At 38.2% G+C, this 144,179-nt stretch overlaps 1 protein-coding gene and 1 long non-coding RNA gene across 5 annotated transcripts; one reads left to right on the top strand and one right to left on the bottom strand.

Annotated features, from left to right (window-relative positions):
• The first annotated feature begins 30,094 nt into the window (after positions 1–30,094).
• LOC134531089 (uncharacterized) lies at positions 30,095–43,115 on the top strand. Its single transcript, XR_010074932.1, has 3 exons — positions 30,095–30,335; positions 35,493–35,579; positions 43,000–43,115. It is a non-coding gene; the product is annotated as an uncharacterized LOC134531089 (long non-coding RNA).
• A 4,740-nt stretch (positions 43,116–47,855) lies between these two features.
• LOC134531088 (mitochondrial amidoxime-reducing component 1-like) lies at positions 47,856–94,390 on the bottom strand. Of its 4 annotated transcripts, none has more exons than XM_063366625.1 (7): positions 93,302–94,390; positions 87,537–87,790; positions 71,061–71,243; positions 68,490–68,688; positions 68,114–68,328; positions 67,248–67,322; positions 47,856–48,847 (listed from the first exon to the last, which is right to left on the bottom strand). In XM_063366625.1, exons 2-7 carry the CDS (start codon positions 87,779–87,781, stop codon positions 48,718–48,720), a joined length of 1,047 nt encoding a protein of 348 aa, XP_063222695.1. In that variant the 5' UTR covers positions 87,782–87,790; positions 93,302–94,390; the 3' UTR covers positions 47,856–48,717. The 4 variants fall into 4 exon arrangements, with proteins under 4 accessions (XP_063222695.1, XP_063222694.1, XP_063222693.1 ...); XM_063366624.1 differs by having other exon boundaries at positions 93,736–93,988; XM_063366623.1 differs by having other exon boundaries at positions 93,803–93,988.
• Positions 94,391–144,179: the final 49,789 nt, after the last annotated feature.

Here is a 144,179-nt window from a genome sequence, read left to right as displayed (position 1 = left end):
GCGCGTGTGACTAGTCGCGTCGGGCAAACCGTTACGGCCAGAACGGGCAGCACCATGTATTGGGCTGTGCTGTATTAAATTCACCAACTAAATTTTGTGTTATTCTTCAGGCGTCCCGAGTGTCCATAACAGCTCGGGGGGCCCTACTGCGTTAACCCCTACCTCTAGCCACAAGGCCGAACCTTCCCTGAGATCATGAACCCGAGCAAAAATCACGTCTAATAGTCAGAGGTAGCGGGGACGGCGTCAACCTATTTGTTCTTGTTTTTTATTTTTAATTTTTGATAAAATCGTAATCTTTTAATGTATGAAAACACTAGTTACTAATTGTTTTCGACAAAAGAAAGTCCATATGTTGATTACATCTGTTATTAGGGTCAACTGAGAATTTATTTGCATTTTCATAACTGTTAGGTGCACAAATATAAATATTATATCTTTTATTAATGTCTTTTTAATATTAAAATTTCATTAGTTTTATTATTGAACGAGACTGTGTTTTTTTGCTTTGCTCCCTAGATCGTAGATCCACATATCTATCACCTAAGGATGATGGATCTAGAACCAGTGTCCTTGGTCCTGTATCGCTATTAGCGTACTAGCTAGAGTCTTCAGTCTTCGCAAGAAGCACGCACTGCGCACTGAGCGTACTTTGATGTGGGACAATAAACAAAACGACTCGTAACAATTTCGCTCTGTGCCTCTCCTTCAACCCCTTCCCCTGCGCTTCCTCCCCTACATTCTTTCCCTTCTTTATCCCTTATTCGTCGTGCCGCTCCCTCCCCTTTACCAAGCTCCGCCCAAGTGACCGTCATCTGCAATCGGGTTCTGCGCACATTGGCCGTGGTGTTGTTCCAGGCGAATTATAAACTGATACTAAAGTACTTGATACTTAAATAGTGTACTCGTTTGCAGTACCTGATACATGTATGTACCAGTTACAAAGTAGCAGGTTGATACTCTGCGAGTTTATGACATTCTAGAATTTAAAGATCTTCTTGTTCCTACTTAGTTTGTAAAGACAAAAATTTATTTTACGCGCTAGGAGAAAAATGATTTAAAAAACTAATGAAGAAATGGGCTCAATCATTTAAAATTACTTCTGCTGCTTTCATGAAAGAAAGTACAATGCTGTGCATCTCATTTTAAACAAATTCCAAAAATCACCACATTTCTCATTGTCTAAGGACATGTGAACTAAAACAATGCCAGAAAAGTTTTTTTTTTGGCATAACAGCACACTTCCTCGAAAACTGACATTTAATTAGTTAATCTATCGAGCAGTTAAAATTTAATCACACTACTGTAGGGCCGCGACGTCTTGGCGTGTCGTTTTGCGGGGAAGCAGGGAAGAGTAAATGCGAGGGGAAGCAGCTGCGCGCGCCCATCAGCCGCTATGCGGTTCATAGCAAAAACATCAGGCGCCACGCTCCAGTCTGAAGTGAACAATAGAGCCCGACGAAGGACATTTAAGATACAATAAAATTAATACATAGTGTGGAGAGGGGAATTATAAGTAGTGTAATCCAGTGTTGTGATGAAGAAGCTGCCAACAAATGTCTGCTAGTACCTCTTGCAAAAGCAACCGAAAGAGCTGCGCGATACACAGGTATATGCCAAAGATCAGTTTCGCGCATCCGAAAACACAACAGAGAGACGCCAAATAAAAAACCAACAACACCAGGCAAAAAAAGTGGTAATTATAACTTTAAATAATAATACTTACATTATAAGTTTTTCAACGCATTCCCCATAATTTCACCCGCGGTTTGTTTGTTTTGCATTTGGCAATTTTCCAGACTTTCTGCACCGCTTGTTAGAATATTTGTTAGCTACAAGTGTAGCCGATATTGCTACGCATTTTATTGCATTATTATAAATGATATTATATTACATTATATTACATTACATACATTATATATACATATACATTATATATAATGCATGTATATTTTATGATTTTTATGATTTTATGATACATATTAATGTATATTATATAAATATATTGACGCCGTCCCCGCTACCTCTGATTATTTAGACGTGATTTTGGTTTGGGTTCGTGATCTCAGGGAGGATTCAGCCTTGTGGCTAGAGGTAGGGGTCAACGCAGTAGGGCCCCCCGAGCTGTTATGGCCACTCGGGACGCCTGAAGAATAACACAAAATTTAGTTAGTGAATTTAATACAGCACAGCCCAATACATGGTGCTGCCCGTTCTGGCCGTAACGGTTTGCCCGACGCGACTAGTCACACGCGCAGCTCACTTCCTCAGTGGCGGCTCTAGATTTTTATGCGCGTGAGGGGCGGACTCGTACACGTGATGCTAAAGTTACAAAATTACACCCTGATATGGCACACGGTATCTTGACGCACAATACACTACACTATTACCTAACTCTTAGTAAACTGGGCTAGCAGCACGTAGGCCCGTGTCTCTGGCGACTCTACGTGGTGTCTAGGTGTGTCCCAGGGACTGACTCGTTATAAAGTTCGATGGCACGCGTTGCCTGCTGGCTGCCCCGTGCGGGCCGAAACTAAGTAGCCGGTAGGCTAGGTTGGGCGTGAAGCGCCGACGTAAAACCACATAATCTCCCCACAGTACTTACGTAAGACGTAGAACACTCATCTTGGAGCACTGATTGAATTAAGTTAAGTACCTCATGGTAAATTTAGGCCGACCGCGGAACTGTACGTGAAATGTTGAAAAGAAATTACACTATTGAAAACTACATGTCGGTGAATGCAAAGGTTGAAGGTTCCGCGTTGCGCGCAGGCTGCCGGCCTGGGTGAGTTCTCGAAGGACACTGACGGTGTCGCCGCGCGTGACCCCCCTCCCCCGCCAGCCCTCCCGCGGAAACGTGTGAATTTCGCGGGAAACTGAACTGGCCAGGTTCGGGACAAATCGCACAGTGAAACATGATTTTGCAAAGACTTAATTATTAATTAATGGAAAATAATGTTTAATAAAACCTGTGGAAAACATAATTAAAATAATTTGTTGTAGTGCGGCGGAGGGACATGTCACACCCGGCCGGATCCTTCCGCCGGTGCAGCACTCGTTGCGTGGTGTTCGCCTCGTCGCACGCACTGCACTTTGATGCGCGCACGAGCGCGTTCGGTGCACACGTTTTTACGAGACGCTGATGAGGCAAAGCGGTCTATGCGACAGAGGAGCATTGGCGGTCGGCGTCAAAATGATTTATTTACAATTTATATGTTTATGTTAGCTGAGCTACATGGTCATCGTGTAATTCGTCTACCTACCTATAATTGTGAATTAAATGCTATTGAGCTCGCGTGGGCAAAAATGACGCGTTTAATTCGTCAGAACAATACTTCTGTTGAACTTTCGTTGCAAGCGTTGCAGTCGCAAACCACCAGGGCCTTAGATTCCATCACAAGCACCGACTGGGAAGGTTACTGTCAACACGTGGCCAGTAAAGAGGACGAGCGTTGGAACAACTGGGTCATGTAGGATGTATTGGAAAGTTCTATAATTAATGTGTGCAAATGACAGCGATGACAGTGCATCTGAACATAGTGACGCAACTACTGACAGTAGTAATGAATCTGTTCTTGGTGTCCCATTGTGACATTCATATACATGCTGCTATGCAACACTGTTTATTTCATATTCTCTAAACGGCTAAAATTCATACTTTTATGTTTGCTAGAGTTCTATTAATCTAAATACAAATATTTTAAAACTTATTGGTCAAAAAAGTGTTTTTTCAGAGTACTTCGGCTTTGTATGCTAGGATATGCTGTAACTATTGACAACAGTCGTGCCCTCCTTGACGTAGAGGCCGTACCTGTCCACCAACGTGGGCCTAAGGGAGGTATATTCCCCATTAGTGCAACCTAAGTAAAGTGCAGTGTTTACGATCAGGAACACACCCGTGTGCGCCCTGGAACGTCCACAGACGACCATGAGTGTTGTAAATATATTCTACTTTCTTATAATTTTTGTGTCATTATGTTTCTATTGTAAATAATCACGAAAGCCTACATTTTTGTATAATTGCCTATAATGTCGTCTTAACTCTTAAATAATAACTTGTGTTTACGTTTTTGTATAATTACCTGTAATGTCGTCTTAACTCTTGAATAATTTCTCTTAAATAATATTCTATTTATTTTCAAGTGCTGTGTTCTTAATATGTAAACCGCAACTTGGCCCGCCGCGAGTCAAGTCTCTACCACGCCGGCCTATTCCCCTTTCCCCTCCTCCGTGGCCCGTGCACCGGCGAGCGGATGGGCGGGGGAGGCAGTGGCTAGCCAGACTCAGAGCCAAGCAGACGTGCTCGCTCGCTCCGCTCTGCTCGAGACGTGCGAGCAGTATGGTATAGTTCTCGCAATCAGCAAATTCGTCACGCGACTGCCTCCGCAGTTGTGTCAGGCCGCATCCGAGTTATATGTACTACAGAATTCTCGCAACCATCAAGTTTGTCACGGGACTGTCTCCGTAGTCGTATCAGACAGCGTATGAGATACTTTGTACATCTGAACTTTCGTAACCAGCTCGTTTCGTCACGGGACTGCCTCCGCAGTCACGTTGAGACGCATTTAAGTTGCTACCAGTGTATTCCCGGGAGTATGAGTCGCGGCGAGGGAGAACTTTCGTCCTGCAACGTGTCGGCCAGGCTGCGATAGGGTTTCGATGGAATAAAGTAGGTAGTGAAAATGGACAGCAATGTCTTTTCCTTACAACCCTCGTCATTTCCTCTAACCTATGCAAATTTCCCTCCCGGTTCCACGTTTCCCGGTCCCAGCCACGTTGGCCTGAACTCCACCTTCTCTCCGACTGGAGCTACGCGGGCAAATCAGGGCGAGTGTCAGGACATTTCGCAGCAGGGACTTAGGGACCGCAGGACGAGGGACGTGTGTGGCACCCAACGTGGGGCCAGAAGATAAACGCACATAAATGCAAGCAAACACACGTAGACAAGACAGGCTGGGTCTCGCGCACACAGGCGCGGACGGAAGCAGGTGCGGCCGCGCGGAATGAGAGCGACGCGAACCCGAGTCGTCGGCACGGGATAACGCGGCGTGGGAACAGCGCGAACCCGAGACGTCGGCAAGGGATAATGCGACGTGGGAGCGATGGGAACCCAAGACGGCGACGCAGCGGGATCACCGGCACAAGATAACGCGACGGGAAAGCATTGACTGTATTACCGGGCAGATAGATTATGCCCCGGTTCAGTAGTGCCGGCGTGTACAATGGCAGGGAAAGAGAGAGAACAGGACACAGACAATCTGATCAGCTTCGAGACAGAGACAGGCAAAGGGGAGGACTCTGGAAAAAGTGACGTTAAAAATGTTGTGTGTGGAATGAGTGGCGCAGCCGGGAGCGCAGACGACAGGGACAGCACAGACAACAGCGGAAAGCGGGAACAGAGTGACGGGCACACGGACTTTGAGGGGTCGGTCGTGCGATACGTGAATGCGCCGTTCGTATTGCCAGTGTTCTCGGGGAGTGACAATAAGGATCCGCGGGAGTTTCTGTGGGAGTGCGAGCACCTTCTGAAGTTGTACGAAGTGCGACAGGCAGACTTAGCGTCGCGAGTGACCGGGCAGCTCTGCAGAGATGCGAGGGACTGGTGGTCAATGGCAGGGAGTTTTCGATACTGATTGGGGACATTTTGTACGTCAAGTCGAGGCTAGATTCGACAACGATCAGGCACGTGCGATGTGTCTGCGGACTTTCTATTGCCGGACGCAGGATGAGGACGAGAGCGCGTAACAGTTTATCTACGAAAAGCTGCGCCTGTTCCGACGGATGACGACAGGTAGGGACGTAAGTGCGGCGTTACCGACCATCGTCGAACAGATGTTATCGGAGTTTCGCCCCTTCATGAGGACAGCTGCCGGACGAGGCACAGAGGAGTCCGTGACCCTCGCTCGCATAATTGACCACGACCTTTTGCAGTGGAGAATGGCACCCAGGAGCACGTGGGTTTCCAGGTCCGCTCATGGTCGAGGGGGATGACTCTCACAGAAGTCACGGACAATGACATGGCCGTGGTGAGGTTCACTGACGGCGCGGGACCTCAGAAGGCGATCGATCGAGGCGGCGCCAGGGGAGGTCCAGAGCAGTTTGCAGCAGAAGGGGGACATCACGGAAGAACGGAAACCAGGCTGAAAGAAACGCAAGAAGGAGGCAAGGACGAGCACCAGCCGCGGTGCCAGTTTTGCCCGGAGGCATACCACTGGCATCGCCTGTGCCCCACCAGAACCACGTGGGAATAAGCGCGCGAAGGCGGATCGCAGACAGGAAACGCGGGGACAGGGGCGGAAGGACAACTGGGCGCCGCTCGCCGATCCACCAACCACCGGCAGACCCAGTAACCAGGAGGACTCGTCAACCACCGCCCGCACCGAGATCACCGACATCACGTTCGCCATCGGGGGATGGCGGGAAACGAATACGCTACCAGCCAGCTGTTTCCGTGATGGAGCGACCATAGAAGCAACAGAGTGTTACCATGACTACAGAGACCCCGACAGAGGTTTTCCTGAGACCGGACCAACCACCTCACCGGCCTGCAGCTGGCGAATTTGGCGACCAGAACATCGGCGCGTCGATTCCAGGGTGAGTCGGTGACATCTCCACGAGTTCCCCATGCTCGGATGGCCCGGAAGATGGGGGCAGTGGGGAACAGACAACTGCCCAGCTGGGACAGGTTGGCCCCGAGATGCAGGGGCTGCTGCAGGTGCCCATCCGCGCTAACAGATGGGAGATGCTGGCTCTGGTGGACACCGCTGCCAGCCGATCCTACATCGCGGCCCACTTGGTGACGGTGGAGGCGGTGACCCCGAGGAAGGAGCTGGTGCAGCTGACCACCAGAGATGCCGTGACCACAGCAGGGGGCACCACTCAGGTTATATTGAGCATCGTTGGTCACGTTAGCCACATCAAGGCCTGGGTGGTCCCCGAGCTCAGCAAGGGGCTGATCCTATGAGTCCCGTAGCTTTACAAGGTCGATGCAACCGTGGAGGTACGAGCTGGGTGGTTGCACTTCGGCACCCGGGGGCGCTAGATGGTGTACGGCGTGCACCAGGCTCCTCCCAGTCCCCCTAGGTCAGTCATCCACCTAGAGGACCTCCAACACGGCGTCCCAGCATAGCACGTCGACACCATCAACAGTGTCCTCGCCTCCCAATCACAGGTATTTGCGGCCGTGGACCGGCTACGACGTACGACTGTGACAGAACACCAGATACCGATGGTAACGCACCACCCTCCCTTCGAGAAGGTATACGGTTTCGGGCCCCGAGAGCGTGAGGCCATTCAGACACAGTTTGACGAAATGCTACATGACAGAGTGGTAGAGCCCAGCACCTCCTCATACAACTCGAGGGTGGTGCTGGCCACCAAGAAGGAAGGAAGTTTATGCTTTTGCGTGAACTTCAAGGCAGTGAACAATCTGACTATTCCCGCCCCGCCCCCACAAATCAACATCATGGACACTCTAGCCAGACTGGGAGATGCGACCATTTTTACGACTCTTGACTTCAAATCAGGCTAATGGCAGGTGCCAGTATTCCCTGAAGACCGCCCGAAAACGGCATTCAGAGCAACAGACAGCGTACAATATCAGTTCTGCGCCATGCTGTTTTGTCTCATGGATGCCCCTGCCATGTACCAGGCCCTGATGGTACGTGTTCTGGACATGAACATTGGTGAATTCACCAGTGCCTATCTGAACGACATCATCATCTGGTCCAGGACGTGGGAGGAACACGCGCACAAAACGGCACTGGTGCTGGAACGTATGGCCAGACACTGACTGACCTGTGCCCTAAAGAAATGTCACATTGGGGCAACTGAGATGGAATTCCTGGGGCACATAGTGACGGCGGAGGGGTGCCGCCCCCGACCCGAGCATTTGGAGCTGATCGAGGGGAAGGGGGCACCGAGGACCAAGACGCAGCTCCAGAAGCTGCTGGGGCTGCTCAACTGGCTGCGGTCCTTTGTCCCCGACTTCGCCACGATCACGGCCCCGATGGCAGGCCTACTTTCGCCAAAGACCAAGTTCCGGTGGACCCCTGCCACGGACGAGACCTTGCTGCAGGTTAAGTACCGGTTCAGGAACTGTCACACGCTCTCACATCTGGTTCCCAGCCACCCCATCTTCATCCAGACAGATGCGAGTCAGGAGGGGATGGGTGCGGTGCTGTACTAAGTGGATGACAATGGAGTGAGGCTTGTGATCGAGTACGCCAGCGCAAAGTTTGGGCAGGCTGAAAAGAGGTATTATGTGAATGAGCAGGAGTGTCTTGCAGTGGTCTGGGCCCTGCAGCGCTACCATCACTACATCGAGGGGCGCTCATTCACCATGAGAACCGAAAGCCAGTGCCTCCGCTGGCTAGTCTCTGCTCAGGGCCGGAAATCTAAGTTCACTCGATGGGCCATGCTGATTCAGGAATTCTCGTTCACCATTGAACACGTCCCTGGACGGGAGAATCAGCTGGCCGACGAGCTGTCCCAGAATCTGGATCCTGGGAGTGAGTTCCGTGACGACCAGAGCTGGGAGGAGGTTCTCCTCCCTGAGCGCGAACATGGGGTTGAGGACTCGTTGTCGTGGTCGTGCGCATTGTACGAGCTGTCCAGCTCCACTGCCCCTGCGCCGGACGCTCGACCAGAAACCATGACCGAACTGCTTTCGTGGGTCCACACTGCACAGCTCCTGGACCTCGATTCCCAGACTTGACTGAAGGAGTGCGGGGGAGGGGTGGTACTGGGCTGCCGGAGTCTGAACGGAGTGCTCCAAACCAGGGGGGCTCACAGGACGAGCAGGTAGCAGACTCACGTGCTGTCCGAGGCCAGGCGCTGGGTCGTAGGCTACCTGCATGACCACCCCCTGGCGGGACACCCGGGTGTGGAGCAGATGCTGAGTGAGGTCAGACGGACGTTCCACTGGCCTGGCGACGCAGCAGAGGTACGCCGCTACGTGCGGGCCTGCCAGCGTTTCCAGGAGCGGAAGTTCAGACGACCCGACGGTAAGGAGCAACAGGTCCCACGACGGCCCCGGGATCCCTTCCACACTGTGGCGGTGGATATCATGAGGCCATATCCTCGCACTTCCCACGGCCGGCGCTTCATCGTAGTGGTCACGGACATGCGGAGGCGTTCGCAGTGCCAAACGTGAAAGCCGGCACCATGATTGCTCTGCTTGAGCGTGAGTTCTTCCCGCGATACGGGTACCCCGTGGTCCTCCTGACGGACAACGGGGTGCAGTTCATGGGGAGACACTGGCGAATGTCCTCCGCGGGTTGAGGGGTGGAGCACTACACGACGCCCACCTACCATCCATGCGCGAATCCGACCGACTCGCACGAAGCAACTGCAGATGATCTACGCGAAGACGCCCGACGATGCCAGAAACGATACCTGGCCCGACGTACGCCTCAGACTTACCAGCCCCCTGTGCAACTGGAACCTGGCCAGCAGGTTTTAGTCAGGTGTCACCACCTGTCATCTGGTGAAAGGGGCAACTGCACCAGCCTGGCCCCTAAGTGGGCAGGCCCGCAGGAGGTGATTGACAGACTGGGGACAACGACGTACCTCGTCCATCGCGCTGATGGATGCACGACAAAGATACACAGGGAAGATATCAGATTGGCAGATGAGACGAATGACGACGGAGATGACGACCCACTGGATGCGATGCACGGACATGACACCACGAGGGGGCCAACTCCGTCTCCCTTGAGGGAACGTCAGGAGAGGGCGAATGCTCCCAACCTGTGACTGGGGGCGGGGCAAGGACACCCGACAGGACAGACAGAAGGGACCTGCATGGTGCAAGCATGATAGAACTGGAGCACTTTGTGGACAGGGTACTTTCGGCCGACAACGCCGACGACGACAACGTCGACAGCGGGACACTCATTGAGGACGTGACCAATGATGACACCATCCTGGCTGATCTGGTCGACCTCAGTGACCCTGTGGTGACTCTACCGGAGCCTGACCAGGGACGTAAACAGAGACACGTCCACCCCTGGGAATGGCGGGAGAAAAGTACGGACGTTGACGGAGACACGACTGACGGGGTGACGGTCTGGCTCCTCAGCGCGGAGGGTGACATCGACAGCTCCTAGCAGGTGGTCCTGGACTTGCCTTCCGAGGAGGCGATGACGACCACTCATGCGGGGAATAGGCAGGGGTTGCGCCGGTCCACGCGTGAGACGACTGCCCCTCGCTACCTCAGGGACTACGAGTGAGGGGGTCAGTACAAGCCCCGGGACGTACGACAGACAGACACCGGGGGTCAGGGCTGCAGCGTTATGCAGCTCCTGCCCCGGTTCGCCCGACCCACAATGCATGACATAAATGACTGTGGCGACCAGACACGTAGCCAGGCGCGACTGCAACTACTGGTCTTGGCTGACGTCTGTGGCCAGGACGGCCTCAGGAGAGGGGGGGCATATGACGACAGTCGTCGTGCCCTCCTAGACGTAGAGGCCGTACCTGTCCACTAACATGGGCTTAAGGGAGATATTTTCCCCATTAGTGCAACCTAACTGAATTGCAGTGTTTATGATCAGAGACGCACCCGCGTGCGCCCTGGAACGTCCACAGACGATGAGTGTCGTAAATATTTTCTACTTTCTTATAATTATTGTGTAATTATGTTTCTATTGTAAATAATCACGAACACCTACATTTTTGTATAATTGCCTATAATGTTGTCTTAACTCTTAAATAATAACTTGTCGTTACATTTTTGTATAATTACCTGTAATGTCATCTTAACTCTTGAATAATTTCTCTTAAATAATTTTGTTTTTATTTTCAAGTGCTGTGTTCTTAATATGTAAACCGCAACCTGGGCCCGCCGCCAGTCGAGTCTCTCCCACGCCGTCCTATTTCCCCTCCCCTCCTCCGTGGCCCGCGCACCGGCGCGCGGACGGGCGGGGGAGGCAGTGGCTAGCCAGACTCCGAGCCGAGCAGACGTGCTCGCTCGCTCCGCTCCGCTCGAGACTTGCGAGCAGTATGGTATAGTTCTCGCAATCAGCAAATTCGTCACAGGACTGCCTCCGCAGTCATGTCAGGCCACATCCGAGTTATTTGTACTACAGAATTGTCGCAACCATCAAGTTCGTCACAGAACTTTCTCCGTAGTCGTATCAGACAGCGTATGAGATACTTTGCACGTCTGAACTTTCGTAACCAGCTCGTTTCGTCACGGGACTGCCTCCGCAGTCACGTCGAGTCGCATTTAAGTTGCTACCAGTGTTTTCCCGGGAATCCGGGTCGCGGCGAGGGAGAACGTTCGTCCTGCAATGTGTCGGCCAGGCTGCGATAGGGTTTCGATGGAATAAAGTAGCTCGTGAAAACAGACAGCAACATCTTCTCCTTACAACCCTCGTAATTTCCTCTAACCTATGCAAATTTCCCTCCCGGTTCCATGTTTCCCGGTCCCGGCCACGTTGGCCTGAACTCCACCTTCTCTCCGACTGGAGCTACGCGGGCAAATCAGGGCGAGTGTCAGGACAATTCGCAGCAGGGACTTAGGGACCACAGGACGAGAGACGTCAGTGCCTATGACAATGATCGAGTCAGATTAGGAGAAATCCAACTAAAACAGTTCACAGTGAGACAATATGACAATAAATTTACCGTCACCAACTTGATGCAATATATCAAATAATTAAATACTATAAAACAGTTGTTAAGCCTTAAGCACCCAATTACCAGGTGCTACCTTTTAATTGAGCACCTGGAATGTGTTTTTAGCTTATAATAGAGCAAATTTAGTTGATATAATTTTTGGCGCTGACTCACAAAGGTGGTGAAAGTTTCCCTCTCTTGCGAGGCGGCCATGTTCAGCAGTCTCCATCCACTCCGCGCATTTGTGTTAAAGTTGTTATCTCCTGCAGCGACTCGAACAGAGTTGCCAAGGGAGATAGGGTGGGTTTTTATCTTGCGAAGAAACTTAAACAGTTTTGTGTACAAGACACTTTTATTGGTTATGATATAGCACACGACAAACATGCAAACTTGGTAGTGATACATCTCCATTTGCTTCAATAGCTGAAACAGGTTTACTGCAAATGGCTGACGATCTCTGTGAACACAAATTACACACTTTTAATTTGATGCAATAATCTCGTAATAACAACAAATAACAAGCCTGACATTTACCGATTATGTTAGCCTTGGCAACAAACAATATAAATTTGTTATTCTATTTTCTATAAATTATTTTTATTTAATTTCCTGTTACTACTAAAATTCCAAACTATAGTTATCTTTACTCAATTATACACAATCTTTATCTGACACAATTCAAAACATACACTCGGCTTATATTTAGTCCAATGCCGCGAGTTTGGGTCCGCCCTCCATTTTTATTATATTTAACATTGAAGTCAGATCCCTAGTGGCACTTTCGCCTACACACCATTGAGGTGCGGCCAACTCGTCGTCTTTCTATTTCCGGTTATCCGACATCTCAGTCCTGTCTCTATCAATATACTACTCTATGGACAAATTCAATTCCGGGTAAGTTCGCGAACGCTATCTATAAACCCCTCTTCGCCGTATGCGGACAACGTCGATGTCGACTTCCACTCTCGTTGCGCCGACTCGCTCCTTCCTCACTCGCCGAGCGAGTGGCCCTAATCAAAAGTCTGCTCCCTTCACTATTTTCCTTCAGGGGGTATTCGCCCACCCCTGAGGACTTCAAATTTGATTAGCAGCTTTTCACAAAATTACTCGCCGAGAGAGTTCCTACTCGCTCCTGGCGAGTATTGGTGGTGAGTCGTGGCGTCTGAGGTTAAGTCCGTTTCTTCTTATTATGTCGTCTGCGGCTAAGTCCCGGTCCAGTATGAAAAGTTAAAGTTCCACTTACTGCTTCTTGAAATTGGCCTAAGTCCCACCTCGGCTGCGGATGGAGGTGATAGACTCTGGAGATGGCGTCGCGTCCGCCGCAGGCAGAGTCCGGTTGTTGCCTCTCGATATGCAGAGTGACTGTCTCTCGTGGCGGAGCAGCTATTCCCTTCTGCCCAGAGTGCTGATTCTTCTAAGTCGGTAGCGGCGTGGTGTAGTGAAGTTCCGGGCGTCGTGGGCGATGGCGGCAGCGTGACGATCTGTTGTCTTCTTCGGAGCGGTGTTAAGCCGAAGCCTCTGGTTGGCATCCAGGCACCTTCTGCTTGCTGCTTGCTAACAAACTCGTATTTATACCCGGCGAACCCAGAGTGACATCATCAAGTGCCAATCAGCACAGACTTGAAGTGACATCATCTTGAGCCAATCAGCGCTCGGGGCTCGGTTGCTAGGGGCTCGGTTGACTTGGGAGTCTCAGGTTTCCTGGGGCCTAGGAGTTACGCAACCTCTTAGACTCCCGTATATTGCAGTTGTCCTGCCTTTTGGGGAATTCTCGTTAGGTAGGGTTTTCCTACCATAACAAAGTGACAATTAATAAACAAGCCATTTGCATCAGCACTGTAAACTTCAGTTAAGTGAGACCCACTGGTCTTGGAATTAGATTTTGCGCCTACCATTGAGTTATTGCTAGCCAGAAAATTTACAATATAAAAATTAAGAACAATGAGAGTTTATTTTCATGTGGAGACTATAGCTTGTGAAAATATAACTGCTGTGGTGAGAGTGTCATAGAAATTTTCCAGCTTTAATTTGCATTTGTCTGGCACAGATTGCTTAGCCTGTTTAATTGAAATACTGAACTCTAGTTTAGTTTACATACTGACTGAGCGAGCCTATTGACATTAATTGTTATATATCAATTTTTACTGTTTTATGAGTCTCATACTTTTGCAATTTACCCTGGGAGCTCTTGTAAATTGTTAATTTCTTAATCCATTTAAATATTTGTTTAAAAACCCCACGATTTAGTTTATTATGGCAAATTATTCCTGTCTTAATGTTTTATTACAATTGATATTCAAATATGTGTTGTCATTTGTGTTTATTATTGCCTTTGCTGTACTGTTCTTTACGTGGTGGAATTATGTATAGTGCTAGAGTCGTATCCAATACTCTGCCCTGCCCACAACAACACTACTACACACATAATAGTACCGAGCCTAAAGGCATATACAAACACTGGCTAACCGGCGAGCACACATTTTTATGCACAGTTTGTTATCAATTATTTCGGGAGAAATTTTGTAATTTTTTGGAGTAAGGGCTTCTTGGAAACATTCTATATATTTATCAAAATATATTTCATTAACTATCTTTCCTGTAGTAATTTTTTAATAAATCTTGTGTGGGGTATTATTGGTGTATATTGTTTTCAGGTATTTTTTCTACATGTGTTTACCTGCATGGCAGGAGTGTTCATTAGGTTTGTAAGATAGGAACAGGTAAAATGGATAACCTTTATTTTCACAATTAATTGTAATTGAGCTATATATATGTATATGTGTATGTGTGTGTGTAACTGGGCTCATTTCAAGTGCATTTCAATCCCGGAATAGATATACTGATTCTTTCACAAATAAATGTACATAGCATGTAGGGCTATTACCACTTTAGTTCTGATCAAATCAAAACATGGACATTTTTGCGATATTCAGAGTATAAAAACTAATTACACATGCAGAAATTATGTAACAGTACTTAATACATAAAAAAACAAATTTGTTTAAATTTCTCGACAGCAAAACTTTCCATATTATTTTTTATGTACATTAGGTAAAATGTTAATAAACTAAAGGGCCTGTATTACCACCTCCGGATAAAGCTCTGAATAAAATTTATTTCTTGAATAGCGTCACGAACGTATTACGACCTTTAAATAGTGATATTCGGGCGCCTATTCGCTGAATGAACTATTTGGTGGTCGGACGAGCCAATAAGCCTTTATTCAGCGAATAAGCACTTCGAAGGCATCGGGCCGATCAGCTGTGCTAATGAAATCAAATACGGCTGGAAGAAGACAGATGATTGTTGATAGTGATTCTAATGAGTTTTTGGAGATTTTGCTTGCTAGCACAAGAATGGCGAAAACAATTAGATACCGTCCAGATAACTATGAAGAGTGGAGCGGCGATGAATTTGTTATGCGCTTCAGAATCTCCAGACATTCAGCACTTCGGTTGCTTGAAGAAATTAATGGCAATATTGTGTTTAATACCAATAGGTTAACGCCGACCGCCAATGCTCCTCTGTCGCATAGACCGCTATGCTTCGTCAACGTCTCGTAAAAACGTGTGCACCGAACGCGCTCGTGCGCGCAGCAAAGTGTAGTGCGTGCGACGAGGCGAACGCCATGCAACGAGTGCTGCGCCGGCGGAAGGAACCGGCCGGGTGTGGCATATCCCTCCGCCGCACTACAACAAATTATTTTAATTATGTTTTCCACAGGATTTTATTAAACATTATTTTTCATTAATTAATAATTCAGTCTTTGCAATATCATGTTTCACTGTGCGATTTGTCCCGAACCTGGCCGGTTCAGTTTCCCGCGAAATTCACACGTTTCCGCGGGAGGGCTGGCGGGGGAGGGGGTTTGCGCGCGGCGACACCGGCAGTGTCCTTCGAGAGCTCCACCAGGCCGGCAGCCTGCGCGCAACGCGGAACCTTCAACCTTTACTTTCACCGACATGTAGTTTTCAATAGTGTAATTTCTTTTCAACCTTTTTACGTACAGTTCCGCGGTCGGCCTAAATTAACCATGAGGTACTTAACTTAATTAAATCAGTGCTCCGAGATGAGTGTTCTACGTCATACGTAAGTACTGTGGGGGGTTTATGTGAATTTACGTCGGCGCTTCACGCCCCAACCTAGCCTACCGGCTACATAGTTTTGGCCCGCACGGGGCAGCCAGCAGGCGACGCGTGCCATCGAACTTAATAACGATTCATTCTCAGGGACACATCTAGACATCACGTAGAGTCGCCGGAGACACGGGCCTACGTGTCGCTAGCCCAGTTTATTAAGTGTAATGTATCAATGAAATAGTTGTTCGTCCAAGTGTTATCTGTCACGTCAGGGTTTATGTATCATCGTCGTACGGTATTGCGCCGCCAAACATAATAACGAGTCAGTCCCTGGGACACACCTAGACATCACGTAGAGTCGCCGGAGACACGGGCCTACGTGCTGCTAGCTCAGTTTATTAAGAGCTAGGTAACAGTGTAGTGTATTGTTCGTCAAGATATCGTGTGCCATGTCAGAGTTTTTTTTTGTAACTATCGCATCACGTGTACAAGTCCGCCCCTCACGCGCATTAAAATCGTGAGCCGCCACTGAGGAAGTGAGCTGCGCGTGTGATTAGTCGCGTCGGGCAAACCGTTACGGCCAGAACGGGCAGCACCATGTATTGGGCTGTGCTGTATTAAATTCACCAACTAAACTTTGTGTTATTCTTCAGGCGTCCCGAGTGGCCATAACAGCTCGGGGGGCCCTACTGCATTGACCCCTACCTCTAGCCACAAGGCCGAACCTTCCCTGAGATCACGAACCCGAACAAAAATCACGTCTAAATAGTCAGAGGTAGCGGGGACGGCGTCAAGGTAAACTAATGCCCTTAGTTTATTTACCTTTAATTTTCTTTGTCATAAAAATATACAGATCAAACATAACCAAAATTTTCCTTATTGTTTAGTGTGTTCAATATATTTTTTTGGGATTTGGTGGGGGGGGGTTGGGGGGGGGGGATGTGATTACTTTTTGGCAATTTGTTAAGACCATGTCGCAATTCAAGAGTGTATGCACTCCTCGTTGATGCACTCTCACTGGCCACTCTCCCTCTCAGGATTGTATACTCTCTGTTTATTAAAAAAAAAAATTAAATTATTTAAAAAATATTAATATTCATGAGTATTTCACGCGAATTAGTGCAGATTTTCATCTGCAAAGGGTTCATAAGAAAAAACTTTACAGTCAGTTAGAAATGTTGGTATTAGATTATTCAATAAATTACCATCAGTTTTAAAAAATATGGACCAATTTAATTTATTTAAAAAATATATATTTCTTTATTTAGCACATAAGGCTTTTTATAATATAGACGATTATGAACATGAGGTAGCTTCGTAATTTTTTTTATGTATGACTTTTCTTTTATATATAATTTCTTTTATATATAATATATAATAGGTGCTTATTCATGGAAGAGCAGCTGTTATGTTATATTATTTTAATTTTGTAATGCTTTTAATACTGTTCTTGTACTTGTTTATGTGTTTGTATTTATGTTTATTTGTAATTTTCTTTTTTGACATATTCTATACCATTGTATGGTCTATTGAATGAAATAAAAATCAAATCAAATCAACTTGTGACACAGCCTTATACTTTATTCGAAAATAATCCTTTAGGGTTAAAATATTGCCCTAATCCGACCTGCAAATCTGTGATGCAAAACAAATTTAGGACAAGGATTGTTTGTCTATTTTAAACTGTAATGTAAATGTATAAAAGGGTTACTTAAAAATATGTTACGCAATGTTTTATGTTGCCTGGCAGGTTAAGAAAAAATATGTGATTTGGAACAAAATCTGTCTTCTTGTTTTCAATTATATTTTCGAACGTGCGCACGAATTGAACTAAGGGCGCGGTTACACGGGAGTCTGAACTACTTCAGGTGAACATGTTCAACTTTTGAGTGCGGTTACACACAGTCTGAACATGTTTCGTTCGAGGCCATTTCCCATTTAACTTAAACAGGTTGGCAAAGTAGTTCAGATCGACATATCTTCTACATTAGCCTCTGATTGGCTGTTTAGAATATAAACAGTCCTTTGCAGAAATCCAAGATGGAAAGTATCCTGGCACAAGTAGAGTAATATTTTACCGAATGCAACAAAAAAAAACAGGTAATTATATTACTTTTTTTAAATTGATCCTGACATTAATTATCTTAAAACTGAGATAGGTACTCTCGCTCAAAAATAATAAAAAATAAGTTTAAAAAAATTTACTGTGTATGTTGTTTGAATTCCCGATTTGTAAAAAAAATATTGAGTACGTAATATGAAAACACATTAAATTTCTGCTGATAATACTGTATAAACAAGTGAGAAAATCCCGCGTTTTCTGGATACAAAATAGAGATCAACAACAGTCATTCGTTGACAGTAGACAATAGGTTTTAGAGCTGAACACACTTTTCAGCAGCTACCGTGTAACCGTACACTTTCGCGTTTGTTAACGTGTTTACTTAAACATGTTCACCTGAAGTAGTTCAGGGTCCCGTGTAACCGCGCCCTAACTTCGTGCATTCTTCTTTACTGTAATTAGAGGAGCGCAAACGTTTCGCTATTTTTAATTCAGCCATATCTAGCCTCACAAAGCGCAAATATTTATTGAATAATATAGTGAAGATGATAGCAGAAAAGTAAAGAAAACAAAGATCGTCGGAATAACCAAAACTGGCAACACTACAACATTATTTTTCACTATCTTAGCAGGGTTTTTAATACCAACGCTTAAAAAAATACACTAGACGTGTCGAAATCATCAGATAAATTGCGAATAGCTATTTGGTCACTATTCGGGGATTGTAATACACGAAGACGAAGATATTCAGCGAATAGCTTATTCAGTGTATAGCTATTCACAGCTTTTATCCCGAGTTGGTAATACAGGCCCTAAAAATAATATATTTCGATAATTGTTAAGAAACCTTTTTTACATTCCTTCTCAACTTTCGCGCCAACTTCACCAGTCACTGCAATAGGTAATTATAGTCAAACCGTTTAACTCAGCTCCCCGGTCGGCCCGAATCGGCCGTTCGAGATTTCGCACGGTCCTTCAATATAATGTGCAGCCCGATACAGGGCTTTTCGAGTGCTACGTAATTAATTAGGTGACCCTCCGTGGCACCTGCGCCTCACGCTAGTGAAATCCCACCTCGGGAATTAGTTCATCGCCCACGCGGGGCGGCACTGCGCCAAACGCGAACTCAAGTTTTAAGACGAGTCATTAACTGGGACGTGCCACGGTCGCGGGCGCGATATCCTACCGGATTTCGCCGCGTCCGTACCCAGCGTAACGTGGCCCCAGCCACCACGTGGAGTAGCCGCCATTGTAGAACCACCTGTGTGGGACAGCTGGACCTGGTCCGAACCCGGAACTAACCACAGTGACTGTAGTGTAGTGTTTTGTATTAAGTAATTTTGTATGACCAGTCGTCCACGTATTTCACGTTGCGTTCCGCAGACTTTCACGTAGGTAGGAACAGACTTACCGCTCACCCGAGCATCCCACTCGCAACTCGCCAGGAACAACCCCTATTAACGTACTTGCCACCGGGTTACCGTGTGACCGTAAAAAGTCCGCCAATAGAGGGTGGCGTGCGTGGAGCTTAGGTCGACGATGAAGCGATTAGTCACGTGAGCATGTCAAGTGTAAAGTGTGCGACGGAATAAACCAGCTAAAAGTACGTGTGTGTTTTTATTAATATGGCGTCCTGGGAGGCCATAACAGCCCGGGGAGCCCTTTGCTAACGCGTCCCTGCCTGCAGCCACGAGGCCAGGAACCCCGCCCTTGAGATCAAAATTAATCAAAACATTTCTAATTCACGTAAAATTCAGATCAGGCAACGGGGACGGCGTCAATAGGTATCACGTAGAGTCGCCGGAGACACGGGCCTACGTGCAACCAGCCCAGTTTATTTAGTGATAGGTAATAGTGAAGTGTATTGTTCATCAAGATATCGTTCGTCATGTTTTAAAGTATATTTTTGTAACTGTCGCATCACGTGTACAAGTCCGCCCCGCACGCGCATTAAAATCGTGTGCCGCCACTGAGGAAGTGAGCTGCGCGTGTGACTAGTCGATTCGGAAATTCCGTTACGGCCAGAACGGGCAGCACCCTGTATAGGGCTGTGCCGTAATAAATTCACCAAATATCTTCCAGAAACTTTGTGTTATTTTTCAGGCGTCCCGAGTGGCCATAACAGCTCGGGGGGCCCTACTGCGTTAACCCCTACCTCTAGCCACAAGGCCGAACCCTCCCTGAGATCTCGAACCCAAGCAAAAATCACGTAAAAATCAATGGAGGTAGAGGGGACGACGTCAATATGTTGTGTGTTATTATAATTTCAGAATAAAGCATGGGAATACATGGTTTATTAAGAGTACATGTGCATGTGTAAGGTTATTTGTTATGTACGTTTTTCTGTTTTATACATATGTCTAGTTAATGGTTTCGTATCTAATATTGCACAAGTCGCTGTCGTTGGCCTGTGTTATTTATGCAAATAAACACTTTAAAAATAGGAGGGTGACTAAAATTTCCCTAAAAATTTCGGTGGGTCTGCTTTAGTTTATTTCTTCTGGGAAATATAACAAGGGGGCATGAACTAGGATCACCATGATAGGGGGAAAACACTCTGGCTTCTTGACCACTGCAGCCCCACTAAAGTAAATAAACAATTTAGGGCCGGTTTTATGACCCCCGGCTAAACCTCCGGCTAAAATTTAACCGCAGGCTAGCTCTTATTTCGGTTTTATGACTCCCTGTTAACGTCTACCTTCCAGTTAAAGTCCCGGCTAACCTAGCGGGTGGATGAACCGGCCGCTGGCTGCTTAACCGGAGGCTAAGCGACAGAAAATAAAATGGCGATGTATCAGGCGAGGTTAGTTGTTGATAGTTGACGCCGTCCCCGTTGCCTAATCTGAACTTACGTAAATTTAAGCTGGTAGGTTAATTTTGAATCTCAAGGGGGGGTTCCTGGCCTCGTGGCAGTAGGCAGGGATGCGGCGACAAAGGACTCCCCGGGCTGTTATGGCCTCCCAGGACGCCTTACTAATGAAACACACGAGTTCTTTTGGTGATTTATTACGTAGCACACTCTACAGGTCACACATTCACGTGACTGGCCGCTTCACCGTCGACCTAAGCTCCGCGCACCTGAACCTGCTAGGGTCTCTGCGAGAGTACACGGACGTGGCGTGACGTGTGTGGACGATCGGTCCCGCAAATTAATTAAGGCAATACATGACACTAGATTACTGTGGTTAGTCCGCACAGGAGAATGATTTACTTATTAAAACACGTTACACTGAATTACTGCGATTAGTCCCGCACAGGAGAATATGCATGCGCGGATAGTTCGCGGGGTGGCTGGGCCACGTTAAGCTGGGCACGGACACGGTGGAATCTGGAGCGATATCACACACGTGGCCGTGGCACGTCCCAGGTGAATACTCGTCCGAAAGTTCTGGTCGCGTTCGGCGCAGTGCCGCCCTGCGTGGGCAAAGAACTATGTCCCGTGGTGGGACGTTAAAGCGTGAGGCGCAGGTGCCACAACAGGTCACCTAATTGCTTACGTAAACTATAAAAATCCCTGATGGGATACACATATTATTAAAAGACCGCGCGTGGTTGCTAACGGCCGATTTGGGCCGACCGGGGAGCTGATATAAAACGTTTGGACTATATTTACCTATTGCAGTTATATGGTGTTGGCGCGAAAATTGAAGGCTCCCCGTGCGTGGGCTGCCGGCCCGGGCGAGTGCTGGATGGCGACTTGCTAACCTCCCTGGCCGCCGGGGCCAGGGAGGGCGGAAATTCCGCGGGAAAACTGCGGAGCGCGGGAAGGTGACTTCGGCCAGTTTTGTGAATTATACCCTTTTAACATATGATCATTTAATTAACATTAATTATTGAATGGTTTAGATTTCTTAGTTTTTGTTTATATTATAAAATGCCTGAGAAACAATACCCTTGCGCAGTGCCACACCCGGCCGGGCGCTTTGCACACGTAGGAGGCCGTGACTGACGTCACGCCGTTCGGGGCACTGCACTACGTTGCGCGCACGGGCGCGTTCGGGGCGTGGCACTTATCAGGTGTTGAGGACACATAACGGCCTGTGCTCTCAGAGGGAGCACTGACGGCGGCGTCATAGTGATGATGACTATTTGAGGAATTCTATTGAATATTTGCAGGATGCGATGGAATAATTTATTACTAAATATAAAATGCTTCGCCGTATTCGTCAAAGTTTTATTAAAAATTACATTAAAGTGTAGTCACGTTTTTCGATTCTCGTCGAGTCGTATATTATTATTTGACTTTAATTGATCACGAAGTACATAAACGTATGCAATGTATATAAACTTAAATGTTCCTGCTTAAGAATATGTGTAAATTAGTGCATTTTAAAATTGCAAAACAAGGGTTATTATTACCTATAAAATGTGTGTTTTCGTGGAAGTTGTATCTGTGAATTTTTATTTGTAATACAGTGGACATATGCCGGGAATGAAATACACTTCATACGACTTCAGACGTGGTTCTAATTCAATGAATACAATTGAATGTGAAAATAAATGTTACCCAATTATCCATTCCCTATCTTACAAACCTGTAGGTACCTACCTACCATCTACCTGCCACGCAAGTGCAAAACGAAAACAGCACTGGAATTATTCTGTTTCCCGTATCCAAGTTTATCCCTTGATCCTATCGGCATGACCCTTTATATGTTATGGTCTTGTTTTACATTATACTAGCTGTTTTAATTTAGAATGTTGAAAAATCCTGTACATAACACAAAATACCTAACATATCACGATACAAACAAATTATGTCAGGTCTTTCGCCGCCTGCCAGAGTGCTCAGAGCGAGTCATAACAGTATACATATTACATTCATAATTATTTCACCAGTGAATATGTCTAGGATCTCTCGACCTACTAAATTAAAACAGCAAGCATCCTATACCCCAAACTAATTCCATCAAGATCGGATTAATTTGGATACGTGATACGAAACTATTAGTACAAAAATGAAACCTACACCAGTGAAATGAAAATCGACAAGTATTTTCCCGAAACAGGGTCTATATTATTTGATTATGAAATAAATTTGTGAAAGAAATAAGTGTTCTCTAGCAAAAATGTCTTATCCCTATTTATTTGTTTGTAAAGAATTACTTCGTTAGTTTTGGCTTATATATAACCTAACAAAATCATGAGTTTAAATACAAGAATAAAGTTAAAAACACACGGTTTTGAATCTTAAATTGTAATTTTATGGTTTAATACAAAGCAGGTTTGACGTCAAAGTAGTTTTTTTATTAATTTAATTTTATCTGTTGCAAGATAAAGTTCGCGGCATATTTCTTTACTGAAGCTGTAAACATTACGATTAACAATACAAACAAACAGCTGACTAACATTCTACCAGAAAAAAAAATACTGTCTCGCAACAAAAGTTACCAAATTCTAGTTTATTTCATTACCAACACACCCATTATTAAACCACATGCTTCGTCAGGTTCCGGTTAGCCAACCGCAAGCTAAGTATGGGTCATAATACATCCCTCGTTCGTTAACCGGAGGCTAGCCTAACCTGTGGGCTAGCTAACCTGAAGATTTAGCCGGAGGTCATAAAACCGGCCCTAAGTTATCATTTCAGCCCCTACCATGATGATTATGATTTTTAGGAAGGTGCACATAAAATGCCTTGGTGAATCAGTGTACAAATTTGATCACTGGCACAGCCTCAATATCAAAGAAATTAATTTATCATGGTTTTAAACTCTATACAGGAAAAGTTGTGGGCAACAGCTAGCATACATGTTTATTGCTAATGCTAGCTTTTACTTTTGGTATGTGCTTTACCAGAACTGCGTAAGTATTTAATTAATTCAGTTTGTGCACTGGATAACTTGAAGGCCCTTACAAAATTTTTTGCAGGTACCAGCCACACCCAAACAGCAAAATGCATGGCACAGGAGACACGCAGATCAGCAGCAGTCTTTTTAAATGGGGAGCGGCTCAGTGGCTGGGCCACTGAAAAGAAAAACCTAGCCTGTTTGCAGCAACAGCTGCTGTGGAAAGAGCATTGCACAAGAGAGAAACGGGAGTCAGAAAGGCATGAAATATATATGCAATTGAAGAAAAAAAATTGTATTATTAGAGACTGAGTTGAAAATCAAATAAGCAACTTTAATTGATTTGACGAGAAAAAATGCAATATTATAATAGGTTTACTGGTGTATATAGCACAATAAAAGTTAGGCCTATCTTGTGTGTACATATTTTAATCAGTAAATAATAACAGAATTATAATGTTTTATTACTTGTGTATTGTATCCGAAACAGAATATAACCGTTTCCAAAAAGTGATCTCTGAAGACTAGGCTTTAAAAAAGCATACATATTATGGATATGGCATTCATGTACATGGTAAGTCTCAGTTATTTTTTTTTAACATACTGTATTCTGGCCTTTAAACCTACTTGTCTTTCTGGGATAAACACGTTTTTCAATCTTGTTTGCATCACAAAATGTTGACCAATAATAATAAAGTAGCAGTATTTCATCCAAAGTTGTCAAATGTTACAATACATTGAGTCTGTTTATATGATGACTCAAATTGAGGCCCACACTAAACAACATGGCTTTTTGTAGTACATTACAAATTTCAGTGAGCATAAAAACCAACTTGAAAAATTTCTGAAACAGGTAAATAGTAATAAAATCTTTAAAATACTAGTTAGTGTTTTGTAATTTAAAACCGTTAAAATTCTACCACTTGGCAGAGGTTTACTTGATTACCAACAAAGCCTGCCTATATGTTTACCTCATTTCCTCAAAATACTGCATATATGTCTGTCTAAGAGCTTCTGGACCATCTACGTCTTCAACAAGAGGAATATTGCTTTCTTCAATAGCCCTCGCAATTCTCTTCCGTTCAGCAGGGTCAACAGGTGGTTCGGGATCGTTACTATCAATAGCAAGATTATGTACCACTGCACAAGCAACAATTACAGCTTTTACAGTTTCAAGCTGTAACTGTATAACCAGTGCAAGCACTGGAAACGGGCTTTAAGCACCCCGTACTGCCTTTCAACAGGATTTCTTGTTCTTACTAAAGCCTCATTGTACAGATTTTCTGCAGCCATTGCAGGATTTCTGAATGGTGGAAGAATGTGCAAGCTGGGAGCATAACCAGAGTCAACTACAATTACGGAGTTTCCAAAATCACCTCTCTCCAACCTGGCTTTCAAAACACTATTATTATAAATTGTTGCATCGTGTGTTGACCCTGGCCAACGAGCAACTATGTCTCTGACCTTCAGTTTAGCATCACACACAGTTTGAACATTAAGGGAAAAATAACCCTTCCTATTCCTAAATACTTCAGGCACTTCACCACTTGGAGACTTTATTTTAATGTGGGTGCAGTCCATTGAGCCAACAACTCTAGGAAAGGCAGCAATTTGAAAAAATCCATGCTGTGTATCTTGCACCTCTTCTTGTGTTGATGGCATTGTTATAAAGTTAGGCCTCAGAGAAGCGATGGCTTCATTCACACGCTTAACCACACGACCAGCTGTGGTCTTGTGCACACCAGCAAAATCACCAACAGTTGTAAGTGTGCTCCCCGTTGCATAATATCACAAAGCTAGTAAAAGCTGATTCCTTGCTGTCAGAGCACAGTTCCTATAAAAGAAAATAGGGTAGTACTTTAAATACAACACATGCAAAAATGAAAATATTTTATTTTTTTGTTCCAAATCACATATTTTTTCTTAACCTGCCAGGCAACATAAAACATTGCTTAACGTATTTTTAAGTAACCTTTTTTTACATTTACATTACAGTTTAAAATAGACAAACAATCCTTGTCCTAAATTTGTTTTGCATCACAGATTTTCAGTTCGGATTAGGGCAATATTTTAACCCTAAAGGATTATTTTCGAATGAAGTATAAGGCCATGTCACAAGTCGCCCAAAGAGTACTCTCTCGCACACTCTTGACCTCACAGAGGGTACTTTCTCCAGTCCTAACTGAGAGTATACAATCCTGAGAGGGAGAGTGGCCAGTGAGAGTGCATACACTCTTGAATTGCGACACAGTCTTAACAAATGGCCAAAAAATAAACACACACACACCCCCCTTCCACCCCCAAAAAAAACCTTGAACACACTAAACAATAAGGAAAATTTTGGTTAGGTTTGATCTGTAAATTTTATGACAAAGAAAATTAAAGGTAGATAAACTAATGCATAGTTTACCTATTGGTATTAAACGCAATATTGCCATTAATTTCTTCAAGCAACCGAAGTGCTGAATGTCTGGAGATTCTGAAGCACATAACAAATTCATCGTCGCTCCACTCTTTATAGTTATCTGGACGGTAACTAATTGTTTTCGCCATTTTGTTCTAGCAAGCAAAATCTCCAAAAACTCATCATCAGAATCACTATCAACAATCATCTGTGTCCTTCCAGCCATATTTGATTTCAGTAGCACAGCTGATCGGCCCGATGCCTTCGAAGTGCTTATTCCCTGAATAAGGGCTTATTGGCTCGTCCGACCACCGAATAGTTCATTCAGCGAATAGGCGCCCGAATATCACTATTTTGTGGCCAACTCCCCTTATACCGGGGTAGCTGCACACGTCCGCACTCACCACGCCAGTCCCGTGTTCGCGTCACCACTGACATACTGATACTGAGAGTGTAAAGAAATTAAGTTTAACAGACGCGCATCGACTGGTCAAACATTTGGCAAGTGCGCAAAAAAAATATTAGCATACTAATTTACCGACAGTCCTGGAAACTCTATCGTGATAGGTACAATAATGAATTACCAAATCAAAGATGCTCAAACTTAAATACTGTAAAAAGGCAAAGGGACTTAAAAGGTAAATTCTAGGTATCATTTAAATTGGTATAATTAAATTCAAGACATGTAGCGACATTGGTATACAGACACTCTTGCACTATAATTAATTCTAATCCAAAGTCCCAAAAAAGTCTATTACGGAGGAGGGGGGGAGGAACCGAAATTATGACGTTCTTCAGCCTAGATCATCCAACCACTAAATCCCGTCGCCGCACTCTGTTTTCAATACACATCTTCTGTAAATCGTACCAGCCGGGGAAAAAAGTACAAAAATCCAGTTCTCACACTTACTTGTTACTGAAGCATACCTCTGAAGCCGGTGACTCCCGGGGTCGGGTGTAAACCCCACTCACTTTTTGCTCCTCTTGCATCGCAATTCTTCTGTGGCCCGTGCACTAGGCCCCCATCATCGCACGCTAGTGTACCACCACTTTTTTCGCTTCGCCAAACATGCCATGGCATTACCATCATATTGCCGTTAATTCTTGTTCACGTCACGTAACACAACTTCCCCATTACTGGGAAGCGATTTCTAATGTACACGAGCAGTTCCGCGGCCGGCGGTCTCACACACACTCCCCTCGCAAACAGTTGGCAGCCACCTCCCACACGTCAGTCAGCTGACGTCACCCCCCTCCTCGGCTACCACCCCTCACTCCGCTAGATCGTTCTGGTTCCTTCTCGTACGTCCCACTACAGAGTAAGAGTACTTAACGTAAAATAAACCAAGTATACTACTAAAAAGTTACAATAAATAAATATTAAAATACACCATTAAATAATATAAGGACATAAAGAGTGTTATAAAAAAATTAAATCATCTTAGAATAAACTTTACGCAAAATAAAAATAATAATAACCAAGACGACTGAGGCCGCCACAAGTGGCCTCAAGTTAAAGGTCGTAATACGTTCGTGGACGCTATTCAAGAAATAAATTTTATTCAGAGTTTTTTCCGGAGGTGGTAATACAGGCCCTTATACTTTAAACTGTACTTCAATTACAAGCTATTCCTCACGAACACATAATTTTCTAACTTTGGAACTGCACTCGTGGTGCAATTTTTAAATGCAGTAAACTGTATATATTCTTAAGCCCATCGGATATGAGTTTATATCTATACTAATATTATAAAGCTGAAGAGTTTGTTTGTTTGTTTGTTTGTTTGAATGCGCTAATCTCAGGAACCACTGGTCCGATTTGAAAAATTCTTTCAGTGTTAGATAGTACCTTTAATTAAGGAAGGCTATAGGCTATATTAAATTATCAATACCATTAGGGATCCTTACTAAAAATTCCAATAAGGTAACCCAAGGTGTAAAAAAATGACCCGAAAAAATCCTTACACGGCATGCGCTGCGAAACCTATTGATTATAGAACAAAACAATGTACTACCACTTTGCAGAACATATAATTGTCTTCAAAAAATATAGCGTAACCATATGTCTAACTATTGTAGTTATCTCACAATTAGAGTTTTCTTTTATTTTTTTAAATAATTAAAATGCCATCGCTTCAAAAACTCTTTATTGTGTACCTTGGTATTAATCCTTATCAAAATAAATTACTGCATATTCAAGACGAACACAATACCTTTCTAGAACTTTTTGAATTATTCAATTCGGACGTTTCATTCAAAAGATATCGCGATATTTAAAATGTAAGTATTAGTGTTGTAGCCAAATAAGTATTAAGTATTGCACGCCCATGTATGATGTGGTGGGTGGTCATGAGCGGTGAGGGGGTGGTAGCCTCTGCGATATATATATATATATATGATTATATATATATATATTATATGATAATATAATATATATAAATTTTATTAGTTTTAATTTTCTGAATGGCAGAATTGTTCACATGGTGTTGATTTGTTTTTTGATATGTAATGTGTGCCAGATAAGTGATGATAATGTGTCAGGAAGATAATACATATGGGACCAAGAGGAGTCGTGGAATTGGCTGGAGTAAGAGTGTAAAACCCTGCTTTAGATCTCAATTTTGGTTTTTAGTTTGGTTGATTGAAAAATTTGTGGTGTTGACTCATTGGTAGGGACAAAATTATATGGTGAATTGCGATATAACTGAAATAACACCAAAAAATAAATTAATACACCAAGTGCACCGTTCAACCGATCGCCACGGGTAAACAGAAAATCATATGTCATAGACATACGAACAGTATATTGCGTGTCATTTTGCCTATGCCTCCCACACTGTCATATGGTGCTACCCATTTGCCTTTAACTCGTGGACAATATATCACCCTGTGTTCAGCCCCGTCGATGCCGGGGATTGCAGCTAGTAAAATATATTATTGTTTCCTTTAAGATTAAATTAATTTTCAATAAAATAACATACAAGTCGGGATAGGCCTACATACAATATCAAAAAGTGTATTTTTGTCTGAATATATATCACATAACATAACACTGTGAATAATTTATTGCTGATTTTAACTGTAGTTAACATAATATAACCAGCCATCCGCATTATTAAGAAAAATTAAATGTTGCTAACCTAACTTAGAGCCTGTCTACAATAGTCCGAACCTGTGCGTGGTCCGTGTCCTTATCCGAATGTGAGTGACGTCACATTTTTTCACCGAAAACTGCCCTGTCCACAATTTCGATGTCCGATTACATTGATTTCTAAAGTTGTCACCAAAGCGCAGTAAATGTGCCAAACAAAATGTTTTTGTTTATTGTTTTTATGCTTTGTAGTTTGTGATTTAACTTATGAAAGTTGTGGGAGTTCAATATTACCTATATATTTATTCAGTAAGGCAAAGTGGAAAATGTAAATGCTAAAAAATGAACTCATATCACATTTCAAACGGGAACTGGAAATTCAAATATCGTGAGTGTTCTATTCTTTTTCTGTGTCCGAAGTACACAGGTTGGGACAAAAAGTTCAAATTTACGAATGACTTCGGACCAGGTAGGTTCGGACCTTCGCCCACTTGATGCATGACGTCAGAGGGTCACGTGGACCAATCAGCGACGAGTGTCCTTCGGACACAGTTTAGGACATTGCTATTGTAGACGGGCCTTAAATCAACCATACGCACAAATTTTAAATTATTTTGGAACCACAACAGAGCTTCCATTTTCCACAATCGAAGTTCCGAAGAACAACAAACTCTCAAATCTCAAAGGAGGTGGCAGAATAATTCCGACAGTTTGTGACGTCTAACCGAAACATAATTCTGCTAGCAAATGTACAAGATTAGGATGTAACAAATTTCTATCTGATTTCAGTCATTCATCTAGTGGAATTATGCCAACAGTCTCTATAATAGGGTCCCAGAAGTGGTCAACTCCATTTGGGCGATACAATATGGCGATGATGAGTTTTAAAAGTGATTTTAATTATGTCACAGCCTGCCATCTCGTAACAATTCCCAATGCCATGATCTAATGTTTAAATTCCATGTTTATATCTAGACATTTCACAATTTAAACAACAAACTTTTAAAAGAATGCTCGTAGTGGCGGTTATTGAATTAATTGGTTGTGCAATGGTAACTTGCATAGGTCGTGTCTTGTTATGGTTATCTCGTCATCTCGGATCTTAAAGGCTTTTCTATAAATTTGCAGGGACCGTTAAAACAAATAATTATTGAATATTAAGATTTAATTTTACCATCATTTCTTTGAAATGTGGTACGAGGTTCTTCCAACGTTTGGAATAATGGTTGCAGTTTTTACAATTCCAATGTATACACACTGGTATCTAAACAAGGCGTGTATTGGAACTGTAAGTTTAGTGTTTTTGTAGTAATCATTATGAACAATAATTATTTTGTTTTAATATTAATTCTGTTAGCAAGTGTGTTTTTGTATGGAGTAAATTATTTTTTGTTCACCCAAGGCCCATTCTACAATGACACGGAGACAATCTCCCGGAACATTTCACCATTGCGTCTGCTGCTTCCACAATGTGCAGGAATGTAAACAGTGATATTGCATTTTAAGGTTAGGAAATATTCTTAAAAATGCTTCGCGATCACAGCGTGGGTAGAATTTACGTATATTATAAAAATAAACGATAAATAAATGAATATTCTTATGTCGCGGTTTTCCAGAAATTAATAGTAAAATTCCGAAAAATGTTTTATTTTAAATTCAAAAGATTTTCATTTTTACACCCTGAAAACAATGTCTTTAGATTCCTATTGTTTTCCAAGAGATTACCGTTTATAGCTCACATTACAATGTCTAAGCATTGATTAAGTCATTGCCCTTTTTTTTTAAACATTTTTATAAATGGAGAATCAAAGGTTTAGCAAACCTAACATTGACAAAACTAATGACAGTCCATTCCGAGACTGTGTTTGTGCATGTTCGTATAAATATTACAATATGTTACATAGTGATAATGGTCGTTCAGTATAGTTTAGCTCCATTAAAAATACTATAACATATTGTGGATGGTTGGTTAGGTTAGTATAGCTGCATTAAAACTAGTGTAAAATATTTTTATTGGTTGCTTAGAAATTGCAACAGCATTGCAGCCAATTAAGATAAGTCCATTCTGAGGCCCAAACAGTTCCAAAGTTCACTGCTTGCACGTGTAACTTTAGTAGTGTATAAAAACATGCATAAAAGATATCCCAATTGTCTTTCATATAATATGTAGTAATGGAGAAATTAGAGGATAGTCAAGCTACATTAAAATTACTTTAAAAGAACGTGTGGATGGTTGTTTAGGTTAGGTTAGCTACATTAAAAATACAGTGAAATCTTGTGAATGGTTGGTACAGTCAGGACAGCTACATTTTAAATTGGTAATTCGTAAACGATCATTAAAAGAACTCAAATATTTTACATTATTTTTAATGTACCTCTACTGATCTAACCAACCATCCACAATGTTTTAAAGTATTTCTAATGTAGCCAACGTAACCTAATTCTTATAATTTGACTAAAGTTCTCCAAAACTTATTCACAGACTCTCAAAATATATGGCGGCCTCGCCAATGCATAGGTATTGCAATGTAAGCTATAAATGATTATTTCTCCTTAACCAATATGAATTTATCATGCTGTTTTGAGCGCAAATACAGGAATGTCTTTAGTGTTTGAAAAAAGTATTTTCTGAATTTTATAATTAATTCCCAGAAAAGTTTGCAGCATAAGAATTTTATCCAAAGTAATAATAAAACATTAAATATTCTTGTACTTGAAACAGTTTTTAACATATTTGAGCATAAACAAACATAGCTATCACTGCAGCTAAATACTCAACTTCTATTGGTCGCATGGTGCAAAATAAACGAAAGAGCTCAGCATGGCCAAGCTAATCCATACGGGTCCGTCTCCCATCTGTATGCTATTGTAGAAACTCTGTTCTGTGAGATCCGTCTCCATTTACATGATCTGTCCCCATTTCCGTGCCACTGTAGAACAGGCCTAACTCTTAGATACAAACAGTGTTGTCGAGCTATCTCTAAAAAATTTAGCGTAGGAGGATCATTTTGTAAATTTATAAGCTGTGTTTGGATTCATTGCTATGTGACCTTTGGTAATTTCCTATATTGGGTATCGTACTATATACTGGAGCATGCATTAAACAGGCATGAGATTCTTCCCTGTCCAAAGCCCTATTTCCATACTTGTGCAGTAAGAATGTATAGGTCATAATTACTCAAGTACTGCCATGTTGGCAACTACCATCTACATCCTTACTATGTCTATATTGCAATGTAAACTTATCTACCATCACTAAACCTTTTCCTTTGTTGTTATTTCTTCATTAAAACTAACTGTGCACTAGGAAAATGAAACTTTTTACATTACCAAATAAATTATATTAATGATTATTTTACCAAAGAAAAAAAAAACAGTTCACCTTATATAACTATTTTTTAACAACACACCACTCAAAGCTTTGTCTCCGACTCAGGCACGTAATAGTAAATCCACTTCTCATCGCCAGTTAAAATGTTTTCAAAAAAAAAATTTTCTTTCAGTGGAACATCAAGCTTTCAACAGTTTACTGATTTTGAAGCCTTGTTTCTTTGTGGGTGTCCGTAAGTTGTCTTGGCATGCATATCGTGCAAGTTTTCTTGCAATTTAGTTTATTTTGAATGATGTTATGGACAGTTCCAACACTTGCAGACACTTTTGCAGATACATTTCAACAGTGATTCTTCTGTTATCTCAGATTATCGCATCATGAGAGATTCAAAAAAGGAAGTGGCAACTTCGACTGGCCCACTTAGTTGCATATCACCATACTTTTGCAACTACTTTTAAATAGTTCTACCCACTTGTATATGTTCGAACGTTTTAAACAATTGTTCCCATACACTTTTAAACATCCTTGTATGGATATCACTACCTTTAACACCTTCCGTGACTAAAAATCTAATCTCACAGTACATTGTTCTTCTGCGATGCAATTCTCAATCAGACTTGAAATCTTGAAATGACTGATTTACAAGTTATGTTTACAAAATCGTATCTATCACCTGATCAGAAGTCATTGCAAATATGCCAACTTAACTTTTGAAAGTTTATTAAATAAACTGTTCTTGAGCTACATTGATTTGTCTTGTTAATTATTGAATGACCCTCGTTTTAATACATACACATATCCCCAAATTGCTAAATATTTTTTGCAATGTGCTTTACATACAGAAGTCTGCAGGAATGTGCTTCTGTTAACCTCTTAAACCTGCATTAGCTAGCTTAATTTTTGTCACGTGGGTAAAAGAATCTAGAAATAAAGTATATTATTTTCATTATTTTCTGAAATGTTTTGAGATATTCAAAGTCAAAAGTTTCAGTGAATGACCTTGAAAAGGTAATCACAATGAGGTCACGTATGATGTCCATATAAATCTGTTTCCTGTAGCTTTTCAGTGGTTTTTGAGTTTTTATTCTACTAAGGAAAACGTTGTAGCTTATGAGTGTACGTGTTTTTTTTTCTTCAAATTTTTTTTATTTTGTATCTTGGACAATTTTAAAAATTTGAAATTTGGCAGAATTACATACCTTGTCATATGTGTCCTTCATCCCAAATTTCATCAAAATCAGAATTGGTGAGGTCAACAAATTGATTGATCTGACAAGGAAATGCTCAGTTAAGGTCAGTAGACCTGCTACTGTTGGTAAGTAAATTCGGAGTGATTCACTGTGCTTTATAAGATTTAAGGCTTGAAGGATGCATTAACTATTTACTGACCTATCTATTGAGATAAAATGGCAGACTGATGAAATAAAATGTACAAAAGTGAGGTCAAATAAGATGTGACATACAAGAGAAAAGTAATTGTTCTTAAGAAACCCTTCAAGAATTTATAAAATATTTTTCGTAACTAAGGCTAAATTTTAAAATGAGCATTGAGATAATATGTATTAATGTACAGTAATTAAATTCTATGGTATAATTAATTTAGTGCACCTATGTTAACATTTTATAAATTGAGGAATTTCTTTGATATACGTATTAATTTTATTACTTAATGTGTTTATGTTTTAAGGGCTATATAAGTATTCAAATACATTTTAATTATCATTACTTTCATATTATTTTTGTTAAAGGTGATTTGCATTTCTAAGTATAGGTAAGATAATCATTATTAAGTAAGAAAACTGTTAAAAGCTTATGAACTGAAAATATATATTTGTAGTCTTCGCAAAAGAAATAACAATTCATCTCTATGAAATAGGTTACTTACCTGCATTTCAAAATGCTCTTCTTAATATTTTTTATTATTTGATTTGCAATTTTTAAAATAACTGTGGCTATTATTAAATTAATGAAAGGAATAATCAATGCAAAAAAAAAAAACAACTAAAAATAAAGAGTGAGCCGGGCTCCAGTGTTAATGTTTGACTATTATTTTTTCAGAAAGATCGGACTGTGAGGTCTTCATTAGATTTAAGGTTTAAATATTAGTAATAAATAAAACTGTAATTAATTAACTTTTGCCACTTGTAACAATATTATATGAAACGTTGGTTTTTGTTTTACAGATGTAAAAATGTACGACATTAAAATAAGCTTAAAGTTATTTGAGTTTTATATATAGTCCTAGTGAGAACGTATTACTGACTAAACTGCCTCCACTGCATATACCGGATGATGACACTGAAGTCAGTGGAAGAAATTGCAGAGAACTTTGTGAATGTCACTTCAACAAACGTGTTGATTGAAGAAACAAGTACTGCTGTGGTTATAATTTAACAAATGTAACTGCTAAATATTTTTTTCAACAAGCCCTCATGGATGGATATATTTTAATTACATAAAGTAGTCTCTTATCTTTTTAGCTGTATAGTGTGAGCCAATAGAACCCATAGTTTTTGTATTTATATTTAATAACAAAAATATGGAAAATTAAAGAATAAGCAAAATTATGAAATTTGCCATTAGGCCTCTTTTTAACCACCAACTGGTGTGAGTAGACATATGTGATGCACAAAAAAATTGATGTGTTAGATTTTTTTAATTCTTAACAAGAAATTGACCCCTGGTCTCTGCCCGTTGTCTGTTCCACACAATAAAATACTTTACATAGAGCTAAATATATAATCACTGAAAGAAAGGATACATAACCTAAAGGCCTTTAAGATGACAACTTGCATATAGTGTTAAAAACAATTTGAGAAACAGTAAAATTCCTGTCCTTTTTTAAATTTTATTTCTTAGTAATTATGTATATACTTTGTAGGCAGCATAAATATGGTCATTGTTTTATTGATAAGGAGAATTGGATAGTAAAAATACTCCCCAAAATGTCATGTGTAGATATGTATTATAAAAGTAAAAAATAAGTATCTTCCTTGAATCAGTTTGATAATGTATTATTGAAGTCATATATATTTTTTTCCATCACTAGTGTAAGTTCCTTAAAAATACGTTCCCACTTACTAAAACAGCTCTCTGTGTTTTTGACTGACCTAGCCATACAAACGTTTCCTCGCTCACAAGTCGGACAGGCGGATGTACGAGCGTGATCTTCGTATGTCTGGTTTTGTCTACGATATGCAGGTGGGTACCTAATTTGTGTAAGAATGAAATGTTTGTGATAAAAAAAAAGTTGTTTTGTCATGAGAGTAACACTGCGTTATTCTCTTGATTAGAAAAATTATGATGATTTATGTTTGACAATTTTCTCTCGTTAGTAGATATCGTACCAGAGTAGTGCCGGAAGGGCGTGGACTTACAAAACTCAGGACCACGGTCATAAAGATAGGCCTGACGAATTAACTTTATTCTCCGTCAGATTAGTGAAACTCGTGGCGGCCTGTGTACTAACAGCGCTGTTAGTAGTGAAACCATCATTAATATTTTGTTAAACGAGTGTTTCTTATAAAATATGATACTATTCCTAATTACGACACAGTTTTTGAAATTGTTTCTCGGATTACTATTTTTCTATTTGTTCGGGTGCTTGGTGAATACTTAATCTGTACCAATGCCTTCAAATTTTTCTCCAAATTCGTTAGTTAAGTTGAATTGATTTTTCAGGAATATGTTTTAGTATATTGTCAAGTCGGGTGTGCCGCAGTGGTCAAGTGCATGGCCTGGCAATCTGCCGGCTCAGATTCAATATCCTCTTCTTTTTTTTCTTAATTTTTTTTACAATTTTTTAGTTCTCACAGTATTAAACTATTAATTACAGAAGTTAAATGTTTTTAAAATTAATACATTCAATATTGTAAAGTTTACTGTAAATTAGTTTGTTAATATATTTAAACAGGAATTGTTTTAAAAGATACAGTTTTGAATTGTATTTACTGTAGGACTGATTCAGTTTTGAAATTTATTTACTATAGATTGTGGGTTGTGATTTAATTCAATACCTCAAACAATGATGTAGTGTAACTGTTTAAAAATAAAAATTAAAAATAAAAGACTATGGTTATGCTCAGGACTGACAACTTCTAAAGTGGGATTTGTGGTTGTCAGTCTCAGAACATGATATAAAAGTGAGACTATAGCATGGAGCTTAGATAAAATACATAGGTGGGGGGAATTTTGGTGCCTAGAGAAAACCATTCAACAACATTGTGTACATATATATTCCAAGTGCTGTGTGCTTGATCATGTTTAAGATTAGAGATATTTTATTGGAAGGCCAACTTACTGATTGCAATTGCAAGGATACAAATATTTTTATAATTTTGAAGGGTATCTTGGCTGTGAATGCCATTACTTTATCTTTTATTAAAAAGCAATACAAATATAAAATTATGATTATTGTAATGCTGCTATTTTTCTTAGACTAGGAAAGAAAAATACTTATTTAGGATCAGTCATTAGAATGATAATTTGAGGAAAATTTTGTTCTCACATGAACTAAGGTCAAAAGTAATTTTATGAGTCTGACTAAAGGCTCATATTCTTCGCCATACTAAAATTTTTAATATATATTATGAGCACAAATGATTTTTATACTTCCAGATAATTATAAAAACAATATGTACCGTAAAATTGAATTACCTGACACTTCCTTCAGTCAGTATAAAAACTCTTAAAGATTCTTTACAAATATTCAGTAGTCATTTATTGAGTACAATTGCTCCTACCGCACTGCAGCAAAGTTGGTGCATGTTTCCGTTAGCGAAAAAGGAGACAATAACTGTTCAACAATGTACACATGCTTTAAGACAATCCACCAGGGCATCCATTTATGCTGGCTACAAGACTTATGTAGAGAGGAAGTGTATTTGCAAAGGAAAGACTAGTGGTTACCCTCTGTGTCCAAGGAAAATGTGGATCGTGTTTAAGAATCGTTTTTGGTAGGTTCCTCAAACAATAGTATCGAAAATCGGGTGCAAAGAATTGCGTGCATAAAGTCAGAGTCAGTTGGTTCAGGCACTCAAAAACTATGATTACAGTGCACGTCACATATTCTGCTCTGAGATTTTTATGAGGAATGATGACTACAACAACCTGCCCTTGAGGTTAATTTTCAGTAACGAAACCACATTGCACACAAATGGCAAAGTGAATAGGCACAACCAGGTTTTTTGACAATCAGAAAATTCTCATGTCACTATCGATCATGGATGAGATTCCCTGAAAGTGAATGTATTCTGTGCCATGTTGAGAAAGATGATTTATAAGCTTTTTTTTTATCGAAATAACTGTCACAGGTCATTCCTGTCTTATGGCTTCTGCCTCAATTAGGAAAAGATTCAAATGACTTTATCTTCCAACAAGACGGTGAACCACCTCACTTCAACTTGGCTGCACGGAAACACGTGAACACACAACACCCTCGGAAATGGCTTGGTCGTGCAGGTGTTGATGTGGTGTGGGACAGATGGCTGCAGCGATCTCTGGACAACACAAGACAATTTCTTTCTCTGGGAGTTACGTTTGTAACAACCCATGTTACTGCCTTTCACAGTTGTTAAATGTTTTGATTAACAAGTTGACTTCCCTCGGCCCTATGTCCCTTGGTCCCTGTCAAAGAATGTCCTGAGAACTCGTCCAATTGCCCGCGTAGCTCCAGCCGGAGAGTGATGAGTTCAGGCCTACGTGGCCGGGACCGGAATAAGTAGGACAGGGAAGGGTTTTTCATGGAGATTGGAGGTACTGGTGAAGGTAGTAGGAAAAGTACGTATTGTCCGTTTCCGTGAGCGAGTTTTATTTGCGGAAGCCCTATCACAGCCTGGCCGACACGTTGCGAGACGAACGGTTCTCCACCGCCGCGACCCGGACTCCCGAATTACAAAAATAATGAGCACGCGATCTGGTAAGACTGCTGAAGGCAGCCCCGTGACGTATTCAGCTAGTCGCAAAACTTGACCGTACATGACGTGTACTTCGAGCGAAGCGGAGCGAGAGCATGTCTGCTCCGCGCGGCAGCTAGCAGGCGACTGACACTCCGCCCGCCCGCGCGCACCGCTACGCATGGGCCGCGCAGGAGGGGAAGGGGAAGTAGGTCGGCGTGGGAGAACGCGAGCTCGCGGCGGGCCAGGCTGTGGATCTACACATTAACACAGGCACTGCAATCATATTATATACATAAAATATAAATACAAATGAATTACAAATAGAATACAAACAAATACAAATACGTGGCGGTCCAGGGCGCACGTGGGTGCGTCCCTGATCAAAACACTACACTGAGCTGCACCACTAAAGCAAGAGAAGGCGCTGACGAGGCATAACGGCCTGAAGGAGCCGGGGAGACACTTGGGTCGACGTCAAAGTTATTGTGTTGTCTGATATTGAGTATTATGGTTATTTTTTCTGATGTAATTTAAATAACAATTTTTAACTCTTGTAAGAAGTATTCCTGTGTTTGCTTTACATAAGAAGTATTCCTGTGTTTGCTTTACATTTTATGATCATAATTTATCTTATTTCATGCTTTTGAAGTTATTTTGACAAGCTGTGTTTTTTGGAGTGAATAAGCCCGTAGGCCTTAGTTTTCCTGTTTGTAAAATTATGTTTCTATGTGATTTAACATACTTTTTAAGTTTAGTTTTGTTCATAAATGAGAATATTAATGTGTTTCCTTTGTACTTTGTTTTTGCTGTGGTTCTGTGTCTGAAGGTAAGCTATGCAGTAATTTGGCCAGTTGCGTATAATTAGAGAAAAACAGAGTTTGTAGCAGTGAGAAAAAATGTTAAGTGTGTTTAGGGCGGCTGTTGCTATGCGCCCTTATTGGCTAGTAAATTTTAAAGGTATTTTTGTGACTGGTCAAAAGTGAGGTCACCAGACCCTGCTATGGTTTTGTGGGGGGATTTTTGTGGCTGTCCAGATGCTACTGCATATAATAAACCTTTTTTTTCGTTTTTGGAACTTTTATCTTGAATTGAATCAGTCGTCAGTAATCGCCCACAATAAGGCTCAAGTGATCGCGGCTGTGTTCCGAGGACGTAGTCTCTTGGTACATGTGAACAGTCGGCGTGTGTTTTTGTTTTGGAATAAAAGTTATATGATCAGGGTTTTCTGCATGTTTGTGTTTTTTTACGGTCGCAAGATGGCTGCCACGACTGAATTGTACTTCAAGCCTTAATAAAAATACATTACAGTCAAACCTCATTATTACAAACATGAAGGGTCCAAATTTTAGCACTTTGTAATAACGAGGGTTTGTATTAACCAAACTATTGGATATCATCACAACAGGAAAAAAAATTGATATAACTTGTAATGCGTATAATATTACCACAAAGAAAATACACTGTAATATAAGGTGGCTCGACTATATACATTACATTATTTAAAAACACTAAAAAAAATATTTAAATGCAGTACCTACAGAAGAACCCATAATACAAACAAAAAGCTTCAAAAAAACTTACAAAATTACATAGCACTTTATAGATACAAACATTAACTATTCAAACCTTAGCACTTTGTAATAACAAAGTTTGTATTAACCAAACTATTGGAAATCATCACGACAGAAGAAAAAAAATTGATATAACTATAGTTACAACCAACAAGAAAATACTCGGTTTGTAATATATATTATGCTGGCTTCACTACATACATAAAATTATTTAAAAACACTAAAAAACCAACTCAATGCAATACCTACCGAAGAACCCATACAAACAAAAACCTTAAAAAAAAACTTGCATACAAAATTACATAGCACTTAATAGATTCAAACATTATCTGTTTCAACCTTCGGTTTGAAAAAAGTGTCAATTCTGGTTTGCGTTATTTTGTTTTTATAGGCATTGTTTACTGTAGAACAAAGTTTATCAAAGGCCAGAAGTGTTTCAGTGCCAACATCAATATTTGATAGCACATTTTCTAATGTTGCTAAAGCACTGTTGGCATCCTTCTTACTTGGTAGTGATGAACACACTTCATCATCTTCATTTTCTTCACTTCCAGTTTCGTCAACACTTGCCTGCACAGCACAAGACTGATCCTTGTTGATACACATCAGCTCATCATCCACTGGTGCTGCACTTGTTGTCACATCGTCATCAACTCGCACACTCACTGAATGGTTCCTGAAACTAGATTTTCCTCAAGCTGGTCCCATTCTTCCACATTGCAATCTTCTACTTCTACTTCTGGAGCCTGAACTTCACTGGCACCAATACCAGCTTTCCTGAAGCAATTTGCAATGGTAACAGGTGTAACTGCATCCCATGCCATAACAATATTTTTCATTGCATTCAAAACATTCCACTTGAAGTTTGCCTCCTTTTTTAACTCAATCTGACGAATCAAGTATGAGGTGAGACGAGTCCTGTAGTTTTTTTTCACGTTCTGGATGATCCCCTGATCTAAAGGTTGCAGGAAACTTGTTGTGTTGGCTGGGAGGTACAGCAATCTCACATGCGACAGCTCAAGTCCTGCAGAAGAGTGAGCAGAACACCTTGGTTTTTGGAATTTTCCCACAACAAGGGCAGGAATTTTTGTTTTGCCGCTTTAGTTACAACACAACAAAGCAGTTACACGTTCTTTGCTGTTTTTTTCCTCCATGGCACTTTTCACCTTTTACAGCCAATGTCTTGTTTGGTAACAAGTTATAAAATATACCTGTCTCATCCATGTTAAATATGTAATCTTGATCGTACTGATCAAGTATTGGCTGAACAGACTGTAACCAATCCTTCACTTTAGTCATATCAACAACTGCAGACTCCCCACATACAGTTTTTCCAACAAGATTGTTGCAATCTTTAAATCTTTGTAGCCAACCACTGCTGAACTTAAAGTCCGAAATCCCTAACCTCAATGCTAGGTAATCTGCCTTTTTCTGTATCATTGGGCCAGAAATTGGCTAGTTTGCTGCACACATTTCTTGATACCACTGTAACAAGGTAGCTTCCATTTCTTCGTGTTTTGGACCACGCAGTCTTTTTCTGGATAACTCGCAAGAACTCGTCAAAGCTAATTCAATTTTTTCACGTTTTTTTAGTATCGTCGACAAGGACGAGAGCGGAATATTGAATTCTTTAGCGATTTCAGTTTTGGTTTTTCCTCCATTGTCAACTTCTTTTATAATATTAAGCTTAACTTGCAATGTTAGATCATTACGTTTACGTTTTTCAGTCATTTTACACTATAAAAACGGTAAAATGTAGGTTATAGTACACGTGCAAACAAAAGGAAATACCAAAACTTATTACCATAGATATCTCAACTTCGTATGTGCACTTCCGACTAATATAAATAAGCTATAGAGTACCTTCCTTTTAGTTTTCAGTTTACAAAACAGCATTTTTTTGCTAGTTTAGTTACGATCACCACCACTAGAGTTGCGCTTTTCATCTTGTATTTTTTTAACCATTTTGTGTTGTACGATACGTACATATATCTTTGGAGAAAAGTTTGTTTACATAATTGTGTAAACGTGAGTATGTTTTGTTAAACTTTGCCCGTGAAATTCATATTAACCGTTTACTTATACATGTAAACAGTAACTTGAGGAATCAGAACTTCGTATTTCATATTAACCGTATTTCGTATTAAACGTACTGAATAACATTGGAAAACATACTTCATTTCACGGGACTGTGAAAGTACTTTGCTTAAACGGGAATTTCGTACTAAGCGGATTCGTATTAATGAGGTTTGACTGTAATATCAGAATGGTGTTTGAGAAGGAATCGATGAAATTAACATTTTTCTGGAACTTGTATAATTTTTGGCACCCAACTCATTTTTTTTTTCAAGTACTAATGAACTATGTATGTCCACTTCAGACCAATTTTGAGCTAGCCCGGGTGGTCTGGAGTGGGATATTTTTTAAAGACAAAATGTTTGTGTCACCTCTGCCACAATCTTTGTTGGGGAGTTTAGGCAGCAAATCACAGTGGTGGTCAAGTCCTTCACCACAGACATACTGCACAAAGAGTGAGAATGGGTTTAAATACTACCTCAGTGTTTGCCATGTAACTCAATGAGTGCATATTGAGTCACTGTGACCTTCAAAAAAAACTTTCGGAATTTCATGATTGACTGAAAGAAGTTTCAAGTGAATCGGATGCAATGTTTTGTTTTTATAGTGTATGTCCATTCCAATGAATGTTCCACTATGCGAGAATTATTTTCTGTAGCAAATTTTGCTGTTAGGTATTTGTAAAAAGTTGGATGAATGATTTTTTCTTTAATTGTTGCCTGACTAATTGTGTTGTGGTAATTTCTAGAATTTGTTTTCTTAAGTTTCCACTGCTAGAAAATAACTACATATTTACTTCAATAGTTACATTTTCAGAATACTTCCTCAAAAATCACAAATTGTCAAAAAACCAAACAATTCATTGTAGTGGGTGAAGCCACACCCTAGGTGCAGTTTTAAGAATATGTAAGATGTGATTGAAGTAAACTGTAACGCAGGGTATGTGACAGGGTTGTTTTAATCTCACACAACATACTTATGGGGGTGATACTACCTGCATGAGAGTTATCAGTTTGTGTTTATTTGCATTATGAGGTTAAATGCTTAAGTCTTGTGTATGTGTTTTTTTTTTTTCAGGGCCTGGAAGGTATCCCTGACAAAAAATAGAAAAAACTGGGTTGAAATTTTCTAGCAGCACATTTTAATTTCATGTACATACTGTATCAAATATGATTAAACTACCATAAACAGCATTTTTGTTTTATTTATTATGTCATTTTTTTAAGTAGATAACTTATGTAAGGAGGGAGTTAATTCAGTATATTTGAATGAAAAAGGTGTATGAATAGTAACACAGGAACCAGGGTCGGCGTGTCCATATAGGCGAACTAGGCAACCGCCTAGGGCGCCAAGTAGCTGGGGGCGGCGCAGCACGACACATAACAGCTCATATAATATGTTTAACGATTATTGAAACTAGATTAAAATGGACTTTTGTAACTGTTTGGAGTGTTTATATTGATATAAGTAATTATTTAAAGTCCACGGTGACCTGAGGAATGATTTGTAATAAGTAAAAAAAAAAAGGTTGTCTGTAAAGTCGGTTTACGGACGATATTTTAACGTGATGTCATAACAAAACATTGATGAAATTATTGATCCAGAAGAAAAGGAAATATCATATTCGGCCTGAGACTGAGCCGTAATATGTTTTTGCAACCAAACCATTTAGGCATTAAAAATATTATATTCTTTGAGGAAGAATTTTTTTTTAAATTTTTCTATTTTTTGTATGATAAAATCTACCTCTGCATACTTTTATGAATAAAATTGAATCATTTTTATTTAATTATCACTATTTTGTATGGATACAAAGGAGTGGAATGAAATGTACAATTTAATTAATAAATGTACTTTTATTTGCATTCTTTAATTCAAATATATTTATTGCTTTTGAAGTGTCGTGCGTGCCGTATTTAATTTTACAAGTACAAAAAAAAAAAACATTCAGCCGGCAGGATTTGATCCATCAACCTATCGATTGGTAGTCAGTTAGGCTCACCGCACAGCCACGAGGCCATATTGAAAACAATTGTTTCAGATGTTATAAATTAATAACATTTCACGCATGATATTTGTTTGAATTTCTTTTAACTAGCATATTCTCTGTTGGACTCAAAATATTTACACGCTCGTGGGCTCATAACTATAATACGGTGTGTGATTTAGTTGATCAAATAATAACTCATGACAAATAATTACCAATGTCAAACTAAAGCATGAAAAGTATCATACCAGCAATAAATATTTAGTTACACAGCTAAAACAATACTCAAACAACACTGTTTAGATATACTGATTTACACTAGTAATTAAAATAATACGTACGTGTAAGAACGCCATTTCCTTGCGAATATACTCCCGTGGCGCGGTGCACAACAATAACCTCGAACCCCGCAATGTTGTCGTCTGCCCCAAGCCGTGTGTGGCGACATGCGCAGGCGTGATCCAACCGGCGCGATCCGCCTATCCCTGCAGCATGGCGGGGTGAAACCTGAGCAGTACGCCGCCATGTGCTGGCCGAGTTCTCTGTACCGTCCGCAACATACCAGAGAGATGCCACGCAAGCGTAAACACATCCGTAGTGGGACATTTGTAGTGGGACAATTTTTTTGTGCGTGCAGCCAGCGTTCATCGATTTATTAGACCTTGTCACGTCAAAAAAAAACACAAGCCTGCTTACATTTGATTGTTGACAAAATCTTAGGCATACATGATGTATTTTGAGGCAAGAAAAATTTTTGTTGGGGTGTCTGGCAGGGAGGGGGAGGGGGTGGCATTAATGTTTTTCGCCTTGGGCGCCAATTTACCTTGCACCAGCCCTGACAGCAACACAGCTAGGAATATGTTCCTGAGCTAGCACAACACTTATGGCTTATGTTTGCCATAATTATGGGCAAATACCGTATTGGTCCGAATATAAGGCGACCTCTTTTACATAAACGAGATATGCGAAAATTGGAAGTCGCCTAATTTTCGCACCCAAGACGTAGGACCCGCAAAAATTAGTTCCAAGCTGAAAGCTACAGTAGAAACATTGTTAAACAAAATGTACACGATATTTTATATTAACTAAAACTTCGTTACCTCACACGGGGAAAATGATAAAACCACCCAATATTGCAGTAATTCACAATTTTTTAAAGTTGAAAATTAAAATATTTGTTGTTGAGTAAAAATGTGAATGCTTTGGAGGCCCTGAGAGGCCCTTGTGCGACTCGTACGATATTTTTCCTTCCAATTATATTTTTAATTGATAGTATACACATGTAGGAAGATTTCTATATACCAACTATATTGGTGCCATTGGCCAAAGCGGGTAAAATAAATTAATGTTTGTATAAGATACCCTGAAAACTTTGGAGGCCCAGGAAGATTTCTATATACCAGCTATATTGGTGCGAATGGCCAAAGAGGGTAAAATAAATTGATGTTTGTGCTTAATTGCGTGAATTTACTTAGGCCATTGTTCCAAGTGCGCTGCAGTATGACGCACCCGGGCGGCCGGATAGAGCCAGCGGATAGAGCGAACTTCAGCTTAGTAAATTTCTAGTGTAATACTTAAAAATGTAAATATTTTCTAATTGTTTTCTTTTGTCTTTTAGGGTAGGCCATTCAAACTTTTTTAAAATAAGTAATGTAATAAATATAAATTAATTGTTATACGTAAATGCAAAAAGGATTTGTCAACACAAAATGTATGTCTAATGAATTTTCACATTAATTTCTGCCAAAATTAATTTTTACATTATTAATTTACATAGATTTTTATGATTATTACAATCTTATTTGTTTCATTCTTTTCGGAATTGTTTAATGCTTTTGAGCTTATGAAATGTAGCTTATATCTGTAGTTAAATTGTAGGTTTTTTTTTTTATGGTCACAAACTTGTAGCCCTTTCTGCTGTCATGCTCTTGCTTCCAATGGAAGTTTGTCTACACGCTTCACCAATGAGAGGTGAGATTTAAATGGAGCATTGATGGAATATTGGGTGGGGAAGTGGGAGTACACTACGAAAACTTACTGGTTCACTGCACGGATCGCCATGTCTTACACTTGTGGAAATATGAGAGTGGCCCAGCTGGAAATCGAACCCCAGATCACCTTGGTAGAAAGTGACCACTCAGCCTGTCATTGACAAACTGTGTCACTTTAACTGCATTTTTTTATTGTCAGATGGGACTTCTAACAACACATGTCTGCTGTCTGCCTCAGGAATTTTTTTCTCCCTTGTAATGTTTTCTTCCATATTTCACTATGATAAAGGACTGCATAGCAATTTTGAAAATACAATACGTAAACAACTTCTTGCACAACTAAAGTGATTAAAAAAGTCATGCATGTAAATACATACTGATGATGCCATATTATTTTATCCTGTTTTTAATATTACTATTAACTAAAACAGTGGCTCCTTTTTTTTTCTTCCAGACTTCTAACTGATGCCACTTTTTAGTGACAGTGAAGATACAGATTCACTTTTGAGTCTCCTAAGTGAGCCATAGGTGTATAGTTTAGAATGGTGCATATACTTGCCTCGTTCAAAGCAAAACTATTTTTTTCTTATAATATGTTGAAACAAAACCTTGAATATGATATTACCAAGAGTGGAAACCTTTAAAAACATACATTTTTGCAGTGAGATCTAAACTTTTCTCATAGTTATTATTGTAGTCCTAGCAAAGTTGCTAGATACTACCACAAAAATTTTTTTTGTTGCAATGATTGAAGACCTTGGGTGTGAATAGTGATAACTACAAAAAATTAAATTCTTTTTCAAATGTGACTGTGCAATTACATTATATATGATTTTGTTCACACAGATACAAAGAATAAAGCTACATAAATTTCCACAGACTTCCTAAACATTTACTTGTGGATATAATTGCAAGAATTATTTACACCCAAAGTCTATAAATACGAAACTGCTAAGGCAGAAGCCTACTATTAATAATATATCTAGGTAAGCTACCAGCATCTTTCAAAAATTCATAGATTTCTACCTAAGTTTCCCCAATAAAAAAAAAACTGCTCAAGCCAGGGTTCCCTATGTATATTCTTGGTTGGATAGTAACGCTAATTAACTTATGTAACTACTATCATGCTATCACATTTGTAAAATTTAGGATTTTGTTCATACTGGATTCTGCAAAACTTAGTAGTTTGTGAAGGGTTTTAAACTTTATAAAATTGTATAGTTTAGTTGATTAAAAATGAGTAGACATTGATGCATAAGTTCTAAATTAATTAATTCTTGTAGCAATTTTAACGATTTCACCCCCATAATTTGACTGACAAATTTACAAAATGAATTTTTGTAGAAAACTGATTTTCTGTTTTTCTTTCTGTTGAACAGCTTATTATAATTTGTTTTGTGTACTGAGAATTAATTTTTCTTAGGTATTCCTGTTAGAACTATGTTGATGCTAGCAGTGCATTAATGCGACCTGACAACTCAGGTGAACAGCTGGGATCCACCTGAATGCTAGTGGCTCTGTATTGGGTTACTGCCGAATACAGAATGTGCCGAACTACCGTGTTAAAGGACCTCTCAGTGTAGTACTTTAACACAGTTTTCAGAATTTTTCTTTTGGAAAAGCTGCTATTTTCAACAAACACCCCCATAAATTGTATTACGTAGTTTAAGTTGTTATTAAAATACCAGAGTAATCCTTGTAGATTTATTCATCTAAACATTCACAAATTCAATCACGATAATTTCAACATCATTCATAAATGAATGTGTCATTGCATCAAAATAGGATCTAAAAACTTAAGCATCATGTAAAATTATTCTTGAAAAAAATGTCCAAGCCATTTTAATTAATTTAATAGTTCAGCTAACCAAAATTAAGTGTGTGTCGCTAAGATAAAATTATCTAACATATTATTATTAGTAGTATTATTTAGTAAAACCTTGAAACAACAATAATTGTAAAAAATATATTTATTTAAATCAGGTACTACATCATCAAATATAAAAAATACAGTTATTGTTACACAATTATTATTTAAATACACTTTGTAAATAATTATCAAAATATATACTCTTTTTGTACATGCAAAACCTACCATGATCAAGCAGCCTCAAGGCAATGGCAATGGTATTCTAGGCACCAAACCATCATGGTACTGACTTGGCACTCGTACATTTGACCCGTGATCCTCACCACACAATGTGGTGGGCGGCGACTCACTGGGAGGGAGAGGGACTGCCAGGTAAGGCTATGATATTTGAATTTTAGAGGACTTGCAAGGTAGTCTTGCATTTACTTTGCATTCTTTGCTTTTGCTTAGGTAGCCCACGGAACTCACTACTTGAACAGGAGAAACAGCAGCACCAACTTGAGGCTCGTCTCACATCATGTTTATTTTCTCATCACTACTATTATTTAAGAGCTCTCTCTCTTAATTTTAACACACTACCTCCATTGCATTTGTTATTCTGTTACAAATATTTTTTAACAGATATTCTCTAGTTGGAGGGGTGTGGGGAATGCTGAACTTATCACGATCTTGATGTATGTAAATAAATTGAAGCAATATCCAATGGGAATTTATGGCAAATTTTAAAGTGAAATAATAATTCTCCCAAATACATAACATTTTTCACAAAATCTTGATGCATCTTGTGGATGTCATGGAATTCTGATTCTGAAGATCTTTTACATATACCATTGTATAAAGTTAGTGTAAAGACTCTTACTAAATACAAAATTCATAGTAATTATATAAGAACCAATCTCCCACTAGCATAGCAATATAAGTGATAAACTAGCTCTCCTTTACATGTTTCAGTCACAACCAACATAAATAGGATCCCCAACTTTAACTCTACCAGGCTCATATAGACCAATATAACGTCCCATTGCAGGTGCATCTTCATCTATCTTCTTTGCTCTGGGATCTGTCACTTTCCTGTACCTGGAACATAGCAAATCAGTTATTTTAACTTAGAAACAGTCACATATATTTATTAGAAAAATAGGGTTGCACTTAGCGTAAACTATACGTGTAAAACTAAAAACATCTTTCCCGACCAAATGTGACTAAGCTATAGAAAATCAGTCAATTGAACACTATTTTTTCTTTGACTTATGAAATTCTAAAGATTTTTAAGAGCTAAATACAAAAAAAGCAAAATTTAGCTTGGTTATTTGAAGCAGTAAATAACACCTGATTTTCAGCTAACTTCTTTATATGTAGAAGAAAACTGGTTCAGTCGTTAAAAACAAATTACAACTGCCGTACAATAAAGGTGTGAAGTTTCACAGTTTTCAGACCTCAAGCCATATTTTTAGGGAATAAACTGTATTATACTTGCTTTATTCTATTTTTTATTTAATCACCTACAGAATAATTTTGTTTTCCAATCATGGGAAAATAAATAACAAATGAAAATTAATTGTGACCAGCTGCTTTACCTGTAAACAGATAATATGTTCTTGACTAGAGACACCACCATATTTTCCTCACACTCAAAACCAGATGCCTTTTCTGAGGGAATAGAGTGGTATTAACAAAGGGAATCCTTGCACAAATATTCTGGTCAATTTACTGAGAGTTTAATAAATTAAGTTGCAAATGCACAAAAATGTGTGTGTAGAAGAGTAATGTATGATAAAGACTTGGGACTTTAAAAGAGTGAGTGTTGGCAGCAGTGATATAAGGTAAACAAGTTGGAGTGGATAACATGTAACGATGCAGGAAGTGATAATAAAGAATAAAGCAGTGATAATAAGAGACCGTTAGTTGTTATTGTAGAAGTATAATTATAGTGATACAACAAATAATAAAACAAGTAAGATTCTACCAAATACACACAACTCTTAAAACTATATGGGCCATTTAAGCAGTATATTCATGAAGCATAAGAGACAACAAGGCTTCACATCAAATATTTGTTTTAAGCCTTTCAAAAAGATTCTTAGGTAATTATAATGCTTTCATTTTTAAAATGTAGCTACATATTCAAGTTTAAAATTAATGTTGCTATCACGAAAGTAATTTATTTTAAATTTTTTGGTTTTTATTCACAAGCAGTGGCAAATGGTTAACATCCTAGTTTTCCAAATTGTTCTTATTTACTATTTAGTGTATGGTATGCAGGATTTGTCGATTAAACACCTTATCAAATCGCTCAAAACTGTATTTTCTTAATGTAGCAAAAAAAAAAAAAGTATGTTCATTTCCTTTTGATTTTGATTAAAACTGAAAATGATGGTATTTGCATTCCCCTAGGATATTATAGTCTGGTTTTCATTTTTACTGCTCATTTACCATATAATAAATGAACTTGCTGTAAAGGACAAAAAAAAATACTCAACATGGTTGGGCTGAATGTTTGGCAAACAGAGCAAGTTATGAACATGACTGGTAATTTTTCAACAACTGTCATAAAATATCCAAGAAACATGTAGCATACTTATAGAATACTTTTAAACTAATCTGAATAAAAAATTTTCTTGTGATCCACGGTTTGTGATTACAAATGGTACTCATTTCTAGAAACAAGTAAGACCTATTTAAACTGTGTAATGTATATTGGTAATAGGGTTCATTCATTTGACAATTTCTTAAGACTAATTATCTCAGACATGGGTAGGTTGATAAGAATACCAGTTTTGTGACATAAAATCTTTTAGTTGAGAGTTCAGAATTCAATATAGTTAGTTGTTATTCTGGTTGTGTAATCATTGTTTGCATTCCACCATTAATGCAGATTTAATTTCCATAGTTTTGCCATGGAGACCATATTAAAGTCATGTTTGTCATTTGATATAGAATAACTTCAAGGACTTATTTTCTTTAGAGTTTTGAATTTTGAACAAGGCATTTGACATAGTTAAATGTATTTGGATGATTTATTATATTTTGACTTGAATAATATTTGTATACCTGAACTAGTGGTCCTGCTCTACCACGCTGATTAAAGTCGAGCTTAATTCTAGAATCACACACAGTCAAGTCATATTAGTTATTAAAGCAAACCATTTGGTTTCTATTGTAACTAAATTTTAAGAATGAGCAGAAATCTGAGCAAATGGTGAGAATATATTGTATTTTTAATACTGAAGGTGTCTGTAATATAGAAGATTAAACACAATACATATTGTCATTCACCATACCATTATGTTCATGAATTTTCATTTAGAATAATAAATGCATTTTTTAATTTTATTTTAATAAGTTAATATGCAAAAGGAGCACGGCGCCCAACCATCATCGAAGATGTGAGTTTTTCAATGAATCTGTAAGAGTAACATTTAAATGTTGATCGTAACAATGAGCAACTGACATTTCTTTTATTCTCAACAGTGTGTGTCTTGTGTATCTGTGAGTGCTTGTCTGTGTGTGTGCGCATGTGGTTTTTTTTAGTGAATAAAAAATGTTTTTTATTAAAAATATCTTAATTAGATTAACCTGACCTTTTTTTTTTTCAGTATAATTTTGTTTTTAAAGTGTTTTCAGCCCAGGTAATAATGTTTTGAATTTTGACAATTTTGTTTATAATTGTTCTGGTGTGGGGAGATATTTCATATGTTGGTTGATTGGAGGGGTCTGAGAAGCGACTGGGGCTGATCACCCCAGTGCTTTTTCTTTGCCACCCAATCCACTTACACTGTGAAATACTGACCAGTTCATTTTTACAATTTGTCAATTTTCAAATTTTTCATTAAATATTTCTACACTTTACTATCTGTGTTTTTTTTATTATATTTTTATATTATTGGTTTTGTTTGAAGCTGAGTTATTGCATAAGTATGAACATAATATATAGTAATTGTGTTACTATTGAGGTTTCCCTGTACATTTTATTTTGAACACAGCTGTGTTTAGTTGATAATAGCTTATGTCATGGGACATATTTAAGATATTTTTTTTTTTAGAGCAACAAGAGAATTTAGAAAGAGGTTTAGAAATGTTTGAAAGGGGCCACAGATGTTTTTGAAAGAAATCTACAATGGTTGAGACTTTTTTGAAATTATAATTTTTTTTTTATGCTCAAGAGTAAGTTGAGTGTGTTATTCTAAGTACATTCTGGAGATGATTTTTTTGTTCCTGCAAAATAGTATACCTGTTCAAACGTTTAGTAATGACGTCGACCGGGGCTACGCCCTTCCTAAGCCCGATGTACCTCACGCCGTCGACACCACTCTCCTCCCATCATCACCCTCTATTTCAAACCTCCCGCCCCGTGTGCAGGTGCGTGTGCGTGTGAGCCTTGGCCCTGCAAGAGGCAGTATCTTCAGTGCCACGCTCCCGTAAATACATAATGAAAATAATAAGTAATTGTAATGCAAACCTTTTATCTTCATCTTTTTTTTAAATTCCTAAGTGTTTATGTTTTTAGTTGTAGTTAGTAAGGACGGTGCAGCGCACAGGCGGGCAACCCCGGAACTACCCGCAACTACTTTCTTGAACTTTAATGAATAAAATTAAAAATAAGTTAAGTTTGGTATGATAAATCATTGTGGTCAGTTTTTGCTTAATGTTTAAGAGGGTTTTTCATGTTAATATGTTACCAGGTGGATACCTGGTAACATAACGGGAACTTAACGCTTCCCGGCGGCCCTGATGTCCAGGCCTCGGCAGTCAGCTTCCGTTCGCCGCCCGGGGTAGAAGGCCTGCGCGCGCCTCGTCGACTTCAATATTTTATTTTCACTGATCTGTTAACATCCGTCGCTCCATAATTATTTCTTAAACCTTTTTCTTTTCCTCGAGGTCTACCCCGGGAGGGTGGCTCTTTAACGTAATTATTTAAATCCAGTTAGATATTTTAGTTCTTAATACATAACGAACTTTCGAGGCCAGGCCACGAGGTGACCTGGCCAGCATTTAAGCCGGGGTAATATTCCTGCTGCCATGTTATTTCAGCGTATCAGTGAATAACTCTTTTCATGTAATTACGTAATTATGTAGCATTTTATTTCTTTGTGCCGCTAGACGTCAATAAAGAGCTTTCCCTAGACTTTGGTGAGTTTCACTCAACAGCCACATGCGGAATCTTCTGAGTCCCGAGGGGTGTGGGACGCCTTAAGAGCCCACTAGTGCTACTGCGCAAAGGGGGAGTCGAGCCTAGTCCCCACACGGGTCACGTCACGGCCCCGAGCGAAGAGTCTACGGCCGGGTCCACGTGCCCCTACACGTGGTGGCGCCCAAGTTACGCAATTTCAATCAATCTGAAAACCCCCCCGTAACGACAGTAATATTATGGGGTAGTATGGAGTCCTTGGAAAGTTTTGAAAAGGCTTTATTGTTTTTTGTGAGGCAGCTGGGTGGCAAGAAGGTTAACTTTAAATGATTTTTCCGCCAGTGTGGTTGAATTTTTTCTTTCCAAGGATATTTGGAACCCTTCTCTTTGGCCGGTCCCACACTTCAGTTTTGAAGAGTTGTTGAAGCAGATGTTGCTTAAAGTACAGAGAAGAAGTACTGACAAGTAATGAAGTTCAACATGTAATGTATCAAGGTTTTGCATCAATGACTAATTAATGACACTTAGGATTTCATGAAGTTTGCATTCAGCGAGTTCAGGAGAACAGAGCTGGAGATTGTCAATTTTAGATATCTTGAAATTTGGTAATTTGGAATTGCTATATTATTTTTTAGTGAATGATAGAGATTTGTAGAGGTAAACCAATAATTTGTGAGGTACCGATATGTACAAGAAGATGCACTATCAGTTTTGGAGATGCATAATCAAGGTGTGGCAAAGTTTTCTGAGAGCTGTTTTGTTATTGTTGTTGTTGTTAAGTAGCTTGGCTTTGGGTTGTAGCCACATTCAAGGCAAATATTTCACAGTTGCTATCATCAGGGTAGAGTTACCTACTGAGGTTTTTACAAGTTTTTCTGCCTTTAATACTCTCGCCTGAGAGGAGTGTTTCCCAATTGGCTGCAGATATGGGCCAATCACAGCCTTCCTTTCGTCTGGTGAGCCTGTTGGTTTGGCCAATCGGAGCTGAGCTTCTGTGATTGGCTGGGGGTGCTGGCAAACAAGTGGCCTCTTTCTTCTCTTCTGATTGGCTGGGCTGTTTGGCCAACCAGAGGCGACCTGTATTTGTTAGATGCAGAACTAGGTTTTGAGGTTTTCTGAAGAGTGGATTCCATATTCTGCTTAATTTGTAGCCATATCTTCTCTATTTATATTGCTGGGTGTCTTTAATATTTCTACTGATTCTTGAATGTATATCTTTTCTTGTATTGTCGGATGTTGGCTATGGTGTAGAATTGGTCAAAATCAATTCTGTGTCTGGTTTCCAAGTAGTATTCTGCTATAGCTGATCATAGGTTTCATGTTTATAGTCACTGATGTATTCTCTAACCCTTGTGATTATTCGTCTGCCAGTTTGTCCCATATATACCTTGCCACAAGAACATGGAATATTGTACACACCAGCCAGTTACAGTTTGTGTTTGTAACCTTCTCAATTAAACACCAAGTCATTGAGAAGTTTGAGGGGTAAAGTAACAACCCCGGCTACTGGTAAATAAGTTGATTTAAGATTTTTTATGATTTTATAATCAGTGTTTAAGGATGGTTAGTTTTTTGGTATTATGTAAATAAGTGCTGTTTTTCTTTTAACAGGTTTTGTGGCCAGTAGCACAATGGTACTTTTTTCTGGTGCTAATAGATTTATTACATTAATAATTTCAAGAGATTATTTATAAGTTTTATATGGTTTTAAAATGAAATTTGCATAATAACAACTTTTTTTTCATTTTGTTATAGTTAAATTTTGTTTTGTAACTTGTGTAATCTGACCATTTAATTTGTTTGTATACCAGTTATTTTTCAGGATTTAATAATAAGTATTTAATTATTTGTAACAAAGGCCAAAATTATAATATGGTTTGAAGACTGTTGGTTTTTGGCCATGCAGAATAATGTTGCTTTAAAAACTGACACGCGTGTGATTCTGTTCCTTGGAAATGGACTGCGACATGCATTCGTTAATGATGTCGCATGACACCAGCTGAAGCTGCGGCCAGTAGCTCGTGTTCTTCGTTCTACGGCAGCCGGGCCAAGAGACAAATGTGTGTGTGGGTGGGCTAATGCCTTGAGCTCATGAACTCAGCAACTATGAACTTGGGCATGTATTCATGTTATTTATTATTATTTTGCAGATATTTGTTTTTCAATATTAAGTATAATTGTTGTAATGTTGCACATTAAAGCTATTGTAGTGTTATAGCGAGCTACCCATCATTAGGAGTGTTAATTCATCCTTATTTGCAGTTTAACTTCTCCTTGTTTGGTCTCATATTTATTTTTATAGGTTGATCATTCCTTTTTGTGCCAAGTTTGCACTAAGCACAAATTTATTCTTGGATTTAAACCTGATCACGGTTCTCCAGGTAGAAATTATTTCATCCAATATTTCTCAAAGCACCGTTACCCTTTGGTGCCTTACCCAGTTTGAATTGGAAGTTTCTGGCGATAATGTAGTATAAGTAAGTGTGAAGGAATGTCTTGTTTTAGATGGACCTCGCTCCAGACATCTCCTGTGTGAGGGGCGGTCCTGATTCCTACAGAACCCCACATAGGAGTCAAGAAGGACTCGCAACAACCGTGAATTTAAGTAGCTGTAATCTGCAGAATTTATTATTTCAGGACGTTTGTTATTTGTGGCTATAGACATAGGGTGTAACGTCTGATTCTTAGTGATCTTCCGCGTCGGGTGTTGGCTACACTCTTACCTGGAATATTCGGCCTAGTCGCAGATGTCACCCTACTCCTTGGTCCGAGATGGTTGTCTTTGGTGAGAAGACTCCCAGTTTTTAGCAGTTTTCAGCAGCTGGAGAAGCTGCTGTCGCTGAGTCTTAGATGCCTGCAGTCATAGTTTTAGCTTATTCGTCATAGCTATAGCTTACATTCCTGGACGCTGTGCTGTCTGCTTAGAGGTTCTACAGACAAAGATCTATAGCTCTACCAACTTAATCCCGAGTATCCTACAGCACGCTAGTGGTGAATGTGATTCCTATTGAAAATGCAGGAATCATTACATTAATTGTGAAGCATCGCAATATACTCGTGCGTAGCTCATATAAATCAGACATTTTACATGAATTAAAAGTCAGTAATTTCAAGAGTTATTATAAAAATATTTTATTTTGACTGGAGTATCTTAATATTGTATGAGACCATATGTTTGTGTTATTCTTGAACAGTCAAAGTAAAGTTATAATTGAAATAATATTTATTATTATTTCTATTTACTCAATTTTTTGTTATATTTACAGTAAATTAGTTATTTTTATCTTCCTGATTTTAAATACATTGCATACCACACTACATTATCACCTTCTCACAACAAAAGAGGCTGCCTATACCACGGGTCATGCCAGCATATCCTTCCACAGAAATATCGGCGCTAAACGTTTAGGCATACAGTATAGCTATCAGGATAATACATAGCTATTTTGTCTTGTTTTGACCTTAGGGAGTCCTTGTCTTTGCAAAGAGGAGTAAGTTATGTCTGGCGATGAAGCTCTGTATTTCCTGAGAATTATATTAAGCATAGCACCATGGTCGACCACGAGAAAGAGTGCAATACGTCAGAAGGAAACGTAAGCAACACTGATAGTGACGTAATGAATTCAGACATGTCGCGGGAAACGTAGATGTAAGCACAGACTAAGAGCAAATACTGCTCAACACTGAGGAAGCAAGTCTGTTGTGAGCATTAGCCAAGTCACAACACACGAGTACACACATCATTACCATGGAAGAATTTATTTATTAAGTCCTTAAATACATTGTCATTCCAACTAGACGCATCACTAACGGCAGAACAATCACGACTAGCGGCTGAACAGAAAAAAATTATTTACGGCAAAATATTGAGTCAACAGGCCGAAGCTGCAAAACATAATAAAATTCTGTCCAAAAAGCTTCTTACAATCAAAACTGAAATCACTGAAAGTGTAAGCAAAATGAAGGCCAAGATTTTAGCTAGTGTTGATGCTAAAATAACTGACACTACTCAGCATGCCACAAGGCAATTACATGACACACATGAGGAAATTCAAAATTTCCATGACTCAGTAAAGGTCAGGTTTTAACAAGTTGACAATCAAAATTATGTTGAACACACAGAGTTTATATGTAGAGAAATGGCAGAGCGTACTGCCAATGAGCAAATTACTCAATATTTTCAATCTGTTGGAACAAATTCCACACAAGTACATCTAGTTTTGCACAAGCACGAGAATAAAACTACAGAGAATTTAAAATTGTACACCGTAAAATCAAAAATTTGGGAAATAACATGCAAAAACTACCATTGCATGTTCCTCATGCACAACCAACGTGCGCACCCGACAGTATTGCCAACTGCGCAACACCTCGCATCTTTGCAGATGCACTCTGATAGCCCATCGCTTAGCACAGAACATGCAGTGCTAACAACTGTGAACCAACAACCGATTGGATGCAGACATAGCATTAAAACATCCGTCATGTTACTGGGCCGAGGAAATGCCCACATTTGCAGCCAAATCTAACGAAAATCCTTGTAAGTTTATAAAGGCTTTCAAAGAATACACATCAAAATTTAATTTGACAGAAGATGAAAAATTACAATGCCTGAATACTAATTAGAAAAATACAGCATACTATTGGTGGGAAGATCACCAGAGTAATGTATCTTCCTACGAAATTTTCCGCCAGTTATTTTTGCAACAATATTGATGTTTGAAAATACAAGGCAACCTCCGTGCACAGTTGCATAGGGAAATATTTGATCCCAAATGGACAACTATCAACTCCAGCACACGAGTAGAAATTTTGAAAGTTTGTCTGACTTTCCTGAACAGTTGCTAGGTTAAAATCGCCTGGATAGGCAGAGTCATGCCGCTAATAAAAAACGTGAGAAAGGTGAACGACCACATGTAAACAAACAACTTCATTGTACCAGCCTTGGGCACATAAGCATACTGAACAAAACAACGACGCAAATGTACCACACGCGCCGCAAGTAAACACACTTGTATGGAATCGCAATAAGTCAATCAACAAAATAACTTGTATTGCCAATGCGGTAGGAACACAAGACAATCGTGAAAAACGCTATTCCGGTTCAGGAAAACAACATCCAGGCATGTCATGGTGGAAACAAAACAAGCGACACGAGTAAGGAGTCAGGAGAGATGAGTCGCCCGCCGCCTAGACGAGGAGAGTGGGGGAAGAAGCAATGCACGACCCCACCGTCCACCTCTCCACGGCCTACCAGGTCTCTACGACATTGAGACAGCCAGCATTCATCCAAGTACACTGGGGATGAATACAACCGCTCTGTACATCAGTCACATCGCTACTATGAAAGCAAGCGTGAGTCACGTTTGACTTTGACTCAACATTTTCAAAGTTCGCGGAACCATGCCATCAATTGTAGGCTAGCCAACTGCAAAGTGAAGCCATCTGCAACAACACTAGTTCACAAATGCACACTTCATTACAATCAAATTACCCATCATCATCATCATCATCATCATCATCATCATCATCATAATAATCATCACAGTTGCCTGGTTATTTTAAAAGGCAGGAGCCTACCAAATAAGGTTATACCCAAGCAACCAGAAATAGAAATATAATGAGTAACATCACCCACAATGCCATGAGGGATGACAGCGCAAAAAATCTGCATACGTTAAACTAGTAAGGATCTGTGAAGATTGGCCCTGAGCACCTATTTCTACCAGTAATAAAGGGGTAGTCCAGTCAGAGAATCTGATGAGTGTGTGTACCATTGTAATGCGAAAAAATGAACACGATTTTCTGGCTAATGAAGAGGAAGTAGAATGCAAAAATATTGAAGCTGTTTATCCAGAAATCAATTTAAATATTGGTGGAGTACATGTGCCAGTTTTACTTGATAGCAGCACTGAAATAAGTTTCATCAGCAAGAGCCTAATGTCATGCATAGAGACCACAAGAGTAATATTACCTGTTACCGGGGCCATGCTTGAAAATATTAGGCGTGACAATACCTGCCAGTCCTATGATAAATAGACAAGCAATGATTACCATAGAAGGGCTAGGTCAGAATAAAATAGCCTCAGTTTTAGTATTCAAGGACATGGAAAAACCACTGATACTTGGTATTGACTTTATGACCAAGTACGGCATCTGCTAGATTTTGGCAGATGGTTAGTTACACCTACAGATAGTACAATTCCAGCCACAACTAGATGGCAAACTCTGATAAGCTCATAGGATTGCTACAGCAAGATATTCACTTAAATCAAGCACGTAGCATGTCTGTTAACGCTTCATTGTTTGGAACTGAGAAAGATATTTTGCAGGCAGTAATAGAAGTAAAGTTCATCCAGGATAGCAAAAGCAAGAGCTGTTTAATTTGCTGCTGAACCACAAACTTGGTTTTTCCAATAAGCCAGGACCTAATAAAATCTATGATGCGAAGATTGTTATATAGGAAAGAGAACTATTTCATTGGAAATCTTACCCAATACCAGCTAAGTTTTTAGTATAAGCAGGAGAATATATTAATCTAATGTTAGAATGGAATGTTATAAAGCGCAAAGTTAGCCCTTATGCAAACCTGAGGTGTGCGTCCGAAAGAAAGACGGGAGTGGGAGGCTTTACTTAGATGTGCGTGAACAGAACCATATCACTGTAAAAGATCATGAAAGTCCCCTTAACACCTGAGACATTCTCAGACCATATCAGGGAGTCACATTTTTAACTATTCTTGATCTTTCCACCGGTTACTAGCAAATTCAGTTACAACAACAATCACAACAATACACAGCATTTTTATTCCGTAAACACCAATATGTATTCAGAGTTGTGTCATTTGAACTCTGTGATGCAGTGGCGGAGTTTACCAGGTGCTAGATTTTACCTTGGGTCCGGAATGCCAGAGTTTCGCACATGCTTACGTGGACGATGTTCTCATTACATCAGTAATATCAAGAGTTATTATAAAAATATTATTATTTTGACTGGAGTGTTTTAATATTCTATGAGACCATACAAGTTTGTTATTTTTATCTTTCTGAGTTTAAATACGTTCATTGTGTGGTATTGGAAGTAATACTTCATTCACCACCTATTGCACACCACACTACATTATCACCTTTTCACAAAACTATTTCTGAGAACTTATTCTGTGAATTGGTACAGGCAACTTTGTAAAAGAGACCACCTATAGCATTGGTCATGCCAGCATATTCTTCCACAGGGAACAGTGCAGAATGAAGTATGAAGATGTCAATAGTTGGTATTCTGCAGGAGTGGCCTAACCGGTTTAGGCTACTTTACTTGGTACACTACAGATTTGTTAGTAAGTGTCAACGAACCCAAATTTTAGGCCCACTAATGCCCCGTGGGTGAAAAACTTTTGGTGCAATAATTTATTCTGCAAACTTGATATGACTTAGTTGAATAGATTTATCACAGCAGTTACCATTTTTCGTTGAGTTGTGAAAAGACGTATAATTTTTTTATGCCCAGCAAGTGGCATTAAATAGTGAAAATCAAATTGAACTACTTCGTATTGTTTGGATTTGCCCAACTTTTGGATCATCTGTGTAAACGTTTGTGAGAAACATGGCCATTAAACTAAAATGTGCATGCGATGCCCCAGTTAAGTTTAAATGAATACTTAACTTAGCCTTTGTTTAAGGTGTTTAAATATTGAGCTCGATATAAATATTGGTGTTGGACTTGAAGAAAGTATTGCTCTAAACTTGTATACAAGTGTGTGTTGATTTGCTTTAATATTTATTGGCTATGATGCATACAATTTTTAGTCATTTTTACATATATTTCATAATTTTTTATATTTTATCAAAAGGTTTTTAAGTATAGTTAAGTTTCTGATTTATGATGCACCAGTTTTTTCCCATAGATTTCAGCTTACTGTTAATAGTTTTTTTTTTGTTGCGAAATTTTTTAAGCATAATTTTAAGACAATAAACTTTCATATTTTGCAATATAAACTAATAAGTACAGTAGACTCCCGATTATCCGGGTGCGGGTTATCCGGTTTGCAGATTAACCGTGCCATAGTTCACTTTCAAAAACCATAAAAACAAAAATTATTTTTGACTATTTAGTTCTGTCCATGCACTTTGGCAATGGCACTTATGTGGTTATGTACAATACAATGAATTAGTAATGCAACAAATTAATAATGTGACAAATCAACAAACAATATTTTGTTTTTTCTCAATTGCTATTCGCTTCCTTCATTGCATAACTATTTCTGACAACGCCCATATGTTCAGCAAACATTTATATTCTGCCATCCTGCATGTCAAAATCAGCTCTGGAGAGAAAAGCCAGAAGCTTTCAGACATAGTTTACCTTGCGCCACTAGGATGCTCTAGTGGCGAATCATGGCAGCTGTGCATCTAGTAAACAACAGTGTTGGGAATTACGTTAACAGGTTAAATAATCTTTCTAATAATAAAAAAAGTTAAGTCTAGGCTTTTTAAATTCTTATTAGAACTGAAATATATCTCCTATGCCAATAAAATTATTATTTCAGAAATGTTGGTAGTGCATACATAGAAAAAAATGTTATGCCCAAGCCCTATTATGTAAACAATGCAGTACAAGATTTTTAAATTTAATTTTAGGTTGTATAATCTCTAAATGTTATTCAACATTTATTTCAATGCACTTCAAATGTATTTAGATACGTATTAGTACTAAAAATTATTTTTAACTGGAGTAGTGTCTTGAAAAAAATGAAAGTCAGCAATCACACTTACCTATCTGGAAAATAAATTATTTTGATTAAATTACTCTCTTATGGAGAAAAAAAAACATGTGACCAGCGCTATTTAGATTAGCACTCTGTTTTACTGGAACAAATTAGGGTTTTGCTTTGAGGGATGGGTGTTAGTGTTTATCTAGATAGTTGGAATAAAAAAATTTCAATCAGTTTTTTTTACATTGCTTTAACCGTGCTTTCCGGTTATCCGTGAAACCCTTCCCAGTCATTACCCTGAATAATCAGGAGTCTACTTTTTTATCACATAATCGTCGCACACGCATAATTGTCGCACAAATATTTTAGGGCATCAAAGTTTGGATAAAAAAAATCTCTCACATAAACATCACATGATGTTTTTGGTCCCGCTATTAGATTCCAAGCACTTTGTATAGGTATTTTTTCCGTATAAATCATAGTATGTTAAAGTAGAAATCTAATATTTATTCGGATATTACCACTTACTTATTTAATTAATGAAAATATGAAGTCTGATGTGTCAATTATATTTAAATGAAATTTTTAAAAATTATAACTTTTATCTATTTGTCTGAGTTGCCGCGGTGTACCGCTTATAAAAATGTAGCTAACGCTAGTTGGCATCATTCATGTTTGGTTATGTTGCTTCCCGTATAGAGCACGCATACGTAATCGAATATCGATATTGATATCTTGCCGATTGCATGAAACGCGCGCTCTCTGTCGAGTACCGAGTAAACTACATTTGATGTCTCGAACTCTTTCATGGTAAGTGTGTACTACGACGATAGTTATGCATTAGTTCAGGCTCACATTTGGGTCACAGATTATGTTTTTTTATTTAAAGTTGAAGAAAGGTTTTTGTTGCATGACTTATTAATTTAAATTGTTTGGCGTGCTTTTGTATATTCTATTTTTAAAATAAACGTCCCTTCCATGAATAGGTTTTGTTTTTATGAATAACTTTACCTAACAAAAAAAAATTTTTCTTATAAAAATTTCACCCCTACTTTTCAAAATAGATTTTAGTATAAAATGTGTGACGATTATGCGATAAAACACAGTAGTTTTTATCATATCCCACTTCTATTTTCCAGTTCGTATTTTCTTATGACCAGGGTTTGGGGGGTTTCTGAGTATTTTTTTTAATTTGATACTACCAGCTGGGTGTTGAGCTTGTGGTCCCAGGAATCAGGAAGAACCCACTATATATTAGTGCGTTTGTCACGTATTTTATGATCATTCTTTACATTATTTAATGTTTAATATTTTTAATGAGTTGGTTTACTTTATTTTGACTATTTTTGTCCCTTTTTTCTTGATTTAGTTTTATGTGTGTTCACGTAATTCTTTTCTGTATTATTTGCTATAGTTTTTTGTCTGAAGGTAGGTTCATGTAATAATTTTGCCAGTCACATAAGAGTTAGAAAGAGACAGAGTTCTGTAAGCATGGAAAGACTCGTAATTTATTTTAAGTGCTGTTGCTATGTGTTTATGATTGGCTGATATTTTAATGTGTAATTTGGTGATTGGTTGAAAATGACGTCATATGAGCATCCTTGCTCCTTCCTCAGGAAAAAGGGCAGCCATGTTAGTTGTTGTGTATTCATGGTACCAAAAGGTAGCATTCAGGCAATGTCTCTGAAAATAATTTAAAATGAATGTTGATTCACAGCTGCAGTTTTGGGCACTGATTTATAAACATTTTTAGATCTTTTATTTAGAATTTGTTGACTGCAGTCATCACATCACTGTTAAACCTGCGAGACAATATACAGTTTTGGTCATTCCAATAGAGTCCTTTGGCTTGTACTGTGAGTTTGTGTGTAACCATGGGATTTTAATATTAGTAATAATTCTTCTTTTTGTCAGTCATTTTGGTACCATTTAGAAATAAATTGTTTTCTTGAAGCAACGAACCTTTTTTGTGATGAGGATAATCTGAAACAGTGTTGTAGTCTGAAGATGGCAGTCATTGTGAGTTGTGGATTTTCATGAAGGATTAATAAAAAGTAGTAAGTATCAGTTTGTGTCTGAGAGACATTATTTCAACAATCAAACTTTTCAAGTGTTTATATACAGTGAAACCTCATTACTATAAGTACGGGATACTACGAGACCTTCGAAGATACGAGAGTTTTGTAATGCACTGTCAGTTTGACTACGTAAATCATACTCAATTTGTCTGGTAATTATGAGTGTTTCCTTGTTGGCCCTTCCGTAAGTACGAGTGATATAAGTGGCATTTTTAAAAAAAAGTTCACAGTTAACACAAAGACCACTAAAAGCATGATGAGGAAGGAAGTGGCGTGACTGATGACAAGCAACGTGCCTTGTGTGTCTCTCGTTCCACTACTTTCCCCAGCATAAGGGAAGGGGGAATAGGAGGGGCCGTAAGGGGAAGAGGAGAGGCTGTGGGCGGGATTGTGGTGACTAACAACATACTCTCTCTCTATTGGCTCTCTCGCTTGAGGCGACAGCTACTTCCCCTCCTTTTCTTTTCCTCATCCCGTTATTCCACAGCATTGTCTTCTCTCTACCCTAGGTTGAAGGTTGACATTAAACAAAGGTGCTTGAAAGGGCACATCCAGCAGGGGGTAAAGGAATCTTTAGCAGCACGTGAAGGCTCACAAAAAAAAATGGAAAAAAAGGGGAAAATGTTTCAGAGCTGCCACGTTTATTGTGAGAATGGCCACAAATATAACCTAAACAGAAAGTTTAAACTGATTATGTTCACCGCTGCGCATAAAGCACTGTAGAGTGCGTCTGTATGTTGTTGCGTCAGCCGAGGTTCTCCCCTAGTAGCTAGCGGCTGCACTGGCTTTCGACTATAGGGGGAAATCAAAAAATAAACCAGCCTACACAGGATGGGAAGCCTTCGCCCCTCCCTCCACGCACTTCTTTCATTTTCCTTTCTCCTTTTCACTTACCTCCCCTCCTTAACTACGCGACTGTGGCCCCAGCTGCTATCTTTGCTGTGTTTCGTTGCTCCATCATGCGTCAGACCAATTCATTCCCAATTAAAACGAAAACCATTCCAGATACAAAAAAAATCATAGAGACCTTTTCAATTTGTAATTTATTTGCTATAACTTTTATTCAATGAGTTTTTCACTAAAGTACACCGTTTTTTGAGGTACTGTGTAAAATTAAGACATTTCTATAAAGTTCAGGAATCTTAACTTTGACTTCAATTTTCTATGTTCGGTTATTACGAGTATTCGTAGTTACGAGGATTTTTCTCGCCATTGTCAGCTCTCGTAGTAACAAGGTTCCACTGTACGTGCAATTCAGACCAATTTTGAGCTAGTCGGAGGTCTGAATTGTTATAAGAATAATAAAATATTCAAACATAAAAGTAAAGAACAGTTAGTAAAAAAATTAAAAAGAAAAAGAAACTATCTAAGCCATAATTTAAAAATTACAAATAAAAATTATGTCAACATCATGCAATGGATTAAACCCAAATTTTCCATTTGCAAAAACCTAGAGGATGTTACTCTGGACAGTGTATTTTTAGTGCAATTTCCCACTTCAATACATCTGTTACTTTTCACTCATTTCACACATTGTCCTCAGACAGGCTGGAGATACCTGATCTACCCCTATTGCAGGGACAGTCATTCACAATAACCTTAAAATCATAATCTACTTGATTCACAAAACAACTACAAGAGAAACTTATAAAGGTTCTCTTAACTGTAGCTAATTTGTATTTTTCGAGGGAGCGATTAGGATGACATTGGTACATGCTTCACCTACCCCACTGCTAGGGACAGGAAATTTTCACAAACATTGAAATAATATAAAATAACGAAATAACACCTTCATTTTAATACTAAATTTTCAATATTTCACAACCAATTCTTCTACTTAAAATTTTTTTTAAACAAATCTATGGTCTTACCATTGTTAATTATAGTTTGCATCCCTCCATACATCCACTGAACTCAAGATTTATAGGGACACAATCATTATTTCCACGGATGCATTCCTATTTCCACTAGTTTCAGAATGAGATATCACAGTTGTGCAGAAACACATGCACAGATAAGACTTAAAAGTAGGCCTGTGTGAAAATTCGAATTTTTGAATATCAAAACAAATAGTTTATTATTTGTATTCAATTAGATTTTGAATACTAACACTTCGAAAAAACCAATATTCGGAAGTTTATGAATACGGCTGTGCGGAATCATGAAAGTCTGGAAAAATTTTGGGATCACATAAAAGATTTTCTCGTCTAGCAGGAACAAAATTTCCACAAGATTTAAGCAATATTTAGGGTTATTTATGTGGAAACCTTTTTACTACATCTGGCAACGTAAATTCTGGTAAGACTAATATAGTAAAGCTGGATTTAACACAGTAATCAGGAACCATTACTGACACTCACGTTATCAGCTGAAGTATTTTAGGGAGAAGAGAGTCCAGCAGGTCTCGAGAAGAGAGTTGATAGGTCATTAAAAATAGATTAGAACAGCATACTGAAAAGAATAAATGTATGTCTGTAAAAATCAAAACACTGCACGGTGTTGAAGTAGGACATTTTTGGATCTGAGGGTAGAATCATGGAATGCCAGCTCTGTGATTAGTTTTGTTTAGAATGGGGCGATGAAGAGAAAAAAAAACTTGTACAGAGCTCCTGGAAAACATCTGGTCGCATACTCACAGCAAAGACTCCTAAAGCCTAAACACCTACGAAGTTTTTCTGTTGGATATTGCACAGTGAACGACGACTGGATACCGGCCCACATTCACATTCCTAGCGCAGTGACAGCTCAGGCAATTATCTTGCTATGCGTGGCAAAAAAAAAAAAAAAGTCACACTAAGAGAGGGGGAAAAACTTTGCCTCTTTTTCCAAGCGCACATACACTAGACAGAAAAAGAGAGGAACATTCCACGCACCTTCTGTGTTCTTACACTTTCGTTAAAACCAGAAAAAAATATGATCCATAAATGTTAATATAATTAATAATTTATTTTCACTTAGTGAAAAATAAAAACAAACAAGTTTAAAAAATTTTTAGACCAACATCATATTTAACTATAGATTAAAACTGCTCACTGTACATTCTTTTTAAAACCCACCCTCTTAAAGTTTCTTAACACATACTGCAATTGCCTTAATATTCACTTTGAACGGTTAATTAAAATATTTATTTTGCAGATCCCATTTTGATTACCATGAAAAATAATTATTAAATTTTCTTTTCAAAATTTGAATATTCCAACAAAATTTTACCTATAGTAATTTTAGCTATCTTAACCTACCCAACCTTTCATTAAGTTTTATTTATTAAATTTTCCTGGAGCCGCTTCACTACACAGTTACTACTTCTTTCAATATTTTTATGATGTATGAAAAATAAATTTTTTTAGAGATATTATTAATCTTAAAATACATTGTTTTATATTGGAAAACTACTTACACAAAGTGCTCAGAATCTAAAAACATCATGCAAAGTTTATGCGTGAAATTTTTTTTCTCCAAATTTTGATGTCCTAAAATAACGGTGTGACGATTATGTGCGTGCGACGATTATGTGATAAAACAAGGTATTTTAAAATGTTCCTCCAAATAAAAAAATGAACTTACTTTTGCATAGTTTTGAATGGCTCCACATATGGGTCCCTAATTCCTGTTTCTGGGTTCAGGGTTGTAATGGTACATCTAGAGAAAAAAAAGTCACAGAATTAATTTACATGCAATAATTTACATTACAGTAAAAGTTTTTAATATGTATACTTTAAACATCAAAGTGTTTTTCACTGGCCTAAGGAGGAATACAGAGGTGGGGTTTCTCAAGAATTATATGGAAAGGTTTTTTTTATTGCAGCTGTGTACTTTCATGTAATCAAATAACCTTATAAAAACGAACACAGGTATTTGGAATTAGTAAAAGTGAAGTGCAGACTAGGCAGTCAATGCTTACAGCAGAGCAACAGTCTGCAATTCCTGCATCTGTATTAAATTACATACTCAAATATAAAAAAAATACATATGCATTCAAGTAGCATGTGGGAGCTGCACCATTCGAGTTGACAAATTTCTAGGGTAGACTTAAGGGAATTGGTCCCCACCATTCTGGGTTTTATAATACCAAGCTACAGATTGCAGTACAGTTTTCATGATACATTTTGGGACTCCATAGCACAGAACCCATCAAATAGTGAGTGATTTCACCTCTAACCCACAGAAGTCCTCTTGTGTGGTATAGCTTAGGTTCCAGTAAAGCCCTCATAAAATGGGTAAATAAAGGAGAGCTAGCATTGAGGTAGAGCTAGACCAAAGATGGAGGAGAAAACTGAAGATTCCCCAATGAAATTATAATCATGTCTGCCTGGGATGAAACCAGACCCCACAACGTTGGATTGACACTTGCAACGGTCCCCTCACGACACCCACCTATGTGCCAAAAACTCGAAACCTGCCAAGTATGAGAGCGCAGAGAAAACACTTGCCTAACGCAAGGCTTCACGTTCCTGAAGATTGCGTTGTCGCCGATGCGTATCCAGTCCCAGGAGTCGTCCTCATACGGCTGTGTACCGCTCACCACAAAGTTGGGGCGGAACTGCAAACAGCCAATGCCTCTGGACCGCTCGTCCAGCCTGGAGTCTAGGTCCTTCACGGAAGATTCAGTCAGCAACATGTAACTGGCAAGGTCTGAGTAGGCCCCCTGCAACACATCATCGTGAACACTTGTCTGGCAAACACTATTACAAGATACATGCGAGAATTATGAAAGATGCAGAATCTGCTCCTAATCATGTTGCAAAACCTCTAATATAACTGAAATGAAGAAACAAAATTGTTGTTTGTTATAAAGGAAACAGTTACCAGGTCCTGAGTGCGCAACTTCTTGTAGAAGGTGCGGAACTCGGCCCACGCCTTGAACTCCACACTCCGCCGCTCAACCACCGGCATGAGGTAGAAGCCGAGCCTCAGCCCCGAGTCCTTGTTCAGAACGTAGCGAGATGCCCACCTGGCTGCTTCCTCGCCACAGTCAACAGTGCCCACTCGGTCGTCCTTCCACAGCCTGGCCAAACAAGCACCAAGTGGCATGGAAATGATATTGTCAGATGTTGTTGGCTGGAGTGTTAGTTTTCCAGACACATTTTTAATAAAACAAAAGCTCATTTCAGTGTCGTAATTAACTTGGATATGGTTAAGTGCTAAGCATAATTATTATATTTTACAAGTTCTTAAAAATAAAATAATTTATTTTATTCGAGCATTAAAATATCCAATTAATTCAACTGATTTTTTTTTCCAACAGAAGTGGAACAGTAAAATATTTAGCATCTGTCAAAGAACATAAACATCACTTTTAGGCATTTAAAAAATAAACTAATGACAGCAAACGCTACCAAAATATTTAAACAAATAATAAAATAACAACTTGCAAATATTTATGAGGTGAAAATAGAAGTAAATATAAAACCTTTCAAATATATATCACAGCAATATAACAACCATGAATTATCTCTCCTTCCTTCCTTAAGAAGAACGGATACTTGCAACAGTTTTATTAATCTTAATATCTAATATGTGAAGGAAGGATTTCATATTATCTCAAATACTTTCAGGTGAATTTATATATTGTACATGAATGTCACGTGGAGGTCAAACATCTGTCATTATATTATCTGCAATTAATTTTAATCAGTTTAAACCCTTTCACCTAGCTGACCTGTGTCCATTGTCGGACATTTTTAGAGGGGTGCATTGAGCGGATTTGCCCCAGGTCACATTTACATACCAGAATATCATTTTTAAATTGAATGCAGTGAATATTGAGTAGTCCTTCAAGTAATAAATAATACTAGCAATAAATCTTTCTCTTTGAAAAAATATTCTAAAATTTTGAAATTGCATTTAGTTATGTTAATTATAAGTTTAAACATACATTCACCACATTTTCACATGTTGAAGTGGCGGTTACACCTAAACTACCTTTGATAGGAGCAATACGTCTGTCTCTATGGGCTCAATTGTGGTTATTGACGTAAGAAAATGTCACTGTTTTAAAATGCTGTCAAGCTAAATTGTTAGAAAATATTACTTCATCAAGGGGTCCCATCTATTCTTAAAATGGTCCTGTATGGTGAGAGTCCTCAAGCTTAACCGAGTCACGGCACCAAGAACTGTGGCAGACTCTCAACTACTTTGATTGATTAACAGATGTTATAAAGCTAGAAACCACAGTCTGAAACTATAGTTTAACAAGTGTCCCATAAAGTACACGTGCTGTGTTGGTTTCGCACCTGTAATGTACATGTGAACAAGCGTGTACCATTATAATAATGTTTAATAAGATAACAACCAACTTGGGTGTCCTGTACATCTGTTCAGACCACTGTAAGTATAGTTGGTATATATGACATTTAGGGAAATGGAGTGATTTAAGGTCAAAAACATGGGAAGCAGCTAGTGGTTCACCACTGCCTGATGCTGTGCTAATTCAGTTGTTGACACGCGACTCCCCACACAGTTACATGTTACCATGATTCTCCCGAGCCATCAGGATACTATGTTAACTGGCACCTAAGATTAGTTTTTACAGTTGATTTTTGTCATTTTGGTCATTTAACACTTCACCGGATACTGACCACAACATGCAGAGCCTACTTACTATTAGTGCAATATATATATATATATATATATTTTTTTTTTTTTTGCAAAAATGATCATATTCTTCAAATCAGGGTTGCTACAAGCCTGAAATTCCAAAATTCCCTAATGTTTACCGCTTTTCAGATCTGAATCGACAAGTTTCCCTGACCTTCCAGACACAAATTGAAATTATCCTGCAGCTCACCTGGTGTTACTTTTTGGGAGAAAAAGACATATGAGCTTTCAAATGTGTCACCTTAGCAAAATTAATGCCATTTTAGATAGATACACGTATTTGTATACAATTGGTTTAGATGCACCTAAAGCTATCGAACTTGTATGTGAGCATCCATAAATTAATTTTACCCCTTTGTAGTTACAATAAAAAGACCAGGGTTTCAAGGGGAAAAAAGTGAACTAAATTTCATGGATTAATAAACATTTAAGCAGTTTTTGAGGCGCCTGAACATTGGCGGAAATTATATTTCCTGTTTAATTTTGCTGCCACAAGAAAAAATTACAAAAATAATGGATTTCCCTGATTGATTTATCCTTATAAAATGAATGATGAAATCAAACATAATACAATCAAACATATTGGCAGCCAAAAATTCAACACAAATATCAAAACTATTCAAGAAAATCTGTTTGCAAATGCTACAAACACAGTTAACATAACAGCATGTATCGTGCTCCATCCAATACTTTGTATTAGTCTCTGCAAAATGCTGCACAATAAGTCAGATACTCTGAATACACAGATTCCGGTTGATAGGAACCTTAAAGATCACTCACAAGCACTGTTTCTGGTTGTTCAGGGAAGCTATTAGAGGTATGTTGATCCTTAGGTCAGGCATTCCAGGAGCCTGGAATAAGACAGTCTCCTCCTCATCTGCAGAAAGTGTTATAAAGCCCATTGCAGGGTACGTCTTGAGGTTCTTGTGATCACCATGTTTCTCCCCAAATATGACGAAAAACCTTAACAAAAAAAAAGATCAAACATTTAACATGGGAATAAATTTTTTTATGTAAGCTTCAAGTCTCGTTCACAAGGCCATTAGCGATGGTAAAATACGACAAACAAAGGAAGTTAGAACAGGAATTTGACATGGCCCATTGCAAGCAACCATCCCAACATGTATGTGGAGTGATTTCAAAAAATCATGAAAACCAAAATCAGACAACTCGACCAGAGTCCTCTGGAACATGAATGCAAGACTAGTATCTAACCTCAGTGCCAGCAGGTGGCAACTCAAATAGCCCAATGTGTACCCAAGTAGAACTTAAAATTTACACAATAGATATTGCCATTGCAGCTAACTAGTTGTTTTGTAATTTATAGAGCATTAATAGTTATAATTGAAAAATTTGAATGTTTATGATAAAATTAAATAATAAATAGTCAAAACATAGATTATCATTCAATATTATTGTTTTTGAATGTGAGTTATTTTACGGTAGTGTGTTACCACCTGATCGCTTCTATAATAACTGAAGAAAATGAATTTAGCAGGTATAATGAAGTCCATAATGTAACAAAGAATTGTTTTGTAAAGAAAAAAAAATTTCAGCATTCTAAAATTATATAGAGCATCCTGGCAATAATCAACTGTTGAAGCATTCATTATTATTAATACTATTCTATGCGAAGCTGATAGATATCTAGTGTCTCCCTTTGAGCTTTAAAAAAACCCTTGACAATAGATTTTTTTTTAATACAATCTATCGCCACACAATTTTGATCACGTTCCTGTATTTTTGGATTCACAGATGGCAGTGTAGTCAGTGATTTTTAGCGGGTACAGAAATACAACTTTGAGTTTCTAGTCTTTCAGATACATGGCCGTTGAACTGCGCCACCTTGCTCTACATCAGCCCGTAATGCTGTTGAGAGTTTTTTGTGGTGCAGACAGTCAACACTCAAACCATTTTTTAAAATTTTAAATCAGACTTTGGTTACTATTTCAACAAACTACTTTTAAAAACTAGTAGAGTTCATTATGTTCATACAACAGCAGTAAGTGTACACTGTTTTTCAACTCTAAAACCACAAGACTAATCTTGTGTACAGTTATGTGGTACCTTTACCAACCTAATTACTTTACCACAATATTAATGATAATGGTTTTATTTAGGAAATAATTATGTCGGCTTGAATTGAAGATCAAACTGACTGGTACTTAAAACATATGGACCAAACTTGCACCGATTTGGAAGTACAGAGCAGCCATGTACATGCATTTGCACTCATACAAAATCACACACTCACAGCTTCATACCAGAACAAACATAGATAGTACATTTATACATTTAGCATTATAATACATTAACTTTTGAAATCATCCTTCTTAAATTTAATGATTAAATGAAAATGTATTTAATCTTAGAATGAATGTATACATGTAAATCATTAACTAAGTATGCCAGTAATTAAGTTAAATATGTGAATATTTATGTAGGTAGCCCTATATAAGTAAGTTTACAATGTTTTTGTGAATTCTAATATCAAGGAGTGGGAATTTTTTTATCAAAATGTTAGAGGTCTTAGAACAAAATCTATTGATTTTTTTGATAATCTTATTAGCTCTCACTATGATATCATCTGCTTAACTGAAACCTGGTTTAATAACTCTAACATTAATTCCCATTTCATGGACAATTATATCTTAAGGAATGATAGAGATGCATTGCTGATGGCGAATGAAAGCGGTGGTGGTGTAACAGCCAGCAATCTACAAACTCAACTTTCCTTCAATTTCAACTTATCAATTCACTAGATTATCCAGGAATTGAAGCTATGTGGGTGAAAATTAAAACTTTGTCTAACAAATTTGTCATTCTTGGCCATATCTACTTACCTCCACATACTTCTTTAAATTAATTTCAGTCTTATTTCGAAGCACTTGAAGATAACTTGCCTGTTATCAAAATGATAATATTGTGTTTCTTGGTGATTTTAACGTGCCTGGTATTATTTGGTCCTCCAATCATACACAAAAATATTGTACATTCGCTCATTAGCTGTAACTCAAGCCAAAGATCCACTCGTTAAAGAAGGCACATATCATCCGGCCTTAATAATAAATATATTTACGAATATTTATGAATGCTTTAACTTTCACAATAACATCTTTTGTTACCTTTAAGGTTTCAAAAATGGTGATTTGCTTGTCCTTTATAAATCCATAAAAAAAATTTGATTGGTCTAATTTTTACAAAAACCTCTGATCCCAATGATCTAGTAGAACAACTAACTGCCTGTTAATGCAATAATTTAAAAGTCTTTATACTTGTAATCACAAAAAAAAAAAAAAAAAGCCTCCAACACCCTTTTCTAAAGAGTTAATACATGCTTTAAAAACTAAGAAACATTAACATAAACTTTACAAAAGAAATAATATGTATTAATATTCTTTCTTTTCTCTCTACCAAAAACAGGTCAAGAACTTACTCAAGCTTGACAAAATTAATTGGACCAGAACCATTAATAATAACATCAAGACCAATCCTAAAAAGTTCTGGTGTTAGTCAAAATATTTATAAACTGTTTTTATGAACATCATGCACTTAATGTGAATGGAGTTTTATCTAATGATCCTGTGGTACTATCTAATATTTTTGCTGATTTTTTTTTTAGTGTTTATGTGTCCTAATTAATACAAGACCCAAACCCCTTCCCCAAAGACCTGTTATGACACTATCACGGTTCCTGACATTTCCAAAAGTTTAGTACTTTGGAGTATAAAGTCCCTAAATTCATACTTGTCCTCTGGTCCTGACGGAATTCCTAACTTTAATCTTAAAGGTTGCTCCCACTTACTGGTATCCCTTTTAAAACATTTATTCACAATGAGCTTAAAAACACAAGTTCTGCCTGACAAATGGAAATTAGGTAGTGTTATTCCCACTTTTAAAAGTAGGTCTAAATTTTATGTTTCCAGCTATCAAACTATCTCTCTTCTAAATATTTTTTCCAAATTTTTTGAAAAAAATATATTCAAAATTATTATTTTCCCTTTGAAAAATAAATCACATTTACATCAACATGGGTTTAGATCTGGCATGTCCACTGCCTGCTATTTTTATTTGGTAAAAGCCTTCATTTCTGTTAATGTTAATCACAATATTCTACTTATAAAATCATCTAATTTAGGACTCTGCAATCAATTTACGAGCTATCTCAAAAATATAAGTTATGTTTCCTTTAACCAAACAACTTTTTTTTGTTTAAACCAGGTTATTTAGGTTTAAACCAGATTTTTTATTACATTATTACTTTGTTTCTCACCATGTTCAAATGAAAGCCATTAAACATACCGCTTTCTGCCACTCATGTTGAACCAGAGAATATATAACATCAAAGAACTAGTCCAGAAAATCCACACATCTAACTGGAACTCAACCACAGTAAGGGTATTTCCCACAGGAGGAGGATTCTCCATAGAATGGGTGTTCTCCACAGAAAGGGTATTTACAGTACAGTCGGGGGATTTTCCACAGTAGAGGAATTAAATATTTAATTTTTTTTTAAATTTATATGAGTATTTAGCAGATAATTAAAATTATAAGATCTTGATAGTGTATCAATTTTGTTGCTGTAAATTGCAAGAAACATTAATGACCAAACTTTTGTTGTTATCAGAGTAATTACACCTTTCATTAAAAAAAATTAAGATATTCTATTTAAAAACATTATTTAAAAAAACCATTTGAGTATTTTTGATAAAAACTACTCAGTTTAAACTGTGTTTTAAACCATTGTGGTTTAAATCAGCCAATCCTGCCTAGATGTAGGAAGGAGAACTCTAGGAAAGTTTTTAAGGAGAGAAGAACTTAAAGCTAGGTAAAAATTTGATGGTACAGTCAAACCTCTATCTATCGTTTTTCAGGGGACCAACAAAAAAATTCAGTAGATGCGGACATTCAATAGATGTGGACTTCACTCTTAGATTTTGAAAAAAATATTTCAACCTCAAAATTAGTGTCAGAAATATATCAGTTACTTGTCATTAAAGTTTAATCGGTTGAAAAAAAATACAAATTGAAGCATTTTACTTAATTCAATTTACACTTGCAAAAGAAAAACATACGCACAATAAACCTACATGGAAATTGGTCTTTTTCAATATCCTGAAGTCTGAAATATGTTTACTCATGTTATCAAATGTAGAGCTGTACTGAAGAAGCCGATTTTGCCAATATTTAGTTGAATCAGCATTTCTGCCGACTTCCGATACGCTTGTTAATTTTCGGCCGATATTACAGAAAAACGAAACAGACTGCCATAACCTAAAAATCCACGAGTACCATTTTCACTTTTCGTAGTAGTACTGCATTCTTTTAGATCGCATTATTTCTTAGCAACATGTGCCAACTGTACATATCAAAATTTAACATCCTTTTTTTCTTTCAAGAATGTTCTTTAATTTTAATGTCATAAATAAATACATTACCATCACAGTACATATACATCATCTCGGTTGTTAAGGTAACTATTAAAGTGCAAAATGTGGTAGCTATCGTGCTTCTGTAGTATTATGGTATCTACAAAGAATCTTTAGTTCTTTTTACGTTAATTGAATCAATCCATGCAAAAAGGTCTTTAGTCCTAAATAAGTGTTTTTGAGAAAAACACAAAAAACTGTCTGCGCCAGAAGATTTTAATAATATAATAACACCTTTTTTTAATATGGTACCTAACAATTTCACCACTCATATGAATTATCTATATTACTGTTCTTGTATATAGTTTGTCGAAAAAAAATTATAAAATATGTTGGACTGAAGCCATTTTTGCATGGAAAAGTATTTTATTAAACACTCTTTTATATTTTATTGTTATTTTAGTATATATATTATTTTAATTGTTTCTTATCCAACAAAATGGTAGAAAAGAAGATACAATATGTTATATTTTACTACATATTAGTTTATTTACTCATGTACAGTGTGTCAAAAATTAAATTATATACAGTTAGTTAATCATCTTGTACCTACAAATCAATGTTCTCCAGTTAATCATCTTGTACCTACAAATCAATGTTCTCCAGTTAATCATCTTGTACTTCCAAATCAATGTTTTCAGCTGTTGGCCAGTTAGAAATATCAATGTAAAATTGTTTATGCTCCTCGGGAATATAGGGCAGAAGTTTTCGTATGTCATCTAGTTTATTTTTTTTAATGGGGACCTTCCCTTCTGGATAAGCAATGCATGGTGGAAATTCGGGGTTCGTCATTGCTTGCCGCAAACAAAAAGTATGTAGTACCATACCATTGATAAATTTTCGTGCAACAATTGTTCCAGGCATTTCTTGACTAAAAGAAAAATGCATGAAGGAACTTATGCCAAACTGTTGCTTATCATCTTTCGGAACTGATCTCGGGCGCGTTTCTTCTGAAACGACAGACTTTTTGTAATATTGAGGCCACCAATTTTTGTAATCGAATATGTGTTCCGATTTCACATGTGTCACCATAAACTTATTATTATTACTGCTCTTGATTACTAATTCAGTGATTTCTCTTAAGGAATATAAACGGTCATGTTTCCTCAGCTGTCTTTTAATCATTGAAAAATCTCGGTCACAGGGGAGAAACGAATGACCCCTGATGGGGAAGAACTGTTCTATTTTATTAAATCGACCAGTTTGTGTTAAAGCCAATAACAAACGTGCCAGTGAGTGGTTTTTGTTTTGGCCAGAACAGTTGTCAGAGAAAATCCTTATCTCCTTAATTTCTGGAGGAACCGTGTTCAAATAATCCGTTAAAAGTGAGCACACTTCATTTGGGCCTTTGTTGGCAGTACCCTCATGATAAAGGTATAACATAGCACTATGTTCCTTTATGTTATGTATGCAGCAAACATTGACTGTTAACTGCCTCATATAGAAAGTCTCTTGAACTGGGATTCGTGGCAATTGAATATTTTGCATATAATCCATACAGATGGACAGAACGTGTGGTTCAGTTTTGCAGTCTCGTTCTTTTTTAAGTTCATTATAAAACTTCTTTGCCCTCCTTCTGTGAATCATTAGTTCCGCTGCCGCACACCTCTTGGCTGCTTCATTTATGTGAGGGCTTTTAATTTTAAGTTTTAACTCCTCACAAGTACAGCAGCAATCAACCTGGGGTCTGCCAAATGATAGAGAAAAGTTTTCATTGAAAAACTTAATGAAAAACTGATAACTGCAGTTAATGTCAGGATTTTTATCTTTGAATAGATTATACATGGACTTTACAGACAGTCTGGCATCGAGATATGATTTTGTTTTACCAGTGTATTTTGTGCATTTAACTGGAAAGCTAAGAATGTGGTTTCTGATTTTTTCCCGAACTTCAGGTGGAAGTGTGTTAGCACTTGATGTTTTCCCTCTTTCATCAACGGGACTTTTGCCCAATAAAGCAAGTTTTCTAATCCTCTTCACTCGTTTATCAGTAATAGCAAACAATGATAAGAAAGCTTTGTAACATACCTCTCTCTTTACATGGCCTATAATAACATAGTATTTGTAAACTTTGTCAACAATTCTTGCCCCCTCTTTCTTCCGAGGTCGACGGCGATCAACATCATGTATATCAATCAGAGATTGAATAAATGTGTCTTGTTGATTTTTTGTAGGCAAATCATGCAAACGTCTTAGCACATCAATAGCTTCATCATCTGAGATCTTCTCAAAACACTTCATTCTCTGACATCTGAAAACAAAACGATAAATATTTTTGTGATTGTTGGAAAATAAAGGAAATATATATAGTGCATTGAGAGATTTAGGCCTACTAAAACTAATTCTCTTGATATCAGAAATACATAAGTAAGTGCCTAATATTGTAATGTATATAACAAATACAAGCTTTAGATAACATTGGTAGTTATAGACCTACCTGCATGGAGGTCCTGTTGTTCTGGCTGGAATCAAATTGCCTTTGGAGGTTAGGTATTCCTCCCCTTTACATCTTGCAGTTTTTCTTATATTTCTTTTCCAAGAAGATGGTGTACTTTTCCTCTTTATACCTCTTTCTTCTACATTGTCTGTGCCTTCACTTTCTGATGACATTATTTAACAATATCTTTGTATAAAACTTACTAATTTACCATCATTTAACACACAAACTGCATATTCAACATTCTTTTGTTATAAACATTTTGAATAACAGGTTAGGAAACATAATGTCACAGAATATTTCAATAGTGCGCCGCTACAACAAAAATTCCCAAACTTTATTCCATGCAAAAGGGGCTTCAGTCCAGGACTGAAGCCCTTGCTGCATGGAACAGTGAAATTAACAGTCTGTTACTACGGTAACAGTGCATTGGACTGAAGTCTTTTTGGCGTAGAAATGTGTATCTACCTTCTTAGGTAATGTTGCATATTCAAACTGGAATTGCGGAAAAAATGGACTGAAGCCCTTTTTGCATGGACCAATTCAATTATCGTAAGATAACAATTGGGTTTGTACTGTAGTTATGGTACATCATCCATAATTCTTCGTAAGTTGTTGTTCATTTGTCTTTTCTTCATGTGTACGTGCTCCATTACTTGGCTGCAGATTTAAGGTGATTTTTTAATACTTCTGTATACAATTGTTACTATTTTTATGATGGGTTCTGTCTAAGAAATGGTTATTTCTGCAAAATCTTTATGGTTAAACGATCATCTATTATAATTTATAGTGACGGGACCACATATTTTGTACGATCAATGCGGACAAAATGATAATTTGAACATCGGTACAAGCTGACTTTTTTAACCTTAGTTGTATGGCAATTTTGCCGGGACCGTAGAAAGTATACGATAAACACGGACAATCGATACATGCGAGTTCGATAGATAGAGGTTTGACTGTAGTGAGAATAGAAGGGAAATGGAACGTCTTGGATGAGCAGTGTGTGATGGCAAGGGGTGTAGCTCTCAATTCAGAAGAGTGAGGACGAAGAAGGGTGAATGACTGCCACCGGGATTGTGCCCAATTGCAGCAGTCTTCAAATCAAAAAAATTATTGAAGCCTAAGGTCCACAAAAGCAAGCAATATGTCTACATAAAAGCCACAGCACTGTGAATGACTAAGCCTAGACTCCCATGGCAGAATACCTTCTGAAACTTGTATAAGTATATTAGCTGTACCCTGCTTCAACATACATATCTACAATTATAGTTATTTATACTCTGGATCAAAATTTTACTGTAGTCAGATACCAATTCATTCTTATACAAGAGCTAAATTACACCTACTGCACAGCAAAGCTCCAGGAGAACATAAATTCTCAATAGCCACTAAAAATTAATTTTTAAAATCTTCCTAAAATAACTATGAAAACTATAGATATAAATTAAATTGACCTTACAAAACTAGTTGCAATCATAAAGAAGCTCTACCATACATCACAGGAAAAGCCATATTGCTAGCTCTATTTTCTATATAGTTATCTTATAAAGATATTATGCAAGTTCTCAGTTAAGTCTTATTAAATACCAAAATATGTTCATTAATATGTAAACCCAGATAAGTTGGCAGCAGGCTAAGGAAAAAGTTACATTAGAAAGTGACTTTTTAAAAATTTAATGTTTGAACTGGTGGCCACTGGGTTTATACAAACAAATCATAACAAATGGTGTAGTAATGAAGAATATATTTATTTTAACAATTTTGCCATTTTTTTTGTTATCAACACATGTTAACAATTCTTAAGGCTTTTGCCAAAGTTAATTTATTTATTCTACAGAAGAACACACAATGAGCCGAAAAGCAGATCATGTGAAAGGCCCTCAAAGATTTGTTTTAAACACCTAACATGATACCAGCATGCAAAAAAAAAAAACACCTACATCACATATGCAATTTAAGAGATGCACATACCTATCCAGACATGCACATGCATGCACCTACATGAACACACAAACTCAAACACATCTACAAAACAAAACTCAGACATACTCAACAAACACACAAAACCCTACACACACAAAATACAACACAAAACACTATTATATCCACAATTCATACCACCCAAAAAAACATCAAAAAATATACAAGGCAAATAGAAAATACATTTGCAAAAAACATCAGCACAGACAAAAGGAACATAACACACGTTAAACAATTACTGAACATGCCTGCAAAAATACAACTTTCAAAAAACATTAAAAAATAAAACTTCACAAACACATTAGAAAAACAAATTTTATATCATAATCAGTACAGTGTGGTTGCCCCTACTTTAGGGAAAATAAAATGTGGGTCAAGCCACAAAGCAAAAAACTTAAGTAATGAATGAGAGTTGCCCAGTTGTAAATAAATAAATAAATAAATAAATAACTGTGGATAGAGCAACAACTACCACTGTATAAACATAAAGTAGAGAATGTTTAAAAATTATTTTAGTTCTAATATTTTCATGGCAATTTGAAAAGTATGTAGGTAATTATAATTATTTAAAATTGTTCACTAACAGGAAATATTGTGTCTAGACAGATCTATACGATGCTTTCAACTTATTATGTCATGTTGAACCTGCAGCTGAAGTTTGTCTGTTGAATTCAGACTTATTCTGTATAATATTTGCATAGTTGATGTACTCGCGCTTCGCTACAACATTCTACCGGGCAGTAATCTCAAGGTGCTCGTAATACATGCCACTTTTTTTTTGGGTACGCCACTGACATGCCTCTAATGAAGAAATAAACTGTATCAAAATTTTAAAATCAACTTAAGAAACAAACAAAAATTTAGAACTAAGTAACCAGATATACAGTAGAACCCCGATTATCCGTGTTAATGAAGGGGACGAGTGAGTCGGATAATCGAAAATCGCGGTTAGCCGAGTCATGCTTGCCTCAAAGTTCATTAGCCCACAGACAGCCATCTGTGGACATTCGGAGATTACATATATACACATGCTTTGTGTGCGTGTGCATTGTTGACATAGAAGCGGACTGCTTAGTGCTGGGCAGCAGTGGTTTTTAAGTCTTTCGTGTGCGGAGACGTGTGCGGAGACGTGGGCACGCGAGTCGTTGTTGCACCGAGGTGTGTGACTAGCCGCCCGAGGGCCCAAGACAGCTGATAGCTGCCAAGGTCACGCATTCTTTTCATCGCCCGTAAGCGACGTTGCCACACTTAGCTCATTGCTCTGTTGTCAGTAACACCATCTGGCTGGTTATTGTTTAACAGAACAACTGCCTTCGAAATTCTTTTCGAGATAAGATTTTTCATACCAGTGCATTGAGACTTGATTCGATGGTTTTGAAACGGTGTCTCTGTCTCGTATAATTCACGGTGTTTTTATCCCCCTTTATTTATATGAATTTTAAATGTTAGATTTTTTATTTTTAGCTTGCTGAACGTGGAATTAGTGCAAAAACGGCTTATTATGACTTAGTGTTGCAGATGGGTCGGAAATCTTATAATGACCACCTCTCTATAACGACCCTAATCTCGGGAACCGTGAGGGGTCGTTATATCTATTCTCGGTTCACTCTTAGCTGAGTTTTCAAATAAACAAACACCGTATCACTGCGCCGCGTCAGCAAGTGATAGGCTGAATTTATCTTGCTTGCCAAGCACTAGTTGCAACACACACACTTCCGTACAGTCGGTGCTCATAAAATAACGGAGAAGTAATATTACAGGAAAATGGTTCTTCTGTCAAGCCTAGTTTTTTTTTTTTTTAAATTTACATCTGCTGTGATAAAATTACGCCACTTAATGGTACAACCTCCGACCTTTTCTGTTGAAACCATTCAAACAAACAAGTGTCTAAGCTGCTAAATGTGGATTCTTTCATCGTCTTGCGTTTATTTAATCCACTTGAAGTGTCAGCCTGTGAAGCAAACTGAAGGATTTTTTCGCGATGTTTTATGATGTCGCGCACTGTTGTGTTACCGACATTAAACTCAGTCGCAAGTTTGCAATCGTTTCTCCACTCTGAAATCTTTCTATAATTTTTGTTTTGCTGTCGATGGACAGTACCGCTCGCTTTCTTTTCTGTTCATTTGATGACATGATGAAATGTTGCGCTCAACACTTCCGCACAACACAACGGTATAATCCGTAGGAATGCAGATCACTGTTACAATACATAAAATTATCACCACCTTCACGCTTCAACAACGTACACTAATGGAATGGACTGTCTCCATGCGCCGGGTAATCTCTGTGGCACGGCGCCGTGCTGCGCGCGGGAGTGTACAGTCCAGTCATGCGGACGTGGAATCGCGCACCAGTGTATAATCTATTCACGTAACATGGAACACAAAAATATTATGTACATACATATGTATGTACTAGTATTTTTTTTAAAAACTTTGTGTATATAAACATAACTGAGTCAAAGTACTTTGACCAACATACATTGTGCAAAGTATTTTAACATTTACATACATTTTGAATCATTGGTTATATGTAACTAAAAAATTGGACTTGATGGACATAAATCGCGGTTAATCCGCGAATCGGATGATTAAGTTGCGGATAATCTGGGTTCTACTGTACATATATACATATATGTATATGAATGTTGGTTTTTTAGTTTGTCTGTCCCTTATGCATTCCTAAACTATACATCTGATTGTGATGAAATTTTGCACACTTGACCTTTGAAACACGAGGAAGATCACTGTCTAGGTGAGATTTTGATAAAGTTAACCCTTCATGCAGAATTTAATTATTCTTGATGATATTTTGTCATTTCATTGTTAATACATTGTTCATCCTATCTCTATGAAATTTTGCACATTTGTCATTTGAAACACAAGGAAGGTTACTGTCTAGGTGAGATAAAATACAATAGGTGATGCTCGAGTCATATTGGATAATTATCAGTAAATATTTTATGGCACTTCCTATTTTCTATAGTCCCAATAATGATGGTGTGCGAGTTGAATCTGTAGAGGTCTATGGAGTGGGTGTCTGTTCTGAAGTTTAAGTCAACTGGTTACCAATTGGATAGCTGTATAAAGGCTAATATTTGTTTGTTTGTCCTGTATACATTCCTATACCATTCATCCAATTGCAATGAAATTTTAATGAGTTGTTAAGCGCATGCCGGTGAAGGTTTCCGATAACCATTTTACAATAGGTGGTGTGCTAATTGTTTAAACAAATGTGTATATTTCATATAGTTTAGCGGCAGGAAACAAATTTTAATACCCAAATATTTCAATATATCTCAACCATATTTTTTACACAGCTAATCAATTTTATTAATAAATGCCAAAATGCCATAAGTTGCTCTTTGTGCTGTGTACGTCTTGTATCTTCACATCTTTGGTTATTTAGTGGGTAAAAAAATAAAGCATGGCTTTGTTTACAGGAAAAGCTGGTTTTACGTACATTTCTTTCATTATTTAACATGACACAAAAATTTTGTTTTCAAATGAAAAAAAAAAAAAAAGTGATTTCCCGTTAAACGGCCAAATAAATTGAAAATTATGGTATTAACCTATCTTCTCGTTTGTTTACAATTAACGTTTTAGAAACCATACAGGTTAGGGTAAAAACTAATTGAATGGTATGTGAAGGCATATTACAAAGTGTTTACCATACTTTTAGCACCATCCTCATGTTTTCATTTACTTTAGATAGTACAACATCTAGAAATGTATACATTGTATAGGTTCTGCACTGTTTATGCCAAACGATAAGGTTGGTGTACTGCTTCATTTAGTACCTACCATATGTTTTCATGATTTAAGAGTAGGTTATTTTATTTTTTGGTTGAATTTAAAAAAGTTATGGAGATGATATTATGTGTATTTTTTAAAATAGTTTCTGAAACCCAAAACTCTTATTTTATAAAAACAATCAATAATTCTGAAGAAAAGCCTTGTATCTGTTGGAGGGGGTAGGGAAACATGAAAAAGATTATTTCTTAATTTCCTTGAATGTTTTCAAATCATTCTGCAAGATGGCATTGTGATACTTAGAGTAGTTTTCCATTTTATCAAATGGTTAAGTTAGGTATAAATATAATAAAGTGATATTGTAAAATGGTTTGGTTGGTATAGGTAAAATACTATAAAATCATTAGGAATTACCAATTGCAAATACAGCTAACAATCTCAGAAACAAACAAGTGCTATGAAGAAGCATTTTATGTTTGTTAAAATTTTAATTTCTTGTATATTAACTATTTGGTTTTTTACTCTTGAAGCCTAAATTCATATTCAAGGGATGGATTCAAGACACTCTAAGATTCAGATTCAAGAAAATTGGGATTCAACCCATCACTAATTAGAGTCATGCGAGTATAGGCTTTTTAGGTCGAGTCGAGTTCAAGCGAGTATTCAAGAAATGTTTCAAGTTCGAGTTAAATTTGAGTCGAATAGTAAAATCCATAAATATCCATTATTTATATATAATTGTCATGTTTAAAGACCAGCAAATATCAAGGCCCTAAACAAATATCGGGTGTGAGGATTCTCATTGCTGCAAATATTTTCATGGTCTTTAATAATTTTGTTTCTTTTGAAAATGCAAAGTATTATTAAAATTTACTTGTTAAACAAAAAAAAAATATAAAGGCATGTTTTAATCACCGACACCGAGCAAAATTTTTATTCAAAACCATAGCATAAGTGCAAAAGTATTTGTCAACATTCTTACCAGTCACCTAGCTGCAGGGTATATTAAGGATTTCCACTGTTCAAGGAAATTTTTGTAGCCATATAATAAATATCATCAACTTTTTTTAGAATAGTTATACTGTATATATTTTAATATACATGCCTAAGCCTGAACATAACTCAATATTTAAAAAAAAAAAAAAAAAAAGACAGCAACATTTTACTATAGGAATGATCATAATCAACATTTTTGTAAAAGTCTTTCATGGAGAAACACCAGCTGTTCAATGTGCTCTGGAGCAAGGTTTTCTCAGCGTGTGGATACAGTAGAATTTCGTTATAAAGTACATCAGTAAAGCCTCAACTTTTATACTTAGTAATGAAAGTACTTGATTCGGAAAGTTACCTTTAAAACGTAGTATTTTTGAATTTTTAAAAATAAAGTAGTAGGGGATCAAATGTTACATTAGCTTGGAAGCAAATATTTGTAAAACAACAAGAATTTTAAAAAAATTACTGAACTTAATACAGTAGCCTAAATTCTAGGCCTACATATACAAAATTTTTATGACAATAAAAAAAAAATACAAATGGGTTAAACTATTTTGCAGATATGTACATTTATTGGGATAGAATTCCCTCGTCATCTTCTAGGTGAAGTCTCTTGCGACCAGCAGATAAAGATGACTGTTCATACAGTTTAATAATTTTTTCGCGATCTTTTATTATTGTTAACAGTGTAGTGGGCACAAAACCAAACGACCGTGCCACATCTGCATTTTTCCTGCCCTTGTCAACTTCTATTAAAATTTCCACTTTTTCCTTGAAAGAAAACTGCTTGCGTTTCTATTTATCTTTTTGACCATCCATCCTGATTAAAATATTCAATCAACAATATTGTTTGCCTCGTGCCACGTCAAACGTAAACAAACCTCTCATCCATAGATAACCATAGCTCCGCACTAGTAGCGTGTGTCGCGAGCATGGCTGTGCCAGGCAACATTCCGACCTTCGTGGCAAAACAATTAGAGCGTGTCGGTCATGTTGTGACACCAAACAGTTCAAAAATTAACCTGCATAAATTAACATTATTGGATTTTCTATTTTGTATATAAGTTAGAATATAATTTTTATTTAACGTTTGTATCTGCGGTAATTGAAACTTTTAAAACATGCTCTATAAATAACCAAAAGATGGCGCAGCTAAAAACAACTGTCTTGAAGAGGGGCGAGAGAGCAATTGATTGTTCAGATCGTCTCGTGCACTAAAGTGTGTGATCCATGGAGGACGAATGGCGCGTTATACTGTGTTTGTTTACGTTTCATACTTGTTAACGATTCTTGAAAGTGATAAAAATTAATCATAATGTACATTTATATTAAAGAACCCCTGCGGAAACAAAGTAACTATTATGTAAAATTTTCCTAATAACTGTAAAATTATGGTCGTTGTATTTAAAGGTAGGATACGTTTTTAATGTTATAGTGAAATATTTTTACATTGTTTACATTGGTGTTTTGAGCGGGAATTTAAAATCATACGTTGAACTGAAAGATACAATGGGTTTCTTTTATGTATTTACATGCGCAAACAAGGCTAGTTAACAGTTATTTAATTTTAAATATTTTTATGCTTAGGCCTAACCAAAAAGTTTGAAAGGACATCATAAAACTCGAACTCGACTCGTGAGTCGTGAACGGCCGTGCCGAGTCTGGGCACTAATTAAAAACTCGACTCGAACTCGAAATTCGAGTACTCGCAGGTCTCTATCACTAATAGATGCACACACATGGAGAGAGAATTAGAGATAGAGAGATGCTTTGTATATATGTACCTAATTCATACAAGTTACAAAAAAATATATGAGGCATTGCAATGCCAGGCATTAGCTAGTATACATATATAAAATATACAACTAAAAGTTGACAAATTCAATGTTTTATATAATTTTTTATAACTATTATCATTCATACAATGATATTCCTCCTGCACTCTTCTTTTTAGTAGTCAAAAATTATCATACGAAAAAAATTACAATTACAAAATTAAGTATAAAAAACTTTAAAAAAAAGTTTTAATCATACAAAGGTGCAAGGACATGTTTACTATGTTTTTCATTAACCATCAGTTAATATTCTAGTTCCAAAATTGTCAATGAATGCCTCATCCTTTAAAAAAGTCTCAATTGTATACTGAGCAGAACATTCACCTGTCACATGGTGAGTTTCCTCAGGGTGCTGCTATTTATACCTCCTCACTGCAACCTGTATCCACTCACTCATTCTCTCGTCAGGTCGGCCAGAGGGTCAGGTCCATCTGCGAGTGCGACCACCTCAACCCTCTCATCATCCAATTCGGACCTTGTCCAGTTGGGACTCAACTCTGGATGCCTTAAAATTGTAAACTTATGTCATTTAAATTTAATTAGAAATGGCAAATAGCAATAATTTTCTTCTGCTATCATATTACATACTATGTATTTAAGAACGTCTGAATGAGTGGACATAATGAAATTTTGTGATCTCTAGATTCACTGTCTAAATGTAGGCTGGAAGATCATTTTTGACTAATCAAAAGAAGTTTTCTAGTGGAATATCACTGCATAACTAAACAACATAAGATAGGCCTAAAAAGCATTTGATTTGCTGTTTGTTGCAAATGTAAATGCTTTAGTAAAATATAAAAGTCTAGGACCAAAGGTGCGACTGTCACCTGTCGCGCAAGTTGCTGGAACCCGGCCCGACCACCTGCAGTCCCAGCTCCGTGCACTCGGCCTGCTGCAGCGCAAGTCCCCGGCCGGACTTGAGGGGGTACAGCAGGATCTCGGACAGCTGGCCCGCTCTCCGCCACCGTGTGGGCTGCTGCTCCTTCCTCCGTGAGCGCAGCAGTAGCCAGAGGCCCAGCGCTGCGACCAGGGCACTTCCCGCGCCCACCACCGCGCTCTGCGTGGCCGTCATCACCCCAGCCTGTCACAGCATCACACAACTAACTTTCTCTAGTATTTAACAATACAAAATCAAAGGGGAAAAAACTAATTACTTGAAAACGTAATCTGCAATAAAACCTTTTTAACAACAGGAATCATTTATAATAATTTATTCTCATCATTTTATTTTTTTAATGAATACCCTTAAAATTTTTTCCTTAGTTTAGGAAAGCATAATTCAAAAGAACCAACTAATTTAAATTACATTTAATTACCTATTTAAAAAAAATTTATTTAACTATAAGAAATCTAAAGCAAAAATTGGTTCAGACTGTCAGGACACATCAAATTTTTATTCTGAATACGTGGTGTAAATGGGAACTTAAAACAAAGACATTATTTCCAATCAACTGTAAATATGTAAAGGCCTATCACTAATGCCTAAATCCAAGTATTTGTACAAATTAGTGACTCAACTAATCAGTTTGCTGGTTAGGCATTAATATTTTGGTAATTTTAAAACAAGTTAAATATTAAACTTGGTTTAGCTGACTATCTTAACATTGAACAGTACAATTTTTGAAGATTTTGTTAAAATGATTTATCTACTTTCAATTTATATCCCCATCACACTTATAATATTCTCACAATAAAGCACCCAGGCAGCTGAATAAAGTCAGATGATATGAGCTAACTTTGGTAGACCCACATTAATTTTTTTTTTTTTTTTTAATCAGCTTTGATTATCAATAGAGAACCTTAAGCAGTCTGTAAAACCCAAATTAAGAAACTCACTACTAAGCTATCCCTTAACAGTCACTGAATCCAAATTGATAATCATGCAAATTAATCTCTCAAATACTGGTCCTGAAAAGGGTTATTATGTAGCATTGTCAAGGCAAGATTTATTCAAACATAATTTTAGTCCAAATGCCTACAACAGGCAAGGGCGCCCATACCCGGGGGCAGGGGGGGGCCGTGGCCCCCCCCCTAGCTTTCAGGGAAGGAAAAAAATATATAGTGTAGTCAGGTGTTTTACTTTAAAGAAAATTATTTAAATTTGGTATTATGTATAAATGGTTCAAAAGGAAGATATTATTGAATATTGTTTTTTACATGTCTACTTCATTTTTTATGTTAGTCCAAGCATTAGTTTCTGCTGCTGCGATATAAGGTGTTGTGTACAGGGAGAAAACGCTGTTCAAGCGCAACGCCCGTGGCGAGTCATTCCCCTTCGTAATGCTACCCAAGCTCACGCGATAACACAACACAACTCAACAGATTTAGACCAGTCAGTGTTAGACGACGCGACAGTTGACATGTGCTTGTAAACCGCGAAATGTTTTGCTACTTTTTCGTCATAATAATGTGTATGTTCACAAATAACATCTCAAAACAGATTTTTAAATAGTCTTTAGGTCTACAGTTTTATGCATCTGGTCTAGATTTAGTTTAGTGTATTCAGTCATTATAAATAACTTAGGTGTAAATAAATCAGTGAAAAGTGTAAAGATAAAAACCATTGTTATTATGTAGTGTTTCTTAGTTTTCCTCATTCGTCACATCCGCTCAGAATATTCACAATTTTTAAGGTAAGCTTACACCTTTAAAGTTACTCAAATAAGAATTATTGTTCAGAAAAGTCTACAACGTAAAATTTATGTTGGAGTTTTGAATTTAGAGGAAAACCACTTTTTCCCTTCAAAAGTGTTTAAAGGGATAAGGATTCTGCTACCTTCAGTAGACTCGGAAGCAATTTACACTGGAATCCCGATTTTACGTACGCTCACGGTCGCTTGGATTGCATTCGTAAAATCGTTATCTTCATAAAATTTTAAACACCCCCCCCCCCCCCCTGAAGATACATGTTATAATTTATTGAACGGAATGAATAAATATATATAATATTAAATAGTAAAAACAATGACTGCCATCTGCCCTCTGCCCACCCCTGCGTTCCCCTTATTTTTTTAACATTCCACAACTTGCCTCATTGCACGAGTGATATAAAAGTGACATCTCAGCGACTAAACACAATTGCACCACGCATTGTATCATATTAACTTTTGTGTGGTGACAGTAGGTTGTCTGACATGCCTTTCTTGGATATCTTTCCTTTTCGTAAGACGCGTGCTACTAAAATAAATTTATATTTGAATTTGCAAACTTGTCCACTCCTTGCCAGAGACGACTGAACACAGACGAGACTTTCCAGGGTCGGGTTGATGAGCTGGAAGAATTCCCTGCCTTGCATTTTTTTGGACTTCACATTATCATATTTATCAGTTAATCTTTAACAGATCGGCTTGAAAAATATTAATGAACGTACTTTTAGTAACATAATCGAGGAGAATTAGCACACAGTTCAGTGTACACCTGTATTGTTTCATAAAAGTGATCAAAGGTAGGGACTGGAAAAATTCGCGGTTTCAATGACCACTAGGATAGACTCCACGATTCTCTATGTACTCGGGCAACTATCACCTGGTCATTGGCTACCGACTCGGGACACCTGTTTACTGCGATTCTTATGATTCGATACTTCTTTTGTTGAGCGATTGCCATTGGCTCAGAGTCCTTCAGGTAAATTGCGGTCCAATCACTGACGCAGCATTAAGCTAAACGAGTTTGGATTCCAGTCTGTCTCGAAAGGAATCCGCGAATTTTTACGGTCTCTAATCATAGTCTTATTTGGTGAAGAAAAATGCTACTCTGTAACGACAGACATTAATTAAAAACACAGTACATTTTAGTGCGAGAAGCCCTTGAATTTGTGATAGCCATAGGGAATTATTTGTTTGTACAGTAAGTTAAAAAAATCTTAGTTTAAAATCCGCTCGTCGCGTCTACTTGCTGCGTCACTTAACCATTTTTGAGAGTTGTTTACTGAAAAACTGATGCAGCGAAGGTAATGAATGCGACACATGTCAAGATAATGGCATAGGTTTCTGGAGATTAGCGGAAAGGAGAGGAAGTAGCTACTCAATATTGTTTCTTTCTCTCATGCTTCACAAGGTTTCAAGCTCAGTTGCTATGCTCACGAGCTGGAAATGTTGGAATGGGTAAGGAATGTTGAGTATAGTTCATTTGCGGTAAAATAAATATTTAAACGGCCTTGACATAATTTTTCAGTCGAAGAAATTTCGAACTTTGCGACAAATAAAGTGTACCTAGTCCATTTTTTCTTTTCGATTTTGTGTTTAATTAATATTTTTATATGTTTTCATTGTGTTTTTTTTTATTAAATATATTTTGGTGTCAAATTTTCCGCATTTTAGATGGTTCCTGAAAAATATATTCGTAAAATCGCGGCTTCGTTGAGTCCGGGCTCCGTAAAATCGAGGTTCTAGTGTACTCTTAATTCTGAAGTTAAGTACTGAACATGTTATTAAAGGGTTTATCAGGGCCGTATTTACGCGCAGGCTATCTAGGCTGTAGCCTATGGGCCCGCACCACAAACGGGGGCCCGCACCACACGACACGAAAAAAAAAAAAAAAAAAAATGCTGTGATTTGGATCTTATATTATTAAAATACGCGTCGACATAGTGTCCAGCTGTTTTGTGTGGATTAATTGCGCCGAACTAAACTCTTCTGTGGAAAGCTGATATATGAGTTGTGTCAGCATTTAGAAATTTTCGATTATTTTCATTGGTTTTGTTGTCACTTAATTCCTTAACCTCTAAATACTGTTTGGTTAAATTTTCTAGTTTAATAATAAACTATTTTTTCTGCGCTTTACTATCACTAAATAAACTTATAGTCATCAACTACTGAATCCATCTGTGCTAATTTTAAATGATAAGCAATTCTGATTCAAATCGAAACATAGTAATATTCATTTAATTGTGAAACAATTTTTGACTATAATTATAAGCGAAGTTCACGTGTTGCATTTAAAAACAACTATTTTCTGACTGTGATAACATATTAAAATCGTTTCTCTCCCAAAGTTAAAACTTTTGACCAACACGTATTAAACTTTATAATCATTTTAATTTAATTTGTATGCGACATTTATTTAGGGGTAAAGAGAGCAATTAGTTGAAGGACTGTATTCTTGATATTCGTGTACCCCAGACGCTGCAAAAATATAAGGACTGTATTCCTGCATTTGTGTTGCTAAAAATGCATTTGTTTCAATAAAATAGTTAATATTAATTAATAAAGTAGCCAATAAAGTTTTTGTTATGGCGAATGAGTACTGTGGTCTAGTATTTTAGTAACAGGACAAAAATTTTTAACAGGGTCAGAACTGGAACTATTTTATGGCTAGTAACAAGCCGCAGTTAGTCTTCCAAAATATTAAAAATACTTAATACCTCTAAGTCTGCCCCCCCCCTACAAATTATCATATGGGCGCCCTTGACAACAGGATGTTCTTGTTACTTTACAGCACTTCAAAATCATGTGCATGGAGGCTTGAAGGCCCTGCTGTTGTAATAATGAAATTTGTTTAAATAATGACTGTATTGCAGTTATAAGGAATTTATAACAATTGTATTTCATGTTTGCTGTTTTATATAAGAATATGTAACTGTATCACAAAATGTTTGGTTTGTTGCATTGCATTTCAAGTATGTACAATTTTCAGTGACATAACAAACAAGTCTAGTGGGAGCCTAAAATTTTAATTTAATTGTTAACATCATTTTCTATGAGGAATACATGCTGAGCACTGAAATAGCTAACACTTAGAATTTTGCAGTGTTTACAGGGAATTCTTTTCTACAGCCATTGTATATTCTGTGTTTGTTATGGCTGGTGTTTCATGTATCAAAGTTTATCCTTGGATCCTTTTGGCTTGAACCTGTGGTACAAGATGCTTGCTGTTTTAGTTCAGTACCGGTACGTCAAAAGATCCTGAAGGCATTTTCCTGTGGTACATGATGCTTGCTGATAAGTATGTTTGAAGATCCTGCACATAAAAGAAATTGCGAAATAAAAAAGAATTATGATTGTAGGTTAAAAAAATCATTTTTATTCGACTTACGATCATAATTCATTATTTGATTTTTTCTTATGTACAGGATCTATCTACATACAGAATTAAAACAGCAAAAATCATGTACCACAGGATCAAGCCACTAGGATCATGCCATCATGATCTTTCAACGAACTAAATTAAAACAGCAAACATTATGTACCACAGATTCATGCCAACAGGATTATGCCTCAGAATCAGGCTGGCCTTCAGGATACAGAGATAAACTTCAAGATATGAAACAGAAGAATTAGCGTATTTTTAATTCTCCATAGTTGGCTACAGTAGTGCTAAACAAAAAGATACATGATCACAGGTAAACAATGAATGGAGGCTGCAACACAGGTATTGTAATGTAAGCTTTAAACTGTTCTTTTTCATGAAATATTAGAAATTAAGAAAACATGTTTTCAGGGTACATTTAAAGATGTCGCTAGTACTTGAAAAACATATTTTCCTTTCTTATTTACTTTTCATTCCACAAAGCTGCAACATCAGATGCTGGTATAATAATGTATGCTATAAACTATTAATTTTCACAAACTAGTAGGAAAATAAGAAACCATACCTTCAGGGTAAATTTAGAGACGTGTGCAGTGTGTGAAAACCATGTTTCCCGATTTTTTTTTTCTTTCCCTTATAAAAAGCCGCGACGTCCGATAACTACCCAATCATTAAACTTGAAAATCACACAAATTAAACCCACTACAATACAACAGAAAATTATAGTCCCTTTATTCTCAGAAACCACAAACTAAAAATTTATATTTACCCATTTATTTTTTCACCAATATTTGTTACGGATTTTTACAATTAAAAGGTATTTTTTATTATTTACTATAGTGAACATAAACATCAATGTACGAATGAGATTGATTTTTAACAAGAAGAAACAATAGGCTTAATATGTCTATAAAATGATTCCAGTGTTAATAAATAGCTTATTACATGAATCTGTACTTAAGTTCGTAAATATTTATATTTTCCTATAAAAATAAGTACCCACTTAATTCCACACTGTAAATAAGTTCACTTCACTCCTGAATTGTAGTGGAAACCTACAACTCACATAGTTTCAGTACCCTGCCCGAATGACCCACGTTAGTGCAACTTCGCATTTTTTCTAAAGACGTAATGTAAACATGGCCGGCAGTGTTGCCAGAATGTAAATGTCAATGTCTCGTACCAAGGAGCAAACATTCTCGTACGACACTCAAAAAATCTCGTACACAATGGTATTGTAAAAGCGAATGTTTAAATGTGTTTCTACAATATTTTTATATACTTGACATTTTAGTCACAAGCCTAACAAATCTAAACTAAACAATTTTCACAATCCTATGATTATATAAGTAAAACATTATTAACAACAATTTTCACAATACTATTAATCCTGCAATTCACACTTTTTGCATTATTTTTTTCGTAAAAAATATCCAGTTATTGACGTGACAACGTCTAATAAATCGATGAACGCCGGCTGCACGCACGAAAAAGTGTCCCACTACGGATGTCTCCTGTTTGCTCATTGTACGCATGCGTGGCATCTCTCTTCATGCTAGAGGTGGGTCGAAAACTATCAACTTGATACTTTGTCACTGATACGCGACTGTATCAGGAACGGCAAACGAGTACACTTGAAAAGTATCAGGTACTTTAGTATCAGTTCAGAATTCGCCTGGAACAACACCACGGCCAATGTGCGCAGAACCCGATCGCAGATGACGGTCACTTGGGCGGAGCTTGTGAAAGGGGAGGGAGCAGGAACGACGAATAAGGGATAAAGAAGGGAAATAATGTAGGGGAGGAAGCGCAGGGGAAGGCATTGAAGGAGAGGTGCAACGCATGACCTCGTGGCTGAGCGGTCAGCGGTGCTATTTTCTGATTGTAAGGCTGTCGGTTCGAAAACGAGAGGCGCAGTGCGTGCACAGACTCGTTCAATAATAAAACTAATGAAATATTAATATTAAAAAGTACATTAATACAAGATATAATATTTATATTTGTGCACCTAACAGCTATGAAAATGCAAATAAATTCTCAGTTGACACTGTCGTCGTCCGGGGTCTCGGGCTCGAGTCCCGGTGTGTCTCCTAGTGGGGAAAGGCGGCTCTTGATACGTATTGTCTGGGTGGGCGCCAGACTAGCTCGGCTCTAGTCGTGAATTTGGGGTCGTGGATGTATGTGCCCCTGCGTGGCCCACTAGGGCCGGCGGCGGTGTTGCGTGAGATGATGTTTAAATAAGAGACGTGGAGTTGAAGTGGCGGTGTCGTACCTTTTATTCATAGGAGCGAGTCGTACACAATACAACACTCTACAGAGGTCCCCGGGGGAGGGGGGGGTTTACTCGTTATTCCGTGGCGCCGTATTGTTTGTGTTCCGCGTTACGTGGGCCTCGGACGCTGTTACGTCTCACTGGGTGCGCGGGTAACGTAATTTTGTAACACAAAGGCGGGACACAAAAGTACACTGAATTAAGGGGGTGCGCACAAGTTACGTGGCACTCGTTACTCGGGTAACGTAAGTTAGTAATACAAAATACGGGACACAAAAACACACTGAATTAAGGGGGTGCGCACAAGTTACGTGGCACTCGTTACTCGGGTAACGTAAGTTAGTAATACAAAATACGGGACACAAAAATACACTGAATTAAGGGGGCGCGCACAAGTTACATGGCACTCGTTACTCGGGTAACGTAAGTTAGTAATACAAAATCCGGGAAACAAAATACACTGAATTAAGGGGTGGACGGTTGGAGACGGCCAATCCCGTATACGAATGTCTCTGCGCGGGTGTTGTGCCCACTGTGGTGAAACACACACCGCAATTCAGTTTGTCCAAGCTCCCTTGCGGGTTTGTGGTCAGCGCCGTGCGCGTGACCTTAAGTAAAGTTCTGTGATTTGCGGGAGGCGGCCCGTGCCGTATACTGAAGATCAACCCCGCTGACCAAGTGTGGTGCGGGGTGTCTTTAAACTGATGCGGTCGGACTAGGTCCTGGACCGAAAAGGGGGACCGGATACTCACGGAGAGGTTAAGTAAAAAAAAAGGGGTTCTGTTAATTAGTGACTATATTTACCGGACGTTACTTTCGATGAAGACAAAGGCTGTTGCCCCTCCGTGGGACGTAGATCCGCCCCGGTCCGTGTGCTGTGCTGAACTGCCGAACTGGCATGGCGTCCGAGGGAGGCTCGGCCTCTCTTGCGCCAGGTTTGACCTCATTACGCTAGACTCTAAATGGGTGTGTCTGGAAGAGACTTTATTGTCGCTAAAATCCTAATTTAATGTTCCAGGAGGAATGGGTACGGTTCTTCTCTTGTCTACTCAGGTTTTCGCGGGTTTGCCTTTAATCGCTATTCGGCTCGCCTGACTCGGGTGGGTCATGGCCAGGGGTGTGTTCCGTTAGCGGGAGCGTATACTGGCGGGTGCAGGTCGGGCTCTGGGGAGGTCGTCGGCCGACGACGTCAAACGCCCCCCCCCCACCCCCCCGCGAAGCCCGACCTTGCGCCGCTTATGGTCCCGCTAACATGGGGCCACCCCTAGCTCCGGCCTTTCCATCCCGGCGTGGTTCGCGGCTCAGCAGCTGGTCGGCTCCGCGTACCGGACCCGGTGATCATGGCTGACTGGGCCAGCGTGCGCGCCGCCCCGGTTGCCGTCGTGGCAGGCGTGCCGGGGGCGGCGTCGTGGCGCCTCCTAGCTCCGGCAACAGCTCCACCCGGGTGGTGCTCGCGGTGGCCGCAGTTGGTAGGGCCCGAGCACCTGTCCCGGGTCGTCCCACGCCGAACATCCGGGGGTCGACTCGTCGAGGTGGCCTTGCGGCTGACAGGCTCTGCGCCCTGGTCCCAGGTCGTAGTCGGCTAGGTGAACTGGAGGTCTGTGGGCCCGTCGGGGTCGTTCCGCGGGCTCGCTGGCGGGTTCGCTTGTCCCCGGTCGATGTCCCGGTCCGCGGAGGTCCTCCTTCGGCGGCGGTTGACAGTTCGTGGACTGGTACGGACTCCGTTCCCGTTCGGGTATGGCGGCTGATGCTGAGGCGGCGATCTCCGGGTCGGTCTCTCCGGGTTGCGTAACGATCGGCGTTGGCCCGTCGTCGTTGCCCGCGTCGGATTGACCTATGCTGTGCGACAGCTCGGCGATCACCACGGTCTCTGCTTCATCGCCCCGTGGGTAGTATTGCGGTGGGGGGCTCTAGTACACCCCGCTCCCCTCCCCGGGTACCACTGCTGTCTCCGGTGCGCCCTCGTGGACCTCTTCCGAATCGTCTGGCACGTCGTGGGCGGGGTCGCCCCCGGTGTCCCCCGTGGTCATGCTAAGGGCGTAATCGTCGAGGTATGTGGGCGGGCGCCGCCACCGCCGTGGTCGTGGCCTCGCCTCGTCGTCTGATGCGGTCTCCGCGGGCGATGTCCCGGGCGTGTCCGCGGGTTCGTCTCGGGGCCTGTTGGACGTGGTGTTCGTGAACACCAGGGTGCGGTATGGGCGTGGTTCGGGTCGGCTTCTAGCGGGGGTCGCTTCTGGCAAGTCGTCTTCTTCGTGGACGGCGTCGCTCTCCGGCGTACGGCGTCCGTTTTCGTCCGGAGTGGGGGGTCCTGCGTCTCCGTCTGGGTTCCTCTCCCCAGGTAGGGCGGTGAGTCGGATGTCGTCCCTGTGTACTTTCTTCAGGCGCCGTCCCTCCGTGCGGACTAAGTACGTCGTCCTGCCTAGTCGTCGCCGTACCGTGTATGGCCCGCCCCAGCGCGGGGCCAGTCCCGCGCAATAGTTGCGGGGTGCGGCTGAAAGCGGGTGTAGTCGCGCGAACACCTGATCGCCGACCTGCACGGCGGGTGGAGGATGATCTGTGGTTGGGGTGATCCGGTTGGCGTATCTCTCCTGCCTGCGTCTTGCCTCGTCGTGCAGAGTCACCCGTCGTTGGTCGCGTTCCTCCGTCGTCTCGCCGGGGTGTGGAGTGCCGTGTGTGGCCCATTCTCCCGGTAAGGGCAGGTTGTGGCCCTGTATCATCTCGGCCGGTGTGCGGCCGGTTGCGGCGTTGGTGCGGCGCCGTACACAGAAGAGGGCGTCAGCCACGTGTAGATCCCACTGCGTGTGGTCCGCCCCCAGCCGGATCCGGAGCTGTGCCTTCAGTTCCTGGTTCCGGCGCTCTGTCGGGTTCGCTCTCGGATGGTAGGCGGGTGTCATGTGGTGCTCGATCTGGTGTTCGTCGCACCAGCCCTTCCAATGTCGCCCCAGGAACTGACTGGCGATGTCCGTCAACACCGACTAGGGGTATCCCCAACGTGACAGGAATTCCCTGGTCAGCAGGCTGATGATGGTAGTTGTGCGCACGTTCCCGCATGGATACGCCTCTGTCCACCGCGTGAAGAGGTCCGTTACGACGAGGAGGAAGCGTTTACCACGCGGCGTGCGGGGGTAGGGGCCCATCACGTCCAAGGCTATCGTTTGGAAGGCGGTGGTGGGTTCCCTGGGTTGTTGTTGCTCCTCGCCGTCACGCCGCCTCGCTTTCCTCGCCTGACAGATCTCGCATTCGCGCACGTACGTACGTACGTCGTACGTTTTGCGGGGCCAGTGGTAGTGTCGGGTGACTTCTCGTCGTGTCTGATCGGTCCCCGGGTGTCCAGCGAGGTCGTGGTCGTGGAAGAACCGAAGGACCGCTTCTCGGGCTTCCGTCGGGACGTAGGTCCTCCAGTCCTCCTGGTATCCGGGCGTGTGAGTCTGAATCAGGCCGTCTCGCACGCGCCACGCCTCATGTCTGGCGGTCGCTTGCTGGCGGCGTTTTGCCGCATCTATTGACGTTTCCTGTGCTCGACGTACCCGGTCCTGGACGTCGGCCACGGTGTTGGGTGGGTCTTCGTCCGCGTCGGCCGTGATGCGCGCGCATGCCGAGTCGTGCGATGCGTGTCCGTGTGGTGTGTCCGGGGGTAGAATCTCCTCCCAGTCGTCCTCGTCCGTCAGCTCTGTTCGGGCGTCGGGTTCCCGCGACAGTAAGTCGGGGAGCTGGTTCTCTGTGCCGGGAACGTGCTCGACGTCGAAGTCGAACGACTGGAGGAATAGCGCCCATTGTATGAGTTTGCCCTTCCGCCCCTGCATCGTACGCAGCCAGGTGAGGCAGCGGTTGTCTGTCCTCAGTGTGAAGCACTTCCCCTCCAGGTGGGGCCGGTACTTTTTCATGGCCCAGACTACGGCTAGGCACTCCTGCTCGTTGCTGTGATACCGGCGTTCGGCCGGTCCGAGCTTTGCGCTAGCGTAGTCGACGACCTCGCGGTCCCCGTTCGGGTCCGTGTGGAAAAGCACCGCGCCCACACCGAGTGCGCTGGCGTCGGTCAGGAGGTAGAGGCGGCGTCCGGGGTCTACTCGTGTGAGGGTGTGACAGCGAGTGAAGGTGGCTTTTATTTCTTCAAAGGCGCGTTGCGCGGGTTCGCCCCAATGGTACCGTGCCCATGGTGACAGGAGGTCGGTCAGCGGTGCGATGGTACGGGAGAAGTCGGGAATGTACCCCCTGAGCCAGTTCACTAGGCCGATGAACCGTTGGAGTTGCTTCCTCGTCCGCGGTGGTGCCGCTTCAGCGATCTTGCGCAAGTGAACGGGTTGGGGTCGGTTGCCAGACGCGCTTACTAGGTGGCCCAGGAATTCGACCTCCTGGGTCCCTATATGACACTTGTGGTGTGCGACCGTTAGATGGTGTGTGGCTAAGCGTTCCAGGACCAGCGCCAGGTGTCTGGCGTGGTCCTCCCACGTCTCGGAGAAGACGATCACGTCGTCGAGGTACGCGATCGCGAACCGGCCCAGGTACCCCTCCAACACTCGGGTCATCATTCCCTGGAACGTGGCCGGTGCGCACTTTAGCCCAAAAGGCATGGCGCGAAATTGAAACTTCCGCCCGTCTGGTATCGTGAACGCGGTTTTTCCCCTGTCTTCCGCTCGTATGGGCACTTGCCAATACCCAGCCTTCAGGTCGAGCGTACTGAAGACTTTCGCGCGGCCGAGTCCGGCTACGGCGGCGTCGACGCTGATTTGAGGTGGGGGTGAGCTAATCGTGATTGTGTTTAACGGCCGAAAATCGACGCAGAAGCGTAGCGAACCGTCTTTCTTTGGGGCTAACACGACGCAAGCGTTGTAATGACTGTTGGACGGTTCGACTACCCCGTCGCGAAGCATGTCCGCCACCTGCTCCCGGATGGCCCTCTGCTCCCGGAACCCGTAGCCTCTCGGGGGCTCGTGTACTGGGTTGTCGTGGGTGGTCGGGATGTGGTGTTCGGTGATGGTGGTGCGCTTCAGTGGGTCGGCTACCGCAAAGACGTCCTGTCTTTCTGCCAACACGCGTTCAACTGCTGTTCGGTGTTCGTGGGGGATGTTGTGGCGGAACTGGTCTAAGGTTACCTTCTCCCCCTGACTCTCGGGGGTAGTGCCTATGGCGTACACCGTGAGTCACTCGCGGGTGCCAATGTAAACTCGTCTGGGTTTCATTTCGATTACCGCATCTTGTCTCGCTAACCATGGTTGGCCTAGTACTATCCCTTCGTGTAAGTCCTCTACCACCAGGGCGGTTACTGTGGTGACGTCGTCCCGAAGGCGTACCTCGAGTTCGGCTTGCCCCACTGTCGTTCCCGGTTGTGTGCTGGTTGCCAACCGCAATTCGGCTTGGTGGGGCTGCAGCGCGCCGGGAGGTACCAGGTGGGGGGCCACGAACACATGGCTCGCGCCCGTGTCTACTAGGGCTGCCGTGGGTCGTCCGTTGACTTCCACTGGGATGCGGAGTAGGCTGTCGCGTGGGCGGACTAGCTGGTTTAGCTGCGGTGTGGCTGCCTCCGCGGCGGGTGTGGGTTGGCTCGGGTTGCTCGGAGGCGCGGGTTTTACCGCCGCGCCCCCGGGTGGGCGTTTCCCGACGTGTTGGTGACGGGTGGTGTTTGCCGGCGTGAAGGGCAGTCGGCATGCCAGTGGCGTGTACCTGCGGGGCAGCCCAACTGGCATCGCGGTAGTGGGGGTTCCTGTTGCGTCGATGTCCCATCGGGCCTACCGGGTGGTGGTGCGTCCTCGATGGCTCGTCGCGGGTAGTCGGGTGGATAGCCCCCTGCTTCCCGGTTCTGGACACTGGCTATTCTCGGACCCAAAGGGCGTCTGACCAGGCCCCGATTGGTGTTCGTGGGGTCGTAGTGCCGCAGTCCCTGGATGTTCCGTTCCGTGTCTATGGCTTGTCGGACGTAGTCCTCGACTTCCTCCGCGCGGTAACACCGCATGAACGGTTGCAGTTCATTGTGTAGGAGAGTGGTTATGGTTGCGAGCACGGCGGTTGGTGCGGCGCCGGGTGCTACTCGGTTGAACAGCTGCATTTTCTTGGCCAGAAACTATTCAACGGGTTCGCCGTCGCGTTGGCGTTCGCCATAGAACTGCGTAGTGCATTGGACCAGTGCGTGGTCTGTGTCAAATCGGCGGTTGAATGACGTTGGAAACTCCTCCCAGGGCATGCCGAAGCGTCCCCAGAGGCTCCACCATTGGCGGGCGGTCCCCTTCAGATGTTCGTTCGCTCGCCCCGACCATTCGTCGGTCGGTATTCCGGACCGCGCCAGTCTGACCTCGCAGTGCGTTAGGAAGTCTCTGGGTACTTCGTGCCCTATTCCACTGAACTCGGGTAGTGCTAACTTCCCTGTGTAGCACGGGTTGCGTGTGTGCATCCCCGTGTTTGGTCCGGTGATTGCGCTTGGTGGTTGGATGTATTTGGGTGCCAGATTGGTCCGGGCACTCGTGAGGCACGTAGTCGGTAGTATGCCTCCTAGTGTGACGTTAGCTGGTGCCTCCGTCTTGAGCGGTGCCCATGACCACAGTAATTGGGTGTGCTGCTCGCCGAGTAACGTCTCGCTCCAGGGCTTGCCCCAGGTATGGTCGGTGACATCGTCCCGGGTGTTCGCGCATTGGCATGTCCTATACCACGGCAGTGATCCCGTCAATAGGTCTATTTCCCTTGGTAATAGGCAACGCGTGCACACCAGGTCTGTAGGTGGTGCCTGCATGTTGAGCTGTATGTTGTACGTTCAAGTTCGCCGTTTGTGACGGGTTGTTTGTAGTCTGGGCGCGTGTTGTAGCGCGCGGGTTTGAGATCGGCGGCGGGCAGGTGTCCGGATAGCCGCACAAAAGGGAGCGCGAAGAGTCCGTGAAGGGTGGGGGTATCAGGATGGTTGCCCGAAGCGGAGAGGGTGAAGAGGGGTGACGAGGTGGGGGCAGGTGCCCGGACAGCCGCACAAAGAGGAGGCGAAAACGGTCCGCGTGGGGTGGGGGTGGTGACGTCGCTCCGTTGCTCGCCTCGCCGTGATGACGTGCGGGGGTGGGGGGTTGGAGTGTCCTTTGTCCGCTCGCCTCGTCGCGCCGGTCTGTCTGGCCTTCGACCCTTCCTGTGTCCAAAATGGCCGTTTCGTGTCTCCGCTGTCGCCTGTTGGTGAATTTATCTCGAAAATGTCCAGAAGGGGGGAAAAAAAAATTTTCACGTTATTTTCTGCCCCACACAGCGGGCGCCAAATGCAGTCGTCCAGGGTCTCGGGCTCGAGTCCCGGTGTGGCTCCTAGTGGGGAAAGGCGGCTCTTGATACGTATTGTCCTGGTGGGCGCCAGACTAGCTCGGATCTAGTCGTGAATTTGGGGTCGTGGATGTGTGTGCCCCTGCGTGGCCCACTAGGGCCGGCGGCGGTGTTGCGTGAGATGATGTTTAAATAAGAGACGTGGAGTTGAAGTGGCGGTGTCGTACCTTTTATTCATAGGAGCGAGTCGTACACAATACAACACTCTACAGAGGTCCCCGGGGGGGGGGGGGTTTACTCGTTATTCCGTGGCGCCGTATTGTTTGTGTTCCGCGTTACGTGGGCCTCGGACGCTGTTACGTCTCACTGGGTGCGCGGGTAACGTAATTTTGTAACACAAAGGCGGGACACAAAAGTACACTGAATTAAGGGGGTGCGCACAAGTTACGTGGCACTCGTTACTCGGGTAACGTAAGTTAGTAATACAAAATACGGGACACAAAAATACACTGAATTAAGGGGGCGCGCACAAGTTACGTGGCACTCGTTACTCGGGTAACGTAAGTTAGTAATACAAAATCCGGGAAACAAAATACACTGAATTAAGGGGTGGACGGTTGGAGACGGCCAATCCCGTATACGAATGTCTCTGCGCGGGTGTTGTGCCCACTGTGGTGAAACACGCACCGCAATTAAGTTTGTCCAAGCTCCCTTGCGGGTTTGTGGTCAGCGCCGTGCGCGTGACCTTAAGTAAAGTTCTGTGATTTGCGGGAGGCGGCCCGTGCCGTATACTGAAGATCAACCCCGCTGACCAAGTGTGGTGCGGGGTGTCTTTAAACTGATGCGGTCGGACTAGGTCCTGGACCGAAAAGGGGGACCGGGTACTCACGGAGAGGTTAAGTAAAAAAAAGGGGTTCTGTTAATTAGTGACTATATTTACCGGACGTTACTTTCGATGAAGACAAAGGCTGTTGCCCCTCCGTGGGACGTAGATCCGCCCCGGTCCGTGTGCTGTGCTGAACTGCCGAACTGGCATGGCGTCCGAGGGAGGCTCGGCCTCTCTTGCGCCAGGTTTGACCTCATTACGCTAGACTCTAAATGGGTGTGTCTGGAAGAGACTTTATTGTCGCTAAAATCCTAATTTAATGTTCCAGGAGGAATGGGTACGGTTCTTCTCTTGTCTACTCAGGTTTTCGCGGGTTTGCCTTTAATCGCTATTCGGCTCGCCTGACTCGGGTGGGTCATGGCCAGGGGTGTGTTCCGTTAGCGGGAGCGTATACTGGCGGGTGCAGGTCGGGCTCTGGGGGGGTCGTCGGCCGGACGACGTCAACACTAATAACAGATGTAATCAACATTAGGACTTTTTTTACGAAAACAATTAGTAACTAGTGTTTTCATACATTAAAAGATTACGATTTTATAAAAAATTAAAAATTTAAAAAAAAATAACAGATACGTACATTAGTGAGCATACTATATCAATGTTTACGTTTCAAATGTTTCTTCAGATTAGTCGATGATGATTTATAACTCAGTTTTTGTTTACACAAATTACAATTAGCAAACTCATTATTTTCCAAAAAAAAAATTCCACACAAATGAAGTCTTTTTCGTGCACTTATATCCATTCCTTATTTCACTATAAAGATACTAACTACAAAGCATGACAGCCCGCAACAATATACATGGTGATACACAGCCAGGACGAACTGCAGTGAATGTTGAACTGATTGATACTGGCTGTATCAGGCTTGCGTGAGAGTAACAGAGGTAGAGAATTACCGGGCGTGATAAATAATGTATCAGATTCTCCTTCCGGTCGCACGGTCTGCGTACGTGGAGCTTTGTTCCTTCCTGGGACCGTCTGATACAGAAGTATCAGAGACTTGTAACTAGGTTTATTACTGTATCAGTATCTGGTTGGAACAGATACCGAAAATTGCTGTAACAACCCACCTCTACTTCATGCTCATTGTACGCATGCGTGGCATCTCTCTTCCACTCGATTGGAACAACCATCGATTTGTCTTATCAATCAGATTTTCGTCGTTTGAATTATTAATATTATGTAATTTAACATTCGTCCACCGATTTTCAGCACAATCGGTACGGTTATTTAAAAGTAGGTAATGTTGAAAATTCAAATACGTTTTGAACCAACAATGGTGTTTTACAGTTACACATAATAATTCAAATTACACCCGGGATCTTTTGCACAATGTTTTAAAAAATATTGTAACACATTATAAATAAGTTTGGTGTATTTGGGATGCGTATTTGATATAAAATCATGTTAATATTATTCCCCTACCGTGAACAATATATATATATATATATATAACATCTGAAACTACATTACTCTAGTATGGCCTCGTGGGCGTGTGGTTAGCATACCTAACTCTTTAACTAAAGGTTATCGGTTTGAAACCCAGTAACTGTGAAGTTTTTTTTTGTACTCGTAAAAATAAATACGGCGCACGCAACATTTCAAAAGTAATAAATATATTTGAATTAATGAATGCAAGTAAAAGTAAATTTATTAATTCAATTGCACATTTCATTTCACTCCTTTGTATCCATACAAAATAGTGATAATTCAATAAAAATTATTCAATTTTATTCATAAAAGTATGCAGAGATAGTATTATCATACAAAAGATAGAAAAATTAAAACTAAATTCTTCCTCAAAGAATATAATATTTTTAATGCCTAAATGGTTAGGTTGCAAAACCTATTACGGCTGTCTCAGGCCGAATATGATATTTCCTTTTCTTCTGGATCAATCATTTCATCAATGTTTTGTTATGACGTTGTCACGTTAAACTAGAGGTGGGTTGTTTCAGCAATTTTCGGTATCTGTTCCAACCTGATACTGATACAGTAATGTACCTAGTTACAAGTCTCTGATATTTTTGTATCAGAGCATTAGCGGTGTCAGGAAGCGACAAGGTATCAGCATTCTCATTACAGGGTACACATCCTCCGTGCCGTCATCACCAGCGTAAAAAGGTATCGGTGTCTCTGATACATTATTTATCACGCCCGGTAATTCTCTACCTCTGTTACTCGCATGCCCGCCTGATACAGCCAGTATCAATCAGTTCAACATTCACTGCAGTTCGTCCTGGCCGTGTAGTACCATGTACATTGTTGCGGGTTGTCATGCTTTGTAGTTAGTATCTTTATAGTGAAATAAGGAATGGATAAGTGCAAGAAAAAGACTTCATTTGTGTGGAATTTTTTTACGGAAAATAATGAGTTTGCTAATTGTAATTTGTGTAAATAAAAACTGAGTTATAAATCATCATCGACTAATATGAAGAAACATTTTAATGTAAACATTGACATAGAATGCTCACTTATGTACGTATCTGTTTTTTTTTAATTTTTTATAAAATCGTAATCTTTTAATTATGAAAACACTAGTTACTAATCGTTTTCGAAAAAAAAAAGTCCATATGTTGATTACATCTGTTATTAGTGTCAACTGAGAATTTATTTGCATTTTCATAGCTGTTAGGTGCACAAATATAAATATATCTTGTATTAATGTACTTTTTAATATTAAAATTTCATTAGTTTTATTATTGAACGAGACTGTGCATGCACTGCGCACTGAGCGTACTTTGATGTGGGACAATAACCAAACGACTCGTAACAATTTCGCTTTGTGCCTCTCCTTCAACGCCTTCCCCTGCGCTTCCTCCCCTACATTATTTCCCTTCTTTATCCCTTATTCGTCGTTCCTGCTCCCTCCCCTTTCACAAGCTCCGCCCAAGTGACCGTCATCTGCGATCGGGTTCTACGCACATTGGCCGTAGTGTTGTTCCAGGCGAATTCTGAACTGATACTAAAGTACTTGATACTTTTCAAGTGTACACGTTTGCCGTTCCTGATACAGTCGCGTATCAGTGACTAAGTATCAGGTTGATACTTTTCTACCCACCTCTGGGAACCACACATAACTTAGAAAGTCACAACTTAGAACTGTCATAACTTAGAAAACTTGGAAAAATCCACGTAACTTAGAAACACACAACTTAGAAAGATCATAACTTAGAAACACACAACTTAGAAACACGCAACGCAGAACCACACAACTTAGAAACGTCGTAACGTAGAAAGTCACAACTTAGAACTATCACAAGTTAGAAACACACAACTTAGAACTGTCATAACTTAGAAACACGTAACTTAGAAACACGTAACGCAGAACCACACAACTTAGAAACGTCGTAACGTAGAAAGTCACAACTTAGAACTATCACAACTTAGAAACACACAACTTAGAACTGTCATAACTTAGAAACACGTAACTTAGAAACTCGCAACGCAGAACCACACAACTTAGAAACGTCGTAACGTAGAAAGTCATAACTTAGAACTATCACAAGTTAGAAACACACAACTTAGAACTGTCATAACTTAGAAACACGTAACTTAGAAACATGCAACGCAGAACCACACAACTTAGAAACATCATAACGTAGAAAGTCACAACTTAGAACTATCACAAGTTAGAAACACACAACTTGGAACTGTCATAACTTAGAAACACGTAACTTAGAAACACGCAACGCAGAACCACACAACTTAGAAACGTCGTAACGTAGAAAGTCACAACTTAGAACTATCACAAGTTAGAAACACACAACTTAGAACTGTCATAACTTAGAAACACATAACTTAGAAACACGCAACGCAGAACCACACAACTTAGAAACATCATAACGTAGAAAGTCACAACTTAGAACTATCACAAGTTAGAAACACACAACTTAGAACGATCATAACTTAGAAACACGTAACTTAGAAACACATAACGCCGAATCACGTTACTTAGAATTTGAATGAGAAGGCGTAAATATTTTGAAAGGACTGTAGTGAGAAATATTTTTGCTTGCATTCCCCGCATTCAGAGCTGCACTCTTGTGGCTAAACAGTTACTTTCGGGTTCAGTTTGGTTCTCTGTGTATAGATGGTGCTGTTAGTTCCACACATAGCTAAATTGACTTCAGCTAATGGTTTGCTCGCCATATCTGAATTACACGTTTATTTTATTCCTGTTTTCATATGATTAAGATTTAATTTGTGTTAGTAAAACAGTTTGTTTTGTTTGTAGAGCTATAATAAATTCGCTGTTGACGGAAATTTAAAACTAAATAAAAATAAACTTGTATTATCTCATTTACTTACGTTGTAGCGTCATTAGGTATTCTTCTCTCGAAGGTTACATTAGTGTCTTTCATAGGCGTGCGCAGGACTTCAGTATTGGTGGTGCCAGATTACACAACAGCCCTGTCATTCATGGACCCCGAGCCTAAAGCGGGGGGTGGGGTGGGGTTCTCCCCAGGAAAAATTTGGATTTGAAAAGCGCAAAATGGTGCTATTTAAGGTGTTTCCGAACAAAAACATTAAATACACAAATGTAAAAATTTTAACATTTTTTATGACAAATTATGGCTTTGAACGTTATAATCACCAGGAAAACTACTAAACTATTTACAGTTTTAAGCTTTGTTGAGCCATAAAGTAAATTGCACAAATTGTTTGCACGGAATTCATGCTGGTGGCTTTGAAAAACCGTACTTACATGTTTTCTGAAGACGCCAAATAAATGCTAGAAAAAACATTCTCAAATGTTAAGTTTTAAAATCAACAAATGGAGTTTTTGTAATATACCTAAAATATGTAAAATATTAAAATAATAAAAATACACAAATAAGAGTGGGCAAAAGTTTTAACTTTTGGAATACAACAAACATGTTTTGTCGGCGACTGCATATAAGTCATCGAGTAAGCCTATCCTTTTAACTAACTAAACTCTCTCTCTCTCTCTCTTTTTAAATAAACCCTGGCGGACGGCGGCTATTATTCCGTGCGCCTGCCGAGTGGAGTGAACAGTGGACACCGAGCGCGCATTCTATGCAATTCGAGGAGAACTATGAGAAGTATTTACATTTCAGAAGTTTCGTAGCCGCGGCCCGCGTGTACAACACAAGTAATTGCAACTGGCTTGTTTCCGTGTGTATAGTTGGTTCGATTGATAATTTACTGATATATTGATAGTGTTATGAGCACACATATGTAAATCGACACGATTGGAAAACATATTTTTTTTTTTGGAAATAATACGGTTTTTTGTAAGTGTGTATTATTTCTGCTTGTATAAAAAAATAACGTTAACCCTAATGGTGGTGCCAAGGCACCTGTGGCACCTACCGTGCGCACGCCTATGGTGTCTTTTATTTAATATAAAATTTTTACACTTTTTTAAATGTAGCGATAAACATAATCTTGAGAATATAAATACAGAATGTATGTAAAATAATCGTTAAAACTGTAATAAGTGATAAATCACGTAATGTAGGGAAAGCAGAAACATTAATGTTCAGATGCAGGGTAGTTATTAAAATCTTTTTAACACATTTTGAGATAAAAAGCTTTAAAAATTTTATATATGAGGAACATAAATATTTAATTATTCCATTTCATAAAATTTATATCAAGGTACTATTTTCCTGTTGATTTCCGGGGCAATACTGCACAAGCAATGTTTACTGGGGATGCAGAAAACTTTTGGCCAGACAGCTGGTTCCAACATGACGGCAAGGTTATAGGAGAGGTGGTAAAAAAATAAAGATTCATGAAATGATTTCGAACCTGAGCTTTCGCGTTTTCGCTACCTCGTTGTATTATACGTAGTGCATTTCCGAGTAACACTCATTACTTGATGTGAGATAATGAGGTATTTTTACGGGAATTAGGTTTTAAATTTAAAAGTATATATTTTTTTACAATTTTTTTCATTGTTACTTTAATTAATTTATTGTTTGCCTAACCTATTTTCATAGTTGTAAAATAAAATTCGATAACTATTTTCCTTTAATATACCTATTCATATTTTTGAATGAGTTACCCGTAGTTATTTATAACTATTTTTGACTAATATTATAAAAATATTTAAGGGTATTTTCCGTTTATATAATTATCATAACTTTGAATTAGTAACAGTTTAGGAAAAATTGCTGTTTCTTTTCTTCGGCTCGTAGAAATTTCAATCGAGTTCATATTTCAGCGTGACTCATGTAGCTGAAAATGCCGGTCGATCTGCTCGGTGTGACCTGCGTTATGCCCTACGTATAAATCAGAAATTTTACTATCTCTCGCGGACTTTCTCTTCCTTCACGTAAGATTGCAGAGTATTTTGTCTACAGACTTTTAAGTTTCCAATGTCTTAGTAAATAAGTTGAAATGTACGTACTACGGCAGCTCCCCCCCCCCCCCCCCCCCCCCCAATTTTTTTTTATAGTAATGTCAACAATATAAGTACGGTTTTTCATCAATTAATGATTACATTATTTTTGATTTTGTATTTCGCACAATAAACTTTAAAATTTAATATTATGTATTTTAATGGTTCTATGAAAAAAATTCCCTTTTATTATTTACTTTACTCTAAAAGTAAGAACTGTGTCAGGTGTTTTGGACGAAAATTTTAAGCTCTATTGCTTGCAACCAGATAACTATTTACTGTACTCGACTTTGAATTAACACTTTCACTAATTCATTGCCAAATGCGAGTAGGTTGAGTGGAGAGGCATTATTCACAAATGAGTTAACTAATTGTTTTCTTGAGAAAAATGCTGTGACACAATTACTTAATTGAATGTCTGCGGTTGGTTATGTTATGTGTAGACCTACATTACATTAGTCTGTGGCTTTTTGCCTCATAGTGCTACACTCCATTAACTAGTAATTTTAACATATTCACTTGTGTTGTTTTGTCATATTTTGACTCATTTTTTTTGCAGCTGAAATTAACAGCAGGGCCTTTCCCTTGAAACACACAAAACTCCTTTTGATATATTTTTAAAGAATTCTTAACAAAAAAAGTATTCATAATTATTAAGAAGTTCACGCCAGCATTTTCTAGCATTCCGTATGAGAAGTGTATAAATGTATGTCCGGAAACTGAAGTCGGTGCGTGGTGTGTTTGGAGTCCGCCATCTTGGATTGTGACATCATGGCGGCTATCTTGAATGACCTGGACTATGATCTCGCCGCCATACTGGAATCCACCATTTTGTTTCTGAAACTTTCCACCATCTTAAAATCGAATGCCCCAATTCGTTACGGCCGCAATCTGGGTTTTTCCATCATCTTGTTTTTATCTGCCGGAAGTTGTCATCTTGCTTTTCTTTCTTCTACTGGAGGTCGCCATCTTGGATTATGTAATGTCTACCATTTTTGTTACTGCTATTTTTTCCTAGTGTTTGTCAAATACTCTCTGTCTCATGCACATAAGTTCGATGTTCCATTACCTACTAATGAGTTTATGACACTTATCGACATATTAAATTTAATTTTTTATACTGTATACATTGGCAGTTAGGTTATTCGAACCATGGCAGTTCGGAACTCTGGATTAGAAACATACGCCTTTTACCACATGACCATCGAGACATTTAACAGACTGAGATTATATAAGGTATATATAAAAAATGTCGCAAATTCAGACGTAATTTTTTTCAATATGATGAAAAAAAATATCAGAATTTGTTAGAGGGAACTGCCGCCATACTTGTTTTCAATTCACAATAATAGGAGCGTGAGTGTCATGTAGTACACCAACCATATGCTAGAGGGCGCTGCCAACATCTTTGTTTTCAATTCTAGCTACCAGGCACGTTAGTATCCAGCCGTATGCTATAGAGCGCTACCGCTATGTTGGCAAGAGTGCAGGAGTATTTATTGCAAGAATGTTGTCACTTCCGCCATATTTTCGGACATCATAGCCGTCATATTGTAATTCTGTAATTATTAACCTATATATCCGGAAATGATTCCAAAAATTATAAAAGAAAATCTTTCATAATGTAATGATTGACCCGATTGATTTAAGTCTTTGGTTCAATCCTTGAGCAATACAAATAAAGTTTTATGTTTAAAATTTAATTAAATTCATTTAAAAATACAAAAATATATATATTTACTTTCCTAATCTATCGGCTCCTAGTGAGCCGCAGATGTAGGTTTGATCGCCATATTGAAATTCTGTACTTATTAAATTAATAATCGAGAAAAAATCAACAAAATATTAGGAAATTAGCCAAATAATTTAGCGATTGAATCAATTGATTTCAGTCCTCGGTTCAATCCTTGGTCGATGCAAAAAAGGGGATTTTAGACTAAAAATATATATTTTTTATTTCTCTCTTTACCTTCTGACAATTGGATAGTTGGCCTTACAACAAAACGTCACTCTAGACAGGCCGTATGACAAGCGTCTCCACACCAAGAGGTTTGGAAACTCCTTCAGCTTACTCATGTACCATTTCAGGTATAGACAAAGTATCCCGAACCATAAGATCTAATTCATCGGTTCTCAGAATACTGTTCGAACAGATCATTTACAATGTCAGCCTTGTAGGCCAAGCATATCCGAACCACGATGTATTCGTTTTCGATACTTATGTTTTTACTGCTGATAAAGACACTGCACCCGTTAAAGTCTCCTCTAGTATGTAAACGACGATGGTAGACCTTCCACAATGATCTCTACTGACGATAGTCAGCATTACTGTTGTTATAGGTGATAGGTCAGACTGAACTGAAGAACCTTCAATTGCTGATGGTACATACGTCATCAAGGTCTTCGTCATTGTTGCGACTGCTACTGTCCAGTCCGAGTAAAGATTAAAATCAACAACTCAAAATTACTCTGGCTTCCACAGCTCCAACTGGCTACAACGGCTACAATGTCTCCAACTCTCTACAACAGCTACAACTGAATTTAGCTCTTATTGGTTTCAGTCATATTTGGCCCGAAATTGTCTCGATTGCTGAGAAGGCTTTTTTGTTACTTATTATTTTGTTTGGTGACGATTTTTGCATATTTTAGTTAGAAATTGTAGTGTGAGAAAACAATCTTAGGCGATAAATTAAAATACAAGAAATAAAACATTTTTTCCAAAATACAAAATATAATTTATTTTTCAATAAAATACAGTTGCAGGTAAAACAAGGCATTATTGTACTATCCCGTACATCTTAGTGCATGAAGTATAGTACCTTTTTCTTTAGTAATGGATATATTTTTAACATTTTGGGAAGCAAGTAGAAGTCTAAACCTATCGACCAATATTTTAGGATCTTCTCATGTTGCGTAATCAATCTCTTCTGCTGCTGCCTCCATCTTCTTTACGCTTTTACTGCCAATTTTCTGAGAAACTCGATAGTCTTCTGTTTTCAAACCAGCCTCATAGTTATTATAATCATAATCGTCCCATTGATCATCACGGAAATGATCAGAATTGATAATTTGAACATGTCGCTTCCATCGTTTAGATCTCAGTGCTTCATCACAATTGTCGATCTTGTAAGATTCAGGTGCTACAGCTTGGTCTTCGATCTTGAAAGGTTCAAGTGCGTCATCACGTTATTCGAACTTGTCAACTTCAGATGCTTTTATATTGTTTTCAGTTATGCAAAGATGACTTCAATTTGCTATTGATAGTTCTTTTTTTTTTCATTTCCATTAAAGATGCTACTTTCTTCGTTAGCATTTAATTTCAAATCATTAACGAAATCTGGGATAGTGTTGTCTTTATTTCACTTTCTGGATGTTTAAGCACCGTTCTTTTTATCAACAGTTACCTTGGTTGTACAGATCTTGTGATGTTTATTCAAGATATTTCGTCAACTAAATGATGATGAGTGCAACTAACTAATTTTTGGTAATGACCCAAAATACACTCGCTTCTCTCATGACGTTTAACAATTATTGCAAGGTAAATTTCTTGCTGCAATAACTACACTTGTGTCCGTTCGATAACGGCTACAGACATCGCTACGGAATCCATACTAGCTTCTGTGAATGTGGTCAGAAGCATACTGAGTGTTCCAAACTAAAACAGACATTCAAGTAGGAATTTCAGTAAACCATCAGCTAGAGTTAATTTTACATTTGTTGAAAAATTCATCTACAAGTAGATCTGCTTTTCACCTACAGATGTCTCCTCATGTAATTGCTCACTGTGTTCTTGCTTTAAACAATATATCAATCCATCTAGTACAATTTACCTTGTATAATAATGCAAGTATAAAACATTCGTTATTTGTTATGTTGTAAAAGCGGCCGCTGTTTTAGGCGAGATGCAGGATGCTCACTCACGATCGGAATAGAAGGAGAGCTTTGCTAGACCTCAAGCAGAAGGAGAATAGTCTTGCATGCTGTGGTTCTCAGCTGTTTTAATACATAGAAATCGACTCAGTGATAAATCTAATTTATGTGTGAGTTTCACCTGATTTAATTTGTAGTTGTAATTTGGTAACAGGAATTCACTAACTAAACGTAAAACTGAATACAATTGCATTTCTCATATCGAAAGTAATTTGGTAACAGGAATTCACTAAATAAACGCAAAACTGAATACAATTGCATGTCTCATATCGAAAAAATGCTTGAAATGAACCTACTTTCTAATGATTAACCAGAAGCACACTAAGAAATTCAACAAAAGTTTTGACAGGAATAACCAGGAGCACAGGGAGAACACCAACAAAATGTTGTCAGGAATATCAAGCGGCCGAGGTCAAAGTCAAGGTCATGCAAAATGGCCGCCGTGAATTCACAATCCAAGATGATGGACCTCAACCACACACGATGGACCTCAACCACACACAATGTACTGGCACCAGATGCCGGACATACATTTATATATTACTCGTATGCCATATCGGAATGTTTTAGGGCAAAATTACAGAGTAGCGGCTCCTGGAAAACAAGTTGAATAGTAACTACAGTTAAAGGTTAGTTAGGTTGCCTTTATTAATTGCGTAATAAAGTTTTACTTACGTACCAAATGAATATTACTACTTCTGAATTTACGCAACGAATCTTCCACTTCACGGTTTTGTATTAGCCTTATTTACAAGAAGCTGCTAATTTATAAAATTACCATATTACGAACCTATCCTAATTTTTTGTGTTACAATATAGATTTTATACTCCTTATATACGAATTCTAACCAAATGAATAGTGCCCTCAGCGTCATCTAAGAATAATTAGTTCTTGAGTTTGGATAGGTTAATTTTAGTTCTCAGTATATGTTCTTTAGTATTGAGTGGGTTGAGTGTTGGAAAAACAAGTATGTTTTAACTGTGCGTAGCCTTGCATTTGTGAATAACAGATTGTTTTGCAAACAGCCTTTCCATTTTATTTATACAATACATTTATTTTAAGATATTTTCGAATGTAAGCTTTCACTTGATTCGTTGTGAGGATGATTTTGACTTTACACCAACATCTATAGAATTGGTTGTAGGGAAAGTGGAAAATATGTACATTTCATCGTAAACAATTTTAGTAATTTGGTTGCTCTTGTATTATGTACTAACTTGGCCCCGATTTCAGGAGCCAGCGCTCTGGGAAGATAATTTTTAGCTGCCCCCTTTCTTTCCAGTTCCCCGCAAAAATAATAAAACTTTTCAATGGCAAGCTTATTTGAATAAGTTTTAAAACAGCATATTATGCAACTAAATACAAAGGTTTTTCAAAGACAAAGGCTGTGTGTATTTTTTTAAATTTAATAAATGCTTGTAGCATTTTTATACGGTTGTTATACGTACCGTAATAAAATATGAGTTACAGTATACTATTAAATAAATTTTAAATCTTTTTCTAAATTATTTTATTTAGTAATTTATATTTTTAGGCAATATTTCTCGTCCCTCAAACCTTTTTGTCCAATTTTTTTCGTACCACGAATTCTTTCGCCGCTCAAAAACTGGAAATCTGGGCGAATGCCCGGTTGACCCATATGTAAATTGGGGTCTAGTACAAGTAAATTTTGTGGATCTACAATGACGAAATTACTAGGATATGAAGCGTAATACGAAGTTAGGTCATGATATGTAAACATATAAATGCCTGATTATTAACTATTAATGTATACTTGGTTTATAAACACTTATCATTTTTTCCGATTATCATCGAGTTCTAAGGTAAAGCTGCCATGAAGTGAACGATTTTGATAAGAAATTGGATTTTTTTTTTTTTTTTTCCCCAGTATCACTGATGGAATAATATCTTTGAAAATATGATTTTTTTTACATCCGGTCATTCATATATGCTAATCCTGTATGTTGTTGTTTTTACACTGATTTTTTTGCAAGTTCTCGTAAAGCAAATGCAGTTATGAATCATGGTAGTTGAAAGTGTAGACGTCCAATAGCGCTGGATTTCAGTAATTAATAAACAGAGTATGCTGTTGTTTTCATTTTATTTGAGAACTTTTAATATGTAGTTCGCTATTATAAGACATTATTTTCAATTTGCCTCCAGAATCATTACTTTGTTTTTAATTATATTTAATTATATAATTATGTTTATATACATGTGTGTGTGCGTGTAGGCGTGTGTGTGTAAATCATGACCGTGGTTATTTTATCGTAATTTATTTATTTTTTTCGTAACCGTGAAATTCAATCACTTCATTACCATTTGTTAAGTTTTCACACACTGTGGAAGCAGCGAACGCATATTGAAACCTAAATTTCTTGAAGTTCCATTACACATTGTGGAGCGGGCTTGAGCGGTAGATACGTGGCACTTTTCACGTGGAAGAAGTGTGAAATACATGAAAATTTAACAATTGGATGTAACTGTAGTAAATTATGTTTAAGAATTGACCACGGGTGTCTGAAATTAAATAAAATCAACAAGTATAATTTGGCTACACCTTAAGGTGTTCACTAGTTGACTACAAGGCTAATGTTATAAACTTCGCAAGAAAAGCAAACGCACAGGACGCTACATGCAACAAGTGCAATAAAACTGCGGCAATTTATAGGTAAAATACGCCAGACGCTAACATCGCCGACCCTGCAACTTGAAACAATACAAATGTCGAAACAATTTACAGTTGGCTTATTTATATAAGTAATGTTAATTTTTATGTCAAAGTAAGCAATTCTTTATAATTTCATTAAAAAATTTCATGTGCTTTCACTGTTTGGTAGTTTCATAAGTGAAAACGTGAAACGTGTAATAAAAATAAAGTCGTTGGCTTCCATACAAATAACTTCAGTGTTCTCGGAATACGTTACATTAAATATGGAGGACAGAATTACAAGATGTCTTGTGTGATTTTTAAAGGTTATTTGAAAACATTGTTATTTACCTTTTCTTGAGTTTCTTGTCTGAAACTGATAAGACTCGGTCTCATTGGGGGCCATCCCTAAATAACGCCATGAGTTAAGGGGAGGGGAGGTGGTCGACGAAGTGTGACATTGTGTGACAAGGGGTAGGAGGCGTCATAAGCTTCGTGATGTCACATGTCCAAATATAAAATATTGAAATGCAAAACTTTAAATGTAAGCGAAAAATGTTTGATTTAATGTTATTTTGTTTAAAACATATTTTTAATGAGAGTAAAAATAATTTTAAAACTGCTGTTTTAATTAAATTAGTTCAATATATAAAATTGGAAAATTTGTGACGTCACACCATCTGTGACAAGTCCCGGGTGGGGGTGGGGGGCAAAAAAATCATGATTCGAGTGACAATTTATGGATGGCCCCTTGTAAGTGTACACGTGCGTCTCTAAAAGCTCGTTGTTTTACCACCTGAACGGGTGAAAAAATTTTATGTGTTAGAATACGATTGTAAAAAGTGAAAAACTGTAGATTTTTATAACATTATTTAATGTGAAGGTTTAATTTTGGAAGTAACTTGGAACACTTAAACTAAAAAAAAATTTATTTCCCCATAGAACTCAAGGAGACTGTATTGCGTTTTTATAATATTTTGTGTTTGTGAATACTCGAATTATATTTCATACAAACCAGCACGAATATCTGCGTAAGTTTCATTCTGTCCTTTGTCTTGAGAATCCGTTTGCCCGTAAATTGTTCCCCCACCACTTGGCAACTTATCTCCCCTTCCCCAGTGACGCACGGGTTTCCTGTCACACCCCACCCCAGCACATTTCAGGTATTCTTCTCCAAAGACTCTACGACCTTGAGTCCGGGATCTCAGGCGCCTCGCTGAGGCATCACAATGACAAGCCATACAGTAAAACCTGCAAACATTTCCGTCGACAACAAGCAGTCGCTGTGCTCGTATACACAAGCATAAATATTCGTTCAACCTATTCATAAACAAAACTAAATTAACTTTTTTTTATTTTAGTATCTGATTTCGGGAGGCACATATCTAATTTCATTAAAAGAAATGTCATTGACTTAAACAAATATAGGTAAACGACTATGAAAAATAAACACAGGCCTGTTCCGTTCAATTAGCACTTTTATTCATTCATCCTACTAATATTATAAATGCAAATTTGATTTTGATTGTTTGTTTGTTACGCTTTCACGCCTTAACTACTCAACCGATCATGATTAAATTTTGCATACACATTGTCAGGGGTACAGAAAAGGACATAGAATATATTTCATCAAAAAATAAATTATAGTTTAATAAACTAAAAGAAAATTTTTACAGCAAATCTAACTAATATATCGCTGGGTGTAGTTATTTTTCGTTGCTATGAGCAATCCGTTAGCACGGAGAAACGTTTCCATAACATAAATTGTATGTATATATTTTTACTGGTGAAAAATCTTATCAAATTTAAAAATCTAAACAAAAATTGGTGAAAGGGTCTACGGAATTCAAAAAATTAATAATAACCTAGAACCACCTACATGCGATCCCGCTTCGAATGGTGATGGTCCCATACCGGTACTTTTAGTCGTGTTTACGCGATTGCACCTCAAAGCAGAAGAAATTTCATCATTTCTATATATACTAGCTGCGCAACCCGACTTCGCACGGCTATACTACAGGGAAAAGAAGACCAAATCTCCCATTTACAGTAATAATTAATTAAATACCATGGAAATTAATTTATTACAATGTTTTTTAATGTATCGGAGAGAAAACGAATAGCACCGATGGTTTCCCGACTCTCGAGCACGCAACGTCAACTGGTGTACCCGTACTTCGCTTCGGCAGTCTGCAGGCAGTACACTTTTACGCCGCTCATTTTACATGCCCCTCCTTGTGGGTACGCCACTGCAGCGCCTCGAATGGAAAAAGAAATCAAAGCGATGCCCGTTGCCATGGAGACGAAGTAACCACTGTTGCACGGACTTAACCACCCTTGAGAGCTGATTTTCGGAAAACGTCATCCTGCGTAACATAAGGAACATTACTGTCAAGTTTCAAGTCGGTAGGATATATATTTGGAAGAAAAAAAAAGAGCAATTTTTATATATTTAAATTCCCCGCAAAATTTCAACGGTGATGGGGACTGCACTAACAATGAAATAGTCGTTGCCATAGAAACGAATGAAGCATCAACAATGTTACAGCCGTTGCCATGGTGATTTTCTACCAATTCATCACAACATCACTAAACCTCTAAAATTATCAGTGTTTCTCTACTATATTATGCATATTTTATAGATATAAACCTTCCTCTTGAATCAATCTATCTTTAAAAAAAAACGCATCAAAATCCGTTGCGTAGTTTTAAAGATCTAAGCATACATAATGACAGTTTGACAGCGGGAAGCGACTTTGGTTTATACTATGTAAGATATAGATTACAAGCGTAGTTAATAAGGGATGTTAATTAACTGTAGGTAAAATTTAATATGGAGTGGGATCTTAAATTCGCGACAAGGCAGAACCCATGACTCTACTAACACAAACTCCGCTATTTCTTTTCTTCTCCAACACTTAACCCTGATTTATATTGTGTAGTTTTTTTTCTTTTGTAAATATTTAACCTCTACCCGTATTGAACAACATGAATGAAATGAGTTAATTATATTATTAATTAATTTAATTTAATAGTTTTTCTTCCTGTGTCGACCGACAACCTTAATTGAATGACAAAATCTACTTAAACGAGAGCGAAGCCGTGTGGGATAAAGCTAGGAAGTAATAAATGTGATGGATATTATTTTTATTATATTTTAAGAAATGAATGTATTATGTATCATTTATTCATTTCTTGTTCTACAAACTGCTGAAAATTTTTTATATATACACACATGTACATACAAGCACACACACATATTAGGTGTGTGTATATGTTTGTATATATATATTCTTTCCTTGCGCGCTTGAAGTTGTTAGGCTAATATTATACTATGCTTTTCTGACGCTGCGGCTAATACTTACACTGAATATATATTACTTTTGACACGAGCAACTAAGAAATTTACTTTATCTTAAGTGAACTATAAACATACTGACTACTTGTAAAACATTTATTTTATAAAATTAGTTGTATAATTCTTTATTTTTTAATTTTAGACCAGATTTTTCTAATGAAAAAGGTGTGGGACTAAGTAAGTTGTATGGATGGTTCAGATTTAGCATGTTTTCTTTAAAGAAGCAGTACAAATAACTAGAGACCGGAAAAATTCACCGATTGTTTCAGCGATAGGCTAAAATTAAAATAAATATACATTTGAGATGATTTTGCTATTGGCTTATTGTTCATCTGGACAAATCTCAACCAATTATAAACCCTCAACCAAAGAAGGATCGAATCACAGACAAACCAGCTGAGACGACTTACAAGTCAGCAGCCAATGAACTTGCGTTATTTGCCCGAGCGTACAGGGGAATGTGCAGTCTATCCTAAAGGCAATTGAAACCGCGAATTTTTCCGGTCCCTACAAATAACTGATATCAAACTGAATGTAAAATTCGAACAATTTCTTATATTTAGTTTTTATTCAAATTTATTTAATTATAGCTGTATAAATGTGGTAATAGTCAGAATTGATAAAACATGCATAGCAAAACATGGTTTAAAATATATGCATTGCTCTTAAAAGTAGAGAAACTTAAAAATATATTTATTGTAAAGATAGATGGTTTGATTAGTTAGCAAAACGTATTTAGGTACACACTGATGGCTAGCGTCTCCCTTCTGAGCTCCGTGTGCGTGGCTGACAGCAAATAAAGACGAGACTACAATCGCATTACTTAATAAGGTACATATAAATGAAAGACTGTAACGCTATAGGCGTATAAGCTTGACAGGAGCAAGGCACTGAGACTAGGGATTGCAATACAGCTAAGTGGAATCCCGCAATCCCGCGGGATCCAGCATCATCTGAAGGCCTGGGGGATCCCTCACTGGCTTGTGGATCCATATCGTGAATTTGTTGACAAATCGCGCAAAATTCAGTCAAATTTGCCGCTCTTTGAATCGCCTAGCGCGACGTTGCCGCTCCGTCGCTCTGCATCTCGCATGCACTCGGACATAGCCGCGCCGCCGCGCCGCCGTCTCACTCGCCAGTTGGCATTTAATTCGCGCAAAAAACATGGGTGGTTTCACGAACAATCCGTCGTCGTGTTAGTAAAGTATATTTTTGTTTTCGCTCATTTAAATAATTTCTGCCTTTACCTTGATTCAAGATAATCCCATTGAATTGTGGTAACTTTTTAGAACTATTTTATTATCTATTCACGTAAGGTGTATTACATTAATTCATGTACAAAACCTAATCTATTATTTTTAATTGCGGGTACTAGTAAAGTATGGCTCTTTCAAAACCACATCAGAAGAATTTTGGTGACAGTAATGTTAAAGGTTAATGGCATTAATTAAATACATCTGAAGGCCTAATGTGTTCTCAATTTTTGAAAATCAGTCAACGTTATATCACTGGCTTAAGAACCCACTTAAAAACAAAGCGATGCTTAGAAATTGGTCAGTTACGTCCATTTATAAATACAGATATCAAAGCATCCTCGTTAAAAAATGAAGATATTGAAGAAGAAATACCCAAAAAGAAAAGTAAAACTATCAGACGGATATTTGATAAAAGAATATTCGATGTGGCTTCTTACTACAATATTAAAACATAAACACAATTTTTCATACAAATGTTTTCTGAACAAAACATTACCGCAAACCGTTATTTTCAAAGCCTTGTTTTCGCCAAACGAAAACTAAGCACATTGTGTCTCACAACATTTAAAGTAATTTGCCCGCGAAGTAAATCAAATCGGAGGCTTCCAACGATAAAGTTAAAATCACGTCTAGCGAAAGAGGAATTAATTTCTTACATATGTAAGGTTTAATTCAATACAATAAAAGAATAACTAAGCCTATTTGTATTTGTATTTGTAAACATTAAGTGGCGCTCACCCGTCATGACGAATAAAAGAAGTGTGAAATGGACGGCGTATGCATTTTACGCCTTTAAATCTAATAAAATGCACGCACTTTTGTATGTTGTAAGTGAATCCAATTATATGTACAAATATGGCGTTTATAAATTATTGATTTGTATAAACAGAAAATTGTGTCTTCTTGGTTAGAACTTTTGCAATTTTTTTTAATGATGTTACATCACATAATACTTGTGTTGCCTTCTTTAAGCAACAACTAATCTGATTTTTTTTTTTGTTAAATGTATATTTCTGTATTCACTTAAATATAGGACAAGAAAACAATGACGTTAAAATTTTTTTGCTACCTTAAAATATTTAAAATTACTCTTTATGTATATACCATAAGTTGGCAAACATTTATAAAAATAATTATTTGCATTAAATGTTATGAAATAATTTCATCATATGAGAATAATTGTCATTAATTGTTTTTAATTGTATGAAGATTTACATACCAGCATTCTGTATATTTTTATGACATGTGCAGTGAGATTGAAAAGTTAAATAATAGAAATAGTATTTGAACATTAAGACATTCTGCTTGTTGCGGAGGAGATCAGTCACCTAATAGGCTTGGAAGTGTAAAGACAGCTGTGGATTTTTTGTTGTCTTCCCGAAGTTCAAATACCGTAATTGAATTAATTGACACTAATATTTTTTTTTCATGTGACTGGTTTAAAATACGTCTTAATATAAGTTATACTTATAAATAGTTGTCTGAAGAAAAGAGAATGAAAAAAGAATTCATAATTTTTGTAATTTATTTTAATTTTTTTATTTGAATCTTTTAGTTTCTAGGTAAAATTGGAATCTAGTATTCAAATTTCACTCTAAGCATCAAATTCTACCTGAGTTATGAAACAATATTAGATCTGTTATTTTTCTGTAAAAGTAATACGTCAAAGTCGGGTAGAACCCAACTTTAACAACAATAACAACTCTAAATTATGTTTTCGACTCGCCAGACCTTACTAGTTGCCAGAATTCAGAAATTTGTTAGTCCATGAAATTTTTATGTAATTTTGTTCTCTTTTAATGTTAAAATATTCAAGTTAACCAACATTAAAATATTTGTTAAAATGCTACTTTCCTTATTCATTTAATTTAATGGAATTTAGTAACTGGTAAAAATAACGACACAATGTTTGTGACTGCAGAAGTTACACTAATTATTTTGGCAACCAAATCCAAGTACACTTAAAAAATACAGCAGTATGAATCAGTCCACCAAGAAATATATTCAGGCAACAGTTTGTAGGGTTACGAAAAAAAAAAATACTTAAATTTGTTTTCAGCCTAATTTTTTCATATAAAATTTAAAACAAAGTTTTTAATTTTTGATGAGTCTAGAGAAATCGTTTTAAAATAGAATTCTGAAGAAGGGGCCTATTAAGCGTTAACACAAATAAATTATGGATAGTAAAAGTAAGCTCAGGAACAGTATAATTAATTTACGGTTATAAAATTAGTTCTTAAAATAAAGACTCTCTTAAACAATGAACGTTATTGAGTTAAAATAAGATAGGATGGCTGGTCGCTACAGCAGTATCGAATATAATTTCGAAACACAACTCATAAACTTTGTACGTGTTTTTGGCATTGTTTTCTTGATAATCCAATACACGATCAAACTCTATTCGACAATCCGTTTGAAGGGTACAAAACTATGTCGCTAAGATTTTTTCTTTCTCATTTCCATTGGCCTACAACACAAACTCTAGATGATTTACTTACAAATAACAAATGGTTGAAGTAATATCTTGTAACGTGTAATGAAACCATTGAACTATCAAGTATATATTATAAATTTGCATGATTATAAAGCTCTGCAGTAAATAGTAAATTTACATATACAAAAAAAACATATGAAATATTTTGATTTCAAACTTTTGTCAAAAGATAGACCCGTAAGTCTGCTAAGTATGTATTTATTAGACCAATTTTTAAACTAAAATAATACTACTTAACTGTGAATCGCACATAACGAAAACTTAACAAAATGTTTCATTGTGAATCTATTGGCTAACTTTAAGTGTTGTATGGGATGATTATACATTTTCTATAAGACGTCGACTAGACGTAGTCATTAATGCATTTTATTACACGTAATACTTCAGCGAACATACATTATTATTGAACATTGGACTGTGAATGAATTTTTCCGTTTCACAAATGACCAACAAAGCGGAGTTTTAACAATTAAAGGAAATAACATATAAATTCAAAATACTTGTTTTAATTACGCAGTTTCAAAACACGAAGAGTTATTTGGTGTTCACTATTACAAAGAATAAACCAATCGTATTGTTCCCAGTTTTAAAACCATGCAATCAAAACTACCCATCAAGTTTTAGGCATTACTAGCTCATTTAAATGGCCGTTATTTCCATCATATTGGTAATTGGATGTTAACTTTATTTTTTAATTCAGTTGAAGTAATTTTTTGTTAGATTGCGCTTCAAATAATTTAGGATATTTTTTTATATCATAGTTCAACTTTGTGTTTCAATTGGAGATAAGCTCATTTTTTGACTATTCTACAATTAATAATATATAATATTTATTTCTCACAAATGTTCTTTGTTTAATGTACGTACTGTGTGGAAATGCTATTGTTAATAAAAAAAAAGTTTATAAAATGTAGTATTTAAAGTAACCAATAGAAAGCACTCGTGGTAAAGATGGTTAGGTATTCATCTCCATCTAGCGGGCAGAGTGAGAACTATGTAGGGACTGCATGAAAGACCGTATGAAAACCTTCGCCACAAACACACAACCGAATGTTAAAAATTCAAGATCCACACAACTTAGAAACGTCATAACGTAGAAAGTCACAACTTAGAACTATCACAACTTAGAAACACACAACTTAGAACTGTCATAACTTAGAAACACGTAACTTAGAAACACGCAACGCAGAACCACACAACTTAGAAACTTCATAACGTAGAAAGTCACAACTTAGAACTATCACAAGTTAGAAACACACAACTTAGAACTATCACAAGTTAGAAACACACAACTTAGAACTGTCATAACTTAGAAACACGTAACTTAGAAACACGCAATGCAGAACCACACAACTTAGAAACTTCATAACGTAGAAAGTCACAACTTAGAACTATCACAAGTTAGAAACACACAACTTAGAACTTTCATAACTTAGAAACACGTAACTTAGAAACACGTAACGCAGAACCACACAACTTAGAAACTTCATAACGTAGAAAGTCACAACTTAGAACTATCACAAGTTAGAAACACACAACTTAGAACTGTCATAACTTAGAAACACGTAACTTAGAAACACGCAACGCAGAACCACACAACTTAGAAACGTCGTAACGTAGAAAGTCACAACTTAGAACTATCACAAGTTAGAAACACACAACGTAGAACGATCATAACTTAGAAACACGTAACTTAGAAACACGCAACGCAGAACCACACAACTTAGAAACGTCATAACGTAGAAAGTCATAACTTAGAACGCTCATAACTTAGAAAATTCTAAGCTATGTGTTTCTAAGTTGCGTGTTTCTAAGTTATGACAGCACCCCCCCACCTCGGGGTGCTGTCACAACGTAGAAACACACAACTTAGAAACATGTAACCTAGAAACACACAAGATAGAATTTCTATGTTATGACAGTTCTAAGTTGTGTGTTTCTATGTTATGATGTTTCTAAGTTGTGTGGTTCGGCGTTGTGTGTTTCTACGTTACGTGTTTCTAAGTTATGACAGTTCTAAGTTGTGTGTTTCTAAGTTGTGATAGTTCTAAGTTATGACTTTCTACGTTACGACATTTCTAAGTTATGTGGTTCGGCGTTACGTGTTTCTAAGTTACGTGTTTCTAAGTTATGACAGTTCTAAGTTGTGTGTTTCTAAGTTGTGATAGTTCTAGGTTATGACTTTCTACGTTATGACGTTTCTAAGCTGTGTGTTTCGGCGTTACGAGTTTCTAAGTTACGTGTTTCTAAGTTATGACAGTTCTAAGTTGTGTGGTTCGGTGTTGTGTGTTTCTACGTTACGTGTTTCTAAGTTATGACAGTTCTAAGTTGTGTGGTTCGGCGTTGCGTGTTTCTATGTTATGTGTTTCTAAGTTATGACAGTTCTAAGTTGTGTGTTTCTAAGTTGTGATAGTTCTAAGTTATGACTTTCTACGTTACGACGTTTCTAAGTTGTGTGGTTCGGCGTTGTGTGTTTCTAAGTTACGCGTTTCTAAGTTATGACAGTTCTAAGTTGTGTGTTTCTAAGTTGTGATCGTTCTAAGTTATGACTTTCTACGTTATGACGTTTCTAAGCTGTGTGGATTTAGAATGGTAACATGCGGTTTTGTATTGTGGCGAATGTTTTCATACGGTCTTTCATTCTGTCCCTACATAGTTCACGTCTTGACGGCTAGGAAGAGATGAGTAACTCTCTTCACCACTAGTGCTATCTATTGGTAACTTAAAATACTACATTTTAAAACCTTGATATTTTATCAACTATGGCATTCCTGCACAGTATGTGCATTTTACGATGAACCTTTTTATGAAAAATACATTTTATCTTGTATATCAATTACACACATGAAAAAATTGAGCTTGTATCCAACCAAAAAAAAAGAACCTAAACGTTAACTAGTAAGCCTATTATTTGAAGGGAAATCCAATAAAAATAATATGCTCTGAATTAAAAAATGAATTTTTACATCTAAATATAAATGTGGAGGAAATACCGCTCATTTTACTAGCAAGTGACTTATTAAAATAGAATTGGTGAACTTTGAACAAAGAACATAAATATTTCAGCAACTCAAGCTTACTGATTATTTTCATTGCATGGTTTTTTAAACTGGAAAACATACTTATGAACCATCTTATGAACTGAATGATACTTTAACTATTAAAACTGCGTTATTCAAAGAAATATTTTAATGCTGTTTTTATTTCTTTTATTTGAGAATGTTTCGCTAATTTGGTCATTTTCGAAGGGAAATTATTGTACAAAATTCATTGTTCAATAATATTTTTGTGCGCTGAAATAATACTCGCAATGAAATGAATTCATGACTATGGTTAGTTGCTACGTTATAGTAAATGCATAATTATTCCATAAAACATTGAAAGTTAGCCATTTATGTATGAATATGTTACGAGTTTATATTCTGACGAAAGTTTGAAAGCAACATGATTAATATGCCTTTAAATAAAAAATTATGTAACATTATCTACTGCAGGATTATATAATCATGCAAATTGAAATTTTTATATTTAATAGATTTTTAGTTTAACTATACAACACAACAAGACATTTCTTCAACAAATTGTTATTTGTAGGTATATTAATAAAAAATAGCATAATATTTTTGTTAAATTCGTAAGTGTTTTCGGATGGTATGTGATCGTGGCTTGGAATATTCAATAAAACATGCATATTTTATGATTAGAGTTTCGAAATTATATTTGACACTGTTGTAGCGACCAGGCATTGTCTTTATGACATTTTTACATAAGAGATTGTATTGTTTAAGAGGGTCAATAATTTAGAACTAATTTTCCTAAGCTGACTTATACTATCCACAATTCATTAATGCTTCAGAATTTTATTTTAATAGTTAACCCTAGACTCGTTATTCTGTACTCACACATGAGACATTTGGTTTTCATTTTATATGAAAACTAGAATGTAATTAATTGTAAGAAGTTTTTGTTTACGCAACCATAGAAAATAATGATTTTTTTTAGTATTATATTACATTCAACGACTTAAATTGCATTAAACTAACTGTAGAATAATTTTGAGTACGTCTTGCAACCGTTGAACAATATACACGTGCAATATTATATACGGTTGAGGCCATTGTTAAAGGGTGTCAACCACTAAACATTCAATATAGAAAATTTATTTTCAAGGGCGTATTTATAAATAAAAATTTATTTTAAAATATTTGTTTTTTAATGACATTATGGCGCTTGGAACAATCGGTTTTAGAAAGTGCAGAATGAATTTTTTCCAAGGCCAAAATCAATTAGGTCAGATTATATTAACTGAATACATTTCTGTATAGACTGATTCATACGTGCTGCACTAAACAAAAATGTGCGTTTTTGTAGTAGGTTTTATGTGCCCTTATTATTAGTGTAACTTCTCTAGACACAAAAATTTTGTACCGGTTAATGTAACATCATTAATAAAAATAATGTAAAAATTCTAAGCCAAAAAAAGGCCTACGCATTTTAGGTAGAATTCGCAGAGCGAAGGTACCTATTGAGGAATTCCGCGAGTCACGACATACAGAAAATTTCACTATATTTTCTCCGATCTAGGTCCCCAGACCCCAAAAATACCCTCCGTTTAAATCTTGTCCGCAAACTTTCAGGCGTATTTATCAACGGATCAAAATGAAATTTGGCATATACACTCTTTGGGTCGAAGATGGGCCGGATAAGTTTTGTAGTTTAAAATTGGCGGAGTAGTGAATTTTTGGAAAAGTCGTAATTATCAACTATTCAAAATGAAATATGGTATACACACACTTTGGGTACATATCTCAGTCGTTTTCTAAAATGGGCCGGATCGAGTTTGGTGTTTAAAAAGAATACCGGTGGTGAATATTTCGAAAATATTTAACAATTTCTAATTGAGGTAAATATGAATGTCTAATGTATTGTTGGATTGGATTTATATCCCATAAATATTGTTGAAGCCACAATTAATTAGCAATATAATGTTAGGTACATTGGATTTTCTAGAAATATTCATAAGATGTTTACATTGTTATAATTCTGGAATTTTTCAGAAAGTTTTTTTTTTTATATTGGTAGGCCATACTGCAAAATTTACCTTTCCGACTGGCTGCCATCGGGAATTTTTTTTATTCATACAAATGAATATTTTCAAAGTGACTTTTCTGCATGTATATTTGGATTCGTTAACAATAAACAAAAGTGAATACAATTAATTAGATTTAAAGGCGTAAATGCGCATCCCGTCCATTTCACACTTATCTTATTCGTCACATGGGCGCGCGAAAACTAAAGTTTACGCTTTTGTTTTACAAATACAGTAGTCTTGATTCTTTTTTTACCACCTGAAATTAAAGCTGATTCATATGCAAAAATAATTTTCATTACGTCAGAAATAATTTTAACTGTCTTGTTCCCAGCCTCCGACTTTAAATAACTTCGCGGATGCATTTCGCTAAATATACCTAATGAGTCACTCTCTGCTTTTGTTTTCGTTTGGCGAATAGAATGATTTTAAATAACTACTTGCGGTAAAATTTTGTTCAGAAAAAATTTGTATATTTTTATTTACCTTGAAACGTATTGATTTTTAGTAACAAGCCACTACAATAATAGTTGATGAAATGGACTTCACGCTAGTAGCTTGCTATAAAGCTAGGCCCTTCTTAATAATTTATGTATTTTTAAGCTCCAATAAGTAATCAGTTTTTCACATTGTTATGTACACGCGTTTCTTTACATTTGCGAACACGTTATGCGTCACCCTCTAATGTACATATTGTTACGAACATTAGACACGGCCAGCCGGCCAGCCTTGGTAGACTTGAGAATTCGTCCCGGCCCTGGCTGCACCCCCCCCCCCCCCCCACCCCTCTTCCTCAACAACAGCCGCGTGCCAAGGGATGATGTGTGTCGTACGCGAGGATACCTGCGCTCCCCCTCCCTATTGTGCCGTGCCACTCCCCTCCCCCTGTTCCCAGCCATTGTGTGAGCTGGCGTTGCGCGAAGGTTCCCTGACCTCCGTGAAGCACCCCCAGGTGACAAAGGCACCGACGAGAAGCTTCGCGCTACCGACAGCGCCGGAATTTTCGAGTTCGCAGCCGTGGGAGTATGCTCGGCGCGGCTGCCCCCCAGCAGTCTTTCGGAGGGCGACGGCCCCAACTGGCGATAAAGGCGATAACCGCGCGAGGTCGGCGCGGAGTCCAGGCGAAGGTGTGAGTGTTTCGGCAGTGAGTCGGGAGTCTTGGCGGGCAGAGCCCCAACTGGCGATAAAGGCGATAGTCGCGTGGAGTCGGTGCGGAGTCCCGGCGAAGGAGTGAGTGTTCGGGTGACGGGTGACAGTGCGGAGTTCCGGCGTGAAGGCGGCGAGAGTGGACGGCGCCGGCGATAGTCCTGGCGGCAGTGCGGCGCGAGAGTCTGCGAGGGATCGGCGCGACACCGGAGCGGCGGCGCCTGGAGCCCCTGTGTTGCAGCGGCCGAAGCTTCGGTAAGGACAGCAACGTGCGGAAGGGCGAGCCACTGGGGAGTCAGACCCCAGTGTGCAGGAAGAAGTGACTCGGCAGAGACGTTCGGTTATTTTTAGTGGAATGCTATCAAGAGTTATTGTGTCGTGTTTTCATGTAAATAAGAGTGTAGATAGTAGTTCTAAATAAAGACAATGAAAAATTAATTGGGCTATCCTTACGAACCCCTTCCCACAACAGGTGGTCGTAAGAATATTTATATATGTGTAGACGTTCTTTGATAACCAATTTTTACCATACGTCAATAAGTACATATGTACTGCAATGGTGGCTATACTAAGCTTGGAGGCTGTGATGTGATACATAAACCTATTATCACCAAATATATGGTTTATTGTGTTTAACTGAATTTTAATATACCTCGGAAACATTTATAGTGTGTAGAACCAAGAATGTGTTTTACTACAGAAATATAAGTATTCCAAATCTTCTCTATCACTGTGTTGTATTGTGTTGTAAATGAGAAATGGTATTTTATATAATCACGGGAAAATTCCTAACTAGGGAGTGGTTTTCAGTATCAATTATTCAAATTTAAAAAATTCACATTAATCACTAATAAAACCGTAAGGGCACCACTTCGTTAACATAAACGAAGGTATTATTCTGGAATAAGAAAATTATTTACCAAACTGGTTTCACCACGAGACCGTGAACAACACGTAATCTAACAATATTTCTCACAGGGTTACACAACAGAACATGTGCAATGAGATATTTTTAAATACGGCTAATTATCACAAGTGCCATTTGGAGTAGGACACAACTGAAGTAAGGAAAGGTACTCACGCATTATTTTAGGTAACAATAGAATATTTCTTGTTTTAGATCAACATTACTTTAAATCATTTTATTTAATTTCGGCTAGTTTATCAGGTTTTATTTACCATGGAAGACAATTCCCAGACCAATAGTTTCATACGAATGGAACTAATGTTACTCAACACTTAACGATCTAAAATATTACATGAAATATCGGTTTTGATTTTTAAAGTAATAGATGATTGTTCACTCATTCTTAATTGCAATAATTCATGTTCGTTGCGACATGTATTTGCCTGTAAGCCTTATGAGATTTGCCGGCTTACATTAGGAGCTGTACTTCACTTACAACTTAACACACCTCTGCTCAAATTGTCTTTAGATATCTCCCTATGTAACTATTTATAGGGCTTCCAGACCAACACTTTTCCATATTACGATGGTTGATGTGTAGCTAAATATATCACTATAGCTGGATAAAACTTAAGCGACACTATTTCCATTCAATATGGACGCTGCCTCAAAGGAAATTTTTTTTCATTCAATTCGAACATAGTTCAACTTTATTGACGCCAGTGATGTCATACCGTAGGTTAATTAAGATCTAACAATTTAAAAAAGTAGAAATTAACGACATTATTTTTGTACAATCGCAAAATTAAAGCAAGAGTTTCTGACACTGTTTCAATTCTTATAGAAAATTTATATTTAAATCAATGTAAACCGTCAACAGACTTGCTTATAAGTAAGTGACCATGCTCTGGGTTGCATGTACACAAAACAACCGTAACCCTTTCCAACGTTTTGTTTGACTCAAATACATAGGAATAAGTTTAATATATTTTGATAACAATACGAATGTAGCAGTTACGTCTTATTTTCATTTCGAACGCCTATTTACGGGCTACACCGTACAACATAAGTTTTAATAGAAATATTTTATTCAATAAACGTTCACCTACTGAAATAAATTCAAATCTATATTCGCTAAACCGCACGAGTCATTCAGTGGTTTATGCTTTTTTTGCAACAAAAAGACGTCGAACGTGCCCTTGTGCGTAAAATCAGTTTGTTTGTCGGATATGCAAATAATGTAATAACTTAATATCCTAGCAGTAAAGTAACTAATTTTTTGCAAACAACATCGATATTGGACGTTGCGCTGGCCGCTTAATGACTCAATCTATATTAGCTTTTTTTGACAACGAAAGGTCCTTAATTATAAAGTATCTATATGTTCCGTGGGTGTCACCTATTTAATTTAATAACATTTCTTACTAACGAATCCTAAAACGTCGTATGAAGCTGCAAAATAACCGTTATGAAAGTGGATAAAACTCTATTTTAAACTACACGCTATTTCGATTTATCCGCAGCATTGTCTCGCGAATATGATTTTTCTCTCCAATTTAAAAATTTTTACTAAACATTTTAAGAGAACTGATTTCTTAGTTTTAAGTGACGTAGTATCTGAAGAAAAGATATTTACATAATGGTGAATTTTAAGTCAAGAAAGTCGCTGTAGAGTTCAGAAAGGGTTAAAATTGATTTAAAATAGGATATTATGCATTTCATTTCGGTTCCTAAACCAGCATATAATTTCATGTTACAAAATATAAAATTAACTGTTTCTAAATCTACCAATATATACTTACGAAAAATACCTACGATAAGATCTTACGTGATTTTAAGCAGTACCTAGTGGTTTTCATGCTATTTATGCTAAATATGTAAAAACATATTGCTACGTGCAACGTGAAAAGCTCAAGGACACCTCGCTCAAGGTCACGGCCCGGGCAGGGCGCCTGGACATGAGCCGACCTGACCTCCTCCTGGGTCCCTTACACTCATCGGCAGCTACTGTGGTCAGCATAGTCCGTGCTTCCCCCCTTCCCTCCTTCCTGCACTCTTCATCCTAGCCGGCTGTCCCCTTGTCGGAACACATTGTTTACACTCTAAGTTACTAGCATCCTCCATAACCGCTGAGTGTAACCGTGTTATTCACCGCCAGGTGACAGACGACGCCCATCGAGAAGGTTCAAGGTGCCGACACGCGGGGAACGTTCGAGTTCGCGGGCGCGAGACCTATTTAAGCTTGGCGCGGCCGCCTCCGAGTAGTCTTGGTGGGCGAGAGCCCTAGCTGGTGATAAAGGCGATAACCGCGCGGGGTCGGCGCGGAGTCCCGGCGAGCGAGTGGAGTGACGGGCGACAGTTCGGAGTTCTGGTGTGGAGGCGCCGACAGTGGGCGATACCGGCGATAATCCTGGCGGTAGTGCGGCGCGAGAGTCTGCGAGGGATCGGCGCAACACCGGAGCGGCGGCGCCTGGAGCCCCTGTGTTACAGCAGCCGAGGTTTCGGTAAGGACAGCGACGACTGGAAGGGCGAGCCACTGTGGAGCCAGATCCCAGTGTGCAGGAGGAAGTGACTTGGCAGAGAGAACTGGTTATTTTTCTTGGACTGTGATCAAAATCTAGTGTGTCGTGTTTTCATGTAAATGGGTGTGTAAATAGCAGGTTAAATAAAGACAGTGAAAATTAATTAGGCTATCCTTACGAACCCCTTCCCACAATAGGTGGTCGTACAATATAGTATGATACACAGATAGTGTTTTCCAGGTTTTTGCAATAATATATTTGCTTGATGAATATAAGCATTACCCAAAACGTCATAATTTATTCAAAGGAAGCGGGCTTATCTTACCTAAATTCATAATAAAAATAGCCTATATACTTTCTGATATTTTTGCCACTGATAGATCTAGTGAAAACCATAACCATTAAAACATTAAATCCGAACTCGGATTTTTGCAATTGGGAAAAGTGGCGGCCGTTTAACTCTGGTTTTCCCGCTTCGCTCCATTCCGCACCTCATACCACCTCATTCATGTGGAAGTGGTGACCCCACCATAATAATAGCCTATAAAATGCACCATCTCATCTATGCAGTACCCTGCCTCGGCGGTCGGCGTGATAGGTTACGTGTCCATTTTCATTATTCTCACCACAAGTTTCGTTTCGTTTACTCCATTTTACCAAATCTAATGTACAATAACTTTTTGTGGGTTTATTATTTGAAACATATTATTATTAGCAGAGTCCCCCTCCCCCTTCCTACACAGCCATTCTGTTTGTTCATGTAGGTAATGAAATAATGCATCTACCTTCAACCACAGTCTGGAAAAGCATTTTTGTAACACTTAGCATGTTTACTTCACGTCTTACCTACTGCATGAATCTGTTTGAGAAGACGTAATACTAGTGTAAATGTTATGCCACTTTTTTCCCTTTTTAACACGCTTTCATTAGCTTGGTATGTATCTATGTAACGGAATAATTGAACGTGATTTTCACCCACTTCAAAGCGTCTGATTAAATTGAAACTTCGCACACTTATCGAGGGCTGATGACAATACACTAATTTAAAACATTTGTCCGATTATTCTGATCAGGATCGTCAGGATTAACGATTTACCACAGCATCTTTTAACTTAATTTCCACCCACATCAAAATGTCAGATTAAGTTGAAATTTGCACATTTATCAAGGACCGATTACAATACCAGAATTTAATAAGTTTGAACAGGATCACCAGGATTATATTAAATTTATAATTAGGTAATTTTTTTTGTACTGCACACAAGGTAAATTGTTTATGTATTCTTTTTGCTTAATATGTACCTAAGACACATGTAGAACTTAGTCGCGTAAGGTCTCTGGATGGTATTCGTATTGAAGAACTTGATTGTTTAAAGTTGACAGGAAGACTCCAATGTAGGCCTAATGGTGATGCACTGTATTAAATGTTGTAATTACGAAATGAATCATAGAACTACATGATGACCTGTTTTCACATATGATGTATTAAAAGCCGCTTCTTCCTTACTATGAAATTATCGTGTTTAAAGATACATAAATACAAGTTTAAAACCACTCTTTTGTATCTAGCTGAACTAAAAGCTATAAACTAAATAATAATTTAAAAAAAACGAAAAGACGGCGGACCCACATTATAGCCTACATCATATATAGTTACTGCTTTCGTGAGCATCCAACGAGCAAAATATTAAAACTTTAAAAATATTCCAACTATCCGTTAATATTTTATGATATAATTAAAAGTAATGAAATAAAATATGACAACTTAATAAATATTATAAAATCCTGGTATTACAATTTTTAGTTCGCATTGAAATTTAGTGATAACGCAGTGAGAATCATACTGTAAATTCGCCAATAATTGTTAGCTTGTATATATTCGACGCCATGTTGAATGAAAGAATTTTGTGTTGAAATATTTACTGTTAAATCTCTAATATTTAATCAAATCAATAAGGTTAAGGGTTTTTTGTAGGAAATATTACCCACCAGACAGGCTTCTGTCCTTTAGGCAAAAAAATGTATTTAAATCATTGATTTAGGGTTATAATGTGTTTGTTTTAAATGTTTTGGGCTAATATTTAATTTTTAAAAACTCTACATTAAATTCAGTGTCCAATATTTGTATTTTCAACATGAGAACACATGAATATGGTCGTTACCGAGGTAAGTTTTTTACACATTGCTGAAAGACTCACTCACATTTTATTTTTAAATATTACATGGTAATATTCTGTGTACATTTTAATGCTATCTATACCATCATAAACTTTATCTTTGTTATGTTAAAGTGTTTAGTTTCTAATTGATTATGCAATATTAGTTAATTGATATATGTTACAAAGTAAAAGAATACGCAACACCTAACTTTGACACCTATAAAGGCGTTAAACTAAATAGGCATTTTCTACAAGCTAACGTTAGACGATGTTTTGGACAGCAGTGAGGTAGGTGCCAGTCAGACCGGATTATCGCATGCTCGATGTCTTGTGTAAGAGGTTGAGCCGGATGCAGCATTTCACAGAAGACAGAAACCCCAGCAGATGCGACACACCTCGTTATTGCTACTACACTGCTGTGACAAGTCGACGCCTCACCTCCCAGCCCTCTCCCTTCCGGTCCTTCAACCTTTCTACTCATTCTCGCTATGTTTTTGACCTGCTTCGTTAGGGAGGGGGATCCCAAAATTCCTAAGAATGCAAAGCTCCTTGCGCCCAAAACTCCCCGCTGAAAGCTATTCGTCGAGTTTCTGAGAATGAAAAGATCAAGGTGGGTCGTAAAACCACCCAAAAATAAAAGATGTTTTTGGTTGGAAAGAGGGCGGAAACCCCCACCCCACCCCACCCCACCCCTTCCAAATTATGAATGTGGATTTCCCAGGGGGTTACCACCAGATATATAGTAGGATGCATTATGATTAAATAATGTGTTACGTCTCAAATGTGAAGTAAGCGGGCGATCCTCGGCAAACGTTTGTGTTCAAACAGAAGGGTTTATATAGATGCCCATGTGTTTGAATGTAACAGTTAATTCTTAAAAGATTTTATTTGTTAAAAAATTGTACATACATTTTTGGGGTTTTTATATCTACCACTCAAAAAAGCCATAGCATGTGTATTGTAAGAGCTGGGAAATTATGCATATGTTTATCTTGACTTTATGACGCAAAATTAGCCTGATGTAGTCCAAGATTATCGACGAACAAAAACTTTAGTAATTATCTAATAACATCGTTTAATAATACTTAAATTTTTTTAAAGGTTTTTTTAGGTCATGAAAGTACGAATAACACAATATTTTATCAAAACCTATAAATTTAATAAAGTACCCAGATCCTGAGGCCAAGGAAATCAATAAGTAATCTTGATTCTAATATTGCTCGGTAAAAAACTAAATGTCTTTGATTTTATACTGTGGGATTGGTAGTGTCAGAATCGTCTGTGCCCGTTTGCAGAGAAACTAATAAGGCATTATGATTAACCTGGCCGTGACATTTCTGTTAACTTTAATTCCTACGTATGACACGTTCCTTATGGTTTATAACATATGGAACGTTTGCCGCCGTATATCTTTGGCGTCATGCCAGTAACGTTGCGGATTGTTAAGTAAAAAGTCAAGTTTATCCCTGGCTAAGGTTCCACAACATTTTTTTTGGCTACCCAGTATGTTGTAATGATAATCACAATAATTCATTTTAACCCTCATGGTGTTTACTCATTTACCTAAATAAAACATCAACATAAGCTATGAAACAAATATAAACTCAATTTTGCAACTAAACTACGAAGTTGACGAACAGAGAGCCAACCAGGCAGCACAACCGATTGCTTCCAAAGGGACTTGAACCCGTGTTACTGAATCTCATTCTTTTGTTATCTACCGCATTGTCCTCGACATAATGTGGGTTCGGGTCCCCGCTGCAAAAATACCTAATCATTCGACTCAAACTCTCTTTAAAGTCATTTGACTCCCTTTAATTTATACCACAACCAAAAACTTATTTTTCATTATCTTAACGCAGGAAGTGAGGCGGCATTCTGCAGCCTGGAACTCTCATCCGGCCGGCGGCTCCATGCTCGATTCTACCATTTGGTTATGAGGCTTGCAACTGCTATAATTAACTACATTACAGTTGCAGATTACTCTGTAGCGATATAGCCTGATCAATCAACAAGTCTGAGCTAAGTCCTAGAAAACTGTTTTTTATTGTTTCATTAAAACAATCCTTAATGCATTTACACATATAGACTGTCGGAAAACGTACCTATTCGATACTACCATTTTAAAAATTACTTAAAAGAAAACACTGAAGATAAAATGTAAATTGAAATAATCAGGAAATACTTAGTTTATTTCATCTCAGGCACTTTTAATAATAGTTGTTTATGGAGAAAGCTGTTCTATTTCACTAATTTATAAAGCACAAATATACAATTACTTAACGGCCAACATAACTGGCATTAGGGTGTGATTCTAAATAATCTGTTAAATTGTATTAAACTTCAGATCTAAGACTTGTTTGATATTGTTGAATGAAATATAACCTTCTACCTTCTATTCTCACATACATATAAACTATCCACTACATTATATTGTCACTGCATGTTTGATTAAACTCTTTGCGTTATCTATATTTAATAGAAGTGTCAGCGGACCTGACATGTGATAAAAAAAAAATGTATTTCGAAATGTTAACCTCAATTCTTAACTGTTTCCTGAGCTACTGCAGAAAATGATGAATTGTGTTTACAAATGTTTTCAAAATATTTTTTTCTGCCCATTTATAGAGGTTTTATTTCAATTAAGTCTATCATACAATGATTTAAATATTTATTTAGAGTCAAGAGAGGTAAAATTTTTGTTCCCTTATGTCAACATGAAATAAATCCACAATCAGAAGCATAAAAAAATTTTGAAAGACATTCAGTGTGCATTTAAATGTACCTCTCGAAATAATTTCATCATTTGCATTATAAGGTAGCATTTGACCTATTAAGCGAATATATATCCCTTCTTATTTATGATTCGCTCCGACCCATCAATGTTATATGCCGAGGTATAGTTCGTCAAATATAGTCTGTCCTGTAATGTGGATTCTATTAATCGGGAGACCTCGGCAAATAGTTTTGTTCAAATACAAACATCTATGATGAAATTTGTCGTACAAGTGTGTATGAATGTATCAGTTGATTATTAAAGAAACTACTTAAAAAACATTTTCAGAAATATTTTGTACTTATAGACACCAATTTTTAAGAAGCCGTTTAAAATGCGTTATATATGATGAATATTTGAGTAAATATATCGCGATTATTAAAACCATTAGTGTCGAAAAACGAATATGTTAACATCCGCAACAAAAAATATGTTAACCCGACATTCTTAGTTTAACATTCGTAACAAACACCATATTTTAATTAAATGTGTAAGTTTATTACATACACTTTAAATGAGCGTATAAACATCTCTGTAACTTAAACTATAGTGGCTAATTTCTGGAACATAAGATGGGAATTTATGGGCTATGCTCCTTGATCAGGTACAAGTTCAGTTCCCGGCTGTTATGAATCAGGCTGAAGCCGTTCCTGGCCCTTTAAACATGAATATGCTTTGTGCGCAACTTTAATTTTACATTAGTTTTAAACCTTATTTTCCATATTCCTATTTGAACTAAATTGTTATTCCCTCTGTTTAAAGAAAAACCATTGCTGAAAAGGAAATTTAGTTAGGAATAGTAAATAACTTAGATAATTTCTGTGGAGTTTTTTTTTTTGCAACGGTTATGTATTTAAGATTTACGGTTTTCATGAACTAGCAAAAGAGTTCCTGGTCCATGCATCGGTAGCATTGATGTCGCAATTCCCACGTGTAATCGCATTTGTGCATGTATTAACGAATTTGGTTTTGCTTTAAAAATGTCAGTGTTTTTTACTATGGTTATATTTTGTTATGATGAAAAATCTTTTTAGAATAGTTACAACATTTTTATCAAAATGGAAGTGTTTTGTGTTAAAAATGTATATAAAGAATAATATTGGGTTTTTGTAGTCAATCGTGTGCATAGTGTGGTATACAAAAATATTTCGTGGTTAAGGTTATTAAAAGAGTCCATCAAATGAAAAAAATCTTTTTTTTGTGAAAATTTGTTGTTTTGGTTCAATGGGTAGTTTCTGTTTGTGTTCATAGCTAATTACTGACTGATATTTTGTTTATTTGTGTTTAAATATTAATATTTTCTTCTATAATATAATTATATTCTATGCTAATGTGTGTATTTATTTTGTAATTTTTTTAAATATAAAAAGAAAAATTTACTTATATATGTTACTTTGTCTTGTTTTTTAAACTGTAGAATATATAAATATTTAAATAATTTGTTTTTTACTATACCAATTTTTTTTATTTAGGTTGTGTTTAAATGCATCATACAATAATTGTAATAAATCTATTTCAACACTAATGTTTTATGCTTAACTCTTTGACGCCAAACTGGTGATTTGTAAGTTACATCATAAGGTTTTTTTTAGAAAAACTTCAAATATTATGCGTTTTAATAAATACAAATCTAAATTAAAAATGTATTTTGGAAAAAATTATTTAATCCCGCCCTTTGATTAATTTTTGTGACCAGCCGCTACGAGTGCTATTTGAGTGTTTTAAACACCGTAGTTGCAAATCCATAGATTAGTTTTGTCTTAAATTTCATATTACCACATTTTATAAATAAAAAAGTTTTTCTGATTGGTTATAAAAAAGAGGATCTATTATTTATATATAGCCTTTCTGTCAAGACGCATGGCTACGTTTCCCTATACGTTTAAATAGCTATCTGTTAATAATTATAGCTACTCTCGTAATCTTACGGAAAATGATGTAGGCCTATGATGTGAATAAGGTTGTTTCGAAATTAAATTTTAACAGTCATATTTGAATGTTAATTTGGTAAGCGTATTCACGTGGCCTCTGTTCTTGCAGTACCACTTCTTATTGAGTTCTGCTATGTACGCCTTGTCCGGAACACTAACAGAAGGGATGGGGAATATTTAATTTTGTCTCATGTAGCGGTCGCGACTGTATCTGTAAGTCGCAAGGCCAGGCCACAACCCGCGATAGCGAAAATACCACGTCACGTCACGTCACTAGAGCAACACTAGAGCAACAGCATGTCGTGGGCCGCATGTACCCGCAGCAAGTCGTCGTCTGTGGAGCAGCAACTCGCGACACGCCCAGCGCTGCTTGTCCAGCGTCACACTAGTACTTCCTCAGCGCGACGCGCGACACGAGCGTGGCCAGTTACTTTTCGAAATAACATGTGAATTCAACCTAAATGATATCGCCTATCGCGAAATAACGAACAAAGCAAGAAATCACTATTTCATCGCACCGAAGTAGGGCACTGCCCAGTTTCTGTATGTTCAACATTACTATATAAATGTGCAAAATATATTTTTAAAGTTTCCATTAAAAATATATATTTTTAAAAAATGTCTGGAATATAAACAAATTTTTCTTAATTTCAGAAAATAACTTCTATAAAATGAAGGCAATGAAATATAAGCTATTTTGGTTTCTCTGAGATTACATCAATTCAAAGTTTGTTTAAATTAATGTCATACTGTAAATATTAATAAAACTTTAAAACGAGATTAAAATAACTTAATAAACTAGTATTTCATTAAAAACCAAACAAAATCATTGTTCTTCCAGTTCCATGCACGAAAACCCGTAAATAAATAATATTTGCGTTAAAAATATCACATCCTCATACATTACAGATTTGGTCATGCGACTTTGCCGCCACTAACTACCAGTGTACTTCGAATACATATTTCATTTTGCCCGTAATAACAATAAGCCTTCATAGTTGAACCGTCGCCCGGCGAAATGCAACTACCGATCCCTTATGATGCCTTATCTTTATGGCATTACGTCATTACGTAAGACGCCTTAATGCGGCCGTCATAAGTTAATACTGTTACGACTCGCTGTGGGACATAAAGGGTTCGTAAGGATAGCCCAATTTATTTTCCACTATCTTTATTTAAAAACTGCTCTTTACACTCTTATTTACATTCTTTTTTGTGCTGGTATCGGGATGTAGACTGCTATCAAATTATGAAATGACAATATAATAAGGGACTCCGAAACATAAATTTCAATTTCAAGTACGTCGTAGGTTGTGTTAAAATCTTGGACCCCTCTCGACATAAATATGATGCGTTGCTAATTAAGGCCACAGACAATACAGAGTATTCTCAAGAAAACTATTAGTTAATTCATTGGCAAATAACCCCTTCTTCCACTCTCCAACTTGCTTTTGGCAATGAATCAGTCATTCAGTATTATCTGAAGTCGAATAAATGTTTGGGTGCAAGCACTATTACTTAAAATGGTTGTCCCAATCACATCATACAGTGGTTACTTTTAGAATGAAGTAAATAGAAAAAGCAAAACGTCCGTAGTAGGTAAGTTACAACATTTTTCCTATGGCAATGGTAACTTAAAAGTCTGTTGATAAAATACACTACAATCTTAGGTGATGGAAGAGAAATACCACGAGAGGTAGAGAGAAAGAGAGAGAGAGTTAAATGTGTGATTCAGACGTAACACTGACAGAGTGGATATCTGGACAGCCAACAGAGAGCCGCATTTTTGGCCGCACGAGTCACGCTGAAATTTGAACTCAGTTAAAACTTCTGTGTAGCGAAAGAGCAGAAAACACCATTTTGCCTAAATTTCTACAAATCCAAGCTAAAAATAAACACTTAAACGGGAAAACAGCCTTCCATAATTATATCAGCTATTTGTAAAAAGAGTAGGTAGTAAATTACTAACCAGTAACGCATCCAAAAATATGTAGGTATATTTTAAACGAAAATTGTTGGTTTTTTAATGTAGTTTGAGAATATGGAAATACGTTGTGCAAACCACAAATTAATTAAAGTTAAAAAGACAAAAAATATAAAAATACTGCACAAATTTAAACATAACAACTCATACAATTTCTTTATTATCACACTTCAACTAATGGGAATTATTCAGAAATGCACTAACTTACGCGTGACGTGTGACCTCTAACGAGGTAGAGTTGGTAGGACTCTGTTAAGGTTAGTTCTACTCGTAGTAGAATTAACCTTAACTCTGGTTCAAATTCATTTTATCAATCTTGATTTTTTTACCAAATTTTTTCCCCAAAGAACACAGCGCAATTGTCTAATGAACTCGCTGTCACGTTGTAACCGGCTGTCTGGCTAAACTTTTTCTGCATCCCCAATGAACAATGCTTGTGCAATATTATTCAGAAAATAAAAAGGAAAATTGCAGCTTAACTTGTACTTTTATGTAAAGGGAAAATTTAATTTCTTTGTTCCTGATCTAGACCAAAAATGTGCAACGATTTTTAACAAATATGTTTACGAGATTTATTAACTATGAACCCATTTTCTGAACATTAACATTTCTATTTTCTCTATAAAAACTATATTCAACTCAAAGTTTTGACGTGTATTTTACATACATATTGTAGGTATATTCCCCAACACTATTGTTAGTTTAAAGAGAAGAAAGCCTTATTACGCAACAACAGCATTATATGAGAAATTAAAATTTTAAATCAATAACATTTTTATTATTTGGCTCAGAGTTCCGTAAACAGCGACGGCAATAGCAGTAACGGAAAAATTATATTTTAAAAACTCGTTTTAAATTTATATTTTTTAAAAGAAGTGTATTTAGTCCAATGTTAAATCATTGGTAAATCTGTATTGTACGGATTAGCGCCAAAAAAAATCGTACAAATATGAAATAACTTTCATTATATGCTATCTTACGTCCTCTTTTCAGAACCGCCTGCGGAGATAAAAAATTCCAATTACTTTTGGAGATATCGAATTTTTTAATATTCATTTTTTGGCGATTTTTTTTAAAAAAAAATTTAAAAATCCGAAAATACCTTTATTCTGTGCTCTTTAACTTCCTCTTTTCATTAAACCCGGCGGAGATCAGAAATTCCAAATACTTTAGGAGATATTGAATTTTTTAATTTCCTTTTGTGCACTGCTGCGGCGTTGAGCGGGAAGCCTACGATTCACACATCTTTCTGGACATACCCGAATACTCACGTTGGCAAGCCTTCTTTTCTTAAAATTAGCAAGAAGTAATTAAAAATACTTTAAAACATTGTATATGGTTGGTTATATTAGGTAAGTATAGCTACATTAAAAAAACTGTAAAATCATTTTATGGTTGCTTAGCAAATAACATTTTAATATGTAGCTATCCAGCACTAGGAAACCGTTTACATGATTTCACAGTATTTTTAATGTAGCTATCCTAACCAAATCAACCATCCACAATGTTTTGAAGTATTTATAATGTAGCTAACAACCTAACTGACCATTAGTTTTCATGAGTTGCATATTTATTTACAATAAACAAAAAAAAAAACCGAAGATGCACGATCGGGCGTTTGCCTCTCGTCTGTTGAAAGGCTTGCCAACGTGAGTATTCGGGTATGTCCAGAAGGATGAGTGAATCGTAGGCTTCCCGCGTTTCACCATTGTTGCTTGTTTACAAGAATGATTTTTTTTTTTTTTTTTCGCGACGTAGTTGAACGACTACATCACGTAAAAAGAAAATTACGTGAGTTCCTACTGTTCATCCTTTTTCCCGGTTTGTTAGGTCAGGTCAGCTACATTATAAATACTTTAAAACTAAACAACCATTAAAATTAATTTTTATTATTTTTAATGACCGTTCAGTTTCAAAGTATTTATACTGTAGCTGACCTGACCTACTCTACCTTTGTCCCGTTTTGTTAGGTCAGGTCAGTTACATTATAAATACTTAAAACTATACAAGTAAAATTAATTGATATTATTATTAATTTCCGTTTATTTTGAAGTATTTATCATGTAACTAACCTTACCTAATGGAAAATTTCTGTTATTTAGGCATTCACGCACACACGGCAAAATATAAAATGGCGTCTGTTGAATGATTACATAGGGCTTGTATTGCAAAATAAGAACGGCGATATCTCCAAAAGTAATTGGAATTTTTAATCTCCGCAGGCAGTTTTGAAAATAGGACGTAAAAGAGCATATAATGAAAGTTATTTCATATTTGTACGATTTTTTTTGGCGCTAATCCGTACAATACAGATTTACCAAATCATTTTATTTATTATAAATATACAAACAAAAAAATAATATTTTTATGGACACTTATATAACGTATTCATTAAAAACCTGAATAAACTCAATACATCGTTCTAATGTGGCTGGAAAACCATTTCCTGATGTCCATTCAGCGATATGTAGAACTGACAGCACTACCTATA

This window comes from Bacillus rossius, chromosome 3, assembly GCF_032445375.1.
Source record: "Bacillus rossius redtenbacheri isolate Brsri chromosome 3, Brsri_v3, whole genome shotgun sequence".
NCBI classification, from domain to species: Eukaryota; Metazoa; Arthropoda; class Insecta; order Phasmatodea; family Bacillidae; genus Bacillus; species Bacillus rossius.
This window is presented reverse-complemented; position numbering and strand designations above follow the sequence as displayed.

Excerpts from the sequence above, each read along its gene's own strand:
- LOC134531088 (XM_063366625.1), bottom strand. The coding sequence starts at position 87,781 with ATGACGGCCACGCAGAGCGCGGTGGTGGGCGCGGGAAGTGCCCTGGTC. Across the intron at positions 71,244-87,536 it reads TCCAGCAACTTGCGCGACAG|GTTTTTCGTCATATTTGGGG; the intron begins GTGACAGTCGCA and ends TTTTTTGTTAAG. Across the intron at positions 48,848-67,247 it reads CCATTCAAAACTATGCAAAA|GTACAGGAAAGTGACAGATC; the intron begins GTAAGTTCATTT and ends GCTATGTTCCAG.